Raw genomic sequence first — 144,179 nt, forward strand, 5'->3', positions numbered from 1 at the left:
TTGTTGCATAAAATATTAGACACTATTTCATGTATAAACAATAAATTGCCCCCAAATTGATTTCAAATGCGTTTTTAAACCAAAATATTTTTTTCGCAAATGAGTGAAATGATGCATTTCAGCATGAAAAATTCAAGCGTGATGCATTCTCTTAAAATCGCAGACGATTTCGTTCGCAAGGGAGCGCTCGTTGATTGAGATTTATGAGTGATTTTACCAACACTGGTCTTGAAATAAAGAATTTTCCCAATTTTGTACCGTTACATACGTCACGAGACGGCACAGTAGAATTTGTTTGATAATAGTTTATTGCTGTTGGCTGCTTCAATGTGTGCATTCTAGAGTGAACGTTAGTCCGGTCGGATCCAAACAAAATCCAGTTCTCGATCGAATTGGTGCGTCCTAAAGTGAACGTTGATCCGGTCTGATCCAAACAAAATCCAATTCTCGATCGAATTGGTGCGTCCTAAAGTGGACGTTGATCCGGTCGGATCCAAACAAAATCCAATTCTCGATCGAATTGGTGTGTTCTAAAGTGAACGTTGATCCGCTCGGATCCAAACAAAATCCATGACGGATTTAGGGTTGAGGATGAAAAACTTAAGTCCATTCGTCAGTTCCGCAAACCAGAAACTCAACAGGAAGTGAAGAGCTTCCTAGGGTTAATCAACTTCACGGAACGTTTTATTCCGAACAGAGCGGACAAAACTTCAAAGTTGAGAGAACTTGCGAAATCGGATTATTTAAATTGTTTACTTTATTGTTTACTTTGAATATGTTGGGCTATAATGTGCTATAATGAAGAAGGCTGACTGTATTACATTTCCTATCCTCATTTTTTATATGTATTCAGGCATTAGTATATGATTATACCTGAGCAATTTACACTAATTGATTGAACTAAACGATTTAAATATGTAACGCAGTGTTGTAATATAAAATTTATTCATATCTAATTACAGGATTGAAGTAAACCAGATGGGAAAATCTGGTGGATCTCCTTCGACATGGTATTATTTCAACATTCTTCATGTATTTTTATCAAGCTATAAACAAGCTGTTGTCGAACTAATGGAAGAGTGTTGTGATTGTAAGTATTTATTAGAAACGAAAATATGACAAATATTTCAAATTTTCTATCATTTCACTCTGAAAACGAACTTTTTACAGGAACATCTGATAGTAAAGTTTCTTATACCATTCGACTCAGTTTGATGAATCGAGATGATATCTGTGTGTGTATGTATGTGGGTATGTTTGTGTGTCTGTATGGTCACTTTTTCATCAGCAAAAACTCACACGATTTTCATGTACTTAGACTTAACTGATTTTATCGCAACAAGTTGCATTCCGCAGAGCCACTCTTCTAATTACATGCTATTTAATTTCATCAAGATTGATAAATGCGTTCGCGGCTGACAACCCGGATAAAAATTTACAGTACCTTGTATGGTTTAATCCATTGGAATATTATAGATTGTAGGGTAAACAATACAATCGACTGTTCATTTAATGTAGATAACTTACAGTTGAAAAACATCTATATTGTATTTACATCAAAAGAACAATAAACCCAAATGTCACCAATCATTCCATAATATTGTTATGGTTCGCTTATGTTAATTAAACTTTTGACCAAATTTTTAAATAAGTCCATTTCGTTGATCAAAAATCCATTTTTAAAGACGAAAATCTGAAAAAATAAGTGAATGTTTGAAGTATTTGTAATAATGATGCAACAACGAAAACTATAAAATAACAATAGTTTCCACTGTTGAGAAACAAATTTTTTTTGATTTTTTATATATAAATTATATTTCAGATATTAAAAAAATCGCATCTCTGCAACAATTAAAATAATTAAAAAAAAGTTTTATATTTATTTTTTTTTACTCCGTGGAAAACTAATTCCATTTAAGCGTGAAATGTTTTGTTTGTGATTGGGGAAAATTAAAAAAAATCGAACGGTCAAAGTGCAAGACGCTTCGTTGCTTTCTGCTTTTTTTGATTCTGCTAGTGGTTGAATAGTGAATCATTGGCTACTGTGCCTTGTCATGATGGTAAGTGCCTAAGTGCTTGTAAGTGTTGTGAAGATTTTGATTAACTGACCATGCGGAAACATCTGTAAAGGATTTCCCAGGGAGTTCTTGATTTTTATCACCAAAGTAGTTCTGATGTTTTAGTTAACATGTTGACTTGTTTCTTTCAGTACTATATGAAGCTCACTGGAAACCGTTGTTTGCCATCAATCGTCAACGTTTTCCATACAGAACAGCAGCTACTATTCGTGTGTCATATCCACCGAATGATACAGGTAACTTTTCATCATATTTTCTATGTCCGCTTGAAGACCATTGACATTTTTTATAATGTTCATCATCCACAGGATCAGTCCCAAAGAGGATGCCGGAAGATAGCGGCCGCATCAAGCACTGCAATTATTACAATTAGACTACGAACACCAGTACTCTTTACCAGCAGCAACACTTACGGCATGCTCAGCGAGTAGCTTTGAAGAGCGCTCAGTAACAGGATAAAATAAACTCTAAAATTTAGTTAAAACTAAATTTCAAAGCAAAGAAATAAAATGAATTGTAAGACCTTTAATTGTATTGTATTTCTATTGTAGTATTGGTGTGAGATGTATTCCAAATGGTATTGTATTTCTACTGTAAAACAATAAAAAAAGTGAGAGAAAACATTTGAAACACATTGTTTTCTATGGTTTTGTCCTTCGAAATCATCCCATTGAAGAACCGTAAAATTAATTGTTTTGCTCTGAATTTTGTATGAAAAATTTTCGATTTTTTTATTGTAAAGATACATAACAACCCCCATTTTTTAATGTAAAAGTCCCATTTACCATTCATTTAATCGTGGAAAACCATTATTTCTTATGTGATTTAATTGTTTGAATACCATTATATTCAATTGTAGTTACTATGTTTTAAATGGTGATGTAACAGTAAAATGTATGATATTTTAATGATATTTTTTATCCGGGAAGGAAAATGGTTTGGGCAGTTTTCCATTTTTTCCCATATAATCGGAACTACGAGCATTGAGCAGCTACCAAGCTATAATATAAATTACGTTCGCTCGATGGGTTAGAAACCTCGCTACGGCAATATCGATAACGCTAATGCAACGAGCAAAGCTTTTTTAAGCTTGCAAATGTGGAACGTGTTGAACACGAAAACTAATCGATGAACAACGTACGCGCTTTTAAGTTTAGAGCCGATTCGATGATGCTTATTGCCATTATACTTTATCGGAGCATTCGCACCAACACAGTTGTAAGTTTCATCGTTGGCAACAGAAATTGCACTCGATAGCGACACGATTAACCGCTGGTTCGTTACGAACCGTTCGTACGCTCGTGGCCATGGTGGTGTTTGCGTTTGTTTTGTGTCATACATTGGAAGGGGAAAAAGAGGGGTTTCATTGATGCTTCAACATGCTGTTTGGTTTGGGTGGCGTGGAGTTATGGGGAGGTTTGGGTGATTTCAAGGGCAAATTTGAATATAGTTTTCGTTTTATACATCTCCTTATTTCCATATTATATTATGTATGCGGTTTTGTTAGTCTTCTATTTATATTTAGGAATCGTTCAAAAATGGCATCGAGGCCTTGGCGAAGGGGGGTGGGGGTGTCGTTGGTCGAATAATCTTAAATGTATTTAACGTCAAATTCAAGTCGGCCTTGAGAATTATTGGCTTAATTTTCAAAATGTTCGTGTACATTTCATTTTTAATCCTAGAAGTCTTAGAGACCCATGATGTTATAAACCAACCCGTCCAGTTAGTCATAACAATTATATCAATATGTGTTACAAATAACAATACTTGAAATAATTTCTCTCTCAAAAATGGATGAAAGAAAATTTCACGATCGTCATAACTTGATTATAACATAATGTATTATGCTTATTTTACAGAAAACAAAATTGCCAACATTTTTGGAATTAGGAATTGGAAAAATACGAAGTTACCACCTTCAGTATATCTTGATTTAATCGAGAAAGGCATCGTCACCGCTAGGTGGATTAATTTGGGTTTTTTGTAATATTGTAGCATCAATCGAAATTGGGTTTCTGGAAGAGGACATGGACCTCGTTCAGGCATCACAATCGTCATCGTCGTCATATTCAACAGATCCAGCAACGGAGCAATCTATGTACTTCTAAGCGTCCACGATTCGCTGGTTCTGGTGCAGTGGCTGCTAAAAGAAACGTACAACAAAAAATGTTTGAGCTAGCAGAAAAAGATTCGGACCGATTTGCTCAATTCATGAAGGAATCGAGGGAAGTTGACAAAGAGGTGGTAGAACTGCTGCGAGAAAACAACCGATTGATGGAGAAGTTGATTGATAAAATATAATATTGGAGACAGTAAGCTAAAGAAGAATCTTGTTGCTGTTTTCATTAGCAAAACCATTTTTATATACTAGTTTCTGAGAGGTAAGTGTTTCATAAATTCATAAATTTTTAAGTGCATTCAACATACTCTCAAAAGTACCCACAGCATCAATATTCTTCTATAGTCGAGCATTTCTACTCACAGTTCATATATGTCAATGAAAAACTTATATTGAAAATGATTTACCGAAATGTTTCATTATTGCCAAACGAACTCCGGTTCCAGAAGGATTCACTTGTTTAGAGTATGTGCTTCTATGTGGTTGAGGCTTTTCAGCTGATAGATGCATTTCGAGAATCCATGCTTTACTAATCCGATCGTTTCGCTCATTGCAAATGTTATGCAATATGCAGCATGCTTTTATTATTTGATTTACATGGTCAATATGCACTTCCAAGCCTTCACCAATCCTGCGAAAACGAGCTTTGAGATGCCCAAATGCGTTTTCAACAACTCTTCGACACTTTGACAGGTGATAATTGTATGCTTTTTCAAGCGGTGATTGATTACTGCTGAAGGGGAATGGCTTCATTAGTGTTGGCGCCAGCTTGAAAGTAGAATAACCTATTAATAGCATTAGCATTAGCATTAGCATTGTTACGGTGTAATTCGTAGATTGGACACTAGTGATACTCATGTTTTACTTTTGAGATCCTTATCTAGAATGCTATCAGAAATCAAGAAGGGGAGTGCTCCTTGATTCCAGTCTTAAACAAAAATAACAAAAGCATGAGGATTACTACTCCTGGCCACGCCCATCTTCACCGTAACTAGGGAGAGGAAGGAAGTGTTGATGTAGTATTTACTTAACGAGAGGCCACCGACTTAGCGACACCCTCATAAGTACCACGTAGTTGGATAATGAGGAAGGTATTCGTTGGATCAGGATTTGCCTGTAGTTGGCAATGTAACCGTGGTAGATCTTACCCCGTAACACACTATGTAAAGGTGTCTACCCAGCATTACGGGTAAAAAGTAGAATAACCTATTAATAATACAGGAACTTCAACGCCCTCGATTATTTTAGAGAATTTTCGAAAGAGCGGATCAGAGTCATGTACTTTCTTCAACGAAGAGTTTTCATAAATTGTGGAGTCGTTACTTCGACCTGGCACGCCGACATTAATATATGTAAATCAATACTTGTAATCCACAGCGAAAAAGAGAATAACTGAATGCCATCCTTTAAAATTGTAGTAGTCAGTTGCTTCGGATTTGGGAACTTTTACCTCTATGTGAGAACCATCTACTGCACCGTAGCATTGAGGGAAACCCATTTGCTCGAATCCGGACACAATTTCTTCGATTTTTTTATGTGACGGAGGAAAGGCATTCAAGAAGCACGAGCCCAATTTCACAACAATCTCCTGGGAAACCACAAGAACCAACTCGCATACAGTCGTTCTACCAGGTTCTACCCACACCAAATAAACTACCTATGGTTCTGTATTCCGCAGAAGAACCTAGAGCATACAGAGCAATAGCTATTCTTTTAGCTAAAAGAACGGCTGGTCTCAAAAGCGTATCCATTTTCGCAATATTTTGCGGCTTATCCACAAGAAAATCGAACGTCGACCTGCTCACTCGAAAGGTATTTTTGAATTTATTTTCCGCAGAAATTGGGCACATCATTTTCCCAATACGATGAATTTTCAACCTAAAATAAAGTATAATATAAATAATGAATGATTATTTTCAACAATACAAAGACTCACGGAAGTCCAAACCCTTCGTTCAACTGTTTTTTTTTTGTAATAAACATAAATTCCTTTGTTTACGGATAAATTTGTCATTAATGCTTTCAACAGATGCTTTTTACGTTGCAATAATTGTATACTTTGATTATTTTTATTGATTACACTAGCCACTCTCAGAATTTGTGAAGAAATTTTGTGTAGTTTATTTTGATTTTTGACACATACCCGTATATGAACTGTGAAGTACCAAGTTGGTACAAGTGTGTCACCCGAAGCTGGTACAACAAACCGTATGTACTACATCGTATTTGTACCATGGTACTTGTACCACCAGTGTGTCTTTAGTATTATTTACAGGGTTGAGCAAAATTTAATAAACCGGTTCGCTTCAGGTACGTTTACACTTGAACCATTGTCTTCCAATTGGATTTATGTTTTCCTTCAGGACGATTCGAGAGAGTTCTCGTTCAGCGCAAATGTTTTCAAACAGTCAAAAATAGTGCATAGTAACTTCTACACACGAGGTGAGGAGCTTTGAATAATTACTGATTTTTGTGGAAACTAGAACGCGTGCCTATTGCCCAAATAAGGAATAAACTTGGGGAAACCTTACTACAACTAATAGACAATGGCCAGCGGAGGAGACCATCCAGATCAACCAAGGCAACCCCGTAATTTACAGGTATTTAATAATAGAATAATAGTGTCAAGTTCTTTCTACTTCAAGTTATAATGTTATCAGGGTTTGCTAAAATTCGCCATGGAAGCAACTCAGGCGGAGGATGCTCCTCACGACTCACATTTCGAGCCGATGGACGAGGAGAGGCGTCGTTTTCTGGAGGAAGCCCTAAAATCGCTCACCATGGACGTAGTCAAAGAAATCGAAAAAGCCATGAAAACGTTGATGGATCCGGATAGGGTCGAAAAAGATAAAGCGGATGCCATTGAGATAATCATCGATTTCGTACAGGATATTAATGCTGCTAATGGTAAATATTTTTTCTCTGTTTATATACAATAACCTAGGTATGGGGTGTGTTTTAAAATATTGTTATATGTTTAAAGATTTCTACAAAGTGGGCGGATTCGTCATCATTCAGCCAGGTCTCAAGTCCACCAATTCCGACGTCCGCTGCGGAACGCTTCGGTTGATTGCAGAGCTGGCTCAAAATAACCCCTTCTGCCAGGAACATCTACTGCAAGCTAACATTCTTCCACAAGTGGTTGAACTGCTGTCTGATGAACCTCCGGTGGCCACTCAAGCCATGCATGCCATTTCCTGTATGGTGCGGCATCATGAGTCGTCACTGGCAGCTTTCATCGACATGGGAGGTTTAGAGTGCATTCTCGGGTGCATCCAAACCGACAACGAGAAGCTGCGCATCAAGTCGTCGTTTCTTATGTCTAACCTTTGCACGGAACATACGGCCGTGCGGGACGAGTTTATCAAACTGAATGCTGTGGAGCGAGTGATAGCGGCGGTCAGACCTTCCAAAGAATTTGAGCCGAAGCTTGAAACTGCGCTGTCAACTTTGAATGTACTGACGGAGTGCGATGAAGGCGTTCAGAGGTGCCAGGATTCAAGTTTAAAGTTGAAAGAAAAGTTAGAGCTGGTGCTCAAGTTGAACAACGGAAAAGATGAGTGCTTGGTATGTTTACTTAATGTTCACAGCTCGAATCCATTTTAATTTTCTTAATATTTTTTCTAGGAACAGATCGAATATGCCAAAACGTTGTTAAACCGATGTTTTACTGATGATAGCACTGGAACTGATCGATAATCCAATAAAACAGACTAAGGCATATTGTTCAGCAGTTTATTATGTCGAGTCCATGACAGCCTAAGGGGAGGTGGGGGTAAACTAGACAGGGGTCCTGTTTGAGCTAAATCGTTACAAATTTGGCACTCTATCGAGTGAATCTTATTGATTGTTTCAAATTATAAGTACGACGTGTTTACATAATGAAAACTATTCTATTTATCAATGATTTAATCAATCCAATCAAAGTTATTTGCCTATATTCCGGGGACAATAATTTACAATGTTCTGAAAACTCATATGTAAATATGTACATTATGTGGAAGATGTTTATTTGAAAAATGTATTGGAGGTCACCACTTTCCCTTCGATTGGACTCAAACTGAGGATCGTGGGTTTGAGTCCCATCGAAGGGAAAGTGGTTACCTCCATATAGGACATTTTTTTAAAATCAATATCTTTCACATAATGTACATATTTACAAATGAGTTTTCAGAACATTGTAAATTAATGATTTAATGTAAACTTAAGACTTAACAATATCTCAGGCATTTTTCAGCCGAATTCACATGTTTTTATACCCAAAATAATTGTCAGCTCATAGTTTTCTGGAACTGAAAGTTTATCTAAAAGGAAATTTAAAAAAGTGTATAATTTTTTTATTCACTTACTAGGGGAAAGTGGGGCAAGATGGCCATCCTAAGCGGTAACCCTTATAGAATAGTCATATTCCTTCAAATTCTGCTGATTCGTACATAAAACACCTCTATGGTGCCCCGTCTTTGACATAAGTATCAATAAACACTGATTAATGACGTTTCAGTATCTGATAAACTGGTTTTAAAAAAGATGTTTTTATGATGCCTATATTTACCATATGGGGCGATATGACCACCCCTTCGGGGCAAGACGAGTAAGGACCAAAAATTAAATAAAAGTGTGCTAAATTTGTTTAGAACAGGGGACACATTTCTTGCACTGCTATGGATTATGTTTAAATGATGTTTCGCTTGAAAATGTCGTATTGCATGTTGATTTGTTGACCACTGGCACTACGACAATATCAGAATTTGCCTAAAACTTAGTTTTACCATTAAAACCATATCCGTTGTTCTAAATCATCTCTGATTCAGGCAGAAACTATTTTGATCATTTTTGAAATGCATTTAAGGGTTAGGCGACTCTTAATCCTGGAGATGACTTTGTTCTTAATACTGTTGGCAATACCAAGTCGACTTATATTCGACATAAGATTTATATCGTATCGATCATAATTACTGCTTAATCTCCTCAAATCCTTAAATTATGTAATCACAAAATTATAAGAAAATTCGAATTTGAACTACACCATCTTCAAATCAATATTACAAGAACAAGTTAGCATGAGCATGATTGACCGCCCACGGTTGCTACTCCGTTATTGCCAGGTCAGCTGTAATTACACAGAGAACCAACAGATGATGTTTGGGACTAACATCATCCTCAATGTGTAAGAACTGGTGAACCAAATATTAAGCAATACCAGCGCCGGCCGTGTCCGAATGCAGGTCAATTAAGGAATGGGTAGGAGAATGTTGACGTGATACTCGCTTTGATGGAAGCCGACGAGTCATCTGCACTTCCAAGAGAAATCACTGGGATGTTGGATACATGGGGTAGGTATTGTAGCAGGGTTCGTTTTGGTAAACGGTTTGCCGTGTTAATCGATTAATCAACCGCACAGAGCAGAACAAAATATTTCGATGATCGCTTTGCATACTAATACAAACACGATAGAACACGCATTAAATTTTTATTTGGTGATTAATTTAATTACCCGCACAACGCAGAGCCAGTTCTGCCTATAAGAGGAAACACGATCGGACGCGCACTAATATTTCATTTGCTGATTAATCCATTCACCCACACAAAGCAGAACATATATCTCGAAGATCGCGTGATCGTTCTGTATTTGTTAATTAATTTACTCATTCGCACAATGCAGAACAAAACATTTTGGTGATTGTTCTGAGCGCTATGTGCACATAAGCCATTTAACGAAAAACTTTAATGCAAACCAAGTGAAAAAAATGTGTATATAATGGTTAATATTTTCGTGTGGATTCATCAATTGGATTATAGAGAAGGAAATGAAATAAGATAGCAAATCAGATACCAATGATGTTTGAGAACATTGCTTTGAATAGCATTATTAATTGTTTAATGTATGTTTGTATTTATACCGAATATTGAACATTACCACTTGGATTCTCAGTTTTTTCCCCACAAATACAGCTTTTGTGTAAATAGATGAACATATACTCATAGCATGATAAAGTGGACTAGAGCATGAGTAGGAGTTTGGAATTGGGACAGGTTTGTAGTTTGTAGTTATGGTTATGGTTATGCCAAACTTCATATGTGTGAGTAAAACTTTATATGACTCCTTACTGGTTCATCCATCACGAGGATAAACAATCAATCGCTCTAAGTGAGCGATTGTTCATTTGAATTTAACCTTCTTCGGATATTAGAAAAAACTTACGAATAAGATGTTGGGGTCATATTGACCCAGAAATGTAAATGCTTATAAAACAGTCAAATTATAACCGAATTGCAAAGTTTATATACCGTTCGAAAGATAAACTCATCAGTTTTGTGGCTATGTGGTGATATGCTGGTTCTGGAGACAATGGCCACCGGGAAACGACTTCCACGGGGACCTTGTCGGTCATATAAGGGGAACATAAAAATCACTCCATATATGCCATTCGATCGCTAATTCTTCATAGATTCTCTTAAAACGGTAATGTATGGTCCATGAGAGGGCTTCCGATGAAAGTGGCCACTCCTGGTACATCCAAGGTGCCCCCGGGGAACCCGCAGGAGGGGACATTTCCGTTTTAGCACCAAAATATACCGTGCGGCGGCTCTGTCGTCATGATTTTCCACAAAATATATGATAATGCGCTTGAAATCGCTAAGTGACCACATTGGCCATTCTTGGAGCCTATGAGGTACCCCCGTGGAACCCGTAAAAGGGGACATTTCCGTTTTAACACCAAAATATGTCGTGCGATAGCTCTTTCGTCATGATTTCCCACAAAATAGATGATTATGTGCTCGAAATCGATAAAAGACCACATTGGCCACTCTTGGAACCTATGAGGTGCCCTTGGGGTACACGTAGAAAGGAATATTTCCGTTTTAACTCCAAAATATGCCATGCGGTGGCTCATTCGTCATGATTTTCCGCAAAATAGATGATTATGCGCTCGAAATCGATAATTGGCCACATTGGCCACTCTTGGAGCCTATGAAGTGCCCTCGGGAAACCCGTAAAAGGGGACATTTCCGTTTTAACACCAAAATATGTCGTGTGGCGCCTCTTTTATCATGATTTTCCACCAAACAGATGGTCATGAGCTTGAAATCGATAAATGACCACATTGGCCACTCCTTGTATATGCAAGGTGCCCCCGGGGAACCCGTAGGAGAGGACATTTCCGTTCTGGCACCAAAATGTGCAGTGCTGCGGCTTTTTCATCATGATTTTCCACAAAATAGATGATTATGCGCTCGAAATCGATAAGTGACCACATTGGCCACTCTTGGAGCCTATGAGGTGCTCTCGGGGAACCCGTAAAAGAGGACATTTCCGTTTTAGCACCAAAATATGCCGTGCGGCAGCTCCTTCGTCATGATTTTCCACAAAATAGATGATTATGCGCTTGAAATCGATAATTGACCACATTGGTAGCTCTTGGAGTCTACCAGGGGCCCCCAGGGAACCCGTAGAATGGGATATTTCCGTTTTAACACCGAAATATTCCGAGCGGCGACTCTTTCGGTGTGTTTTCCCACCAAAGAAATGGTTATTCGCTCGAAATCAATAAGTGATCACAATGGCCACTCTTGAACCACATTGGCTACATTTGAAACCTATGAGGCTCCCTCGGAGAACACGTAGAAGATGACATTTCCGTTTAACACCGAAATATGTCGTGCGGCGGCTCTTTCGTCATAATTTTCCACAAAATAGATGATTATGCGCTTGAAATCGATAAGTGACCACATTGGCCACTCTTGGAACCAATGAGATGCCCACGGGGAACCCGTAGATGGTGACATTTCCGTTTTTATACCGAAATGAATAAGTGACCACATTTTACATTTTGGAACCTATGAAGTACCGCCGTGGAGCTCATTTCTCTGAGGAACTTTTCCTCAACCGAATTGCTCGCAGTAAATAACATTCGACGAAAATCCTGCCCTATTGTTTCCTATTGAAAATTGGCCAGATCGGACTATGGGCTCCGAAGTTATGGTTAAAATATTAATTTCAGCAGCTACATGGGAAAGAATGTTTTAGAATGCAAATAAATAAATATGAAAAATAAGAGCTATCTACCTATTAGTGTTATATTAGACTTTTTTTTATATATTTCTCAACCCTTTTGAACGAACGATAAAGGCACCATCACCACTAGGTAGATAAATCTTGTTTTTTTTTTTCTATCAAATAGGTCATTTATTCTGAACTTATTATCTACAACCTACAAGGTACCCGCAATAGTCTCACAGAAAGAGAGATTTTTTTTATATCAAAATGTTGCGTTTTCATATCATTGTCCACGGCGGTCGGTGAAAACCTCAAACTTCTATGAGTCGATATTGAAGGGACCATCGACTAATGGTAATATCGAGATGCGGAATAGAAAATCCTTGGAGAGTTGTTCGAAGGAATCATCACAGTAGCCCAGAAACTATTTTTTAATTTGACTCAGTAGTCAGTATACTCAATTTCAAATGAAGAACAATTTCAACCGCATAACCAACTTTTTGAAGACTTGTGGCCAGGGTAGACAATGATAGACGAATATGGAGCTGCCGCAAGCGGCACAGTACATTTCTAGACCAACATTTGAAAAGGGCGTAACAGCCAAAATTTAATCCTTCTGATTCTTCGTCGTCATATATAGCTATATATGTGGACAAGGAATCAGGAGGAATAAGTTTTGGCTGTTACGCCCTTTTCAAATGTTGGTCTAGATTTGATATAACCTGAAAATGTCCTCTCCTACGGGTTCGCAGGGCATCTCAAAGGTTCCGAGAGTAGTCTAATATCACTAATCAACTCCAAGCACATGACCATCTGTTTGGTAGAAAATAACAAAGAAAGAGCCACCGCACGGCATATTTTGATGTTAAAATGGAAATGTACTCTTCTACGGGCTCCCGGGGGCACCTCATAGGTTCTAAGGGTGGACAGTATGTCAATAATCGATTTCGAGGGCACCTATTTGGAGGAAAATCACGACGAAAGAGCCGCCGCATGACATATGTTGGTGCAAAAATGGAAATGCCATCTTCTATGTGTTCTCCGAGGGAGCCTCATAGGTTTCAAATGTAGCCAATGTGTTCACTTATCGATTTCAAGCGCACGTCCATCTGTTCGATGGGAAAACACCAAAAGAGCCGCCGCACGGCTTATATTGGTGTAAAAATGGAAATGTCCCCTTCTACGGGTTCCCTGGGGCCCCCTCATAGGTTCCAGGCGTTGCCAATGTGGTCACTTATCGATTTCAAGCGCATAATCATCTATTTTGTGGAAAATCATGACAAAAGAGACGCCGCACGGCATATTTTGGTGTTAAAACGGAAATGTCCCCTCCTGCGGGTTCCCCGGGGGCACCTTGCATGTACCAGGAGTGGCCAATGTGGTCATTTATCGATTTCAAGCGCATAACCATCTGTTTGGTGGAAACTCATGACAAAAGAGCCGCCGCACGGCATATTTTGGTGCTAAAACGGAAATGTCCCCTCCTGCGGGTTCCCCGGGGCGCCTTGCATGCACCAGGAGTGGCCAATGTGGTCATTTATCGATTTCAAGCGCATAACCATCTGTTTGGTGGAGAATCATGACAATAGAGCCGCCTCACGGCTTATTATGGTGTTAAAACGGAAATGTCCCCTCCTGCGGGTTCCCCGGGGCGCCTTGCAGGTACCAGGAGTGGCCAATGTGGTCATTTATCGATTTCAAGCGCATAACCATCTGTATGGTGGAAAATCATGACAAAAGAGCCGCCGCACGGCATATTTTGGTGCTAAAACGGAAATGTCCCCTCCTGCGGGTTCCCCGAGGGCGCCTTGCATGTACCAGGAGTGGCCAATGTGGTCATTTATTGATTTCAAGCGCATAACCATCTGTTTGGTGGAGAATCATGACAATAGAGCCGCCGCACGGCATATTATGGTGCTAAAACGGAAATGTCCCCTCCTGCGGGTTCCCCGGGGCGCCTTGCATGTACCAGGAGTGGCCAATGTGGTCATTTATCGATTTCAAGCGCATAACCATCTGTATGGTGGAAAATCATGACAAAAGAGCCGCCGCACGGCATATTTTGGTGCTAAAACGGAAATGTCCCCTCCTGCGGGTTCCCCGGGGGCACCTTGCATGTATCAGGAGTGGCCAATGTGGTCATTTATTGATTTCAAGCGCATAACCATCTGTTTGGTGGAAACTCATGACAAAAGAGCCGCCGCACGGCATATTTTGGTGCTAAAACGGAAATGTCCCCTCATACGGAATACCCGGAGGCACCTTGCTTGTACCAGGAGTGGCCAATGTGGTCATTTATTGATTTCAAGCGCATAACCATCTGTTTGGTGGAGAATCATGACAATAGAGCCGCCGCACGGCATATTATGGTGCTAAAACGGAAATGTCCCCTCCTGCGGGTTCCCCGGGGCGCCTTGCATGTACCAGGAGTGGCCAATGTGGTCATTTATCGATTTCAAGCGCATAACCATCTCACTGTATGGTGGAAAATCATGACAAAAGAGCCGCCGCACGGCATATTTTGGTGCTAAAACGGAAATGTCCCCTCCTGCGGGTTCCCCGGGGGCACCTTGCATGTACTAGGAATGGCCACTTTCGTCGGAAGCCATCTCATGGACCATACATTACCGTTTTAAGAGAATATAAGAAGAATTAGCGATCGAATGGCATATATGGAGCGATTTTTATGCTCCCCTTATATGACCGACAAGGTCCCCGTGGAAGTCGTTTCCCGGCGGCCATTGTCTCCAGAACCAGCATATCACCACATAGCCACAAAATTGATGAGTTTATCTTTAGAACGGTATATAAACTTTGTAATTCGGTTAAAATTTGACTGTTTTATAAGCATTTACATTTCTGGGTCAATATGACCCTAACATCTTATTCGTAACTTTTTTTGTGGGGTCGTTCCTGTTGCACCTTAAAATACTTTTTTCATGTCAGATGCTTCATTTTCACAAAATATTAAAAGTCAAGAAATTTCAGAACGATCGGATTATCAGGTAAAAAGTTATTCTACTTTGAAGTTTCGTTTTGGGTCATATTGACCCCAACATCTTACTAAGGTTAATAAAGAAGTATTAACTATTTACTTTTGACTAAAAATAACTCTATAGATGTTTAACTAACAGGTAAACTAATAAGTTAAATGAATTTCTTTTTCAGTTGGATTGCATGTTACACTGACCCCACATATATGGGTCACTTTGTAACAATTAATAGTCACTCCATTTTGCATGTTGATCAAATGGAAACGACCCATATTAGTGTGTGACCCATGATTGTGGGGTCAGTGTATTATATGACAATATTCGCAAAATGGATGATCTCAATATGTGTCGTTTTTTTTATTGCAATCATACGTGCCCACTACTGAAAACCATCACAAACATGGAAATCAAAACATTTTGCGCTCCAATTCTTTGTTCTCGATTGTTATTGATATAGATCAGAGCTTCCCAAACTTTTGAGTATGCGACCCACCTAACAAAATTCTATATGTCTCGCGACCCACCTATGAAAAAATGCATTTTACCAAGTAGTAGCATTAATTGAATCAGAAACAGACGACCTTCGGCAAGTTTTACAAAAATATTCACGTTACCTTGATGTACAAATGCAAAAAATGACAAACATGATATTGTATGTCAAAATGTTTTTATTTTACTTCATTAAGGGGCGATTTCTTCACTTCCGCTTAGTGCTTAAACCGGGTTTAAGCGTATGGGTAAGCACCGCTTAAGAGTTAAGCGGAGGTGAAGAAACTGGCCCTAAGGGGCAGCTTTAGACATAAAAGTTTTCTAAAATAGCGTGGTGATGAATATTTAAAATGAAATGCGGTTTGAACTTGGAATTATGTTCCTGAAAAAAATGATCAAAAGGTTCGGCATTCGAGCTGCAATTAATATTTATTCTACGCGACCCACCAACAATCCGCTTGCGACCCCCCTGGGGGTCGGGACCCACAGTTTGGGAAACCATGATATAGATAGATAGATATTATGAACCCGAGGAGCAGTAACCCTATTAAGTTTTAATTAAATTCAGCATTTTGTGCAGATATTCAGTTTAGTAAATATTTAACGGCGAGCTCTTTCCAAATGAACGACTTGTTTTCAATGGATATGTAAACAACATGTTATAATGAAAGCACCAAACTTATAACGCTCTTCAATAAAACTTCTTAGTTTTGACCAGTACTAGTTAGTTTTATTCAAGACAAACTAAGCTTCGTCAAGATTGCGATAAATCTAGTTCAATTTATCATGCTCCTGCATAAACCTAACAGGTTTTGTATGAGATAAAGTGGTTTTAATCCAACCTTATGATAAAACTATTGAAATCATGGCGGATTATCGTCTGCGTCAAATTTCTTGATGGAAGCCATTTCTATATGAACGCTGAAAACTATTTGTTTTCATTTTACATGTATGAGTCATTTAGTAGATTGGGGCATAAAACAAATATTGTTCCATCTGCGAAATAAAAATTAGAGCAAAATTTATGTTTTTGGGTATGTACAATTTTTTAAATAAAAATAGTTTTTCAAAATAATACTTTATCTGGCAATATAAATAAGGCGCATTCAATAGTTGTTACATTTATTCGGAAAACCATCGACAAAGTGGTTGTGGCATGTGGAATTACACGATCACAATGCAATTAAGTTTAAATTTTTCAACGTATCCATAATAATGTTCATCATTATAGGATACTGTTCGATTTGGTTCAGACAAAATTCAATATAAACAAGTATAAACATCAGCGCAACTAGATAACGAAAACACATGCTGTCAAATTCCTTAGTAATCCTAACAGGGTTTTATGCTGATCTTTCAAGCCATAATAAGCTCACTTTGATAAAACTAACAAGTTTTAAGCGAAGCTTGAAAAATGGTCTTGAACACCATCTCAAGAGTGGGCCTCTTTCATCTTATAGTGGTTTTATGGCTGTCTTGGAGCAAGCTTGTAGGACAATTGGCTTTAAATGTGGTTTTAAGGCACAAGTCTAGAAGTGTGCTTCAAGTGCATCATAAAATTAATTTTGCTACTTGGGCGCGGCCTTCCACGAAGCCTGCGGCCTCTTCCGGGTTCTCTACTAAATATTATCTTCGCTTGACGTTCTTCCGGCATACGAACAACGTGACCAGCCCACCGTAGTCTGCCGTGTTGAATAAGCTTAATAATATCCAGCCCTTTATACACCTGGTACAATTCATGATTCATGCGGCGCCGCCAGATACCGTTCTCCTGTTTACCGCCGAGTATTGTCCGCAGCACCTTATGCTCAAACACTCCGAAAGCTCTCCGATCAGCCTCCTTTAACGTCCATGTTTCATGGCTGTATAAAGCCACCGGAAAAATCAGAGTAGTATACAGCGCGAGTTTTGTTTTCGTTTGCAGACTACGAGACTTAAGCTGGTTACGAAGTCCGCAATAAGCCCGATTTGCAGCTGAAATACGCCTTTTCACCTCGCGGGTAACATCATTATCACACGTCACTAATGTTCCAAGATACACAAATTCTTCTACCACTTCAAATTTTTCACCATCCAGCACCATTTCACTACCACCACCACTAATGAACCCACGTTGATTGCCAGCGACCATGTACTTCGTTTTGCTGGTATTGATCGTGAGCCTAATCCTCGCTGCCTCCCTCTTAAAAGTTAAAAAGCCTTTTCCACGGTACGGCGATCAATCCCGATAATATCGATATCATCCGCAAATCCCAGGAGCATATGCGATTTTGTGATAATGGTACCGCTTATTTGCACACCAGCTCTCCTGATCGCTCCTTCGAGCGCTACATTGAACAGTATATTCGAGAGTGCATCGCCCTGCTTTAATGCATCTAAGGTAACAAATGACGTCGATATCTCATCCACAATCCTTACACTTGATTTCGATCCGTTCAACGTTATATGAATCAGCCGTATCAGTTTTGTCGGAAAATCATGTTCAAGCATTATTTGCCATAATTCATTCCGTTTCACTGAATTGTACGCCGCCGCCTTGAAATCAATAAACAGATGATGTGTCTGCAAGTTGTACTCCCGGAATTTATCAAGGATTCGTCTCAGGGTAAACATGTGATCCATCGTTGATCGGCCCTCACGAAAACCTGCTTGGTATTCGCCGACGAAGAACTCTTCAAGCGGTCTCAATCTGTTGAACAGAATACGGGACATAATTTTGTACGCCGAATTAAGGAGGGTTATTCCTCGGTAATTGGCGCACTCCAGTCTGTGCCCTTTTTTTTAAAGAGAGGGCAAATGAGGTCGTTCAACCAGTTAGCAGGCATTGCTTCGTCTTCCCATATTTTCGACAGAACTACATAAAGCTGCTCACTGCCATGTTTGAGAAGTTCAGCCGGGAGCTGGCCCTTCCACGCAGCCTTATTGTTTTTCAGCTCTTTAACAGTTTTTTCAGATTCAATTGCATTAGACACGTGAAAAATCCATGAAAATAGAGGGATTTTACTCATTTTTTTGTTGCAGGTCGATAATGAATAACTAATATTAATTAGTAATGGTAATATTCGTTCATAAATGTGATATAAACGATTTTACGAGTGATTTTGTGTGTTGGCCCATTATTCCCCATGGATGCATTTTGCACAATTCTCCCCTATAATGAAAAATATCATCTGGCAGCTGTTGAACAATGTTATTCCCAAATAAGACACTCAGATCTGTTAGCCACCATTCTTTGACTGCTAGAACGGCCTTGAACCTTCTTATGCTTTATAGAAAGCGAATCGATTCCACAAAGAATCGCGAAATCTCATGATGTTCGTATATAGGTATATAAGGACATTGGCAGCGGAACAACAAAGCGGAAGCAATATTTTGTTCCGACTAGATCATTGCACCGTTGTAACGCTCGCCATCAGCTGTTGCGCTTTGCTCACTGATGTCGATAATAATCTTTATAGATGGATACGGGGATCATAGAGGACGTATCAAGCTATATAGAAATTCAAACGATGCAGTGAGGCTGTGTTCAAGGTGTGGAAAATTTGCTACAGTTTCAGAAAATCTGGGTAAACAAGAGCAGAATGGGGTCGAAGTCTGATCAGTGGGTAGCCGCATTGATCGCGCGGCGTAACAAACCGTTGTGAAAGTCATCAGGATGAAAACACAGATCTCGAACACCTTCCGACGCAAAAGCCTAGATAGAGGTAGAAAAATTGCGATCACACGACGGGGATTGCTGTATGGAAATGTTGAGGATGAGCGGTTCCGCATTTTTCCGGCTTGCGAAAAAAATGAATTTTGGGCACGCTTATGGGACGATGCATCTGAATTAGCATTGTACCACATTGTACGTTGAGCTTGAGCTTCGGTCGGACTCGGTGCCTAAATTCAAACAAACTTGATCTGAACGGATTTTATATTTTCTCCGTACTGTTTTGGCCAACTTTGATGCTACACGTGACTTTTAATAGAAATGCGTCAAATAGGGTAAATCGAGGTATTCTCGGCAGGAGTTCTATCCCTGGCACAGGTTCGAACATTTTTTTTCCCAAATTTAACCGTTAGCCTGTGCGAAATGAAATGATGCAGTCGGCTGAAACTAAAACACACCTAGTCTAATGCCAGTGGGTTTACATTTTGTGACGCTTTTCGTTTATTATATTCTTCTGCGTGTTTTCATCAGGTGATATCTGTGATGTTTTCTGGGAAGCACCATCCATTTCGAAGGGACATATGACGACATATAATTTTTTGGCACATTTCATACATGGTGAATTGACGAATATAGAAAGGTAATCATCCCAAATTTTCCTTTCGTTGTACCCAACCAGGGAATATAAACAACCAACGACCTAAGACGTGTTGGTACAGGTGAATTTCGGACAGATCTTCATCAATATTCTCACATTTGAACCTGTGCTGAAAGTAGCCAGTCGCAGTTCCGCGAAAATTTACGACGCTACGCAAACTACTAAGCTTAGTGCGACGACAGACTACGCCGCGAGACAAGAAAGAAAAAGCGCCAATACTATCGAGCGCAGTGAGGGAAAACGCGGAAAATAGCGTCCCATGGCTGTCTGCTCGTGCGAATGTTTTTTGTTTTTATTTACTTTGGCAACGCCGAACTGGGGCTTATTAATTTACGTATTTTCCTTTCTACTCTTTATGGGACTGCTCGATATACTGTACTGATGCTTATGGTGTTGGGGTAGGGATTTTCCGTCTTTTCTTTGCGAATGAGTCCAAACCGGAGATGGGATGGCACAAGGATCCAACCCAAACGCAGTCAACATCGATCCTCCGAAGAGGAAAGCAGTTGAAGTAGCAACTACCTTAAATTGAAACTATTCATTTGTCCATTACGAGTGATACAGAGAAAGACATTTACGGGTGGATAGATTTCCACAGCGGAAACAGTGCGGAGCAAGAAGTGGAAGCAAGATAATTGCACTGCGGAATAGCATTTTCTGAAAGTGTGGGACTCTTTGTTCTAAACTATCAAGCGTGCATTTAGAAAAGTGATTTTTGTGTGATTATATTGTCCAATAAGTCGTAAATTAGCTGTGCTATTGTGACTCGAAATCTGTGGAAACAAACTGTGATACAAACGGAGTTGGGCTGTTTGCAACTTTCCGCTGGAGAAAAAGTTTCAGTAAGTGAATTTATTTTCAATAATCATTGTCAAATAACTGCCGTGACGTATGTATTAAAACTTGTAAATCAAAATAAATATCGACTAGTTCTTTGGTTGACTAACGCTACATAAAAAGACAAAACCAATCGTCTTGTTACGATGGAAATTATGAAATATAAAACCTGTCTAGCTAATTTGTCGTTGAAAAGTCAATACAAACAATTGCGTTTTGGAAATACGACTTTTCCAAATTTCAAAAGAAAAGAAACCCCACCCAAAATAGATTGATATGAACCTATCTATTGAAAATGTTTCTTAAATATATGTTTATTATTCCTGTTCGGGTGTGCATGTGTTACTTATAGGCATGGCAATTTTATCTATACTTTCGCAAACATATTTTTATCAGATAGTGCCTTTAAACCCGTTTCTCGTGCGTTACAAAATATGAAACCCATATTAATCCACCTAGTGGCGATGGTGCGTTTCTCGTGAAGATGTAGAGAGTCGACTGTAGTTTGTAAGATCCTGTAAGATCTATAGTGAACCATAAATCCATCTAGAGTGCGGCGTCTTAAAAACAATGACAGATAGGATAAAATTAAGCTCGGGACTATTGTTTGCTATTTTGGAGGAATGGTACAATCTCAAAGAACCTCACAAGAATGGAGACTTTAAATTATGCCCAAGCCCAACGTACATTATGCCTAACAAAACAGTCTTAACATACTTAACATACTATGCTATATGAGATTGTACAAATCGTGGGTGGTTATACAATGCTCAGTTGAGCAATCTATTGTATATTGTGGCAAATTATTACTCGGGATTAGTACCTTTTCATATACAGTAGCAGCTGTATACCTGACCTCGTCCTTACAAACACGGAATGAAGGGAAGGAATGTTAGTTCAACATCTACTAGTGAAGATGCAGGGAACCCATATAGATAGACTAATAAATGTATCGGGCAAATTTGTGTTAGTGTCAATAATTTAGAACGTTTGCCAATAATTATGCTATGTATGCTGAAAAAATATTAAAATATATTCATTAAATTACTTACGAACCGTCCAAAGCAGAACAAAGAAACCTCAGATCTAACAAATGTTCCGCATCAGTTATACTAACGCGAACGGTGCGCTTTTCTTGCGCATGCTGTTGATCGTTTTGTAGAATTTCCATGCGTCGTTGCTGGCAAAGCTTTCCTCTGCCTACGCGAGTATACTTTTTTGACATCCCACTCAACACAAGATCGTATATAATGCAGCATAAGATGCTAATATGAAGGTGATTTACTTACATATTGTATAAGTAGAAAAGCACCATTCACTTTAGTATTATGATTCCAGTTGAAAATCGAATTTCGAAGTCACGAAAACCGATTTTATTCGCGTTTAACTTATAGCGCATCATTGCGCAACTGGTGCACATTGTTCGCAACCAGATGCGCTATACAGCGCACCAGATGCGCAGTAATGAACTTGCGACTAATAGGAGAAAAATTGATTGTCGTGAGTTCAAAAATTCGGTTTTGAGCTGCACATATAATATCTTATGTGATATCATATACGAATCTTGTGTTGGTCGGGATGTCGAAAAAGTACTCTCGGAGACAGAGACAGCAGTGGAGCCACCAACGCTATACGAAGTGAGAAAGGCTGTTCGAGGGCTATAGAACGATGAGGCCACGGGAAAGGACGGAATCCTCGACGAGCTTCTAAAAGTTGGGAGTGACCGGCTGAATGAAAAAAAAATCCGCAAAGTGATTGAAATGATTTGGAAGGGAGAAGGAATGCCTTCGAGCAACAACAATACAACTTGCGGACTCATCATCTGTTTGTAGATTTCAAGGCGGCGTACGACTCAGTGAAACGGAACGAACTGTGGCATATAATGCTAGAACGTAGCTTTCCGGCAAAGCTTATTAGGCTGATTTGGGCGACGCTGGATGGATCCAAATCGAGCGTCAGAATATCTGATACGACATCCGATTCGTTCGAAACGATAGATGGATTGGAGCGTCCTCTCTGATCTCCTATTCAACATAGCTCTGGAAGGTGCAATTCGATTATCTGGTGTGAAAATAAACAGAATTATCATCAACAAGTCTTACATAATCCTTGGTTTTGTGAATGACATCGACATCAGATCGCAGAGCATCGGAAGAGGCTTTCAAGTCTTTTAGACGGGCGACTGGAAAATAGGACTGATCATAAACCCTGTGGATACTATAAGTACCTGGTGGCTGACAGAGAACCAGGCAGTCCAAACGGTGTTGGTCTCAAGGTGGAAATGGTTACATGTGATAATGACGTTAACCGCAAGGCGCAAGGTGGAAAGACGTGTTGCGGCTGTAAGTAGGACTTTCTACCGTTTGCGTAGCCAGCTAAAGCTCACAGCTTATAGACACGGACAAAACCAGCTCTGTACACATCGTCGATTCGTTCAGTCGGCCTGTGCGGCCATGAAGTATGAACGTTAATAGATGCAGACTATCGAGTTTTCGGAGTGCTTAAGCGGAAAATACTTTAAAAAAATGAAAAATTGTGGAAAATTGCATGAATAACGAGTTGTACAAAGTGTACAAAAATGCAGACATAGGCAGGTTGATAAAATACGGCAGATTACAGTTTAATGTATCCCAAATAACAATCAAGGTTATAACTATTAGAGTTTTATGGCGTACTTCAGAGCCTAATCTCAAAACCTCCCATGCAGACTTCCCATAGTTCTTACATGTTCTTGTAGACCGCTATACAACCATGTCACGGCCAGTTGGCCCAGTTTTATGCAATCAAAAAAATCTTATGTGCGTTCCAGTTCCGGACCAACGATGTTATAATACACTTCAAGTCTCACATAAAACATGCTGCATAAAACCTCCTCCAGACTTGGTGGTTTTGAGCTATCAACGCTCATATTGATTATTTTTTATTTTTTTTATACTGGTAAACAATGTTTTTCTTCATGCAATTGCATGGATTTTTTTTTGTAAAATATCGTTTATTTGTCAATACACACTTAACTCATTTCACCGTATTCGGTAAATTTTACCGAAATCTCAACAGCAGAACTGTTCGGTAATTTATTTTACAGATTTTTTGTAATTTTTTCCATTGCTCAACTGTCAAAATCACCGAAAATCAGTTAAATTATTTACCGAACAGTTCTGTTGTTGAGATTTCGGTAAAATTTTACCGAATTCGGCGATTTATTTTAAGTGTGTAGTATAATTATATTAATAATTTTACATTTATATTTACAAATTTTCTAAATAAAGTTTTACAGCATTTGGATCGATAGTATTATTAACAGAATTAATATACTTGATGTAGTTTATAAACAATTTCATTGTTTTCATCTTCTTCTCTCTTGTGGTACCGTCAACTGGGGGGAAGATGATCATTTTTAAAACAAAACATGCAATAACAATGTGTGTTTACATTTTAAATCGAGACAAATATTTTCAAAACATGTACTGCTATACGTTGCAATAATCAACAACTTTAGTTTTCTGAAATGCATTCGCATTTATTAAAATAAATTAAATTATCACACATTTTTTGAGTAATCTGGTTTGGGGTGAAGTTGATCAAGACAGCTCTACTAAAATCATTATGACCTAGTGGTCAAAATACACTAGCTTATTTGTATGAATGTTGAATATACTACGTAAAGAAGTCTACGAAGTCAATATTTGAAACGAAAATAGCGTCATTTATGACTATCTCTCTCTTTCTTCCACAAAATACATTTTCATGATTATAATCGAAAAACTCGGATTTCTACCTAGCGGTGACATTACTTGAACGGAGAATATTTTTGACTACCGTTTCATAAAAAAATTTGGCACTTTTGACTGACACATCAAATGATCATCTTCACCTCAATGATCATCTTCCCCCCAGTTGACGGTATTTACTTTTGTGAATAACAAATCAGAGAAACTAACATTTCGACCAGTCAAAGTTTTGATTATACTAACTAGCACTCTCCAAGCCCCTGATACTCGTATACATTTAGAGAAGCGATGCTCTAAGTCTTCATCGACAGAACCACAGTTGAGACATATTGCTGCATCTGCTAACTGCATGGAGTACATCAATGCACGGTGCACTACTTTTTGATTAATTAGCATGTAATAAAGATGTCTCTCTCTCTTTATAATTGATTTTTGGCGATCTATGTGTGCTCAAAGGTATGCCATGATGTTTTTCTCTGATGAAACCATGAAAAATAATAGTTTGAATCAATGCGCTTAGTTTATTAACATTATTTAGTATTTTAACATGTTTAACGACAAATAACGTGTTGAACTACTTCTGAAGCAATTTTAGCTTTGATTACTTTGGTATATTATTTAGACACTTTCAGGGTGATAGACTTCACCCACTGAATAGTAAAAAAAATATATGTAAAATATTTCAATTAGGAAAATCATTATTTTTTGTATTCAGCGTCATTTTTTTCGAATAAAACATATAATATAGATAATGAAATGCATAAAATATGTCTCTATAAAACCGTTACTCGTGAGCTGGCCCAATCATAGCATTTTAAACAGCTATAGAAGTTTTATCTTGGCTTTTTTCAAATCCATTTTATGACCAGCAAATTTTATGTTGGTCTAAGCTAAAAGCTTTGTGGTCTTCATTGCAAAAAATAACAAACATTTTTCTCCCCTTGGAATCGGATGCGAGTACTTCCAGAACTGCCGTAATCTGACAAAGTGACGTATGCGCCAAATAACAACATGCATGTTTTCTATTTTTTTTGTTAAAGAGCTCGATGAGTACTACTCGTTAACACATTTTTTGTAAAATGGCGTATACGTCACTTTTTAAGAAGTAAGTAAGGTATTTTAATGAAATATTATATATAAAGTGACAACTGTTAACCGTTGTGTGGCCGGCAAAAAAAACACCCTTAACAGGCCGGCAGGGTACCCGGGTACCCACGAAACTAAAATGCTTATATCTCTGGAAATTTACAACCGATTTCAACAATTTTGGGCTTATTCGATTCCGAATTTTCTCTTCTATAAAGATGTTATCAGGATGAACCGATCCGGTCAATTCGATTCCTGGAAAATCCGGATTTCCAGGAACATGTCCTGCATAAATGATACTGATCGTGGATTTCAGTAGCTTATCAGCTATATGGCTATCAAACTTCTTGAAATTCCATCATTAGATTGATTTTTATCGATTTGGGTCCATCAGAAGTGCAGACTTTCGATTGGCCATTCCATAACAGGTTCCTCGAGGGGTCATAGGTAGTCATGAACATTGTTCAATGGAACATCAACAATATGGGTATCAAACTTCATGAAATTAACTGTTGCGTATATCCTTCATGATCTTAGGCTCACCAGACAAGTTTACTTCGGAGTGGCCGTTTTGGAACAGGTTCCCCGGGAGCCAGGGTTGGCTAAAACATTTCTAACAATATGGGTGTCAAACTTCTTGAAATTGTCTCAAGCGTTTATTTCTGATCTATTTGGGTTCATCAAACAAGTTCACCCCTGGATTGCCAATTCTGGAATAGGTTGTCAAGAGGAGTCAAGAGTGTTCATAAACATTTTCAGAGCCGCATTTTGTTTTATATCAATTTATCTAGCAATGTGAGTGCAAAATCAATGCAAGGACCACTCATTTGCGCTGGGTGACCAGCAGGAGACCCACCATAAGATTCCGGACACTCGGAGATATGATCGATTCCAGAAATTCTTCTAAATAGATGTGACTTTTCATAAACCGTTTGTTTTAACATTGTCACATCAAAACCAATGCATGCACTACTCTTCGATCCTAGGTGGCCTCTATCTGATACTACGGAAGTTTGTTCTACAAATTTGCGGCTTTTTTATAAACAATCCGTTGTAAAGTAATGTCCAGGACCATCAATTGATTCCAAGTAGACACTAAGTTATCCTTGGGAAGCTCCGAATCATCCGGAGCAGTGATTGATTTTTGAAATTCGTCATTTGTTGTGAGAGCAAAACTAATGCAAGGGCTACCTGGTGGTCCCCAAATGGTGCTCCAGAAGTGCAGGGACATCCAGAGCAGTAGTCAATTATTGCAGTTCGTTCTAGAAACTTTCGAAAATCGTTTGTAATAGCAGTATATAAGCAGAGTCTTTGCTCGCGCCTATAATCATAGAGGCGTAACTGTATTGATCGATTTCTCTTATTCGATTTTATATTTACTTCAGGTAGAAGATGCAATCTTCCTTCATTACAACCATGAACTCGTCGAAGATAAATTAATCAAAACAGTTACGCCCTTCTAAGCGCGAGATTGCGAATATCATTCATTGATCCCGAGTGGTCACCAAGAAGTCCTCCTGAAATACCGGAATTCCGAAAGCAATCGTCATTTCTTACTTTTTGTTTTCAACAGTTGCGTAATCGTGAGCAATTTTTTGTAACAAAGTAAAAAGAGAAGGAGAAGAGAGCGGGCTTGGTAGTCATATGGCTACTGCTGGTTCAATTCAAGGTCCGTTTCATTCTCCTACTTTGTATCTTTCTTTATATTTATCTCTAGCAATCGCTAGAACTGGAAATGGACTTCCATATCATTTCCATTTCTATTCCTATACCTTCAACTTGACTATTGTAGCAGTATCTGCTAGAATTGGAAATGAACTAAAGAGCTCGTTTCCCTACATCCAATTAGAAATTCCATCAGTTGCCTTCTATCTAATAACATTGGCAGTTCGTTTACCAAGACGGACCTGTGCTTCTTGAACCTTAACCCAAAAATTCCAACAAATTCCGTACGAACTCGTGGCAAGTGCAGAGGTATATTCGGCTTGCAGTGGGCGAGTGATTGCATTGATTTCATGCCCTTTCCATACATTGACTTGCATTCTGAATCCACTGATAACCTGTGTGAAAAAAAATCTGTAACTAGATGAGCTCCCTCAGTAGATGAAGAAACTGGCAAGTCCTATCAGTTTCGTCGTTCCAGTTTCAAAATCTACCTGTCTGGCCGTGAAGGCCGATCGACGACGGATGAGAGAGATGTTTAGCCTGAAGATGATCCTTTATGAATTTCGGGAGTACAACTTGCAGACTCACCATCTGTCACCATCTGTCTACCCAAGCAGCACGCGCAACATCTTTGAAATAGCTGTTTGTTGCTAATAAATTGCATTGAAGATATTGGCAATACATCGAGTCACATTAAAGCCACTTTCCAGTTTCAGAAACATATAATGTTTCATTTCCGTTTAAGTGGCGTTGCAATATGCCACGCATCTGACTTCTTGGGTGATTTGGAATTCAATGTGTTTCATATCAGGAACAAAACAGATAAGTTTCAGAATTAATAACACTTCGGTTCATTTTTGTCACAGCAATGTTCCTGATATGTTGCAATACACTTTGAGCTCAGCTGGACAGTATTTTATTTTTGACAGTCCTTTGCATGTTTCCTATAAGGTACAATGAAGTTACAAATGACTTTGTGATTTATATAGTGCACTTGTAGCAGAGCTTTCAAATAGAATTGATGGTGTGATGGTTATAGTAAAAGGTAACAAATCTTAAGGTCCATGGTTCGATTCCCGGTTGGTTTTTGTGTTTTTATTTTCGCTGTAGCCGCAAGATGTTGCAAATAGGCTCCATCTCTTGCGCTTTTTGTGTCACACAGGAGTTCCGAATACGATGCGTTGTACATAATTCAGATCTTTAGTAAGTCACACAACAGTTATTGGTACTCACTGAGAAACAAGTGGTGTTGCTTGGGTATTGATTTCAAAGCAGCGTACGATTCAGTGAAAAGAAATAAGCTGTGGCAGATAATGTCTAAACATGGTTCTCCGGTTCTCTCCGGAAGTTGATTACGATGATACGTGCAACGCTAGATGACTCGAAATAAAGTATTCGGGTTGCAGACGACGTATCAACCGTGGAGAGATTGAAGCAGAGTGATGTGCTTTCAAATTTATTGTAAATATTGCACTCGAGAGGGTGATTAGGAGATCTGGTGTGCAGAAAATGACACTACCATCACATGGTCGCATAGGCTCCTGATCTTTGCGGACGACATTGACTACCCTCGATCACAGGGCAGTAGTGGAGGCTATTGCCCTAATGAAGAGGGAGCCGGCAAAGATAGGTTAAATCATCGACTCTACCAAGACGGAGTCCAAGGTTGCGGGTAAAGATAAAAGTAGACCTATTGGTGTTAGTGCTTAGGTAGTGCTTGATGGGAAAGTTGTTGTAGAATTTGTTTATCTTTGAACACATGACATGTGACAATGACGTTTCCTGTGAAGTGAAAAGACGTATTGCTGCTGCGAACAGGGGCTTCCTCGAATATTGGAAACGAAATTTGCTCTGATTCGTAAGAATGTAAAAAGAGGCGGACAGGAAAGCTTTTGACGTTTTCGAGCGAAAAGTGCTACGTACAATTCTCGATGGGAAACTAGAAAAAGATGTGTGGCACAGACGCATGGATCACGAGCTGTATCAAGTGTATAAAGAAGAAAATATTGTGAATCGTATAAAATACGGCAAACTCCAGTGGGCCGGTCACTTAGTGCGAATGTCGGAAGAAAGAATAGCAAAAACAATATTCACCACAGATCCGGATAGAGGCCAGTGACTTCGCGGAAGGCCACGAACATGCTAGCTGCTGCACGCGGTGGAATCGGACCTGGGAACCCTAAACGTTTATGAAAACTGGAGGAACATCACTCAAAATTGACAATTGTGAAGCTCTACAATACGTCAGTCAAAGGTTGTTTAGAACTTCTAGTGGAGCGTCTTCACTTGTCATAAGACCATTTCTAACAATCCCATTTTATTCCATCATTTGAAGTGAACGAACGATTTATTGAAAGTCGCAGCATTATTGGATGTATTGTGGCTATCCGTTTAGATTGCATCAATTATGCTCTCACATTTCTCAACAAGCGATTTCTAAAACCTCACAACTTTCTAGGACGACTTAAAAATTGGCACATCTTCGAAAGTTTCGAAGCTTCCAGATGCTCACCTAACGGCCACACGGTGTCAATGAATGATTCTCGAATTGATTTTGATCGCACACAGCTACAAAAAAAGTCGCAGCTAACTAGAGCGAGTTTCTAGAATTGATTACCTTTTCGGCTATTCCGGAGCTTCTGGAGCACCACTTAATGGCCTCCCGGGGTCAACGTTCGGTTCTTGAAATGATATTGGTCTCATTTTGATGCATAAATCGTTTTGTGAAACAGTACGGTTTACGAGGATGAATTTAAAAATTGGCCCTTTTCTCAGAATGTTCCGGAGTTCCCTGGAGGACCATTTAGCGGAGTTTTGCTCTCACATTCATAACAAACCACTGTATTCTAGGACGATTTTCAAGAATTTGTCTTTACTATGGGTGTTCCAGACCTTCAGTGCCAGATGACCAATGGTGGTCAATGCGTTGTTCATGCAATGATTTTACTCTCACAATGCTACAACAAGTAATAGTTTCCAGGACGGATTTCCAGAATTTTCATTACGCCAACAATAGACTTATAAAAAAAAAATAGACTTATAAATCAAAATATAATCTTCTACATATGGTTATTTCTCCTGATGTTCCAGCAAAAGATATTTTAGTTATCAGATAAAGATTGTCGCTTCGGTTCCCTTTGTTCTGCTGTTCGAAATATGTGTGGTACCTAACTGTCAAATCGTATGTATTTTTCCTTCATTGACATTTAAATCCCCTATCCTCGCCAGCAAAAGATGATCCGGACAGCGACGACAGCTAAAATATCTTTTGTTCCAGCACTTTCTAAAAACCACTTAGTAGCCATCCGGGATGAATGAGTAGTCCTTGTATTGATTTTGCTTCCTCATTGCTACAACACTAAAATTCTAAAAAGTCTCAGTTTTCTAGGATAAACTTTCAGAATCGGCAACTTCTCCGGATGTTTTGGAGCTTTCGGTGGTCCACTTAGTTGCCTTCTGGTGTAAAAGGGTGGTCCTTGCAATGATTTTGCTCTCAACACACGGATTGCAAAAAACTGCAGCTTTTTTTTTTTTTAATTTATTTATATTGACAAGTATTCATGGCCACTTAAGACCCTACGGGGAACCTGTCCTGGAATAGAAACTATAAAATCAGCACGTCTGGTGGCTCTAAAACAAACAGAAACAATCTGCTGAGGCAATTTCATGAAGTTTGATGCCCATTTTGTTGAGGTTCATTTGAAAATTGTTTATGACCATTCTTGGCCCCACTGGGAACCTGTTCCGAAATGGTCACTCAAATTTTCACACATCTGTTGGTACCAAGATAATATACAACAGTCTGCTGTGGAAATTTCAAGAATTTTGACATCCATATTGTTGGGGATCCAATGAGAAATGTTTTTGGCCTACCTTGACCAAACACCCCCCCCTTTCCCCACCAGGAAAACTTGTTACAAAATGGCTACTCCGGAGTTAACTTGTCAAGAACACACGCTGGAAATAATTTCAAGAAGTTTGATACCCATATTGTTGATGTTCCCTTGAAAATTGTTCATGGCCATATATGACCCCTCGAGGAACCTGTTCTGGAATTGAAGATGGCCAATTGAAGATCTGCACGTCTGATGTACCCAAATCAATAAAAATCAACCTGCTGATAAAATATCAAGAAGTTTGATACTCATATTGCTGATTACCTATCGAAATCCACGGTCAGTATCATCTATGCAGGACATGTCCCTAGAAACTGGATTTCCGGTGATCCAAGGGACCCGACCAATTCAATCCTAAAACAGCATGATAAAGGACAAAATTCTGAATCGAATGAGCCCAAAACGGTTGAAAACGGTTGAAAATTGCCTAAGATGTAAGCATTTTCGTTTCGTGGGTACCCGGGTACCCTGCCGGCCATTTAAAGGGTAAAAAAATGTCGGAACCCCTCCCTCCACCCCTCCTTAATCAAAATTTCAGTTAACCCGTACAATCGATTTTGGCCGTCATTATTGTGGATATGACAGAGTTTCAACATCCTACTATGAAAATTTATTTAGATATCGCGAATTGAATTCCAAAAAGGTACCCGGGTACCCAGCCGGCCACACAAGGGTTAATCAATATTTCATGTAGCACAAAAGTGTCAAAAATGATGTTTGTTAGCTGGTTTTCGGCAAACTATTTGCTGATTTTCAGCAACTTTAACAGATATCTCAGCGAAAAACATGCTTGCTGGGGCTCGGCTGTGCGAATCTCGGTAGTTGAACAAATTGTTGAGATACCGGTAAACAAATTAAGTTTGTATGCAGATCTTTTTCAGAAGTAAAGGTTATATGTGGGTTTTTTTACAATACTCTATAAAGCTTGACAGCTTATGGAAGTCTTGTCTAAAACCAACATTCGCTGGTTTTATGTTAGTTCCATTTAATGGTTCTACAGAGGAATATTAGAGCATTACCCAAGTGACAATTTCCATGCTTCTTTGATTTAGGCCGTTACAAATATTTTATTAACATTTTGTCCTACTGGTCTCCGAAAGGTCAAAGGGGGGAGGGGGGGGGGGTTGTTTTATAATAAAAAATAAATATTAAAATAAAAAAAATAAAAAAACTCCACGGATTTGTTAAAGAATGTTTTGAAAATGCTCAAAATTATCCGAATTTAATTTTGCTGCCCCCTCAAAATATTATTTTTTGTCAAAAAAATCCGAGGGGGGGTGGGGGTTAGACAAAATAGGTTTTAAATATTTGTATCGGCCTTATTTAATTCTTATAGCGGATTTATACTAGCAATTACCATAGCTAGTTGCTCAATTTTATTGTCGATCTTATTGCTATCAATAAACCTCTCATAAACATGCTGAAAAAGCTTCAAACGTCAACCGCCTATTGACCTTAAGAGCGGCTCAACAGCAGTGGTGGAAATACTCGCTTCACGAGTAAGAAAAGAGTGTAATTGGGCCTTCGAAAAATGCCACACTCGCGCGAACCTACTGCCTGCATTTTTCTGGCGCTTGCTTTGTTCGCGAGTACAGGCAGACCAAAAACAAAAAGCAGGGCAGTATTTTGTTCGGGAGTAAAAATCACGGTCGCGAGTATTTGTGATTACTTCGAATACAATGGAATTTAACTTGACATAAAAGTCTACCTGGAGAACCCATATTGATTGTTTGTTAGAGAAATGCCGAAAAAGGATCCATTTTCTCCGTTCTATCTCCGGAACTTGGTGGGGCGCTCACCCGGAAGACCTCATCAAACTATATAAAACTACTATTCTCTCTGTTTTTTTTTTTGTCTTTCTGCTTCCTCTCAGCAGCTGAGTGCCACCTAATCAAATTGGAACGAATTCAATATCGTTGTTTGTGTATTGCTCTTGGCTGTATGCATTCAACGCATAACATGCTTGCTGGAGTCACTCCTTTAAAGCACCGTGACTGGGAGCTCTCACTAAGAATACTGATCAAATGTGGAACAAGTAACACACTTGTATTAGAAAACTTCGATAATATGCTTGAACTGGTTTATCGTTCAAGATACCTGCGAGTCTATCTCAACTACATATCGTCAGATTTCTGTCTTCCATGTTATAATCCACCTCGAGTTCACTTCGTCAACGACAGTTCCTCAATTGAATACGATCTGTCCATGAAACACGCTATTCAAGGAATACCAGATCATCTTCGACAAATATCTATCCCTTCCATTTTTTCTGAAAAATATGAACATGTCAATTGCAACAACAGATATTTCACTGATGGTTCTCGCATCAACGGATCCACTGGCTTCTGTGTTTTCAATGTAACTTCAACCACCTTCCAAAAACTTCAGGAACCGTGTTCGGTTTATGTTGCTGAGCTGGCAGCAATTAACTTCGCTTTGGGGATAATTTCCAATCAGCCCGTAGACCATTATTTCATCTTCTCGGATAGTCTTAGTTCTATCGAGGCACTCCGGTCGATGAAACCTGTTAAGCACGCATCTTACTTTCTTACAAACATAAGAGAGCAGATGCGTGTTTTATTCGAAAGATCATTCAAGATAACCTTTGCTTGGGTCCCTTCTCACTGCTCAATCTACGGCAATGAGAAGGCAGACTCGCTGGCAAAGGTGGGCGCACAGGAAGCTGAGGTTTATGATAGACAATTCTCGAGCAACGAGTTTTTTTTTCCATTAGTCCGTCAGAGTACTCTTCAAAGTTGGCAAAGAAATTGGACACACAACGAACTTGGACGGTGGCTATTTTCTATAGTTCCAAAAGTTTCTGGGCGAGCGTGGTTCAGAGGTGAGGACTTAAGTCGAGGCTTCATTCGCGTGATGTCGAGACTTATGTCTAATCACTATTCATTAAACGCACATCTGTACAGAATAAACCTTGTCGATAGCAACTTATGTATGATGACATCGATCACGTAGTTTGGTCCTGCTCGGAAAATGACGCCTCCAGAGAGCAATTATTGGATACCCTAGCGGCCCGAGGTAAACAACCCTTCAGGGAAGTTCGAGGTGCTTTGGGAGATCGTGATGTGGTCTATATGCAGGCCATTTATAGTTTTCTTTGTGCTTCTGATATCAAAATCTGATCGTATTTTTTTTTCTTTCTTCAAAGTTTTTTTTTGTGTTTAGTCTCTGCTTTCTGTTCCATAGAGCACCATAGCTCTTGCCATCCGGAAGATGCTCCCAGTCGAACCATTCCTCGAGCACGACGACACGCCACATCGTCCCTGACGCCAAATACCCGGATGAGGAGCTGAAATTCCCTGATCCAAAATCCTTAGCCCCGTCCATCCTTAAACATTGTAAACTAACCTCGAGTCACCACGAGTACGCTGGCTTCTACCCCTCTCCTACTAACTGAAAAAATAAATGATATTGATTGTATATATCGCAAAGAACAATGGCTCCGTAAAGTGTTATACACGCCTGAGCCTACCAAATAAACGAACTTGGAAAAAGAAATTAACAGTACAGTAGTTCCATACATTTGCTATGGACAGGGAAACAGGAATTTAGTTATATTAACTAATTTGTAAATGTTAATATGCTAGAGGGTCCATTACTAGCACAAAAGGGGGGGTCCATTATAGGCAAAAGGAACATGTGGGAATGGAACATGTAAATCAAATGGGGGGACCATAATACGTATATAAACAAACTCGACGTTGCGTATTATGGACCCGGGGGTGGCCATAATAGGCATGCTAGCTACATAATTTAAAAATGCTTTTTATTAGTAAAAATGAATGTTATGGCTAGTTTTATGTACGAAACTCGATGCTGGTACCTGTTGCTTGTCATCTGGTGCAGCAGAACTACAATTTGTCAAGAGGCTCGCTCTTGTGAAGCGACTGAAGTAAATTTTAGTCGTTAAGGGGTCCATTACTAGCACTCACTCCCCATATTAAATCTAATTTTTGTCATTGCAAAAAATAGTGCGTGCAACTCGTTGCAAAATTCAAGGTTTTCAGCATTTGTAGCATATTTTCGTACATCTCGTGCTGAAAAAATAATCTTTTTGCAACTAGTTGCACAAAATAGTATTGCAATATTGTCTTACATTATGTTCACTGAAATCCAGGAAATATCTACCGAATATTATTTTTCTAATATTTCTAACACCTCGAAATAAAAATTGAATCCTATGAAATGCATAATATGAGAAAATTCGAAACGACCGTTTCTAAGCGAGCGCTCGGAATAGGAAGTCTAACTGTACACACTTCCTTTTCCTCCAATGATATTGTTTACCACATTTAAATATAATATCAAGTAATACGTAGTTGAAGCCAGATAGTTGAAAGCCGCTTTATTCATAAAAGATCAAAAAGCGTGATATCATTTCTTTGTGTAGGTCATAATATTATTGGTAAACAAATATTGGTGTATTAGAGTTGATCTTCCGTGCCATTTATCACGAGTCTTTCGTCTAATAAATAGATAGTAATAGATGAAGGAATTTTCTCGTGGCATTCTTTCTCAAATTATGAAAACGTATTTAAAAGGATGGATTTATTTTCTCTCAAAATCTAAATGGTTCAGTATCAAAGGGTTGCTTCTTTCCGATATTGCAACATCGATCATAGAGTCTCTAAAGCTTTCTTGTTTTTAATATTTATTTTTGAGACATTCTTGTTCATACAGGGAAGAATTTTCCCAGGAAATTCGTTAGCCGAACCACGTGGTTTCCATTTGAACAAAAAGCTAATGTTAATGAAAAATACAAAGTATGTATTGCTTAAATACTTATTTTTACATTTTTACACGTATTTTTACATTAACATTAGCTTTTTGATCGAATGGAAACCACGTGGTTCAGCTGCAATGCATATATTGTAACAACTACACACTCCCACAAGCATAGCACAGAATGGAAGCGGATGGTATCTTATCTCATACCAACTTAGCTGCCAAGGCAGCTGTCAATAAATCAACTGCAACAAGTAAAATTTCACGAAAATGATCAGAGCAGGTAATACTTTCCACCATATTGTCTAACACCGTCTCAGTTTGGTGTCTAATTTTAGCTGTAGTCCATTCACTTATTGACCTTAATTGTGGGACTTGCATACGCTTCCTTCATCCAGTGCTAAAACAGTTTTTGGAAACACAAATAAAGGAAATAAATAACAAAAACAATGACCGTGTTTCTTGAAGTGCGATGTCCTGCACGAACATAATTTCGGCGAACTAATTGGGAATATTGCGTTTCGGGTATGTGTAATTAGTATCACCGTATCGTCATGTGTGCGCTTGCTTGCCATCATCATCATGTGACCCCGATTTATAAAGCAAAAATGTTTACCAACTTTGTCGGCTTTATTACGCCCAATTGTCACAACTAATACGTTGTATTGCACTCATGAACTGTACATTCGAAAACATTTTTGATTTTTCACAATCGTAATTCCGTCGTTCGATTCGCTGTTTGGATAAAAATATTGCGAAGTAGATTGCGAACTGCGCACCGGCATTCTCGGAATACCTCTTTACGCAATTGGGGAACTTTGGAAAAATTGGAAGCAGATTTTTCTAGGAAATGGGAAAGTTGTTACATACTTGCTGACGACAAGCTGTCTGTCTTAGTCGTTGATTGTGCAGTGCTTAAAATTTGCTTTGATGTTTTTTTCGTTTACTAGTATTACGCTCTGCAACTGGGTAATGGCCGACACACATCTCCGTGTGCATTAAGTATTTACTCATCAGTATCGACTCTCGAAGAAATACTCATGTTTTGAAGTGTTTCAACAACCCCAGATGAAAGTTTTGAATGATTTTAAATATGGAAGATTAGTTTGAGATCCTGTGGAATGAAGTTTAAATTTCTTTTTATAGTGAGTCTTTGGAATGTGGGTAATGTTAAAAATATGAATAAAAAATTTGAGCATTTATTCAACACAAAAATCCTATCCTAGATCGGACAAAGAATTGATCGCATTGTTCTACGCCTTTGCTTTCTAGGCTTTCTGGTCGTACTGTCGGATGTGTTTTTTAATAAAACTATGTTTTATGCATGACTAGCAGACCCAACGAACTTCGTTTCGCCGAAAATTGATTTATTCTATGATTAGCTCTCGAGTTATGAAGAAATTTGTGTTTCATTTGTATGGGAGCCCCCTTTTTCAAAGGTGGGAGGGGTCTCGAACCATCCTAAGAACCTTCCCGGGCCCCAAAAACCCCTGCATACAAATTTTCACGCCAATCGGTTCAGTAGTTTCCGAGTCCATAAGGGTCAGACAGACAGAAATTCATTTTTATGTATATAGAAGAAGAAGAAGAAGAAGAAGAAGAAGAAGAAGATTATAGTCATTGATATTTGTATCATGGCACAATAATATTTTAGGTATGTATACGTTGCAACAAGTTCTGTACTAAAACGTGGTTGTACAAACATAAATCGCTGTATGAGAAACGAATTTGTTTGCCAACAAAGGAATTATCGCTTGTAGAGAAAATGACGCGTTCGCAGTTGTAGGTAAATGACTTTTGCCGGCCGATTAAATTTAGAACCGCTACATATGTAACGTAACACGATGGCGAACAGTAAGCGATGAGGAAACCCAGTTCTATCGTTTGCGCGAAATTAAACACAAACATACAAAACGGTCAGATGTTTGCAATCCGCAGGGGAAAAGACTCCATAACGCTCCTCGGAAGTGAAACGCGTTTTTATGTAACAAAACTAGCCCCGGAATAATGCAGGATGATTAGAAAACGAATAATTAACAAACACGGCGGAACCCTTGTAAAATTAAAATTCAATTCCTTCATTTCAATGAAACATTTCAAGACAAGTTTATTACGCGATGTCAATCCATAATGTACCACGCGCCTCCGCGTACTGCCAATATCATACCAAATAGAGAAAAACGAATAAGTACGTCACGTTGGTTCCAAATAAATTACTTTTTTACAATATCAAAATTGACATTCAAATGTTATAAATATTATTGGGATTTCTTTTAAATTTGAAATTGTATTTGCTAGTTCTTTTCGTAAAGTGCCGCAAGAGGAAAGAATATTCATGATTGAAAGATGATAGATGCACTTGACTAGCAGCGCATTATTGTTATAGTTTGTTGGACTATTAGAACAGGCTTTGCTAGAAAATGATTTATATTCAAATTATTGTTTTTTCTAACATATCGAAACAAAAATCAGCTAAACATCAAGGATTTTTTTTAGAAAAATTAAATAGAGTGGAAGTAGAATAATCATGAAACCAGAGTACACTTATGTCAATATCATACGGTTAAGGGTTTCCTACAAGTCAAACAATGTTTAGCCAGTTTTATGTGAAACAAGCTGAAGAATAAATACGTATTTATCCGAATATCAACTTGTGACAAAAAAACCTAAATAATAACTCACAACGTCCCTATGGGTTTTGTAAGACCTGACATAGAGGAGTTCGTTGCCCAAGAAAGATGTATAGAATTATACAACCTTTTATGGGTGCAACGGTTGTTTTTGGATTGGTTATTACTATTTGAATGTAAAGACAGATAGACCGTCAATTGAGATACATCTTGTAGGAAAACGACGAGATTGAAATTAAACCCAAGACCTTCTAAGTCCCGAGGCCAAAAGCAATTAAAAAGTCACCCTGAAAAACTAAAAAGCAAATGAATACAAAAAATGCAAAGGTGTAACCTTATCCGTCAGAAGATTCAGTGAAAATAATAAAATGTGTCTTTCGGCATTTTATTTTAACAATAGAAATCCTTATCAAATCCATAAGCCGTGAGATCAATCCTTCACTACTAATTAAAGAATTTTGAGTGAAATACACGAGATCGCGTCCCATTCGGATATCGCATCTCTCGTTGACGACCAAAGCAAAGCCGATTATCTCTTTATTTTTCGTACTCCCACCCAACAGTTGTTGGTGTATGCTCCTTCTGGGAGGGTGCATGCTGATTTTCTCACTTCTTTAACCTAACAATAGTGGATACCATATATCGCCTACGTCCAGTTACAAAGTTCAGTGAATTTCATTAGAACGCAATACGCCAAAAGGAAAATCCTTTGTTTAATCACAAAAAAGCGGTGCACGTGTTTCATTGCCGCGTCGCGGGACGATCGCTGGCACGATCTTCATCTGTTTTCCATCTGCCAGCAGCAGTGCCAGCGCCCGATTAAGTGTGTTTTCCCGTACAAGTTTGTGGAACCAGCCAGCAGCAGTAGCAGCGGTAGTTCATGATGGATGAAAGAGGTCAGTTGAGGAGCGATCATTTGCTTCGCAAATAGACTAATCGATCTTCAAAGGAAAACTTCTTACTTCGCCGCACGAGCTACGTAACAAAGGGGAAAAAGGGTATTAGATAATGTTCTGCGAAATTTTGCCACGTTCGACCGACGTCATGTTGTGCAATTTCGTCGTGAATCGTTGTCTCCGACGGGGACTTTCATTTTCAATCTAAATGAGCGATACAAGAGACGGTATAAAAATATATCCGCCTGTGTTAATGTATTCGAATTTTCACGCAACGCAGGCCCAATGACAGAACACGGGTTGGGAAAACTCATGATGAAACTGTTTAGAATTGTAAGGGTTTGTGTGATCATGAATTAAGTTTGGTTTGCATTTAGGAAGCAAAGCGTGATTGATGTTTATTGTACGGAAATATTGTCTCATATTTGACTTACAATACTTATTGTTTGTTGTCTAGACAGCTCGGAACACTTCCGATGCATGATGCTATAATATATCTAATAGCATTCTCCCGGGTTTTTCATCACTTAAAAAATCCTTATTACTAGCATAATGTGCTACGGCAATGAACTTGAGAGCTGAAGTTGCGTAGGATATCAGATTTCTGCTCAGACGTCCAGGAACCAGAACACGAAATGGACTCTCCCTTGAAATAGGATCGGGCAGTTATTAGTTTGTTTGTTTGTGTATTTACGACACGTTACACCGGAAGGGTGCATTCGTGTCGGAAGCAGTTGCATTTTTTAAATCTTTTTTTGCGTAAAATTTGAAATAGTTTTAGTTTTGCACTTGTCGTAAATTTCTCTAAAGGAGCACCTCGGGAGGGAAGGAGGCTGGAACAGCGATCCTAGCGTCCATCCTGGAGACCCTCCTCAAGCAAAATTGAAAATCAATACAGAATAAGTTAACAATCAATATTTAGAGCTAACCACTTTAAAAGCATTGAGATTAAGATTAATTTGTTTATTTATAATTCATCTGACATTCAAAAGTCTTAATGAATATTATGAATATTGTTTCAAATGAGGTTTTTTTTCAAACGATTCACAAACTGGGATGTGGAAACTGCAAAGCAAAAGCAGCTTCAACCGATGAAAGCAAACGAATCTTTGTGCAATTGGGCAGGTTATAACTAAATGCAGTACGATGCAGGACATTAATCGTAGTAGGAGTAATCATCTTCCACGATGGGGAATCCCAATTGGTAGGATTGTAAAACCAGGAGTCGTATAGGATTATCCGGAAATCTGCTTTTCTCCGGAGGTTAGTTGTAGTAGCAAGAAAAGGGATCCAAGGTAGGTATGATTGATAACAGATGGCTCTCTACAAAATACTGTCTCAGAACGTGTACTACGTTCTGAAAACGACTATTTAAAGGAAAACTGCTCGCTAGAAAGAAGACGGAATGATGTATGTGAAGCGTACTGAAGCGATAGCATCCCGAATGCTGGTTGGTATCACGTTAGCTTCACTGGAGGTCTGGTACTTATTGGGACGGCATAGGACATGTTTAGCGGTGTTGAGGATCCCACAGATATCGCAAATTGTGAAGATGGGACTTTCTCCAAAATTATGAGAGAGCCGAGTATGCCAAGTCCGCAATCTGGAGGTAACCTGTTAGTTTCTAAGGTTAGGTAAATCAATCCAAGCCTCGGTGGAACCTTTCATTTTGCGTGGCTTCGGAGTAGTGGAGACCCCACAGCTGCAAACCCAATCTTCCAAGACAACCTTCTTAATCCATGTATTTGGGTTCGCCAGGAGGCAATCCTCACGAAGCGTCGGCCTTGGTATCTGGCACCAGTAAGGAGATCGAGGATTGGTTTTGCCTGGAACTCCGCAGTGCCTTGCGATCCATGCAAATGTTGTGTACTGGCGCTGGTTAGTGAAAAGGCTACAGATCCAGGAGTGCCTAGGCTGCTCACTCTGTAATGCACAAATGACAATGGCTTAGTAGACCATGATCAAAAGCAATATCCTTGATCAGTAAGTGTCTGCGCGGTAGCTTTGGTTGAGAATATATTGCCAATGCAGAGAAAGCTGTCCGGATGATGATGTTGGGACAGGTGACCCCGATTTCAACTTCACGGCTGAAAACCGACCCAATCATAAACCTGTATCCACAGTGTCTGTATTCGCAATACAAGAGTTCAGAGAACCAAAAACGTTGTGCCATAGGGCTTATTGTGGATGAACAGGAGTTTATACTGGATGAAGAGGATTACCAGCTCCTCAATCCATGCCCGTGGGTCGGAGTCACTTAGAGAAGAACAGCTCTGGCCATTGTTCGCAGGATCCGATCCACTTTAACGTAATGTGACCAGACGTCCCGCATTTCGCGGGACGCTGCATTTTTCAGCTTCGTACAAATATTTTTCTAATTTTTTTGGGCCAGAATCTATGCGAAATGCACTTTTGGAGGAACCACTTTCAAGCCAATAACCCAATCCAGACAGGCTTCCCGCGTTTCGCAGGACGCTTGCTGGTCACATTACTTTAACGAGGAAAGTGATACTATGATCTCCGGATGTGGCAGACGAGAATGCAGCCGCTTTGTGGCAGATAATCGCCAGCATACGATGGCGGAGTGGCAGGATGCTTACCTCGGCACAGGCGGCATCGGCGAGTGTGGACGGGAGCAGTCCAGCAGCAGCTCTTACGTACTGGTTGAATGTCAGCGACAGAGTAATGATGAGATTATGGTGGGCAAGGCAAGTTAGTTACATGCACCAGGGCAGAACGCCCTGTTGTTGATCTTCTGGGGTTACGGACAGAGTTCGAGCCAAAATAATCTTGATTTCACAAATGACGTTAACTTCACGTAAACGGGGAAGAAAGGTTAGACTCCAGTCGATAAATGCACCAAACATTTTAACGACATTATGATTAGGAATAGGGAGTTCCCCCAACTTGACAGGCGGGCCTGGTGGCAGTAATAGAGAACACTTTCAAAGTGGCTCAACGAGAGACCATATGACAATGTGATTATGACAATTATGACATAGAGCAATATGTAGTTTGGGCTTTGAATTAAGTACCATAACTAAAAAGCAAATTGATAAATGTTATTATATGAACAGAATTTCTATTAAGTGTTTTGACACGAGGCGAGCCAACCTGGGAATAAATGACCCACTAAATTTTTTTTTATGGGATCTGCTTTGATATGTTTTGTAAATATCAGTAAGGCCGTCACAAACATTTAAAAAAATGAGCCTCTTTCCCCTCGAATTTTTTGACCAAAAATAATAGTTTGACAAATAGTTCGAAAACTATGAAACCCGGGTCTACTAAATACATTTTTACTTGTTAGAAAACACGTTAGGCGATGATGTGTAGAGCCCGCAAAGACTGCTCAAAGACTGTGGCAGACAACTGAGGATGGCTTAGGTATCTGGCGAAGACCAGAAAGCGATTCATTCTGTTCAAACGCTGGCTGAATTTTTCGATCTGCGATACAGCAAAGCAGGCTGATGTTTCTTTTTTATTTGTTTAAACAAATTTGAAACGTACCGAGTGACGTGACTTCGCGCCTACTGATCCTCTTTTATTTTCATAGCCGGGAGATGCTATTTTAACAGGGTTTAAGAATCTTGCCACTACGCTCGCGCGTTCCGTGTTAGACTGGTTCAGAGACTACTATGTTGTTGTTGTTTCAAGGAAAGTGAACATTTAGTCTTTCGGGACACTTAGTTCATGAGAAAAACTACGATCCTGAACCAACATTTGAAAAGGGTGCAACAGCCAAAATTTATTCATTCCGGCTCCTCGCCTACATACATACCGTTTTTGCATACAAAATGGTCAGCAAAGTTGGATCACACGGAACCGAGATCTAGATCTGTAAAGTTGATCATTTTGTATGAAAAAGTGGGCTATTTATTATGCCGGTCACTGTATATAAACAAAGCTATATATACGCAAATAACTGGATGCATACATTCGGACTGTAACGCCCTATAAAAAGTAGTTTTAAAACCCATCGAATTCGTAAAATATTTGCCTGATTGCGAAGTTTCTGACCATCGTGATCTTTGAAATACACTTAAAAGAATGAACTTATTTCCTAAAAATATATTCTTAGGACAACATAGCAAAGGTGATTCTACACGTGGGTGGCTATATATTTAATGCTCAACTATGCAAATTTCAAATAAACAGTGCTATTCCATTAATTTATCTATTAATTTTCTATCTTATCTACCCAACTTACGATTTCCAGGACGCGTCATCCCCATGCCGGCCGAGTGCGCGGCCAACCCTCTGCAGAGGGCTCTCGCCGATGCCATCATCCGGATGGTACCGATGGATGAACTCCGCATCCTACTGGCCTGCGGGGCCAAAGTTAACGAGCAGGTTACACAAGGCTTGCGCCCCCTGCACTATGCCGTCTGGCAGAACAATGAAGCGGCGGTCAACCTATTGATGGTGAGGAGTGCCGATATCAATGCCATCGACGAAGTTGGTTACAGTGCTTTGCATCTTGCTGCGGAACATGGGTAACATGGTTAAAAATGGATCAATCATTTAAAAAGGTTAACTTACATCATTTCAATCTTCTCTCACAGTTATTACGATTTGGCCAAGATACTCTTGAATGGCGGATGCAAAGTGGACTACCGTGATCCTTCGGACGATCCTTATCCAAGGACCACACTTTGCGATGAACCGCTTCGGTTGGCCTTACGAAACCGTCACTACGATGTGGCAAAACTTCTGCTCGAAAGAGGTGCAGATCCGAACAAACGTTACTTCTTTGGTTCGGAAATTAACTTGGCCACCGATATCGAAAGCTTGGATCTGTTGCTTCGTTTCGGAGCGAATACTGAGGCACGAGATCGATCTGGAATCACGCCACTAATGAGAGCCGTTCGAACTAATGGGAATATCGATGCTGTTCTTTTGTTGCTTCAGTATGGTGCAAATGTGAACGCAATGACCGATGCCAGAAACGATTATCGTACCGTCCTGCATTATGCTGTTCTTTCAGGTAGATACTCTAAGATATTGACAGCTTTCAATAATCTAATAAAGATCTGCTCTTCTGCTAACATGTGTGTGTGTTATTAGGTTTAAATCTTTTCGGCGGTATGTTTTACTTTATTTTAACGACTTTTCTTGACCTTCACTTACTTATTACAAGATCTTTCTGAAGCTTTGTATTTTTGGCACCCGACCCCAGACTGCCGACGACCAAACACTTTTAACGAAAGGAAATTTCTTCTACTCTCTAGGAAATGCTTCTTTGGTCACATTGCTTATCAAACAGGGGGCTCGTGTGGATATTCCTGCTCCACTTCCGGAACCGGATAGTCCTAGCCCTTTGGATCTAGCGGTGCTACGTGGCGATCCCACACTGGTGCGTATTTTGTTGGAAAATGGTGCCAACGTGAACCGTTGCAGCCCCATTATCGGATCACCTCTACACGTGGCCTGCGCTGACAATATTCCGCATAGAGTAGAAATAATGAAAGTAAATATTAAAGCTCAGGTAACATAAGCATTTCAAAAGTATTATATACAAACATTTTTCCCACAGATGCTCTTATCATACGGTGCCGATCCAAATGTTCGCGTAGTTGGAGATATTGCTACCAATGCCATTCTAAGACCGCCACTTGCCGAACTGATAGCTAGTAATGATGATGTGAAACCTGAAGAACTTAGGTTACTAATGAAATTCGGCGCTAGAGTAAGTTTTGTTTGCGAAATCCATCAATCCAAACCATCAATCTCTCTTGACTTCCCTTTCCACCAGGTCATCCTGAAAACCCAATTCCGAGACCCCGATGGATTGCTGAACTGCCTGACCAACATGAACCACAAGTCGGACTCCTTCCGGATAATACTGGAAGCAGCGGAAGAGTTCGATCCCTGCATGATTCGCCGGAACCAGCAGCTGAACGACGATCAGCGAATGCTTCTGCTGGAGCGAGCCACTATCCCGATTCCGCTCAAGTCCCGCCTGCGAGCTCATTTCCGAAGGTTATTTGGCCGCAACTTGCCTGAATTTGTACCATCCCTGTTCATCCCGAGAGAGCTGCAGAGTTATCTGCTGTACGAGCATAGCTATTGAAGTGGCTCGATCTGCGTACGTCCGGTGACAGTGTAGAATGTGGTACAAATTATTTGATAAATCGTAAGCTAATATTTGTAGAAAATGAATCCCGATGAGACTTGCCCTACGAGAACGAATATATTCCTAAAACTTTGAACTTTGAAAACATGTGACATAATAGACATTTTGTAGGTTAAGTTATGATGCAGAAAATTATTGACGATACTGCCACTTTCGATGTGGATCGTGGTCTTTTTCCTGGTAAAAAGGTTCCACGCATGTCACTCGTGAAAGAATTCTGGTAGTGAAGCAACCCTAGGGTTATTTGTAATGTGTAATACACAGGAAAACTTATGCAGTAAACTTTAGACTTTGTAATCGATTGGTGATCAATTTATTTTGTAGTTTATAACGCTATATGGAGATTCCCTAATTTTATTATTTGGTACAATAAAAACACATATTTTGGAAAAAAAGTGCTAGTTTTTTTTATCTAATGTACTTACTCATTTCAAACTTGATGGGCTACAGATCCTCCTCAATGAGCCTATGCCGAATGGAATATTCTTCTCTTCTCTTTTTAGCCAATCGCTTCCATTCGCCCTAAACGTTCAACGCCCTCAGGTCCTCTTCAGCTGCAAAAATACATCATGCTCACGGCCTTCCACGAAGCCTACGGCCTTTTTCGGGTTCTATAGCATAATATCTTTGCTTGACGCACTTCCGGCATACAAACAACGTGCCTAGACTATCGTAGTCTTACCAATATCCATCCCTTTGTACACTTCCCTCAACTCGTTATTCATGTGAGGCCGTCAAATGCCGTTCTCCTGTTTATCGCTAAGTATTGTCTAGAGCACCTTACGCTGAAATACTCCGAAAACTCTCTGATCAGCCTCCGTAATAAGTCCTATAAGCTCTATTAGCTGCTGCTATACACCTTTTCGCGGGGCTCTCCTTAGGCGGGCGGTAAGATGTGCGGCTACATAGCAAGACCATGCTGATTGCTGAGGGTGGCTGGGTTCGATTCGCGGTGTCAGTCTAGGCAATTTTCAGATTGGAATCATCGTGGTAGCCTCATGATATACGAATGCCGAAATGGTAGCTTGGCTTAGAAAACTCGCAGTTAATAACTGTGAAAGTGCTGAATGAACACTAAGCTGCGAGGCGGCAATGTCCCATCCACCGTCGATCTGCCTTTCCGGAATCCAAACTGCTTCTCCGACAAGTCGATCTCGCCCTTCGCGAACTGCGACAGCCTATTAGGGATAATCCTTTCCAGAAACTTCCCCAGTGTATTCAGTAGGCATATGGGCTTATACGATGCTGCACTCCCCAACGGTTTTCCTGGTTTCGACAGCAACATCAGTTTCTGAATCTTCCACTTATTCGGAAAGTAGCCATCTGTAGGCATTTCTGCAGCAGCATTCTGAACAAATCTGGAAACGCCAGTATAGCAGTTTTTAGAGCCACGTTTGAAATTCCATCCGGACCTGGAGCTTTCTTCATCTTCAGACCTTTCGCCACTGATGACAGCTCGTCGTTGGAGACTTGCATACCTGCAATGGTGACTCGGTCTTCATCTTCGTACGGTGTAGGCGGCCACATCGTAGAATCATGCTGCGGGAAGACACCGTCCACGATCATCTTCAACTTGTCCGGACACATCTCCGCTGGCGTCGTTATTGCCACACGATAAGCATTGCCCCAAGGATCATCGTCAGCTTCTTGGCACAACTGCTTGAAGCAATTGGACTTGCTGACTTTAATCTCCCATTTGAAAGCCGCTCTAGCTTCCCGGAAAACTATCTTACGCTCTTCTCTTGCCGTTTCAGACCTTGCCCTCTGAAAACGTCTCCTGGCCTTGAGACAGTCCCACCAGGCCCACCAGTAATTTGGGCGTCGGCTGTCCAATGGTTCCAGTTTCATTGGCATCGACGCATCGCAAGCCCTCGCTAACGTTTCCGTCAGTTCATCTGCTTCCAGATTTGTTGCGCCCCTGACAACTCGAAGTGCTTCGATAAAAAGCTCCTTGTCAAAGTCCTTCGTCTTCCATTCTCACCCGGTAGTTCTTATCCCCCTCCGAGTCGTCGGTAGCCGTGTTCCAAAACTATACCGGATCGCTTGGTGATTGCTATGAGTGTAGTTCTCACAAACTCTCCAGCTCATGTTTCTCACCAGCGACGGACTGCAAAACGTCACGTCAATGATGGACTCCCTGCTGTCTCTGCGAAATGTACTAACGGTACCTTCGTTGCCCAGTCTGACTTCCAGCTTTGCAAGCGCCTCCAGCAAACTGTTACCTCTGGGGTTGGTCAGCCTGCTAACCCATTCCACTGCCCAAGCATTGAAGTCGCCTCCGATGGTTACGGGTTTAAGGTTGATCAGCTTCTCCGTGAGTGCATCCAGCATCCGGTTATACTGCTCTAAAGTCCACCTTGGGGGTGCGTAGCAGCTACACACGAAGATCCCGTTGATTTTGGCGACAACAAAACCTTCGCTAGAGCTGTCTACTACTTCTTGAATAGGGAATTTGCCCATCACTTGGATAGCCGCAATCCCCAATGCAATGAATCCGCCACCCAGTTCAAATAACGGCGAAGGGTTTCGATAAGGTTTCGATGGGGCCCTCCTTAGCCTTGCGGTAAGACGCGCGGCTACAAAGCAAGACCATGCTGAGGGTGGCTGGGTTCGATTCCCGATGCCGGTCTAGGCAATTTCTGGATTGGAAATTGTCTCGACTTCCCTGGGCATAAAAGTATCATCGTGCTAGCCTCATGATATACGAATGCAAAAATGGTAACCTGGCTTAGAAACCTCGCAGTTAATAACTGTGGAAGTGCTTAATGAACACTAAGCTGCGAGGCGGCTCTGTCCCAGTGTGGGGATGTAATGCCAATGAGAAGAAGAAGAAGAAGATAAGGCTCAGCAATAAGTGCCACGTCGCACATTGCTTCTGTTGTCGACTGCCACAACAGTTGCTGTGCGGTATCGCAATGATTGAGATTCAACTGGATGATCTCCATTAAACCTGGCCCGCCATCGCCTTCTTGTATGCAGGGCATTGGAAGCCACCCGTCATATGGTCGTTTCCATCCTCCGGTTTGCAGAGCAGGCATAGACCAGATCTGTCCGGACCTTTGTAGTTTCGCACCTGGTGTCCAAACGCCATGCGTTTGAAGCATCACTCCATCTCTTTGGTGACTCGCGGAGTAAGTCTCAACGGGCACAGCGACCATCCGACTTTCACCTTGCCCACCTCCACCATTTTGTTGGCAGCAACTGCTGGTAATCGTATCGCTGCTACTTGTGTACCACCGTGCGCTTTCCTCAGTCATCTGCACCTCACTCAGCATACATTGCGAGACTAGAGCCTCCCTCAGTTCGTCTTCCGACGTAATCTCGTCCAGGTCTCTGCACTCGACTACTGCCTTCTGTGTTAGAGTGCTTACGTTTGCTCCACTGCCCGTGGATTTGGCAACGAGCTCCTAGAAGGCCGAGCTTTTGATTGTAGGATCTTTCTTCAGCTCGAACAGCAACTCCCCCTTCTGGTACGCCTAGTCTTCACTACTTTCTCTCCCAAGTCCTTGAGCTCCGGGTTTTCGTTCACTTTCCTCAGGATTGCTGCATACGTCGTCCTCTCGCTCGCTTCGCCCTTGACCCTCTCCTGAGGAGATCTGTTCCTTCTTCTTTTCCACAGTCACCTTCTGCTTCTTCCTCTTCTCTCACTGGCTTTCCACGGTTTGCCAATCACCGTTCTTGACGCCATCCTTTAGTATGCTAGCACAATCGTGCACGTTCCGCTGCTTCTTCGGGACTTCCTGCTCTCCTGGCGAATCCCTGCTTCGCTTCTGCGAGTATTTTGGATGCTCATTCATTGGTATCTGCTGTGTGTCTGCTGTATGCTCCGCTCCCTCTCTCAGCGTTTTTTCAGCTGCTTCAGCTCTTCTTTTGAGCGCGTTAGGTTCGTGCTCGGCAGCTTTAACGGCGCATTTGATGCTCGTCACTAGAACCTTTATCTTAGTGTGGACATTGTGTTTGTCCTTCACGAAGTCATAAAGCTCGTTGATTCGATTCCGCACCTCCTTCAGGTTGGACCTCCCAAGTTGTAGTTCCTCCTGATTAACACTACTTGCCAATTTTGGTGTGGATACCATATTCTCGGATCCTAGCTTCTGTTGGCCTGTCTTGTTCCCAGAAGTCTTGGCCAAACAGCTGGTACTCGCTACTGCTGCCTGTGCCATCACTGGAGATCGCCACAGCTTCCCACTTTTTGCGAAAACATTCGCTCCGGCTGCTCCTTCGTTGTTTTTTTTTGTATACGTTTCCCTCCGGGTCGTTATCTCTACCTGTTGTGTGATAGTTGCCATTTGTGATCCCATGGGTGCCTTTGTAAACAGTGTGGTTGATGCAAGGGTTAACCAGGGTTGACGCCCTTGGACAAAGTCCCTGCTACCGATTTACTTGCAACAAGTTCCATTCTACACAGAATCCTGTCCTATTGATTCCTATTGAAAATTTGCTTATCCTCAACCGATTTACTTGCAACAAGTTCCATTCAACGCAGGATCCTGTCCTTTTAATCTCTTTTGAAAATTTGGCAGATCGGACTATGGGCTCAGAAAATATAGCCAAAATACTTTTTGTTATTTTGTTAAGTATAAAAGTCTAGCTCACTTTTTTGGTACTAATCCTCAACCGATTTATTTGCAACAAATTGCATTCGACACAGAATCCTGTCCTTTTGTTCCTTATTGAAAATTTGGCATATCATATGGGCTTGGAAGTTATGGCCAAAATACTTTATTTTATAAAAAAGCGCGTAAAAAAGTCTAGCTCACTTTGAATGCATTTATCTTCAACCGATTTACTTGCAACAAGTTCCATTCGATACAGAATCCTATTGCTTCCCTATTGGATCGGACTGTGGGCTCAGATTTTATGGCCAAATACGTTTTGTTATGAAAGCGTAAAAAAAGTCTAGCTCACTTTTAATGCACTTAACCTCAGTAAATGAAACTTGTTGCATTCGACGCGGAATCCCATTGCAATGCATTGCTGTCCCATTGCAATGCATTGCTTCCTATTAAAATTTTGTCAGATCGGACTATGGGCTTAAAAACTAAGGCCTAAATACTTTGTGTTATAAAAAAACGCGTAAGAAGTCTAGCTCACTTTTAGTGCACTTACCCTAAATCGATTTACTCGCAACAAATTGCATTGGACTTGGAATCATGTTCCATTTTTTGCCTTTCTCGTAAACAAAGTATACGTAAACCAACATTTAGAGGGGGGTGTGTTGACGCCCCCTGCCTCACTCTGGCTACGCTCTTGGGCAGAAAAAAAATATTTTCGGCTGCAACGCAACAAATCACCGGAGCTCGCGATTGAACGTGTTTCGTTTTCTCCAATTAGGCTGACCAGATTCTTTCGGTGGAAAAACGGGACAAACGCACTTGCAAAACGGGACATGTCAAAAACCTTGTGATAAAATTCAAGAGCTGCGGAGATTTCAATATTTATGGGCTTAGTTTTAATTTTTCGTGTTAGAATTTTTAAGAAAAGTTTTAGAGTGATTTTTTTCACCATCATAACCTTCTATTGAGTACCATAACTAATCTTCTAAGTATTAAATCAGTTGTGGAAAAATACTGAACAACAAATATTTTACTCTTCAAAGGGGCGCGGACAAAAACACGATGGAACAAAAAATTACTTGTTTTTCAATATTAAAAAATGTGGAGCTTTGAAAACATTTTTTTAATCCACTTTTAAATATGCATTAGGGTCTAAGGATTTTATTACTGATCAATATCAAAAACTTTTCCAATTTTGAACAATAGAAAATAACAAAAAATAGTCAAAGTATCCTTTCTGAAGGCTAGCCCCTTTACAAATTCATGGGAAACCAAATTCCGTGACATGTTCTCCGAATTGTAAACCAGCCTTTAAAGCCGGTGTGGGCATTAGAAGGTTGAAAAAATAATTTTAAGAAAAAAATGTCGAAAATGGGGTAACAAATGGGGTAATAGTAATAGGGTGGGATTATTGATTTCCCGTGCCAAAACCCTTTTCAATGAATATAAGTGAGGAAAAATCTGCGGAACAAGAATCTCCACAAGGAAAGAACATTATTAAGAAGTAATCTTTTTTATCGAAATAGATTTAAATGATGCTAAAAGAAGCATCACATCTCGGAAATCTTGTCCATTTGTTTTGATCGCATGTGCTTCCAAAAAGTCCCACACATATGGAAGCTCCTGATCTGTAAACTAGTGTTAAAGTACGTGAGGACCGAAATCCGACCACATTTTCACTTGGTTTGGAACCGCCTTAAACTCGATTTGATTTTGTTCAGCATTATTCTTTTTCGTCGTTTTTTTACAGTGGATGAATTCGAAATACTTTGAATTTTTCAGACTTTGAATGATTCTTATTGTTTTGAAAAGAACCGAACGATTGAAAAATATGTGGAAAGACAAAAAATGAAAAAAAATATAGAATCAACCTACTTCGCAAGATGTAAAAAAATCGAAAATGAACTTAATCTGGAAATCTGTCTTCCTCTGCGCTTCATTTTATTGAAGTTGTGAAGTTGAAGCGTGACCTGATTTTCAGGATATACGTGTCTACCAAGTTACCGGTTCCGTTCAATCCACTAATGAAATTGGTAAAATTTTAATGCCATTTTGGAGCTCTTTGGGAGAATCAATGAAAAAACCTGTCAAATTTAGGGTTTTTCAGATTACGACGGGACAGCACAATAAGGTCTAAAAAACGGAACTGTCCCGTTAAATACGGTACGTATGGTCAGCCTATCTCCTATTCATCTTCAATAGCTCTACATTCAAACTGGAAAATGGCCTGCTTTTCAACTTAGTATTCTATGAGTATTTTTTTAGTTACTAATTGAAAGATTTTCAATACCCGCCATTGTATGAGTATGTGTTTCGTATCGGACACGGAGCCGGGTATTAGTTTTGTTGTGTGAAGTCGAATAGAAAATCAATTAGTGAGTGATTGAACGTGTTTTGCATCGGACGCGGAACCTTCACGAGATCCAGGTGTTTAATTCTGTTTGTGCGGTTGGAAAGAAAATCAATTACCTAGTTCACGATGAACGTGTTTCGAGTGCTTCTTTTTGCTAGTGCGTAAATTGATTAGAATGTAATACCTTCAGTGCGCGTTTGCCCGTGTTTTCTTTCCGACGCAGAACGATCACGCAGAACGAGACGCAGAGGAGTCATCGGTCTCTTGTAGCAATGAGTGTTGAACATTTTTTTTCCTATCCTAAATTGACTGTGAGGACGTAGCCGGAATCGTTATTGGTCTTGAATTAATGAAACTTCAAAGCATGTACGTACAATGACAATAGTTTTCTATTCTCAATTATTTCCCAATAGTTTTCGAAATGTTTCTGACAAGCATTGAATAATCCTGATTCCATTATCATCAACCAGGGCTGATAATAGTCATCGTCGCAACAAGAAAAGCCACAGTAGCGACGAGTTGTCTTCAGTGCTGCTCGACGCATCGCCAATGACGCGCACGACGTCCGCTTTCGTCGTGCAATCAAATCGTCAACCACGACATTGAAGAACGAAGACTTCATCCAGTGTTTCAAGAGCATCCTTTTACTCTCAGATTGAAACAAGCATGCTTTGAAATAATCTTTATTTTCAAGATTGTTTCCAATCCTTATTTTTTCTAATCTCAGCATGCATGATTGATGCTCGGATTCAATCCTAAATTTAAATCTTTGGAAAACTGTCTTGTTAAATTAAGAGTACAAATAAACTGAAATTGCACATAATTGGTTAATATAAGTAGTGAAGTCGGAATTTGAAAGATATTTTTGATGCTTTTATTGAAATACTGTAGAAGACGAGAAATCTGTATCTATATTCCATGGTGGAATTCGAAGGATTATTTATTATTTATTTATTCAGGAATTCGAAGGATACAGAGCTCTATCTATAGAGATGAGGAACCTGATAATACTTGTTAAACCTAACAATGATATAAAATACTGTTCAAAAAGGATTAGTAGGACTATCAACATTATGGTACCGTCAACTGGGGGGAAGATGATCATTGAGGTGAAGGTGATCATTTGATGTGTCAGTCAAAAGTGCCAAATTTTTTTATGAAACGGTAGTCAACAATATTCTCCGTTCAAGTAATGTTACCGCTAGGTAGAAATCCGAGTTTTTCGATTATAAACATGAAAATGTATTTTGTGGGAGAAAGAGAGAGATAGTCGTAAATGACGCTATTTTCGTTTCAAATATTGACTTTGTTGACTTCTTTACGTAGTAAATTCAACATTCATACAAATAACCTAGAGTATTTTTTACTACTAGGTCATAATGATTTTGGTAGAGCTGTCTTGATCAACTTCACCCCAAACCAGATTACTTAAAAAATGTGGGATAATTTAATTTTTTTTTAATAAATGCGAACACATTTCAGAAAACTAAAGTTGATGATTATTGCAACGTATAGCAGTACATGTTTTGAAAATATTTGTTTCGATTTAAAATGTAAACACATGTTGTTATTGCATGTTTTGTCTTAAATATGATCATCTTCCCCCCAGTTGACGGTATTTCCGGGAAAGAACGTATTAAATGTTGGTTGGGCGTGACTGAACTGAACCATCCTTTTGCCCGAAGTAATGTTTGTTCATCCATCCTTTTACGTTCGGCTGAGACCGATAGGGTGTGTTAAAACCAATCGTCCACTATACTGGCACTAACTGGAGCTCAGCTCCCCGTGGAAGGGCCTCTGTTTTTCTTCTCTTTAGCCAGAAACGAAATGTTGACAATCGCCAGGATTCTCAAAAAATACCGAAGAATTTTTTGTTCAATGGTTTTAAATATTTTGAAATTAAGCTCTGTGTGGAAGAAACTGCTATGCAAATGGCTACTTTTAAAGAAGTCGAAAAATCAAAGATCCTGCCACCATCCACATGAACTGATTTAGGGGCCGTTCGAAAATAATATCCTTAGATTGAAGGAGGAAGGGGTCCAGGATATAGTGACAGTACATACGGGGAAAGGAGGTTGAAACATCTCAAAAAGTAGTGAACGTCATATTATCACCCTTATAGCAGTTAAGCTATAGAAAGCCCATTGCAAACGGCTGGCGTTGGTTGAAAAAAAAGGTCAATCACTGTACTGAAATCAAATAAGAACAATGCATTTTTTGGTTCTTCAACTATGTTTTTCGATACATGGCATTGTGGTAAATGAAACTAAAGGTTTATGCACCCAAATGCACCCAAATGAGTGCTATAATGAATATTATGCAACCCAGCACCCATTTTGTTGGTATGGAAAATTAGGCCGTTTTATCACTCAAAGACGAACTGTAAACCAGGTATTATGATCAGGAATTGCAAAAAAATATTTATCATATTTATTCTATATTTTTATTCTATAGTTTGGTATTATTCATTTTTTGGATTATCACCACAAGACCGCCAATTGAGGAGTAATTTTTTGGATATTATTATCGTCGATTGGGTTGTGGATTATCGATCGTTTCAGCTCCTCAAAATGCCCATGATAAGAAGGACATTCAACAATACAGCATTGTGCAGGATTGCTGGTAAACTATCTTATATGTCTTGCGGCCTTATCTGCAATGAATAATGACTGTGAAATGCAATAATACATTTTGCACATAAAAAATTGACCTGGGTAAAAAAAACCTTGACTGACAGTCTGACACTTGTGAAATTGAATTACTGAATAATGTCAAATAGATTACTAGATTGGGATTATACAAAAAGCATCAAATGTTTTGGGATTAAATCCCAGGATTCAATCCTCCCATACAAAGTGAAAAAAGACAATGCATGCCTGGATTGGGACCGTTTGCGTGATTGGGATTGATCTCTCTACCATTTTTGGAATCTCAGCAGCTCCCAGAGAGGGATTTTTGAAGACTGCTTCATACCATTATTCTTCAAGCGGCAGCTGCCATGCGAAGATTTTTATCAATTCTATGAAATAATGAATTTGAAGTAACGTATGAAGACGTAATAAATGTTACCGAAACATTTGTGTTACCAAAGCTCCTACTATTTGTTTATTTGAGACGCCATTATGTTTTAAACCACTCCGTCTATGATGACGTGCAGTAAATTATGTGAAGAAGTGACGACGGAAATCGTCATAACTTTTGGCTGCGCGACTATCTCCGGGGTAGGCATGCGGCGCGAGAAAACTGAATAGGAATGTTAGAGTAAAATCAGCAGTGATTCAAATCCTTCGGGGCTGCAGTTTGAATATGAATCTGAATCATGCACTTTCCCAGCAGTGGCTCAAGATTCATTTTTATAACAGTCGAGATTCAAAAGCTTAAAACTGTTATACCGCTCAGTTCTATTTTCTGCAGATTTGAATCACGAATGAATCACGAGAGTCAAATATTTTTCAATTGTTTTGGTGCATGAATGCGTCATTTTATGTACGGATCAATCCACTTTGCATTTACCGCGCCTTCCTCAGCAGCAACATGATCATTTCATTTAATGGAAAACAATCAAATATGAATAGAACACTGCTGGGGAAGCTTGTGAGTTTGATCTATTTTGGCTCATATTCAAACTAGAATAGTATTCGAAAATTTGCAACCAAACTGATTTCACTCTTATGACGAAGACTATATTGTTTTCGCTTTCTTCTTACGACGAGAACGACTATTGTCAGCCCTGTCATCAATCAAGCCATATGTCATACTCGAGCAAAGTCTGAAAACATAATGAGAGCACATAGAAAACATATTTTGATTTTGACATCAAATTGAATTCATAATTTGTTTTCAAATATGAATTATCATGATTGTTTATATATATTAATCTCATTTTGCTGTAGATTTCTAATTTGTATGATCCCACATCAAACTGTGTCCTCTTTTTGTTATCGGAACCAATTTAAAAATTAGGCTTCGATTTGCTCTCATCGATATCAGGAATATTTTTCGGTTTGATGCCACAGTAAGATTTTTCTGCTATACGCTTTGTTATTTTAACCGTTAAAACGATCAAAAAGATATCAAAGTCCCGTTACGCTGGGATATGGATACTCTGAAGTAGTGCGTAACGGTGTAAATCCGGTCATATCGCTCGGTACAACATTGAAGCTGACAATATGACCTCCCTAAACCCGAATCCCAAGGTGTCAGGCGATCCGTGCCGATGGGATCCATGGCTTGGGGGTGAAACAATTAGCCAGGCAGTTAACGGAGCCTGTAATGCTGGGTAGACACTCTTGCATTGGGTAGATGTTGCATTACGGAGTAAGATCTACCACACTGTGCTCTAGTTCTTACTATTCTTGTTAATACTTATGAGTGATGGTAGGAAGAGTATGGAACGACTATAATTTGCTTTTAGATGACCAATTTTTTGCTCCTTTTTTATGGAGTCAATGGAGTAAATTGTAAAAACGTAACTCAATCTTAGGCTGGTTTCGAAGCCGACGACATGAATCTCCAAGCTCCAGAGCGCTGATTAATTAGGAAAGAAGCGGATACGAATTTGGTGGATCTGCTGAACCCTCTGACTGATTAGAGCTCTGTGTAAAGGTGAGATTCGGAAATGCCAAACGCAATGAAATCAGATCTCTATACAAAAACGAATTCGGAACTCATAAGAAGAAGCAAAAATATGTTTGAACTTCAGTACCGATGCATGGTCAAAATCAGTATTATCCCACTTATTGTTGAGCTGAAACTGATTGAGGGGCGCGCCTTTGAGAGTTGGTATAAGCCATTTTTCGAAGGGTATAAATAGCGGTACCTTAGTCTAAAGAGGCCTTACATTAAGCTTGAGAAATATATGAATAAAAAATGACTACTTCATTTCTTCTCAATAGAAATGGAGCAGAAAGACATGCACTAAACAAATGACACGGGTATACTACAAAAGTTCAATGAAATGGACGCAGTGGTTCATCCCGAACAAAAAAAAAAGTAGTCATAATCGGCGATTTCACAACATCAAAAAAAGTTATCGATTTGCTCTCAAGCTTTGCTCGGGTATTCTAACATATGTAAAAATTCCATTGAATATAGAAATAATTCAAATAATTCAATTACTAATGTTACTCGAATTATCGATGGTAATTTCACGGTAACTCAATCACGTCCAGACTCTCCATTAACTATATCGTAAATAATAGCTGCTTCTTCTTCTTATTGGCATTACATCCCCACACTGGGACAGAGCCGTCTCGCCTCGTAATAGTTGCATTAGATACTAAAAGCAGCATAATATATGTCTCCCCGTTTTCTGAGCTTATCCATTTTTCCATGCACAAGAAAAAATAGTAATGAATATAAGTGCTAAATACATCACTATAAAAGGATTCGAGCTTAAATGATTAAACCAGCAACAGCCTTGTGTGACTAATTTAGGAGCGTGCTGTCATAATTGCTTAAAACTAGCTACGCTTCTGCACATTATTCTTTTATCCTATTTTATCGGAATAGATTATTACTATAGATAACAGGATGTGCAACACGCGACCATACCAAACTAGGATACTCCGATTGTAGAATACTTGGTATAGGTATGTAACGCCAAATAAATGTTTGTCCTAACAGTGACACCTCATAAGCGGAAAATGAATGACGCGACCTTCACGTGTACACACCGATGAATTGACTGAGTAAACATAAAGCGCGAGTTCACGGTGCCTCACAAGGCTCTTTGTGCCGTAACAATCGATACTGTGATTCACAAGAGAGCTGTCCAGTAAGTAGGTACCGGGGAAAAAGCGCTAGCGAGATGTATCATGGGATGCACCTCGTCAAGTACGGCGGTCGACGAAGAATATACCGAACGGAACACCCCGGAGCGAAGGATTGCTAAAACTTTTATCGGATCACCGGATGAATCGTTCCAGGTGGAGAGTGTTGTACCGAAGGTGAACGACCATTAGTGAATTATAATTTGATTGGAATTTAATCGTTTTTTCACGCTGTTAGTCAACGGAGACAGTGTCTCAAGCATATCAACGACTGGACGAGGAGATATGTGCACTCGAGAGTACTTGTCCTGGGCCACGCATGTTGACTGCAGAAGCGTGGATTGAACACCTAGAAACCGTGTTTGCAAAAGCGAGTGCTACCAATGAATTGTATGAACCGGACAACAAATTGATTATGGATGTCCGTTTGAATGAGGTACCGAACGGTTCCTCTAGGACGGAAACTGCTGAAGCAAATTTGAATCGTAGTAGAGATGATACGGCTAAGGTTCGTCGTGTATGTATTTTTGCCTATTAGAGGTTTACAATTCTTACGAACAATGATCGAGCATAATTATAAAATAATTCATTCTTATTCTCTACACCCAGTTGGCGCTTAAATTGGAAATAGCATTGGATCCCGTAAAAGCAGCTCGCCAAGAGGAGTTCATCGCTCGAATATCTCGCTCGGCTATGGCAGTAGAAGCTGAAAATTTCCACATCGATACAGTTGAGCACTCGCGAACCCGCATTACAAAACTTCGCCAAAGTTTCACCCGTCTCCAGGCGCTTTACTTGGAATTGGACCGTCTGATAGCAATGACAAATAATGGAACCTATATTTCATCTCAAGAGCAGAATCTCGATGAGGAGCTTGAGTCTGCCCGTGAAATTCGGGATCGTTTGGCGGCGTTTCCGAACAATGGCGAACAGCTGGCTTGTTGATGAGAGCTGCTCTGAAAGGACTTCTGCAAGCAGTTGAGTACTGGAATTTAGTTGGTCCATCGACTATTGCCCAGGAAAAAATATCTCTAGCACTGGATTGTCGAACAGTGTGTCATGGTGCTTTGATTGCTTTGGAAGTTGCCCAGGCAGCACTGCCTCAAGTGGAGCTTCCCTTTGTAACTCTTCGACAGCAGTCAGCTGTTAAACATGGTTTGATCTACATGTTGACCGACATGGTGAATCCAGCACGGTATCAACATACAAAGAACGTTCTAGAAGGATTTCAAGCCAATGTGGATAAATCAGTTAAATGGCTTCATGATACGTTTGCTAATACTTTAGGCAAAGACTACGATGAAGCAGATCAAGAAGTGATATCTTTAGCAAAGAAGTTGAGAGAAATAAGAAAGCAGTACATTAATCAGCGGATAGGATACAAGCCATATGTCAGACCCGCGATGGGGAAAGCAGACAAGCGGTAGCATTACTTGCATGAAATATAAACTAATCTATTTCTAAAATAACAAACAATTTCAATAAAAAGGAACGTTTATTTACACATTTTTTGCACCTCCTTGATGGCGTATATTTGGTTTTTAGTAATCCTACATTCGTACTCTTCGGTGCATTGAATTTTCCGATAAAGTGGACGGACCCAAGGTGTTAGTAGCTGTTCCGAAACTGGTTGTTTCTGTCCTCCAGTGAAGTAACTTATTGCTGCTCCGGCAACAATGGCTATTATTGTACCCAACAGCGAATAGTACATGAAGCCCAATCGGAACACCCAAGGTACTTCGGAATTATCATGTCCATCGGCATCGATGTAGAAGGTAGATGTTGCGGATCTGAAAATAACGCATACAATTTTGGAACGATTAGTTTTGAATTGAAAAGATATTTTCTAACGAATCTGAATGCCAAGGCTGGATGAATATTTTTGTTTGGCTCCACAGTAAGTTTGTGTTTCAATGGAATTGAGTTACCAAATAATTATCAACATAACTGATTGCACGGGCACAGGGAAACAAATCCGTTCCCATAATTATGAACATAAAATCAAGAAAACATAAAAATTGTCAATTCATGGAATCATGATCATAATTCATGTTTCCAGGAACTTTTCTCACCGCATTGTACAATAGGTACTGTCAGTCGGTAGAATGCATAACCAGTTACACTTCGATTGTTCTGTTTCTAAGCACGGACGATCGAGAAGCAGCGCATTGGACTTTAATTCAGTGGACTCGAGTTCGATCCTCATGTTTTATTTTTCAATCAAATCATTTTTCAATTAATATTACTTGATAAATACTATAAGAATACAACGAGTTTGCAAAGATTGGAAAATTTGAACTAATCCTAATTCCTGAAAGTGAAGTCATTGTTGCGATTTTATTTGTGTCGTGGATTTTCTGTCCATTTCCTTGGTATCACGTATTTTAATGGTTGAAACGAGAAAATAATTTCGGATGAAAAAGTGTTGATTATGTCTTGGATAATCTGCAGTGTTTCCTAAAATGTGACCATGATTCAATAGGTTAAATCCGCGATATGGAATTAAATCCGAAATTAATTAAAACATGTGACATGTGTGAGCAAATCTTCTCAGAAAAAAAAAACCTATTCAAGAGTCAGTTTGATTGACTTAAGTTGAGTATAAGTGCTAAATACGGGTCAAACGGCTCATGAAAACATAGAGGATTAATTACTAACACAATTTGCACAAACAATTTGAAGAGAAACTTTCTTGAAGAATACATCAAGACAGCTTCGTGAAATACACATGTTGATCTAATTGTTCCGTGGGTCTTTACTACTAAAGTATAGAGAAAGATCTCTACGAGTACTGAAGACGACCACACAGCGGTCGAAATACGTATCTGCAAAGATAACGAAACGTAGTGGAATTAAATGGAGAATACTAAACTCGTCTTAGACTGTTGAATACATTCCACTAAAAAGAGCTTAAAATATTTTTTTCTGGGACGAAATAATTTATCCGCAAGGAAAAGTGACAGGTCCATCAAATTTACACGTCATGCGATATAGGTGTTGATATAGGCGTTTCGAAATTTGTTTAACTTGCCTGCTCCATGCTGCTCAAGGAATTTCACCTTGTCCCATCTATTTGCACAGTACTACCCATTATGCTGGTGGTTCTGTAGCATAAATTCTATTTCATAAATGGTTCTTACGTTGTACAACCTCGGATCCATCAACATCGGAATAATCACGAGCTCCACGTGCTCCAAACCTTTATAAACAGTCAAAGATTTGATATCGTGTTGCTTTGTTGTAGTATTTTGACCATAACTTTAATAGGTAACAATGGGACATTTTGTTGCGAGCAAATCGGTAAAGGGTAAGTGCCTGAAAATTGGGCTAGACTTTTTCACTCGTTGTTGTCTAAAAAAAAGTATTTTGACCATAACTTCTGAGTCCATAGTCTGATCCGGCCAATTTTCAATAGGAAACAATGGGACAGGATTCTGCGTCGAATGCAATCGGTTAAGGGTAAGTGCCTGAAAAGTGGGCTAGACCTACACACACATACACACACATACACACACATACACACACACAGACATCACCTCGATTCGTCGAGCTGAGTCGATCGGTATATAACACTATGGGTCTCCGAGCCTCCTATAAAAAGTTTGTTTTTGTAGCGAACACATAACCTTTACGTATACTTTGTATACGAGATAGGCAAAAATGCATCAAATATTTCAGAACACATGGACACAAACTGTTATCATTTACACACTTAAAAATTTAACGCAGTGGCAGCATATCAAATAGACTGGAGATGTGAATCTTTAAATGAGTGGTGGATGATTTACGTTAAAAATTAAAGAAGTTCTGTTGCAAAATATAAGAAATCGGCATCGTGTGTGCCGATTGGGACGATTAATCAACATGCGGTTTTCGTTGGGTGAAAGCTGTTGAGTATCCCTTTTAGCTATGTAGGTTTTCTTTTAACCTGCGCTTAATGGGGAAGCGTCATTAACAGTATAATGAAAAAATAAATTCCCCCATACTAATTTGCATGCAAACTTGAAACGGCTTGTGCTAAATCAGTTTTAATCCAAATGAGCTCAAATTTTCAGAGGACACTCAGAACATGGTAAAGAATCAGATGAGCACTGTGGAGCAAAATCGATTTTTTAACCACCCGCTATGCTATCTACTTGACAACCACCCCTACTCAAACTGTAAACGACACTACAATGTACCTATACGCTCCCACCGGCAATGCACAGCGAGCTGTTAGAGAGATTTCTAGATTAACATCTGAAAAGGGCTTAACAGCACAGATAAAAATATGTTGTGATTTTAAATGTATTTTCATGCACATATTTGGAGCATGCAAATAAACGTAACATTCAATCGATCTCACTGTTATTTTAAATTGAAATAAATTTAAACTGTGCTTGCTTGTAAAAGTCAATCAAATTAAATTGAATATCGAATGTATATTCGTTTGATAGAGCTAGCTGCAATTTTACACGTCGTTGAATTTTCAAAATTATTTGCTGTGAGCTAAAATTTAATCTTTCTGATTCTTTATCTACAGAAATAGCTATATAAGTATGTGGACAAATAATCAAAAGGAATACATTTTGACTGTTACGTCTATTTCAAATGTTGGTCTAGATTTCTTCAATGGCACGCTGGCCTACTATTTTCGCCATCACACCAAAAAAGTCATCCTGGCTAATGATCTTGCTGACGGTTAAGATTGCGTGCGTACGATTATTCAAGCACGAATGCAAGCCCTTCCCTCAAAATCGCTGTTCAGCAACAGCTACACGATGTGTGGAAGAAGCTTTGCTCACGTAATGCAGGCTTTACACACACCAATCGAAAGGTGCCGGGGACTACGTGACAAAATTCAGTCTGCCTTCACCCACGTCTGTTGCTTATCAGACCATAAAGGCGCTAACGGTCAGAATCTGCTTCCCCGCAATAGGTCACGAGCCTGGGCGTGATTTCTGGTTCCTTCAACCGCATCTCCTTACTGAAAAGCCGAGTTCTAAATCTTCTTCTTCTTATTGGCATTACATCCCCACACTGGGACAGAGCCGCCGCGCAGCTTAGTGTTCATTAAGCATTTCCACAGTTATTAACTGCGAGGTTTCTAAGCCAGGTTACCATTTTTGCATTCGTATATCATGAGGCTAACACGATGATACTTTTATGCCCAGGGAAGTCGAGACAATTTCCAATCCGAAAGTTATCTAGACCGGCACCGGGAATCGAACCCAGCCACCCTCATCATGGTCTTGCTTTGTAGCCGCGCATCTTACCGCACGGCTAAGGAGGACCCCAAGAAATCTTATTATTATTATTATTATTATTGTCTTTATTTTAGAGGCTTTCAGCCCTAGGCTGGCTCACCTCTTAGTTCTAAATCTAATATAACTGGCAATACTGGACTAGACAACGTAGAAACTACGGAACGTGGATGGATTGGGATGGTGGGTTCTTCTTCTTCTTCGTAGTGGCATTTCATCCCTCACTGGGACTTTGCAAAATCGCAGATTAGTGTTCATTAAGCACTTCCACAGTTATTAACTGTAAGGTTCTAAGCCATGTTATCATTTTTGTATTTCGTATATCATGAGACTAACACGATGATACTTTTATGCCCAGGGAAGTCAAGAAAATTTCCAACCCAAAAAATTCCTAGAACGAATCGGGAATCGAGCCCAGCCACCTTCAGCATGGTCTTGCTTTGTAGCCGCGCATCTTACCGCATCTTACCGCAAGGAAGGCGGATTGGTGGCTGTCATATGCTGAAACCAATAACAAATCTTTCTCTAAGATTTTTCGTTTTCAAAGAATTCCATGATGCGCACCAGCACGTCTATGTGCAGTTGCGTCAAGTGTACGACGCACTGGGGAGTATTTCAGCTCAAACCCCTCTCCAAAAAGGCAAACAGACATTTTTCTTCAATCTCCGTTTCTCTTATTCCTAGTTTTTGCATTCTTAAATAATAATACTTATTTGCCTTGGGATTTTCTAACAATATTGTTTACTTGTAGGCAATGCAGGCTGTCAACACTTCACCACCATATTTTCAATGCTAACCAATTTTATCGCAATTGTGTTGCTATTGAAAAAATGTTCACGTTTTATCGTGTTTTTCTTGGGTTTTAATGATTATCAAGATAAAAATCAATATGTTATCAATAGGCGTTATACAGTCACTCTCAAAATTGAGCGTACAGCATAAATTACATGAATATATTCGAAAATTCCAAAGGAAATTTAATTGTTGGCTCGGTTGTTTTTAATGCATTTCATTATTAATCCCTATCTTCAATGTATGCGTACATAAAATGGTTGAAATTTTTACTCTAAAGTTCATTTATTTGAAAATAATCTCAAAATACGCCTATTAGATGTGACAAAATTGAGCGTACAGCGAATTTTTTTTCTATAAAATTTCTTATTATAAACACGATTAATGTATTTTAATATTGTTTTTTCGTGATTATATTTATAATAATAAACATCCGCTACTTAAACATTCAATGTTTTGAAATTAAACCATGTTTTGGCCAAAATGGCGAACAAGTGAGTGGTAAGAACATTGCTATTTAACAATTCAATGCTGCTGGTCAAAACAGATGCTTTAATTTATATGTTTCACCGGCATCGTATCTTATATATGATAGATAATCGAAATCGAGCGAGACATACGATTAATTTGGGAAAATTCAGTCGGTAAATGATGAAAACAGATGTAAACATACAGAGAAAACGACAAATGTTAGGAATGACATAATTTAAATTTAGTATGTCTTCAACTTAAATTAGTTTTAAAGCTCGATTATTGTCTCAGGTCTATCATTAAGAGTAATATTATTGAATCCAATCATTCACAGCCAAATTCTAAAAGTACAAGGTGCATGTTAAGGTACCGAACATAAAAAACAGCTTTTGAACCCCGTAGAGCACTTCTGATTGAATATTGAAAAGATAGCTTAAAATCGTAATTTCATAATTAAATTTGGAATAAACTCCACGATCTGTTACCATAAGGGATACAATTGGATGATTTCCATTTGGCGAGTAAAAATAAACTTTTTTAAGAGTTCGGCAGCTTATTTAATGATATCTTGGTGAATTTAAATGATTCAACCAAATTTGTTCCTACGGTGACTGAGTCTTCAAATATAAAATGACATCTTATAATGTATCCGTGTGCTGCTCTTTTATCAATATTATTATTAATGAGTACCCTGAGCTTATTAGCTACCTTTACATCGACTTTTAAATAAAGTTATACTTAATTTGAAATATGCCACCCCAACATTTGTCGTTTTCTCTGTATGTTTACATCTGTTTTCATCATTTACCGACTGAATTTTCCCAAATTTATCGTATGCCTCGCTCAATTTCGATTATCTATCATATATAAGACACGATGCCGGTGAAATCCATATCTTAAAGCATCTATTTTGCCCAGCAGCATTGAATTGTTAAATAGCATTGCTTATACATCTTATTTGGTCGCCATTTCGATTAAAATATGGTTTAATTTCAAAACACAGGAACACAGGAAATTGATTTGGGTACATGGTATGAATTCAAGGAGCAGTTCCTCTATTTCGTTTTGGCTGTAGCGAAAAATTGGTTGAAATGTTAATCGTGGAGCAATATATTTAACAATAATTCTTTTATCATTGGTTGCAATGAGTTGGATAAATGCTATATGTGCTCATTCAACATTACGTATATGATGAAGAAACGTTGAACACTTACCCAGTAGAGTTGAATCCAGGGCAGCCATCATAATGCAGCGGTAAACTCTGATACTTAAGATTCCCTTTGAAGATTTCTAATTGCGCCCCAGCAGCGATCACACACATTGTGATTAGGGAAATTATTGCGCCCCAAAAAGCACCCTATCAATAAATTCACAAAATTAAACTATCTAAATTCCTGTTTGTTGGCATTTTCTACCTTTGCATTAATTTTAGGTGAAAACATCCCTAGGAAGAAGATCCCTAGAAGTGTACCAGATGTTACTCCGGATACTGAAATCGCTAAACTAAACACGCTGCCCAATTTCTCAACAACGAATACCAGCAGTAGGCAAATTACTCCTATGAAAACGACCATACCCTTGATTACGTTACTGGCGGTGGATTCCTTGAATTTGAAATGTGGCTTGACAAAATCATCGTAGATCGTTCCGGAAAGTGTGTTTATGCTGGTGGACATTGTAGATAGTGCTGCGGAGAAAATTCCCACCACAAACAACCCTGGTAGCCCGGGGATTTTCTGGGCCACATCCAGCACATAATAGGCGAATATTTGATCGTTTTTCTTTACCAATCCGGAGCTAACAGGATCACAGTCGTGGTATTTGCTAAATATCAATAGACCATTGTAGACGGAGCATAGCTTTACGATAATGTGTCCGATACCGAATATCCACACAGCTCTGAAATAAAGAGATGTTAAGTTCGTTGGTTTAACATGTTTATATTCAATAAATAACATTGTACTTCTTGGCACTTTGTATATCTGGTACGGTTAGGAACCGTTGAACGCACTCTGGAGTGGCCCCAATATTGGAGATCCACATTGATGTAAGTCCTACTGACACCAGCCAAAACGATGATCTTAAAGTTGGATCTGGGTCCATACTAAAATATAAAACTGTTAATCAATTTGGTTTAGAATGCAGACTCGTTTGTACCTACTTGAACCAAATCAACCGACCACCTGCATCGGCAAGTTTAAAAATGTTAATAAATCCACCTAGCTGCAGCGTTCCGAGTATCACCACAACGAAAAGTGCTAAAAGCATAGCTCCAAACTGCAGTGTGTCTGTCCATATCACAGCGCTAAAAGTAGAAAATGAACATCGCTTAATTAAACTGACACCGTTTTCAAAAGTCGAATCCGCCCAAACCGTATTCCGCCGAAAGTGGTGTAGAAAATGCAAATACAGCATATGACTGGCGTGATAACGTGCAAATTGATTCCAGTAACTGCAAAAGAAAGGCTACATTAATATCTGCACAATGGATTACATTGGATAGTATTTTATTCGCAGCTAACCGGTGCCGCTTACCTTGACTAAATGCTATCGCTGGAGTGTATATAATCACCGGAGTGTTGAGCAGGCAGTACAGCACGAACAAAAAGCTAGCCAACGACCGGACCCGTTTGCTGAATCGATGCTCCAGGTAAGCGTAGCAAGACGATTCCTGCAGTTCATAGAACACCGGCAGAATAACGTATACCATAAAGATGGTAACGATGAGGCCAGAAATGGAGCAGGCCCAGTACTGGATGCCGTATCGGTACATCTCGGCTGGGACGCCCAGCATCGTAACAGCGGATACATGACTGGAATTAGTAAAAAAAAGTGTTATTATTCAAGTGAGAAATGGTTTATTGAACAACGTCAATCGAAAGACATTTTAGATCCTTAAAAATTTTAAGAAGCATTCGAAAGAATATCGTAATTATTGTGGGTGGTTTTTATATGCTAGTACAATGGATACACTATGCCTTGGGAGTTGAGAAAGTTTCCAAACCGGAAATATCCTAGACCGGAACGAGAATTGAACTCGCCATCTCCGGATTGACAATCCTACGGGCGACGAAATTACTGATGAAGCTTATGAAGTTCATAATTTATAAAGGAGCTTTTGGATGAATTGTGTTGTGTGTTTAAATGTGTTGTGTCCCGTCAAAAAATTTTATTCGCTCAACCGGGTCTTTTTTTAAGGTCAACTTTCCCATAAAACCCATATTTTTTGAAGCCCCTATTTTTTTTAAATTTCAAACAAAAAATCGAAAAAGGTCCGGTTTTCAAGATCCAACTAACAAAGCAACGGAAGTAAGCTTCTTCGGAAGGAAAGATTTGGAAAGGTCTCCACCCAACGCATCGGGTGCTAGAGAGATGGAGCTGAAGGACATTAGTGACAAAGCAATCGTCGAGGAGAGCGCTAACAGTGCACCAATTGTTGGCATACAGCAGCACAATACGGTGGAGATAGGGTCAATAAGCGACGTCCTGCTGAGCTTGATCGTCGTCATGGTGCAACTCGGTGACAATATTGACTTCACCAATGGAAACCGCTGGATGAGGTCACGACAGCGGAATAGATCACATCGGCCATCAAAGACCAATGTGGGGTGGAGCTGTGGTCGCACAAGCGCACTATGGGGAAAGGGGTGGCCATTAATCGAAAAATTTACTATCTCCAATTTGTCTAACTTATATATCATATGAAAGTATATACCCTAGATAAGAGAATCGGGAAATATTGAAGCGCTGTGTTTATTCAGTCAAAAGATATGGGCTGGCGAAGTAAAAAAAGCTGATGAAACTAAAAAATTATTCCTTACTTTGATTTGTATGTTATGAAGTCAATTTTTATCCAAATATAATGTTTTATATACCATTAGTTTTATATACCATACCTTAAAACCTCAGCTTTTCGATAGTTTGGTTTGTTTTGCACGCAAATATTAACATCAAATAGTTGTAGAAGAAAACTTTGATTGTCATAATTTTTCGCTATAAAATGGTCCCGCAAACCTAATGTCCCCAAATGTCCACTCATCTGTAAATGGGGGATTGAAATATAACCCTAGTACCACCTTTTAGTGAGTGATTTGCTTGCGCATATTTGCGCTTTTACGAGAACGCTGCAATCAGAGTTTACTTGAAAATTGTGGTATTTATTCTCTATACCTCGTAATGATTAAAAAATGAACAACATTATCACTAGAAATATGATTGTTTGCTATTTTATGCATGCTGTATTGGAAACAAACAAAAAAAATTGCCAAAAAAAAAATTAAAAAAAAAATTTCTCATGGGTGTCATTTTTTGAAGGGTTAACGATGGCCCTTAAAGGGTTGAAAAAGGTTCATAAATATTCCTTCACATAATATATGTTGCATAGTATCAATTTTCATTGAAAAAATATTTTTGGCCGCCCACTTGTATGAGAATTCCTCATAGTGAAGCGTCCACCCACCTGCGAAGAGGACCGCAGAGTACGCAGATTACATCGATGAAGCTACCGGCCACCGACGACAACAAGGTGATCAAACGATCGGATAGAAGTAACCTAGGAGGTTCGGCATAGATGGATAGGTATAAAGCGTATGAGACAACCTTTTTGATTCCGGACCGTAACTACCATACTCGATTCAAACGGAACCCGGCCTCAAACCCCAGGCCGCTGGTCATGAGGCAACGGCAGCCTCCGGGGTGGGTGCGGAAGACATTTTTTGGTTCCGGGTCTCAGGCGTGGGACGAGGAAGAGTTTTCGGATTCCGGGATCCTAACACAAAAGCGCTACTCAGGTTTAAACGATTTATTTCCTTATAGGTGATGGTGACAGAGAAAACGGATGGTACACCGGTTGTCAGATTTTCTAACAATTATGTTTAAGAATCTACCTACACCTGTATAAGAACTGGGCATATACGAAATTGCTAGATTCTTATACAAGTATTGTATAAGAATCTAACAATTTTGTAAGCTTTTCTTACAATATTTGTTTGATAGCTTACATTTTTTGTATAAGAATCTAACAATTTCGCATATGAATAGTTCTTATACAGGTTTTGGTAGATCCTTGTACAGGATTGTTAGTGTGATGCAAGGATAGGATGTGACAATTGAATTACTGCCTTGTTGTTTCCTAAGTCGATTGCTTCGACGAGGTGGCGTCCAGTGCTTCCGATTATTTTTTATGCAAAATCAGCCGAATAATATATGTATAAAATTTATGTTTTCTCGTTCATTTCTTCCATAATTCGTAATGAAAGATGTTACGTACTATCAGCAAAAAGATTTTACATGGAATTAGATGAGTTTTTCAGTGAAATGGGTAAAAAGTTGGTTAATAATGCTTCAAATCGAGTGTTTCAAATTAGCATAACCCTTGAGAATCATGCATACATAATTTAAGTCTAGCATGAATTCATTTTGCCCAAAAAATCGAAAAAACAAACTTTTGAATTTTGTAATAAATTTCAATTCAATTACTCAGCAAAACGGCCAAGGTAACAACAAGCTGCCCTTTTGAAAATGTGATACCGCCGATCGAAGTAATCGATTGTCATTTTCACCCAATCAGCAACCGGTACGATTTTGACAGAAAATCGATACGATTTTTAATGACTGATGGCACATCCTATCCTAGGTGTGATGTCGCGTGTTCCACAACCGTGGTTACCGTAGTAGGTCAAGAACTACTGTTGTATAGCAACTTCATAGTTACATTAATTCAAGCATAATTTTTCATAACGACGTATGTAACAAATATGAGGATTCGAGAAATCCTCTGCAGAAAGTTGGCAAAACTTTTTCTAAAACTGTTTTAAAACTAAATCTTTTTTCAATACTTTTTTACGCTGGCATGCATAATTACAAGACACGTAATAAGTGTGGTTCGCAGTAAAGCTCAGTTCATTCAAATTCATTGTGAAAAACGATAAAATTATACATACACCGGTATGCTACACGTACGTCGGTGTACATTGGTCGGTTTTCCATAGTGCACGATTGACGCAACTGCAGTTTTGTTTTGTTTTGATTTTTTTGTTACATAGGTCGCTCTTAGTTCCCATGTAGCGAAAGTGGAAATGTCCCGAGCGGAATATTACGACGCTTCTACCACGATATATGAAGCGTTCTAATCCGACGGCGCGGCACTGGTTTTTCGGGGTTTTAGTTCAAACACTCAATTACGATTGGAATAGGACCTTTTTATTTATGTAACACAATTTAGTTCTTACAATTATACTTTTCTTCTACTTTGTAACACTGTTTCTTATAATTACACTTTTTCCCTAGAAATTAAACTCAAATATTATCCATTTCAACGGATTTCGCACTATTTTCCGTATGAAGTTTTTCACAAGTTTCTAACACTTTTTTTTTTCGATACTTATCAAGAGACTCTAACACCGATTCTCGATTTTACCGCGACGGACATTTAACTGTTCACTTATGTTTTTTCAAAATGTTAATTAATTTAAACTTAGATCTCGATTCGTGCACTAGTCACGAGTGTCGAGGTGTCTAAGGGACAACCCTGATTCAATTGGAGTGTTCGGTAGGCCGGCTAGGGAAACCTAGAAAGCGCCGAATTCCAATAAAGGTGCTGCTGAATATTTGGGACTGACCCCGACTCAATTGGAGTATTCGGTAGGCCGGCTAGGGAAACCTAGAAAGCGCCGAATTCCAATAAAGGTGCTGCTGAATATTTGGGACTGACCAATTCACTTACATTTCAGGACTGACCCCGAGCTTGGAAAAGCGCACGGTATTTATAGTCAATCCGAGTTCTGAATTTCATAATGATTTCATGAATTGCATCAGACTGGACTTTGGACCCCACGAAAGGTCCAAGAGTCCTTAAATAACGTAACCATTTTCCTCATCCCACATTTATCTGTTCAGACTATGTGGTTTTAATTTCAACTTCGTAAATATCCTCAATTTTGAGGTTCCATTCATTACTCAACTTTGCATTCTTCATGGATGCTCCCTAAAGTTCTTTTGCCCGAAATGCTTCATCAGCTTATTTGAAAAATCCATAAATTCCGAAACAACTTCCCTTTTATTCCAAATTTTTACAATAGTTATTTAATTTCTTGTCATAGATTAGCTAATTCAGCCTTAATATTGGACTTCCATACTTTACGAAACTTTGCCCCCTTTTTTGGATGTTCCCTTTGCAATTCTCTTGGAAAAATTCTGTTCTCTTTCCACTCTCTAAAACTCTCTTATTTCGAGCACACATTCAAGTGGCTACTTCAATTTACTAATGTATTAATTCATATAATTTTTTGTATAAAATGAGTATCTCTAAGTCCTACCCCTTTCTTTACACCTAAACTTGAACATTGCTGTCTCACAGAGTAATGTTCAACAAGTCCCAAATGTTTCATAATGCATGATACTACTAAACCAACGGAGTTGTGAAAATCTTCACTTAAAAATCAGTATTCGAACCCAGCATGGGTTCTTTGTAAAACAGCGCACCATACCGCTGAGCTATTAACAGTTACTGCTTGTATTACTCTTTGATTTTAAGTATACTCTTAAAATCAATCAATCAATATTTTTCTCTTTCTTTCAACTGGGCTTTGAATTAAATTTCTTTCCCAAAAGAATCATTACCCCTTCTGGTCGGCTCTTCCTTTTCCGAACCACTCAGACCCCAATATCAATATTTTCTTTCAAGTTTATATTGGTAAGAACAAAATCATGTTCTCTCTGTTTTTCATACTGGGCAACAAACCCCTTTATATCAATACACCTGTATACGTGTATGTAGATTCAATGAAGACTCTTATTGTCTCTATCATTTTGGCTAAGTTATTATTCAGCGCTCCTCACCCAAACAAATTCTTTCCTTAGTGTCCTATACATATGCGCCAATGCATCATCATCAATGACGATCGCGTCTATGTACCGCTATATCGTACACTGTCCAATATGTGAGCACGTTTGAACATGTCAATCCACTGCGCTCCAGTTAAGTAAATCTGACTGTTGTTTTCGACGGTTTCGCCAAACCGTGATAAGGGTATGCGATATTTCACATAACTTTTAAATTGAGGAAAAGTAAATTAACCCAACAATTCCTACATACAACATTTTTAATTTATGTTGATTGCTTAAATTACTTTGCGTTGAGTAATTGAATATATTCGGCCTTGTTTTTACAATATCTCACTGCCATCAGTATTTAAAATTGTTTTAGGAAGGTGTCGGCACATAAGGCTGTGCATATCCTTCCATCCCATCGAGTTGAGCATATATAGTAAACTATGCTCAATTGTTTGCGCCGGAAAATCCGAGTAAATATATCGGTCAAACGGTCAAAAGTAACATGAATTATACTGTCAATAGTGAATTTATGCCACATTGACCCTTAATAACGTACTTGTCGTTCCATTACGTTGGGAAAGGTAATGAACGTTTTCCCTGCGTACAATAATTGCCACTAATAAAATTGAAATATGATGCTCCGTATGTGAATCGCCGGGCGTTGGTCCCTCACCAGTGGCAATGTTTTTGCCCTCTTGTATGTTATATTATTTCGTATGCACGATCGTTTATTTTAATTTGTTTTGGATCAGCTGATCGCAAGTAAATGGGTCAGCTGAGTCTGTCTCAAAGTTTTACGCTTTCTTCTATGTTTGGTTTAAAGATTCCTACGATATATCCCGTGATCTGATATGAGGAGTGATGAAGGATCTCAAGGCCGTTCATCTCCTCCCACATTAAACGAGGTGAAGGTTCATTAAGAAAATGATCCTTCGCTTGTTAGGGTAGGCCAAAATATATATATTTTTCTATTATATAATCATTCAATGGTCCGTTGTTTATCAATCATTAACTATTATCTGTCATATCTGAATTTTACTTTCGGTGGAGTTTAGTGTTAGAATCTCTTGATGTTATTCGTTCTGTATATGTTTTTATAAATTCTTTTAATAATAATTTCTTACAAAGTTTACTTTTGGATCTGTGATATGGTTCAGCTAACATTTTTTTGTTATTCTTCAACGCTTCTCTTGACCAAGATTTAAATACATTGATACGTTTCTGAGTTAATATATATAAATATGCCACAGTAATTTTCATGTTCCCTATTATTCTTCTAATTTATCCCTTCTATTATATCCCTATAATTCTTCTAATTTAATTCGTACTCTTTGTGTTATTTCAAAATTATTTTTCACCCGTATCTTAGTGTTATATCAACTTATTTTATTATTAAAAAAAAACTTTTTTTTTTGTTTGTTTGTTTTCTGACCATACTGCATCTATTACGTGTTCTTCTAATCTATCAAATCACCCTGTTATATCTTTTTTTTTCTTTCGTCGTGTGACCATTTTATTTCCTCTAATCTTTTAAGTATCCTCATATCTGCACATAAACTTTCTCGAGAGTTTCTTACCTGATGATGCCTTCTCGAATCGCCTCGCCTTTACTTGGTGTTGCTCTTGCGTCCTCGTAATCATTAGTGTTGTTGATCACTTGGTTGGTTGTAAATCTCGAGTGCAGGGTGTGTTCCTAGTCTGCTGTTTGATTCTTCCGTATCGTCTTGTGCTTTCTGATGCCTTACTTGTTTCGCCTCTTAAGCTGCTCCTCTCGTGTGGGTTCCTTTGTACTGCCGTCTAAATTTGTAATCTTTGATGAAATTGTTTTGGCCAAGCCATGATGATGTTTTGGTAAATGATGTCTATTGTTTGTTGTGTGCAAAAATTGCTGTTGTACCGGCCACTTGTATAAATCTGACGTGATATCTCCAGCGGAGTAGAAGTAGCTCTGCTCTAGTTGTATTCCAATGATTTTCTGCATGTAACATTGTAATAGTTTGACGTTATTACAGTGCCTTTTTCAATAGTTTCAAGCTGCTTCCGTTCAGATAAGTTGCTAGTTAGCAAGTCGTGATGAATTGACGTGTGTCACACTGCTTAAATGTATGGATTCTTAAATGTTGTACCGTTATCATGATGTTCGCATTGTTTGTGTTTGATTCGAAGTCTTTGTTGTTGCTTTTTGAATTTCGCTGTGTATTGGCTTCAGCTTGTGGAAATTTTGATTACTTGATAAGTTGCATTTGTGTTAGACCCGCCTCCGCTGTAGTTTTAGGACCTCTGCTTTGAATTGACTTTTTGGGGCCGTCTGGTTAAATTGATGAACACTGTTGAATTGTTGATTGTTCTAAAATTTCGTCTTAACGTTGTTTTTATCTTTGTGAGGCGACTTGTATCCGCTCGTTCCGTCATTATTGTGTTACTTTAACTCTTCCAAAATCATCTCCAGGGTTGAATTAAAATCTCTTCTTGCACTTTCGGTTGTGTATGATGATGCTCCTGAATATGTCCTTGCTTTCAGCTTTGTATAATGTCTTGTCATTCACTTATCTCCAATCGCCTTGTTGAATCCGCCTTTTTGTTTTCGTATGATGTACATCCGTCTTCGCCTGTTATTTGTCACTTTAATTCGTATTGTTGATTTCGTATGATGTATTTAACACTTTCACTTCCTGGTTGAGTTCGCCTTCATTGTTAACCTCCGAATATTTCGTCTTCCGTCTTCTGATCCCCCACACTCTCGATCTTCAACCCACCGTATGACCCGTCGTTCCGGTGATACCAATTAACTATGGTATGTATATCGTGAGCCGTTGATGTCTTCCTTCTCTGCCGATGACGTCTGTTCGTCTTCAATAGATGCTATCTCGACCGTCTCTCGAGTAAGTTGTGCATATTTAAATTTTCTCAAATTATTGTGAATAGTTCACTATCCTATAATTTTTATTAGACTTTGCAAATATAAGGACCTGCTCCTACAGTCTTTGTTACTTTTCACTTACTTTAGTTATTCGATTTGGTATTAATTCCTTGCTACCTTTTTACATGCTTAAGTTATTATATTTATCACATTTTATTATGAACCTTGTTTACTATTATTATTATTTTTTTTCGATTATTTTGTTTTCCCAGTATTATTCCCATTAAATTTATCTTTGTGTTGTAGCAATGAATGTCTTCTGCAGGTTTTTGGGGACGTATAAATTCAATAAAAATTTCTTCCTGCAAAATACTTGTTGCTACGTCTATCGTGTTATACTTACTTCTTTAGTATTTAGGCGGTTTTGGTTGAGAAATTGCTACAACCTCTCCCCCTCATCGATCATGGTTTTCGGCGTGCTTCTGAAATGAAACTTAGATCTCGGGTTTAATTAACTTCTTATATTGTTCAATAGATAATGTGTTAAAAGAATTATTTATATCAGGCTGTCTAGCTTAAAGCTTTATATAAACTATTTTTTGTTAGTTTATGCATTGAATTTCCTTTGTTTTATTTTTTTCATCGTCCCATATTCCGACCCTAGCTTAATTCTCTTCATATTTTAATTCGTTGCCGGTTTCCCATTCTCTTTACCGGTCTTACTATCGTAAAAAATCATTACCTTCCCATTTATTTGTTTTTATTTCGTCAACTTTAAACTCCTCTTTTCAATTCAATTTGATATTGATTTCCTGAGTTTTACTTCACTTCTTCTTATTTCCATTTCACACCCAGTCCCCTTCTAGCAATTTCCATGATTCCAGTTTTCTTTTAATTGGTTTCAATTATTTTGAAAGTTTTATTTATTTATTTATTTATTATAGTTTTTTTTTTAATGTAGTTCATTCACACAATGAGTACTATATCCATACATTCTGAGGACGTCTCCTCTTGTCCAATCACACATCTATCCACATTCATAGTATCATTAAATTTAAATATCATATTCGTATGTCTACAGTTTGTCCATTTTTATGTTCAGTTGTGGGGCCCCTTTGTTTAGTGTATTATTGTGTAATTGTTCACAGTATACTGTTTTCTTACTCATTAGTTTTTTTTTTCTGTTGATCACTTCTTGATAATTGTTCATTTCCCCCCATGATACTTTATTTCCGTTCATTATTCTTGGTATATTTTAATTCTTTTTCTCAGCAGTCAATGTTTATTGGTAAATTCCCAACTCTGATGATACCTATCGTCCTCGAATAAGAAATAGTTAAAATATTCAAGGTTCTGTTTCTCGACTCTTTTTGTTCAGCTTTCTTGATTTTCGCTGATCTTATATTACATTGGCATTCCTGTTTCGTTTATTTGTGCTTGATTTTTCTAGCCCATTTCCCAGTTTCAACTACGCGCTTTCAATTTCCGGTTTTATATTATTTGTTTTAATTCTTATATTTGGATACATTTTCAATTTTGCTGTACCTTTTTGTCTATATTTTATGTATATCATTCCACCATCGTTATATTATTATTTGAATATTTTCTCCATAAATATCTCTATATGATATTATTCTATATAAGTGGGTATTTGTAACTATATAAATTCAATACAAAATTTAATTCAAATGGAAACTCTCATTAAATCTAAGTCATAATAAAATTATGTACATATTTATCTACAATATATTTATAAAATTGCTAATCATTATACCTTCGTAGTCTATTATTATGAACCTTTCCAATTTCTTCCCGTTTTTGATAATGGTTGTTTGTTCGCTAGGTAGACTAACTACTTCGTATGGACCTCTCCATAAGGCTTGCAATTTTTCGACCTGTGCCTGTTGGGTTTGCTTTAACTAAAACCATGTCCGCCCACATTGGTTGCCACTCATTAGCTGTTTTGTCATAAATTTCTTTTCGTTTTTGTTTAGATAGGATTAAATTTTCTCTTGCTTTGTCATGTAGATATTTCAAAGTAGCTTTTAATTGGTTTGTGTATTCTCCATAGTTTAATTCCATATCCCTCATACGGTAAATTGAATTTGGAATTCTCGCAGCCCTGCCATAGAGTAATTCAAACGGCGTGAACCCTGTAGATGAATTAGTTGTGGTGTTATATTGGAATGTAAAATGTGGGAGAAGTTGATCCCATGTTTGTGGGTCACCTCCAATGAATTGTCGTAAATGAATTTTAAGCTCTCTGTTGGATCGCTCCACAAGGTTTGCTTGGGGATGATATGCTGTTGTTGTGATCTTTTTAATTTTCAAAATTATGCAAGTGTTTTTCATTAGATTACTTACGAAATTGGCTCCTTGATCGGTTACTAATTCTTTTGGCGTTCCAAATTTGCAAATGAAATTGTTTACAAATATATTGGCTACTGTTTCACTTTCTTGGTTTTTCCATTGCCGCGACTGTTAGATATCTAGTCAAATCATCTTGTATGACTAGGCCATATTAATTGCCGTTCCTTGATTCTGGTAATACAACTATATCCATAAATATTTTGTCAAAGGGCTCGGAGGAAGTGGTAGTAATCTTCATTGGAATTTTGTTTGGTGAACTTATTTTATTCTTTTATATGAGTCACATTGATTCACGTAGTTCTCAATGTCTTTTCGCATATTTTCCCACATGAACATAGGTCTAATACGTAGTAGCATTCGCTTACTTCCTACATGTCCGCCTAGTGGGCAGTCATGGAATTCCTTGAGTACTGCCTCTCTTTCTTCTGGTTTCACCCACATTCGGTCCTTATCTGGGGCATATAGTATGAATTGTTTGTTGAACTTTTCCGCTAAAAATCTGAACATGTTTTGGTAAGGTGGTGTTTGAAGATTTCTGAATGAAATTATTTGAATGTTTCTTGCTGTGTTTGCGAATTTCGGGCAGTTTACAAAGGCATCTTCTAAATCTTCTAATAGATCTTTTAAGTTACAACTTGATCGCTTGGATCCATTTAGGATTATTCCCCATAGCTTTCGGTTTGGAATTGTGAATACTTTGCCATTTAAAAAATCTTTAATTCCATGTGGTAATTCTACAAATTCACTCAGCTCATTATATGCTGATCTGCTGTTTAAGATCAAAAGTTCGCGTCTACGTCGTTCTCTGGTATTATTTGCGTGGTGAATTTTAAACGATTCATGTTGATCTGATTCTCCTTTAAAGCATTAGTGTATGATATGTTTGTTTGTGTTAGAATATTTATCGTAGGCAACCTCTATATTTTCAAGTCCGTCCATATTCCATGAATCACTCGTATCTGGTAATGTCTCATTAGCTCTGTTCTCCGCGGTTGATTGATTTGTTTTTTCTTTCACCCTTTGTTGTTGTCTGGTGACAACAGTTATTATATTTGGACTTTCTTTTGATTCATCATCATGATTAAGTCTCGACAGGAAATCAGCTATAATGTTTTCTTTACCTTGTTTGTATCGAACCTCGCATTCCAATCCTTGCAATTTTAATCTCAATCTTGTTAAAGTTGGTGAAGTTTCTTTTAAATGCCATAAAGAAATCAGTGGCCTATGATCTGTGTATACAATGAATCTTTGATTATAAATATAATGTCTGAAATGATGTACTGCCCAAACGATTGCCAATAACTCTTTTTCAATCGTGTGATACTTTCTTTCTGCTCCAATAAGATTTCTGCTAGCGTATGCAATGGGTCTGTCTATTGATTTTCATTCGAAAGGACTGCTCTGATAGCATATTCACTCGCGTCGGTTGTGAGTACGAATGTATCTTTGTAGTTTGGTCTCGCTAACAGTGAATCCGATGTTAGGAAATTCTTGAGTTCTTCGAATGCTTTTGACAATCATCAGTCCAATTGAATTTTACATTTTCCTTAATAATTCATTCAATGGTTTTCGTTTATCGGCTATTCCTGGGATAAACTTGCCATAGAAATTTACTGTTCCTAAAAATGATCGTACTCCTTCAACTGTTTTTGGTACTGGCATCTCTTTTATAGTTTTAATATTATCTTCCAATGGCCGTATACCATTTTTGTCTACAGTGTGTCCTAGAAATTTAAGTTCTCTTTTCAAAATTTGGCATTTTGTTGGTTCTATTTTCAAATTATGTTTTCTGATAGTATTTAAAACCTTGATTAGATTTTCATTATGCTCTTGAACTGTTGCACCAAAAACTATTATGTCATCTAGATAAACAATAGCTTTGACATCCCTAATTTCATATAATACAGTATTCATTAGCCTTTGAAAAGTCGATGGGCTATTTCTTAGTCCCATAGGCATTCTTGTAAATTCAAAATGACCTCTTGGAGTTGAAAATGCGGTTTTGGCGGCATCTTTTGGGTTAATTGGAACCTGATAAAATCCCGATTTCAAATCAATAGTTGAAAAATATTTACTGTCTCCAAAATTATCTAAAATTTCGTTTATTAAAGGAATCGGGTATACGAATGGCTTTGTTATTAAATTCAAAGCTCGAAAATCAACTACAATTCGATATTTCTTATTACCGTCCTCATCTAAATCTTTCTTTGGTATGCACAAGACGGGTGCATTCCACGGACTTTTGCTTGGTACAATGATTCCTTGTTTATACATCTCGTCAATTTCTTCATTTATATGTTTCTTTGTGGATTCGGGGAACCTATATTGCCGTTTATTGATTGGTACATTGGTTGTGGTTTCTATCTCGTGTACTGCCGCATTTGTAGTTGTAAGATGATCTCCTTTCAGATAAAATACATCACAGTAATTTGCCATAATTCTTTCCATTTCATCAAAGTTCGCACGATTCAAGTGCTGTAAAGGAACTGTATCGAGTAATTTTTCTAAACGTTCCTTATCTTGTATTTCGTTTTGATTTCGATTTTCAACTAGACTGTAGTCTTGATTCGAGTCCAAATCTTCTGCTTTCCATTGTTCACTCTGTATATATTCATCTTCAAAATTTTCTTCCCAATATTCATTATCCACATAATAATTGCTATTATCGTTCAGAGCAGCTATTGTAAATACTTCTCCCATTTCTTCATTTAGTTTGGCCAGATCATCGTTTACAAAAGTATTTTGAAAATATTCTTCTTCATCCGTGTACAGGTCGTCTTCCTCTGGTACCCATGGTTCTTGTTCATTCTCGTCTATGTGTTTCTTTAAACTTTCTTGGTCTTCAATATTTCTTGTTACATAGTCCACGATGTTCCATCGTACGCGATTTTTTTCCATGTATGGTTTTCCAGCTTCAGCATTCGTTTTAAGGATAATAGTTGCAAAGTTGTCTTCAATGGTGTGTACATGTTTTTTAATGAAGTTAGCGCCTAGTATTGCTGGTACGCTTAGATTGTTTGCTACATAGAATTTGACTGGAATTATTGTTTTCCCGATAATAAAATGTATCCACGTTGTTCCTATAGTTTGAATTATGTTTTTTGTCATTCCAGTAACTGCCATATGACTTTTCGTGTTTATGGATGAAGCTCCAATTTGTATTGCCCTTTTGGCAGTGATTAAACTCGTTTCAGCTCCGGTATCTAAGAGAAATTTTGTAGCTTTATTTAGATTTTCTTGTGTTTTGAGCTCTAAGTAGAATCGCTTGTCAAATGTATATTCTATAGGATGTCTGATGCTTTCATCTACCTCAGTGTCACGATTCTTTACAGCGCTATACTTTGGGCCGGAGTTTAAATCTTCCTAATAACAGAACCATATTCGGAATCATACTACTAATACAGTCGTTTCCATTACCCTCTGAAACCCTACTATTTCCTCTATGTTGATCTCCTGAAATGTTATCATTATACATTGATTTATTTAATCCATTTTGGCCGTTACTTTCAATTGATGCATCCAAGTATTCATTGTTTTCCTTTGTAAATTCATTTATTTCCGTTTGACAACCCTTTTCAACAAGTATGCTTGTGCCTATTTTATTTATTTTGCTTGGAAAAATATTCGGACTCTTTTGTTTGAGTATCCATTCAAATGTACTATACCTATATCCTTTTTCCTATTTTTGTCATTTCCTAGAGAATTCATGTTATAACTTGGTTTTTCAGTACTATATATTTGAAATTCTTGTTAATATACAACGTATATTGCTGAATAAATTCTGCTGATAATTCCTGGAACACTTAAATGCTTGACTATAAAAAACTTAATTCTATAATGAGAGTTTCCAATTCTAAATGTAATTTCTGTGGATCCAATAGCTTTTGACTGAGTATTATCAAATCCTGTTATCAAAAGGTTCTCTGAATAATCTATATCTTCTGTGCCGACCTTGGCCACTATGTCCCACCTTATTATATTACAGAAAGATCCTGTGTCTAATAAATATTTGAAAGCTATATTAGGTTTTGAAACTGCTTCCAGTCTCACTATGAATTGATTGCTTTTCGTATAATGAATATATAATTTCTCATGCGGTGTTGTTCTCATGTTGCTAAATTGATCATCCCCACGATCCCATGATTTGTTGAATTTATTATAAGCATTGCTTGATTGATAGCATCTTCCGTGGTAAATGTTTGGATAAAAGGAATTCTCAGCTCTTGTATTATTTATCTGTTTCTTTGAATTACAATAAATGTAATGCCGAAAATTATTATTGAAATTGTTATTTATGTATCTTTCATATTTGCAACTATTACTGCTATCATAGAGATGTGTATTACTTTGCCTTCGTTCCTTCTGTATAAATCTCCCTTTATAAGCTATTAGTCGTTGTTCAATTTGTCGTATTAGTTCATCGTTAACACATTCGTCTTCAACATATTGTACAAGGTTTCTGAAATTGATAACTTTCTGCTTTCTCGCTGATTCTTTTAAGGTTGTGTTCCTTAAACCTGCTAAAAGTGTATTCTAAGACTTTTTTCTGCAAATATAGCTTCTATATCATCTTGCTTTAAATCATTTATGCATTCATGAATTTCTAGTGCTCTGTCAATATACGTTTGAAGTGGTTCTTTTTCATTTTGTTCTAGGTTTTCAATCTGCAACATTACACTTTCCTTACTCATCTTTTCTTGAACTGCCTCTTAAGATTTGTTTGCATCTCTGCCCATGTATCTGCCTTTTACTCTATTAATATATTTTCCAGCTTTTCCTTTAAGTTTCATGAGAACCACATTCAGCAGTGTTTTCTCATAAGTGTTATCTGGCATAAGATCAAAAAAGTATTGGATTTGTCCCAAAAATGGTTCTAGCTCTTCGGATATGCCATGATATTCTGGGATGCATTTTACTATAGTTTTCATTGGGAACTGGTATTGGGTACCAGCTCCGTTTCCGTTTTGGCTGCCAGTCGACATAGACCAAAAATCATGTACATCATTTAGTGCCATTTTAGATAATGATTTCATACAATGTTTAAAAAATTAGCCCTATGGAGTGTTATGCAATATTATTTTTCAAACATTTTTCTATTATCGTCCGTATTTCAATTAGGGTAATTCGCCAAATGCTTCGTAATCCATTCCCATTTTTTGTTCGTCTGTTCGTACTGAATGTTTTAAATATTATTTTTCTTCTTTATTGTAGTGAATGATCAACTAAAATATTTAATTTCACTCTTGTTTTGTGATAACGTTTTACAATTATAAATGCTCATATTTTTAGTTGGAATTTCCTGCAACATTATTAACATTACTCTTTTGTACATGCATATGGAAACTATCAAACTTTCACTCACCCAGACCTGTTATACATACTCACTGCTTCTTGTTCCTGTGGTACACTCGGCCTTCTGTACTTGCCATAATGATGTGCAATCCTTAGCTTCATCTCTGTCAATCGATCTTCTGATGTCTTTTGCAATTCTTCGTTAGCAACCAAATTCCGCTGTTTTGCCTTTCTCGTACAACAAATTTTATTTATTTTTCATTACAACCTGGTTTTCTGTCTGTTTGATCATCATTTTTGCGGCTTTTCTGAACACTAGAACCCACAAGCGCAGTGCATTGGTACTGGTCCGTGTCCTTGATCACAGTATTAAAATTGTCACTTTTTCCGTTTCTTCATTTTACAGTACACTTTTATTACCCTTAATTTCACACTTTAATTTCTAGCCTCTATACATTTTCCATTGTACTGGGTTTCTCTTGTCTTTTTCACTTCTTCCATTTTATAATACTGTTTTGATTCCCTTGAATGCCATGCTCTTATCATTTTTCTTCCGTTCATCAATGATCTAGCCGGCACTGGTTCTCACTGAATCAGAAATAGCGTTCCTCTGTTGCGAAAACAGTCTTTTTCCGCTGTCACCATATGTAGCGAAAGTGGAAATGCCCCGAGCGGAATATTAAGACGCTTCTACCACGATATATGAAGCGTTCTAGGCCGACGGCGCGGCACTGGTTTTTCGGGGTTTTAGTTCAAACACTCAATTACGATTGGAATAAGACCTTTTTATTTATGTAACACAATTTAGTTCTTACAATTATACTTTTCTTCTACTTTGTAACACTGTTTCTTATAATTACACTTTTTCCCTAGAAATTAAACTCAAATATTATCCATTTCAACGGATTTCGCACTATTTTCCGTATGAAGTTTTCACAAGTTTCTAACACTTTTTTTCGATACTTATCAAGAGACTCTAACACCGATTTTCAATTTTACCGCGACGGACTTTTAACTGTTCACTTATGTTTTTTCACAAAGTTAATTAATTTAAACTTAGATCTCGATTCGTGCACTAGTCACGAGTGTCGAGGTGTCTAAGGGACAACCCTGATTCAATTGGAGTGTTCGGTAGGCCGGCTAGGGAAACCTAGAAAGCGCCGAATTCCAATAAAGGTGCTGCTGAATATTTGGGACTGACCAATTCACTTACATTTCAGGACTGACCCCGGGCTTGGAAAAGCGCACGGTATTTATAGTCAATCCGAGTTCTGAATTTCATAATGATTTCATGAATTGCATCAGACTGGACTTTGGACCCCACGAAAGGTCCAAGAGTCCTTAAATAACGTAACCATTTTCCTCATCCCACATTTATCTGTTCAGACTATGTGGTTTTAATTTCAACTTCGTAAATATCCTCAATTTTGAGGTTCCATTCATTACTCAACTTTGCATTCTTCATGGATGCTCCCTAAAGTTCTTGTGCCTGAAATGCTTCATCAGCTTATTTGAAAAATCCATGAATGCCGAAACTACTTCCTTTTTATTCCAATTTTTACAATAGTTATTTAATTTCTTGTCATAGATTAGCTAATTCAGTCTTAATATTGGGCTTCCATGCTTTACGAAACTTTGCCTCTTTTTGGATGTTCTCTTTGCAATTCTCTTGGAAAAATTCTGTTCTCTTTCCACTCTCTAAAACTCTCTTATTTCGAGCACACATTCAAGTGGCTACTTCAATTTACTAATGTATTAATTCATATAATTTTTTGTATAAAATGAGTATCTCTAAGTCCTACCCCTTTCTTTACACCTAAACTTGAACATTGCTGTCTCATAGAGTAATGTTCAACAAGTCCCAAATGTTTCATAATGCATGATACTACTAAACCAACGGAGTTGTGAAAATCTTCACTTAAAAATCAGTATTCGAACCCAGCATGGGTTCTTTGTAAAACAGCGCACCATACCGCCGAGCTATTAACAGTTACCGCTTGTATTACTCTTTGATTTTAAGTATACTCTTAAAAATCAATCAATCAATATTTTTCTCTTTCTTTCAACTGGGCTTTGAATTAAATTCCCCTTTCCCAAAAGAATCATTACCCCTTCTGGTCGGCTTTTCCTTTTCCGAACCACTCAGACCCCAATATCAATATTTTCTTTCAAGTTTATATTGGTAAGAACAAAATCATGTTCTCTCTGTTTTTCATACTGGGCAACAAACCCCTTTATATCAATACACCTGTATACGTGTATGTAGATTCAATGAAGACTCTTATTGTCTCTATCATTTTGGCTAAGTTATTATTCAGCGCTCCTCACCCAAACAAATTCTTTCCTTAGTGTCCTATACATATGCGCCAATGCATCATCATCAATGACGATCGCGGCTATGTACCGCTATATCGTACACTGTCCAATATGTGAGCACGTTTGAACATGTCAATCCACTGCGCTCCAGTTAAGTAAATCTGACTAAGCTGTTTTCGACGGTTTCGCCAAACCGTGATAAGGGTATGCGATATTTCACATAACTTTTAAATTGAGGAAAAGTAAATTAACCCAACAATTCCTACATACAACATTTTTAATTTATGTTGATTGCTTAAATTACTTTGCGTTGAGTAATTGAATATATTCGGCCTTGTTTTTACAATATCTCACTGCCATCAGTATTTAAAATTGTTTTAGGAAGGTGTCGGCACATAAGGCTGTGCACCCATATGTTAAAGCGACGTATGTAACAGTGAGACTTCAAAAATAGAAATTTTTACATACGACGATTCGCAAAAAGATTGAATTAAAGTATTTTAAGATCTGAAATCAGTAAAATCGATGCGTATTATATAAAGCCGCGTGTGATTGTCACGTTGTATTAAAAACCCCGTTTTGTTTACTTTTGTTACATACGTCGTTATGAAAAATTATGCTTGAATTGTTGATTAGAAATAAAGAACCATTCTGTATTTTCCGTCAGTCAAGTGGGATGTACTTTTATTTAGTCCGATACAGAATAATTGGCGACGATTGAAGTTCAAACCTACGTTTTTGAAAATGGAAGGTTATAGTCCACCACGATTTACCCTGGGAGATCAATGGGAGATGTGCCAGGAACGTTTGGAACAATACTTCGTACCTGTTGGTATAGAAGAGGAGCGTAAATCCGCTATACTTTTAACATCAATTTCGCTGGAAGTTTACCAAACTGTGAATAATATTTGCCATCCGGCGAAGCCTAACACCAAGTCATATGACGAGTTATGTGCTTTGCTGAAATCAATTGGCGATTAAAGGTTGCATGAAGAAGAAGAAGTCGAAGGATGATATTTGAAAAAAATTGCACGGGTAAGCATACGGGAAATTTTTTAAAACTCTTCTCAAAAATTCTAGAAGCAATTTAATTAAAAACGGAAAGCAGTACGGGGTTGGACTTTGCTTGTACTGTGTATCAAGGGTGATATCACGAAATAAAATTTGAAATCGAAAAATTGCGTTTCTTATATAGTAGAAGGAAAGTCCAACCCCGTACTGCTAACCGTTTTTAATTAAATTACTCCAAGAATTTTTGAGAAGAGTTTTAAAAATCTTCCCGTATGCTTCCCCGTGCAATTTTTTTCAAATATCATCCTTCGACTTCTTCTTCTTCTTCGTGCAACCTTTATTTGCCAATATTTTGTCCATCGTTTGTCACTTTTCGAGAAAGAACGAATTTCTACAGGGCTCGTCAAGATGCGCACGAAATCGTTCAGGAATGGCATGTTCGATTGAAGAAATTATCTTTGAACTGCGAATTTGGTAACCATTTGGAACATGTACTTAGGGACATTTTTGTCACAGGACTTCGACCAAAACCAATTTTCGAGCGTTTATGCGAAGAAGATGATGCGATTCTACTGGAAAGTCTGTTGAAAATAGCGTCTAAACGCGAAGCTACGCTGAAAAATCGAGGTATTTTAGAGGTGAACAAGATTGTTGAGAAGAAAAATAATTACATCCTGAAGTCCACGAAGAAATCAGGATCTGCAACCTGTTTTGCTTGTGGGAAGCCCAATCACGATTTTAAGAACTGCCAGTATAGGAGTTACGTATGCAAGCTGTGTAAGGAGAAGGGCCACATCGCCGTGGTCTGCCCGAAAAAGTTTAAAGAAGGTTGCGGAAAGAAGGAGACAAACGTGAACCATTTGGAAGTCAACAATGTAGCCTACAGCGATCCTTATTTTGTGTGTGTTTCCGTTAATGGACGGAATACGAAGTTTGATGTGGATACTGGATCACCTATCACAGTTATCTCGCATGAGTTTTACAAGAACCAGTTTGAAGAATTTACATTACAACCATTTCGGGGAAAGCTGGTGTTCTACACTGGTGGAGAAGCCACACCGAAATGAGCATTTGATGCTCTGTTGGAATATCAAGGTCGACAGGCTATTGGACGAATAGTTGTGATTCAAGGTGGAAGAAATCCATTGATAGGACGAGATTTCATCAGTGAGTTGCTGGATCTCAAGTTCAACAAGATCGATGCTGAGCAAGTAAAGAAATACGACCAACAACTGAAGACAGTGTTAGACTGCTATGAGGAATTATTTGATGACTCTTTGGGTTGCTATAAGTATGCGAAAGTCAATCTGCAACTGAAGCCAAATTCCGTTCCAAAATTCGTGAAACCGAGGAAAATACCTATTTCGTTCCAGCCGAAAGTAGAAGAAGAGTTAGAGAAGCTAGAGAAAACCGGAATAATTTCAAAAGCCGAATTTGCTGATTGGGGAACGCCTCTAGTTCCTGTTTTGAAAAAGGATAATTCTATTCGACTGTGTGCTGATTACCGAGTGACTGTGAATCCTTTCTTGGAAGACAAACATTATCCAATGCCAGTGGAAGACAAACATTATCTCAACGGCGGCAAATTATTTTCAAAGCTAGACTTGAAATCAGCCTACAACCAGCTTGTGCTTGACGACGAATCGAAGAAAATGCTTGCATGGAGTACGCATAAGGGAATCTACTATGTGAACAGATTACCCTTTGGAACGAAACCGGCTTGTGCAATTTTTCAAGAAATATATATATATATAAGTTATTGCAAGATTGCCCTGGTTGTGTCAATTTTCTTGATGATGTGCTGGTAACTGGTGCAACTGTTGATGAACACTTAAACAATTTGTCAAGGGTTTTAGAAAAGTTATTGGAAGCTGGTTTCCGGCTCAATCGAGAGAAGTGTGATTTTTTCAAGCTGCGACTTCAATTTTTAGGACACATCGTTGATGGCGATGGATAACACAAAGACCCTGAAAAGGTGCGAGCAATTATGGATGTTCCACGACCATCAAATGTGAAAACGCTTCGAGAATTTCTTGGCATGGTCACATATTAAGGCAAGTACATTCCAAATGTATTTGTTATACTGGCTCCACTATACCGATTGCTGAAGAAGGATAAAAGATATGATTGGACACAAGAATGCGAGGATGCGTTTGAGAATACTAAGGTCATGCTCTGTTCTGAAAATGTACTAGTTCCATATAATCTTAATTTACCGGTGGTGCTTGTGACGGATGCTTCGGGCAAAGATGTTGGCGCTGTGCTGCTGCAAGTTTATCCAGATGGAAATCAAAAACCAATTACCTTTATTTCAAGAGTGCTCAAAAGTCATGAACAAGAGTACGCTCCACTGGATATTGAAGCATTGGCCGTTTACTATGTCGTCCGTAGATTGAGTGGTTACTTGTTGGGACGATCTTTCACTATCCTAACTGATCATCAACCGTTGGTATCGCTATTTGGAAGAAAGGGCATTCCGGATATGGTGTTTGGCAAGCTACAGCGTTGGGCCGTCTTTTTGGCCAATTACAACTATGAAATCAAGTACATCAAGGGCGCCAACAACAAGGTAGCTGATTTCCTGTCGCGGTCACCAGTTAAATGCTGTGCGAATGACGATGTTAATGATGAAGACGTTTTGTTCCTACAGTTCATAGAATCGGAGACAAGGTCATTGGTAGAACGGAAACAGCTGATAATTGAAAGTCGACGGGATGCTGTATTAAGTCGAGTGGTTAGATATGTAAAGTCAGACTGGCCAACCAATGTGCAAGATCCTGAACTGAAAAAGTTTTACGTGCGAAAAACGGAACTTATTGTTGAAGAAGGTGTGCTGATGTGGGGCTATCGAATTGTAGTGCCTATTAAACTCCGTTAAACAGTTTTTGCTGCAAGAATTGCATTCAACGCATCTGGGTATAGTTAAGATGAAATCATTAGCAAGAAGTTATTTTTGGTGGCCAAACATCGATAAGGATATAGAAGACATGGGTAAGCGATGTGAATTATGTATCCAGTGCAGACCGGACACAGCAAAAGTCCCTATTTCACCATGGAAATTGTGTTCGCGTCCATTTGAGCGAGTGCACATCGATCATTTATTAAAAAAAAGAATTCTTGATTGTAACGGACAGTTTTTCAAAATGGGTAGAAATCTACATGGTCAGCTCATTGTCAACGAGAGAATCAATAGAGAAACTTGAAGATTGTTTTGGTCGATTCGGAAATTGTGATGTTTTGGTGTCCGATAACGGTAGATCTTTCACGTCAGCGGAATTCGATGGATTTTGTAAGGAGAGAGGAATACGGCACTTGACTTCTGCGCCATACAGCCCATGTTCAAATGGTGCAGCAGAAAACGCAGTCAAGACATTCAAGAACTCTTTCAAGAAGATGCTTGTGGATAGCTCCTCCCGTGGTAAGTCGCTTACTACACTGATGAATAATTATCTTCAAATGTATCGAGCTACGCCGCATTGTACTACCAACGAAACTCCATTCAAATTAATGTTCGGGCGTGAGATGAGAACAAGATTTGATTCCTTTGTGGAATGATAGTGTTGTAAGGCATACTGTTAAGACTTGGAAGCTAAACGATGATAAGAAGAACATTGTTTTCTCTGTGGACGATATAGTATATGCGAGAGACTATCGAAATCCTGACATACAACGTTGGATTAAAGCGAAGATTGTTCGAAGAAAAGGTGTGAATATCTATGAATGCTATGCAATAGAACTGGGTACGTTCATACGTTCCATGCTGAGGGTGGCTGGGTTCGATTCCCGGTGCCGGTCTAGGCAATTTTCGGATTGGAAATTGTCTCGACTTCCCTAGGCATAAAAGTATCATCGTATTAGCCTCATGATATACGAATGCAAAATGATAACTTGGCTTAGAAACCTCGCAGTTAATAACTGTGGAAGTGCTTAATGAACACTAAGCTGCGAGGCGGCTCTGTCCCAGTGAGGGGATGTAATGCCAATAAGAAGAAGAAGAAGAAGATGTTCATACGGAGGACTCATCAGCTGCTGCAAAATAGCTATGACGAATATGAAGTCGATGATTTTGATAGACGCGAAATTGTCGATAGAGATCAAGATCAAGTAGTTGTTCCTGATGATGAATATGTGTCGGCAGAGGATGATAATTTCGAAGATTCAATTCCAGCTCTACCACAACGAGGCCATTATCGTGAGGATGGAACATATGTCACTAGAAGCAATAGAATGGTGCGCATTCCAAACCGGCAATAGCTTACAGGGAAGATGTGATGTCGCGTGTTCCACAACCGTGGTTACCCTAGTAGGTCAAGAACTACTGTTGTATAGCAACTTCATAGTTACATTAATTGTTGATTAGAAATAAAGAATCATTCTGTATTTTCCGTCAGTCAAGTTGGGTGTACTTTTATTTAGTCCGATACAGAATAGTTAGAAAATCTAACAACCACCGGTTGGGTGTAAAGCTTGATCCACTGAATTTGGCCGCACGAAATTAGACATTTCTTTGCCGAAAAAGTTCATAAAAAGGTGGGTCAGGTTTTATTATACAGGGAATTTAATAAACTTTGAAGGAAAATGCATTTCGGATGAATTCTCGGCCTTTTCTCTCAATACCACTCGTTATTTTTTGCACAGTAGAACGGTCAACTTAATCTGTCATTTTTTCACACCACTTCTCCATACAAGATGGTTTTCTGATTGTTTTGCACCATTTCATTCATTATCATTCGGTTCATACCATTCCATTACATCCTGTCTGTAATGGCAGCTTGTTAAGTCAGGCCAAAGCAACACCGGACAGTCGTGTGATTGAATGGATGGCAAAAATCGCTTCTGAAGGCACTCCTCTTTGTATATTTGCCCATTTATGGTCGCTCCAGTGATGAAAACTTTAGTTATCTTTCCACAACTGCAGAAGCTTTGACATACCATCAATTTGTGGCAAATCTTGCCTGCATATACATATTTGAATTTTCCTGGGGCATTTCCCTTCCGTTTGGCAAGGTAAAACTTGTGTCCGGGGAATGAAAGTCAGATTTAATATTAATTTCATTGCTCATCAAAATACATCAATTGTATTTCGTCAGAACTTGCTCGCCCAGAATTCTTGCGCGGTATTTTTCAACCAGGTTCTATTTCAGGGACGCTTACTGACATCATACGACTTGAAACCTTCACGCCGACAGATTATTTGAGCTGTGCTGTACGGCGCAGTGATCCTTTTCGCTAAATCACGCAAGGAAATCCCAAAATGGTTCCGAACTGCTTTGCAGACTTTCACTTGTTATTTCTGGTCGTATGTTCCACTTCTACGATTGTTTTGTTCCACGCGATCCAACAATAGTGTTTCCCGATAACGTTTGACAGTTTTTACAGTCAATTTCGCTAATTTTAGATACTTTGAAATTATACCTCCTGACCATGTTGGATTTCCAACATGAGTGTGCAAAATTTGTTCCCATCTCTCGCGTTCCTTTTTCGATAACTTTTGAACGTAAGCATCAATACTGATGAAACTTTCACCATAAATTAAACAAACTTTCCGCAACGATGTGATGTATTTTACTTCTCGGTACGGCTACCAGTAATTGGAAAGAAACGGCCAAATACTAAGTGGATCGAACTTTATGCACATCGTTGGTTAAGTCGTGTACCTTCATCAGCGGGCTGGCTTGCCCAGGTTTCGGTTGCAGCTTCGATGAAAGATTGGCGGGTATTGGAAAAGGGGCCAACCAGCCAACGATGGCCGAGAAATAGGCTTCGAAGATGGCGAGTATTTGGCTTCGAAGATGGCGGCGAGTCGGCTCTGCGACTGCTGCGTAGAACAACCACACTCATCAAATGCTTTAGCCAAGCAAGTCTTTGGCACAGCAGAGTGTGATTGATTCACCGTGCTGGGGTCATAGAGTGTGATGTTCTCGATAATAAACAATGTGGGCTCACTTCACTGTGGATATACAACAGTAAAGCACATGTGGGTGATTGGGCAAATCAAGCATACGAAACAGTGGCGTAGCCAGAAAATTGGTGAAAGATATTCAATTTGCAAAAAAGAGCTAACCGCGGTGGAAGTTGGTACTCGGATTCTGATGACTTTTCCGCAAACATGACCAATCCTCACGGAATCCAAAACTAAATGTACTCGCGTTTTAAAGGGCACGACACTCAATACGGAAGCAACGTACAACTGTCATTTTTATTATTTAAGCTTTGCTGCGTAGCAGCATGCATGGAATAATAAAAATGACAGTTGTGCGTAGTTTTCGTTTTGAATGGGGTGCCCTTGAAAACTCGAGTGCTTTTAGTTTTGGATTCCGTGAGGATTGTCCTTAAGTGGCCTTGTTGTGTAGGGGTTATCACGTCTATCTAGAGAGCAGGAGGTTGAGGGTTCAAGGTTCGAGTTCCTTCAAGACACGTGGATTCTTTTTCGCAAATTTCATGACAATTTGACCATTTCGAAACATGTGCTGTGCATCTCGTATGCACAGCCAAGATATTTAATAAACAAATGATTTTCGTACGGCCGAGTTGCCGAATAATGTTCAATTAGTGAACAAAAAATCTTATGAGAAAAATGGCACCGAATGCTTCGAATTCTTCGATACAGATCAATATTTTTTGGCAAAACTCAATACCCTGGTGCACTCCCTGTTCAAAAACTTCCAACAATACTCCATAAATGAACCGTTTGTTTGAGAAACTGCATATGTAACATTTTTGGCCAAAATGAAATTTTTATATATTCTGAATCCTCGTCCAAAAATACGTATTCTGGCAAAAAACACGAAAAAAAATTTTTTGTTCAGGAATGTATGAAATTTTTTTCGTTTGTTTGAGAAACTACATATGTCCACGTACTTTGAAGAGCAATTATGGAGTACTGGTTAAATTTTTCGCACTGAAAGTGCCCCAGGGTGTTGAGTTTTGCCAAAAACTATTGATCTGTATCGAAGAAATCGAAAGATTCGGTGCGAGTTTGTTCAAAAACAGTTTTTTGTTGTTTTCTCGAAATAGTGTAAAATGGACTTATGCAGTTTCTCAAACAAATGATTCAAATGCTTCTCAAAGTGCGTGCACAGCACATACAGTGAGTCCAAAAAGTATTCGTCTAGCTGTATGTTTTCTAGAAAATGTCAAATATAGAATCTAGTAAGCTCAAAAAAATAAAACTATCGATTACATTGTGTAGTAAATGAATCAATTCATCTTTATTGTTAAAAATCAAACAGAAAAATAAAACAATAACAATAACAAAGGTAACAAAACATAGCAATTCATTAAAAACGGGCTCAAAAAGTATTTGTCTTCTCAGGTTTAGCGCGCTTTTGAAACGAAAACAGGAGTTGTAGAATGGAATTCAATATTTCGTTGGATTCCCCTGTGTATGGGCTATGACGGGCTGTAGTTCTTGTGGCATGGAACTGACCAAATTAGCCGTCATGGGGGACGGAATATTCTTCCATTTTTCTTTCAACACTAATTTCAATTCATTGTTGTTCGATATATGACTTTCACGAATTTCACGAAAAGTTTGTCGTCCAGAACCTTCCAATGGAGTTAAATTGGATTTATATCTGGGATCTGAGGAGGCGTTTTGAGTTGATTGGGGTATTATAGAGTAGCTACAGCTTAGTACTTCGGGCTGTGTGCTTGAGGTAATTATCACCCCGTAAGATGTATGTTCCCTGTAAGCCCAATTTCTCAGCACTGGCGTTCAAATATTCTTTCAAAATGCGGATGAACATTTTGTGATACATAATTCCTTCAATAATGTGAAATTTTCCCACACCGGTTGCGCTCAAGCACCTCAGAGATCATGACGGAGCCCCCACCATGCTTTACTGCTCAAAAGAGATTCTGCGGCTGTATCTCAATATTCCTTTTCCGCCATACCATACATCGGCCATTTGATCTAAATATGCTGTATTTGCTTTCGTCAGTTAACATGACTTGATTCCGAAAGTCATCCTTCTTCCAGCGATATTTTTAGCGGAAATCGAGCTGTTTTTGATAATTTGATGGCTCACTTGAATTTTCTTCCGTGATACTCGCCCATTATACCCATACTTTTCACAGGTATTTCTGTTCGTATTGGTTCATATCTGAGCACTTCTTCTCTCCAACTCGCTTGCCTATATGGGAGAACTCGTTTTTAAGGATTTTTTTTGTATTTTCCGCGCAATAAATCGTTCATCGTTATCAGTTTACCATCGCTGACGACCACTCTGTTAATTGTTTTGATAGATTTTTGAGGCGCTGATGCGATCAATCACCAATTATATGGTTTAATTCTTGCTACCCTTGGTCTTCCCACATTTCTTGCAAAGTCATAAGTCAACTTGCACTAATTATGCAGGCGTAGAATTTTTTTTTCAATTGGGCTCATCTTTTTACTTTTCCCACACATGGTGCTTCTATTTCCCGCGCCAAGTTCAAACAAAACAAAAACATTATTTGATCTGTCATTGAATATTGACAAAAATGTTGCTAGACATCACTACATGCGAATAAAACTATTATATTCGTGTTTCACACGATTATTTTCTGAATAGACCAATACTTTTCGAGCGAGCGAAATTGACGAAATTTAGAAATTCTCTACATACCAGAAAAAGTAATTGAAATTTCTATTTGTTTTTTAATAATAATCATGTGTTGATAAGTTTTCTACCAAATTTAGAAGAAAGTTTTCAGATTTCACTTCTATCACGCCTAAGTTTTACATTTTACTAAAAAATATGCAGCTAGACGAATACTTTTTGGACAAAAGATATTTTAGTTACTAGATAAAGATTGTCGCTTCGGTTCCCTTTGTTTTGCTGTCCGGAATATGTTGGGTACCAAGCTGTCAAATCGCTTCCCTATCCTAGCCAGCAAAAGATGTTACGGACAGCGACGACAGCGACAATCTTTATCTGGTAACTAAAATATCTTTTTTTTGACCCACTGTACATATGTAGTTTCTCGAACAACCGAAAAAAAATTCACACATTCCTGAACAAACATTTTTTTTATTATAAGGTTAATCCTTTCATATGCAAGATAACTTATCAACAATTTTATGAAATGACGTGTGATCTAGACAAAATTTATCTTTTGGTGTATGATAATAGTTTTAAAACTATTAGATAAAACTTTTAATCTTTAAACTCTGAATATAAAATATTTCCATGTAATCATTCGACCATAAACATTGATGAATACCTTAATGAATTAAAAATTGGACAAGTTTGTATTTGTATATCTTGAAATATTGTTTGATTAAAAGTTACAATGAAAAAAAAATGGAAAAGCATGTTCTTAGCGTATTCATGTTATCAAATCTGTATCAGGTATCTCTCTGTTCTAGAATATGAATGTTTAACTCAAGTTAAGCCTGGCAAATCCAATTTCTTCTATCACTTATTTGTTTGTCACTAATCACGTTTGAGATGAAGTTTTGGGAGTGTGCAGAGCAATCGAGCGATCACCGAAGTGTTTGGATCTGCTTCGTGCGGGTGAGAATAAGCTTAGGCTTCTCCCATATCACAGTAAACTTACGTTGCTGTCAACGACATCGCCACCGGGAACACTTTCATCTGCTTACTCCCAAGCAAATATTCGGCAGTGTTGTTCTGCTTCTGCTTGGCAAAAAATCCGTAGTATATTCCGATCAACGCCGACATTCCCATCATCGCAAAAAATATCACATAATCGATTGTATTGAACCACAGTCTGGTTTGCACGATTTCCTCCGGTGGGCTTTCCATGGTTATTAAGTGCACTTTTGAAAAAATACTACGAAAATACCTATTCTGAAATGCACCACAACCGAAAACTATCACCGACTGCACGCTGCACACACGTTGCGTTCCGCTTAGAACATCTTGTCAACTAGCAGAACTACGCACGAGACTAACCACGATAGCCTAAATGATTTGATTATGCGGGGATTATTTTTAGACTGGACAAATCTCATCTATCCGCGGACGGAAGGCGTAGGAATTTCGCTCTTTAGTTTGATAGAATGCGTTCTGAATTATCTGCGAAATTGGCCACCGCCACCACGGCTTCAGGAGAAGTTCCTTCACTCGACTGACACAGAAGCTGCAGATGAGCGTCCACTTTAACGAGATATCATTTATAACAGGGGATACAAAAGACGCGAGATTAGGTACTTCAACGGTCGGTAAACGACGGCGGTATCTTTTGGGACTATCCTTAGCTTAGTTTGTGGGTGTATTCGGGTCAACAACGCGGGGAAATGTATTTGAGCTTGAAATCCTATTCAATGTACATGATTGTGAGAAATTTAAATACCAATTACTATTTATGAAATTGGAAATCATGATAGGTTATCCTGGGGCTGGTTTTGCCCTAAATGGGAAGTAATGCTATTGTAAAAGCTATAAGGAATCGAGAGTCCGAAAAAAGAAGAAGAATACAGAGTGACATTCATTGGATAGGTATAAACATTAGCTTTCCGGGACAAGGTGGCGTATTTTGTAGATTTGTTCATATTCCATTCCATTGATAAGATCATTGCTCTTTTAGGTTATTTCGGTTGCTAGCAGGATCGTGGAGAAATTTAGGCAGCGCTAAAGCAGAACAAACTATGTTACAATTAAATCTTTTGCGATGAGATCTACTTTTTGTTTGTAATAAGCATGTATCATTAGCTACTTTTTCAAACGATGTGATGATAGCATTTTGTACTTATTTTCCATTTTACGCATAACGGCTTTCGTATACTAGAGATCAATTAAAATTTGCAAACTATTCTAAGAATCGCAATATGTAGTATGTACGTTGATCGTGCCATTGTAAAACTGGAAAATGTGACAAAAGACGACCTGATTTAGCACTGTTCGGGTAGGGGATTGTAATAATCGTGTTTTTATAATGGAGGTGTGCTGATCCCATGTCACGTAGTGTGTCATGCACATTACAGACGTTGTTTACCTTCGTAAAAGCAATATTTACCATGAATGCAGACGGTAGCGTGTAGTGATAATGGTACGAATGATAAAAGATACGAAAGTACAGTAGCGGACATTACTTTCTCATCCTATTATTTTTTTTATTCATATTTAATAACCAAAGAAGATACATCTGTATTTTCGATCTCTTAATTTTTGCCTGCAGATGGCGAGTGCGAGCTTCTTGGTTCGATCTAGGATCAGGAACTCTAGGATTAGCATCTCTACTGGGCATATTGTGTCATTGTAATTATCACACAAGATTTAAATCCATGCAAAGGGGAGTGGCAAGCATAGCAATCATACAAACAATTGTGATAATGAGAAGCCTGAATAGAATACAGGGATTGAATCATAAAGAGAATGAGCAAGTCTCAAACTTATCATCTATGTATACATATACGATATGTAGCATCCCGCGAGAGGCTTTTTTCGCAAGTTTTCATCATAGAGAAGTGATTCGGGAGGCTATACCCCATGGTAAATTTCTTTTAGAAAGTTCCAAATGCGGGAGCACTGGATTTGAAGCTGCATTTCAACTTGTTCTACACAGCTGTGCAGTAATCAACACGAAATGAGCGAAAACAAAGCGAGAATCACCATTTTTCTGTGGGGGCTGCCTATCCGATTCTGTTTTTTCGCACTTGTCTACTAGTTTGATAAATTTGTTATCATGGCTTGTTATGATTCGGAACAGTTTTTGCCTCTCTTTTATCGTTGTTCGTTGTCTATTGAGAGCGATTTTTGAAAACCCTGATAGAATAGCACTTCATTGTTTCTCAACATGCTTGTTTTCTTCGATTCACGATGAAAATGTATCGAATTAAAGGGCGTATAGTTCTTTAACGAAATTCTCCAAAATTAAAATAAAACATGCATAATAGAAGTGTTAAGTTAAACCATAGGTGAACTTGAACTAACCATGTTGAATGGCGAACGAATTTTATAATTTTTTCACTTATGAGGACGGATTTCAAGCATTTTTGATGTCCGCTACTGTATCTGAAATATTTCGAACTTGTAGTTGGTGAGTAAACGTGGATGTTTATACGTGGAAATGTTGGATGTGGAATAGGATGACGACGATGACGTTCATAGTGAGATGAATGTTGGAAATTGTCATACGCTAAATAGGCTACTGTACCAGTACAGATAGCTCAGGAGAATGAGCTTAATGTTTTTGGAATATTTATTGAATGGTGATACCAATTTCGAATGGAGTAAGTTAATTGATCAATTTTCCGACTATGAAGTATAAATAAAGATATATTTAAAAGAAATATAAATCTATACTTTAAATATAGAATAAAGTTTTGTCCATACAAAATCACGTGTGCTAATTTATTCTTAGTTTTGTTTTTGTTGGTTTATCCATCATATATTTTATTTTCTCAGACTAAGCCTTGAGTGAGCTGTTCAGTGAATGAAAGTCTTCTCCATTCAGTTCGGTCCATGGCTGCACGTCGCATTCACGCAGTCTGCTTTCAACTGATTGATCGCTGTTCCCGTCGGATCGCTGTTGAGAACATTTTTACCGGATTACTATCCGACATTGTGGCTACGTACGCGGTCCACCACAGTCGCCCGATTTTCGTGGTATGAACGATGGATGGTTCTCCAAACAGCCGATTCAACTCGTGGTTCATTCGCCTCCTCCACGTACCGTCTGCTATCTGCACCCCACCATAGATGGTACGCAGCATTTTCCTTTCGAAAATATCAAGTGCGCGTTGGTCCTTCACGAGCATCGTCCAGGTCTCGTGTCCGTCTAACCATCGGTCTAACCTACCAGAGTTCCAAATATCATGTATTCGTAGGCACTAGCGAAGCTGCGTACTCTTGTGCGACAAACCTACGCACGGTGGACAAATACGGAGAATCAAACTGCTGTCCGATTGCCGCTGAAAGCATGGTCGATTCGCGTGCGTATTAGACACACGGTAGTTGAAGTTCGTAAAAAATATGAGATCTTGGTTTCTAGAGTAGTTTCCTGGACAGACTCCAGTAGAGGTGTGCGACTGTCCGAAAACCGATGGCGGCGGCGGCGTTTGTCAGAATTTTAGTCGGCGGCGGCGGGGTTTTCGGCGTCTCGCCTAAAGCCATTTTAAAAGCCATTTTATAACGTTCTCGAAGATTTTTTTTTCATTTTTTCGGGATATTTTCAAGACGTCAACGGGAGCATCTTTTCCAGATTTTTTTTCCAAAATAGGGGGATGACGGGTTCGGCAGGTTTTGTTTTATTATTGTCAGGGGTTTTCTTTATTACTGATTATGCTCAAATTTGACATAAACTTTCTTTGCATACCGTCGTCGGGGGTGACAATGGGTCAAATGGGGGTGAGAATGGGTCACTGTTTCAAGTACTTAGAATGCTTGGAGAAAAGATTGAATGTATCTGTAAGCAAGAAGACTAAAATATAAGAGACCTTTTGAACGATTTTGCTATCCGACCTCCACGCTGCCGGTGAGAGCGATGACCCATTCTCACCCCCAGACCCATTGTCACCCCCGATGGCGGTATCAAAGAATATTGTGGCCAAATTTCATAAAATTTGGTAGACAAAAACCCCCTTGACAATAATAGAACAAAACCTGCCAAAGCCGTCTTTTCCCCTATTTATTATTGGAAATTATTTTCGAATTTTCCACAGGGACTACTTTGCAGCTCTTTGTAATTCGCAAGGAAAATTGCTTGGAATTTCAGGGGAAAATAATTCAAAATTTGCATGCGAAACTTTTCAGAATTTTCATGAGAAATTGTTCTAAATTTTGTACTCCAGAATACTCAACAAAATATTTTGGCAAATTTACACTGACCATTTTTCGGAACATCCACGGGAGACTCTAAGGAGTTTTTACGGGAAACTCGCTGAAGTTTGCACCAGAAATTTTCAGCGGGAATTTTAATTTTTTTAAATTGCCATGGAAAGTTCTTCGGAATTTTCCAGAATTTCTACAGGGTGACTACTACCTGGAAGAATTATCACGCTATGTTTAAAGGCAACTATTATGCAAAGTGAATGCACCTCGGATGTGAAGCCGTTAGATCATAGTTTTTGACCTCTAGTTTAAGGATCTGTGTCGATTAAAATATTTCATCGGTGAAATTTTAACTTTTTTACTATTTAAGGTAATATTTTTAACCTAAAAACCTTTTCTGATTTTTTTAAATTTTTTGAAACAATTTATATAAAATCCAGGTAATACATTTTTTTCCTGGTGCTTTAAGAAACATTTTCATATAAAAACATTTTTCATATGATGAAAATAGTAGAAGTTATATTAAAATTACTGCCAGTCTTAAATGTTATTACGGTTTATTATGAATAGATCTGGAGCCTTCCTTAGCCGTGTGGTAAGTTACACTGCTACACTGCAAGACCATGCAAAAAGTGGGTGAGTTCGATTCCCGGTCTTGTCTAGGAAATATTCTCGCCTTCCCTGGGCATAAAGTATCATCGTAGCCTCATGATATACGAATGCAAAAATGGTAACTTGGACTAGAAACCTTGTAGTTAATAACTATGGAAGTACTAAATAAACACTAAGCTCAGAGGCATATGTCAGAGTGGTTGATGTAATGCCAACAAGAAGAAGTATTATCAATTTTAAGAACATAATATCACTCTATAGCATTTCAAAACAAAAAAAGTTAAAACTACGCACTAGTTCAAAGTAGTATTTATGTTCTGTATTTCAAACTTGATTGAACCTCAATGGATGTCTGCATTATGTGACCACTGTTATATGCTACCACCGTGAATAACAGTTTACTTGCATACTGTTCATGGTTATCTGGCACTTTGTAGTTTTGCTAGATAGTATAGAAATTTTTGTGGATGGCTTCCGTTGTTTGCTCCGTATACTTTGTAAGGCCTCCCTGTGATGCGCTCACAAAATTCAAGAACATGGAATTTCAAAATAAGAAATTTTTCGGTGATTGGTAGCCCGGCTGCTATCCAACTGTCACAAAAAGCTCGTATGGCATCTGAATAGAAGTCCAACAAACTAAAACAGCAATCAACTACCTGTGGTAGACTGTCCAATACCTTGTAATAATTTCCTTTCAAAACACCCCGTTTTACTGAAAGACTTCGGCAGTAACACCCAGTGGAACCAAGTTGAGCGTGATGAGTTGCGTTGACCTCTGTTATCCAGACTTCAGATTTGTCTGGATGGTTTTTGTGCTACAGGGCCGAAAATTTGGTAGACCAATCCCACCAGCTAATGTAACGCTGCAGGGGGGGTTTTGTCTAAAATTGTGTCATACTCTTCTCCTTCCAGAAGATGATTATGAACACAATTGAAATATAATCGAGCATCTTCCTTGACCTGTCCAGCGTTAAATTCTATTTCTATGGTAACAAGTGGTACAGGGTTGCTGGTGTTTTAATAGACACGTATGAGATAGCAGTTACACAAGAATTCGCTATCGAAAAATGAAATATATGTTCGGTATCAACAATATTTCTAGTATAACTTCTGCTACTTTCATCATATGAAAAATGTTTTTATATGAAAATTTTCCTTGAAGCGTCAGGAAAAAAAATGTAGTATACCTGGATTTTATATAACTTGCTTCAAAAAAAAAAAAAAAAAAAAATTAGGATAGATTTTCAGGTCTAAACTATCTCCTTAAATGGTAAAAAAGTCTAATTTTCACCGATGAAATATTTCAATCGACACAGATCCTTAAACTAGAGGTCAAAAACTATGACCTAACGGCTTAACATCCGAGGTGCATTCACTTTGCACCGTGATATCAGAGAATTTCTGTCACAATCAGGGAACTTTTAAACATCTAAAAAAATTAACAAATTTAAGTATTGAACACGTATTGACAACAATTATCAGAGAATATCTATCACAATCAGGGAACTTTCAAACATTTAAATCAATTAACAAATTTAAGTATTGAACACGTATTGACAACGGACCAGATCTTTACTGTACGGCAAATCCTTCCTACTACTCGCAGAGAAAACAAAAAGACGAACCCCTGAAAATGTTCGTGAAGCTTCGCGAGTCATTCGGGTTAATTTGCAAAAAGTCATAAAACAACCTTGGAACATGTTTCTCACTAATGTTCGAGCAAGAACACAATTGTTTATTGCTATTGTGTTTATGTCAAGTCAAATTTATCTATTTTATCTATCTATTGCAGGAGCACAGGGTGCTCCCTCATGAAAATGTTCGGGGAGAAATCGCTTTTCGGGAAAGAAAAACAGCCTGGAGAATGATAACCATTTTTCGCTCACTTCGATTGCCGCCCTTTTTTTTCGTATTCGAGTCTTTTCGTGGCACCATGAATGCGAATGGTAGTAGCTTATGTGGACTAAATAACTTGACGCTTTCATACAGATAGCGTGGTGGTGTGGCTAGAGTAAGCGCATCGCTACAGCTATTATTGTTACTATTCTGGGTTCGAATCCCGGCGCGGCCATACAATTTTGTAATTGTTCTGCGATAATTCTCGCGAAAAGTGAGTGACAGGTAAAAGAGATAAAACGAGAAAGGATTTGCATCTAATAGGCAAGATTTTCGTTTATCTTCCCAGGCTAAATCTGGAGAAAGATTGATGGGTGAAAGATGATCCTCAATATAAACAACGAAAAAAGGTTCTCCCTTGGCCCGAAAAACGCTTGTTTTGGTCTCATTGAAACGAAAAGTCGAAACCCTGTGTATGAGTAGACAATAGCGAAACTGCGTACTCTTATGCGACAAACCTACGAACGGTGGACAAATACGGAGAACCAAACTGCTGTCTAATTGCCGCTGAAAGCATGGTCGATTCGCAGACTGGAACTGCAAGCGTGCGTATTAGACACACGGTAGTTGAAGTTCGTAAAAATATAAGATCTTGGTTTCCAGAGTAGTTTCCTGGACATACTCCAGAACAGCATTGTCGAGAATTAAGGCCGATCTTCGGAGTTATCGACAGTTCGTGTCGTTTAGAGTCACCGACTGACGGTGGGTAACGACAAGAAGCAATCCAGTGCATGAGGCAACAAAATAGGACAGCGGTCCATATTTATACCATGACAGTAAGTGGTTTCAAAGACCAAGACTCCCATGGGTACTGGACAGCGAATGACCACGTTCAAGAGATTGGCCAACTTCCACTTCTGGAGAGATTTGTACATCCGTCTTGCAACACAGTCCGTATACCCTGCTTGGAATCTACTGCAAAATGCCACGGCGTGCGCTTTGCGGTTCATACATAATACAGACGAGATACGCCGGATAGTTCCAACAACCCGAACTTCACGCAACGGAAATTGCTATATTTAAACAATGTTCCATTGTGAGTCGTATTCGGACGAGATTGTCGCATTATCCACCAAAGGCACCCTCCACTATCATCAACGCTACAATCACGGAAATGCAGAACAGTAGCCAACGAGATCCGTCAGTTGTTCAGTTATCCGAGACTTCGTATGGTAGTCAAGAGAATCAACCGCGACTTCGTATACTGCAATATTCGGCGAGTGAGACCAGCGATTCCATTGATGGCACCCCTTCAACAAGCGCGTCTAGCTCACTGGTATACAAAAACAAGGTAGGTTCGTAAAGAAAATGGCAGTTCAAAAGTGACGAGATTGCTATCGCAGTATGAACGAATGCAAAAGTAGGCCAAATTGAATCGTAGAGCGTTGGCTTGCTTCGTCTTGAGCAGCGATAGCAGTGACGTCAATGGTTTACAACGAAAATTGATGTTTACATACCTGTCGATAGTGCCTTGATTTTGTATGCCGTGATCCTGCTCAAGATGAATACAAACAGGTGTTGTAGTATGCCAATTTCATGATTCAGCCATCTTGGATTTTTATATGGAATAGCCACCGAGTGTGTTTATGTTTTGCGCTTCAAATTCGCGGTGTAAACGATGGATGATTCTCCCAACAGTTGATGGAATTCGTGGTTCATTCGCCTCCTCCACGTACCGATAGCCATCTGCACCCCACCCAAGATGAATACACAGCTAGGTGTTGCAGCCTGCCCAATTTATGGACGAGAAGAAGGCGGGGGTGAAAAATTCATTTTCGGTGCAAAACATAAACAAACCGGCTGGCTCTCCCATACTAAAATCCAAGATGGCTGAATCGTGAATTTGGCAGATTGGAACACCTAGTGGTGTATTCATCTTGACCCCACCATAGATGGTACGCAGCACTTTCTTTTCGAAAACTCCCAGTGCGCGATGGTCCCCCACGAGCATCGTCCATGTCTCGTGTCCGCTTAAAGAACTACCGGTCTAATAAGCGTTTTGTAGATAGTCAGGTTGGTACGGCGGCAAACTCTTTTCGATCGGAGCGTTTTGCGGAATCCAAAGTACGTCATGGAGGCTGAGAGGTTGGTGAACTCAAGGCCTGTGAAGTATTTGCCACTCATTTCGAAAGAGACAAAGCACTCACGCTAAACCACTTCTTGGTGCTGAGTTCTAAATCGAAACTGTGTGAAGCAGACCGATATAACTTAGAATCAACCAATCGATCCGATACGTAAGGAAATCCTAGGGAGATCTTGAGTGATGATCAACTTCCAACTGGAAGTATTCTGGATGCGGTGATTAGTAGAATACTTGGAATCCAGAAATTTAGCAACGGGTGACTTAGTGCTTGTCGCTGACCTAACAAAGCGCAACGGATGGGGACGAGAATTGTCCTCCTGATTTCACATCCTATTGTACAGATCAGATTAGGGGCGATGATATGACCGATGACACGCCTGGCACCACATGACAAGGACTGTGGAATTCCGGAAGGTTACCGACGTTAGCACACTTCTCCCGGGGGAGACTGTTAGCACCTTAAGATAGATAGTGGAGGGCACAGTGAGTATAATACAGTCGAGATTCGCTGATTGAGATTTTAATACTTGGGTCACTTTTTAGTTGGGCCTCCGCTGGTTAGGTTATGGCCTAACTAAAAAGAACCTTACGTCGAAATTGAATGTAAACACAGAAGACGGGAATGGGCATCACTGGAAATCATTTGTGATGTTCAAAATACACGTGTTCAAATGGCTGTCAGTTGACCCAACTAAAAAACGAATTCGTTAGTTGGGTCAAGGTTGTGGCTCAGCCAGCGAATCCAGACTGTAGCAGTGTCACCAAGTGACAAAATTGGAACCGAATCATCTGTCAGTTCCATACAAATGCGCGTGTCAAACGAGCATGAGCCTATCAAGCGTGACACATGGCGTTACTCTTCTTCTAGAACTGTAGTGGAGGGCAAGAATTGGTGAATGAATAAAAGCAAGCCACGATAGTAAAGAAAGAAAGGTTGATTGACTTTGAAAACTCTACTTGGCATCGGAATCGATGGTAAGTGCTAGGTGTTAGTATAACGTTGATTCACACAGATCTGCACAATAGAAAGGTATAATTGAATAAATATTTATATATATTTATTATACAAGCTACAATCTCGAATTTATTTTCGACCTGATGTTTACTCTGCGACAAATCTTTGATAAATTCCGTGACTCTTTGTCCGGCAAAGCTCATTAGGCTAATTCATGAGACGCTGGAATGGCCCAAAACGAGCGTCAGGATATCTGGGGAAACATCCGATTCGTTAGATGGATTGAAACAGAGAGAGAGAGGGAGAAATGGGTCGTTTTGACAGAAACGAAATTGGTGCGTTTTGACAGTTTTCCCATGGGACGGCACGCAAACGTATCCATTGTGTTTGACCCTAAAGAGAGAAGTGAGAAGATGAAGTGAAAAGCAAGAAGTGAGAAGTGAAAAGTGAGAAGAAAGAAGAAGAGAGAAGGGAGAAGGGATAAACAAAAAAAGAAAGAAGTAGAAAGTAGAACAGACTTTTCACTGTTTACTTCTACTTAATTCGGCCTAATGACCATTCGGCCTAATAGCCGATACAACAGGATTAGAACATGATTAGATACCTTCCCTCTAGATACGCCTGGTTTTTGTAATTAAACGATTAACGAGTTATCGATTTGTTTTTCTCTTGACTGTTGATTGCTTCCATTATTTCATTTATTTAGTCTACATCTAATTTATTTATTTATCATCAGACTAAGGCCGGAGTGGCCTGTGCTGCACATAAAAGACTTCTCCATTCAGCTCGGTTCATGGCTGCACTTCGCCAACCACGCAGTCTGCGGAGGGTCCGCAAGTCGTCCTCCACCTGATCGATCCACCTTGCCCGCTGTGCACCTCGCCTTCTTGTTCCCGTCGGATCGTTGTCGAGAACCATTTTCACCGGATTACTGTCCGACATTCTGGCTACATGCCCGGCCCACCGCAGTCTTCCGATTTTCGCGGTGTGAACGATGGATGGTTCTCCCAACAGCTGATGCAACTCGTGGTTCATTCGCCTCCTCCACGTACCGTCCGCCATCTGCAACCCACCATAGATGGTACGCAACACTTTCCTTTCGAAAACTCCCAGTGCGCGTTGGTCCTCCACGAGCATCGTCCAGGTCTCGTGTCCGTAGAGAACTACCGGTCTTATAAGCGTTTTGTAGATAGTCAGTTTGGTACGGCGGCGAACTCTATTCGATCGGAGCGTCTTGCGGAGTCCAAAGTACGTACGATTTCCTTCCATGATGCGTCTCCGAATTTCTCTGTTGGTATCGTTATCGGCGGTCACCAGTGAGCCCAAGTACACGAATTCTTCAACCACCTCGATTTCGTCACCACCGATACAAACTCGTGGTGGGTGGCTCACATTGACCTCTCTTGAGCCTCTTCCTATCATGTACTTCGTCTTCGACGTGTTGATGACTAGTCCAATCCGTTTAGCTTCGCTTTTCAGTCTGATGTAGGCTTCCTCCATCCTCTCAAAGTTACGTGCCATGATATCAATGTCGTCGGCGAAACCAAATAACTGGACGGACTTCGTGAAAATCGTACCACTCGTGTCAATCCTCGCCCTTCGTATTATTCGCTCCCAAGCGATGTTGAATAGCAGACACGAAAGACCATCACCTTGCCGTAACCCTCTACGGGTTTCGAAGGGACTCGAGAATGCCCCTGAAACTCGAACTACGCACATCACCCGATCCATCGTCGCCTTGATCAACCGTATCAGTTTATCCGGAAATCCGTTTTCGTGCATTAGCTGCCATAGCTGGTCCTGATCGATTGTATCATATGCGGCTTTGAAGTCGATAAATAGATGATGTGTGGGCACGTTGTATTCGCGGCATTTCTGCAATACCTGACGTATGGCGAACACCTGGTCTGTGGTAGAGCGTTCACCCATAAATCCCGCCTGGTACTGCCTCACGAACTCTCTTGCAATTGGTGTTAGTCGACGGCATAAAATTTGGGAGAGTACCTTGTAGGCGGCGTTCAGCAATGTGATTGCGCGGTAGTTGCTACAATCCAGCTTATCGCCCTTTTTGTAGATGGGACACACGACACCTTCCATCCACTCCTGCGGCAGAACCTCATCCTCCCAAACCTCTGTAATCACCCAGTGCAGCACTCTAGCCAGTGCTTCACCACCGTGTTTAAACAGCTCTCCTGGTAGTTGGTCAACCCAGGGGCTTTGTTGTTTTTCAGCCGACCGATCTCCTCCTGGATTTCCTGGAGATTCGGAGCCGGAAGTCGTGGCGTCCTGAGCGCGTGCTCCTAGGTTCATTACCATACCGCCACCGTTGTCTGCCATATCGCCATTCAGGTGCTCTTCGTAGTGCTGCCGCCACCTTTGGATCACCTCACGCTCGTTCGTAAGAAGGTTTCCGTTTATGTCCTTACACATATCAGGCTGTGGCACGTAGCCCTTACGTGAACGGTTCAACTTCTCATAGAACTTTCGTGCGTTGATAGCGCGGTACAGTTCCTCCGTCTCTTCACGGTCTCGATCTTCCTGCTTCTTCCGGAAAATCGAGTTTTGTCTGTTCCGCGCCCGTTTGTATCGTGCCTCGTTCGCCCTCGTGCGGTGTTGCAGCAATCTCGCCCATGCTGCATTCTTCTCTTCCACTAACTGCTCACATTCGCCGTCATACCAGTCGTTTCTCTGATCCGGAGCCACCGTGCCTAGTGCAGCGGTTGCGGTGCTTCCAATGGCGGATCGAATATCTCTCCAGCCATCTTCAAGAGATGCTGCGCCTAGCTGCTCTTCCGTTGGAAGTGCCACTTCCAGCTGCTGCGCGTAGTCTTGGGCTAGTCTACCGTCTTGTAGCCGCCCAATGTTAAGCCGCGGCGGACGACTCCGACGCGTGTTGATCACCGTCGAGAGTTTTGAGCGCAGACATACTGCGACGAGGTAGTGGTCGGATTCAATATTCGCACTGCGGTAAGTGCGTACGTTCGTGATGTCGGAGAAGAATTTACCGTCGATTAGAACGTGGTCGATTTGGTTTTCCGTTACTTGGTTAGGTGATTTCCATGTGGCCTTGTGGATATTCTTACGGGGGAAGAAAGTGCTTCGGACTACCATTCCGCGGGAGGCTGCAAAGTTTATGCATCGTTGGCCGTTGTCGTTCGATACGGTATGTAGACTATCCGGTCCGATGACCGGTCTATACATTTCCTCCCTTCCTACCTGAGCGTTCATGTCACCGATGACGATTTTGACGTCCCGCAGTGGGCATCCATCGTATGTCTGCTCCAGCTGAGCATAGAACGCTTCTTTCTCGTCGTCGGATCTCCCTTCGTGTGGGCAGTGCACGTTGATGATGCTATAGTTGAAGAAACGGCCTTTTATCCTCAGCTTGCACATCCTTGCGTTGATTGGCTGCCACCCAATCACGCGTTGGCGCATCTTTCCCAGCACTATGAAGCCGGTTCCCAGCTCGTTGGTGGTGCCACAGCTTTGGTAGAAGGTAGCCGCTCGATGCCCGCTTTTCCACACTTTCTGTCCTGTCCAGCAGATTTCCTGCAGCGCTACGACATCGAAGTTGCGGGGATGTAATTCATCGTAGATTATCCTATCGCAACCTGCAAAGCCTAGCGACTTGCAGTTTCATGTTCCAAGCTTCCAATCGTGATCCTTTATTCGTCGCCTAAGTCGTTGCCGATTGTATCGAGTCGTATTATCTTCTATGTCGTTCGTAATAGTTGTTTTTAAGGGCGGCTTATTGGGCCTGCGCAAACCTCCTGTCTCGTCGGAGGGCCGTCGTGTCAGGGCTGTTTAGCGTCCCACCTAACACCAGGACTTGGGCTTGTGCGCTTTGAGCGGCACACTGTCGCTTTGGCGGAGCCTACTTGCGGATACATGCAGCTTTTTATAGAGGTTTAACAGGGCCCACTGTCAAACCCCACCACATCCTAGGTAGGCGCCACAACTCGCAGATGGCCTGGGGAGGGATCGTCAAGCCCTTGGACATAGTCCCTGCTGCCCCTAAACTGCTACATCTAAACAGATAACATTGAATCAACAATTTGACGCCACAATACACGGTTCGGAGCCGCATCTCTCCATCCTCGAATACGCCCCACGCTCGCCAAGTCGTTTTGCATCTGGTCTGCCCATCTCGCTTGCTGCGCTCCACGCCCGTGCGAACACCATCTTTGCAGGGTTGCTGTCCGGCATTCTTACAACATGTCCTGCCCATCGTACCCTTCCGGCTTTAGCTACCTTCTACACATGACACATTTGGTGCGGTGGCGAATCTTTTTTAACCGCAGTTTCTTCTAGAGCCTGTAAAAGGCCCGACTTCCACAGATGATGCGCCTTCGTATTTCACGACTAACATTGTTATCAGCCGTTAGCAAGGATCCGAGGTAGACGAATTCCTCGACCATCTCGAAGGTATCCCCGTCTATCGTAACACTGCTTCCCAGGCGGGCCCTGTCGCGCTCGGTTCCGCCCACAAGCATGTACTTTGTCTTTGACGCATTCACCACCAGTCCAGCTTTTGTTGCTTCACGTTTCAGGCGGGTGTACCGTTCTGCCACCTTTGCAAATGTTCGGCCGACAATGTCCATGTCATCAGCGAAACAAATAAATTGACTGGATCTGTTGAAAATCGTACCCCAGCTGTTACACCCGGCTCTCCGCATGACACCTTCTAGCGCAATGTTGAACAACAGGCACGAAAGTCCATCACCTTGTCTTAGTCCCCGGCGCGATTCGAACGAACTGGAGTGTTCGCCCGAAATCTTCACACAGTTTTGCACACCATCCACCGTTGCTTTGATCAGTCTGGTAAGCTTCCCAGGGAAGCTGTTCTCGTCCATAATTTTCCATAGCTCTACGCAGTCTATGCTGTCGTATGCCGCCTTGAAATCAACGAACAGATGGTGCGTTGGGACCTGGTATTCACGGCATTTTTGAAGGATTTGCCGTACAGTAAAGATCTGGTCCGTTGTCGAGCGGCCGTCAACGAAGCCGGCTTGATAACTTCCCACGAACTCATTCACTAATGGTGACAGACGACGGAAGATGATCTGGGATATCACTTTGTAGGCGGCATGAAGGATGGTGGTCGCTCGAAAGTTCTCACTCTCCAGCTTGTCGCCTTTCTTACAGATGGGGCATATAACCCCTTCCTTCCACTCCTCCGGTAGCTGTTCAGTTTCCCAGATTCTGACAATCAATTTGTGCAGGAAAGTGGCTAGCTTTTCCGGGCCCATCTTGATGAGCTCAGCTCGGATACCATCCTTATCAGCTGCCTTATTGGTCTTTAGCTGTTGGATGGCATCCTTAACTTCCCTCATCTTCCATCTTCCACTGAACTGACGTAGTCATCTCTTCCGCTGCCTTGACTTTCACTGCCTGTACTCTCAGCGCCATTTAAATGTTCCTCGTTGTGCTGCTTCGTTGTGCTGCTTCCACCTTTCGATCACCACACGTTTGTACGTCAAGATGCTCCCATCCTTATCCCGGCACATTTCGGCTCGCGGCACGAAGCCTTTGCGGTATGCGTTGAGCTTCTGATAGAACTTGCGTGTTTCTTGAGAATAGCACAGCTGTTCCATCTCCTCGCACTCCGCTTCTTCCAGGTGGCGTTTCATCTCCTGAAAAAGGCGGGTCTGCTGTCTACGCTTCCGTCTATAACGTTCCACGTTCTGCTGGGTACCTTGCTGCAGCGCGACCGCCCGCGCTGCGTCCTTCTCCTCCAAAATCTGTCTGCACTTTTCGTCGAACCAATCGTTCCGTCGACTTCTTCCCATATACCCGACGTTGTTCTCCGCTGCTTCGTTAATAGCTGCTTTGACTGTATTCCAACAGTCCTCAAGAGGGGCCCCATCGAGCTCACCCTCTTCCGGCAACGCTGCCTCGAGATACTGCGTGTATGCAGTGGCGACATCAGGTATCTCTAGTCGCTCTAGGTCGTACCGCGGCGGTCGTCGGTACCGGACATTGTTGATGACGGATTGTTTTGGGCGCAGTTTCATCATCACCAGATAGTGGTCAGAGTCGATGTTAGCGCCACGATGTTAGCGTCGATAATGTCCGAGAAGAGCCGTTCATCAATCAGAACGTGGTCGATTTGTGTTCCCAGCGGGGTTGGTTTCCCGATCTTCCCTAAGGTTGCTCGTATCCCGGCCAGCACAACGGGGAGGTAGGGATGGGAGTTGCTGGGTAATAGACTAAGGACCGCGAGATGGGGTCTATTTTATTCCTTCAGTTACGCGAAGTACCAATGGTACGCTTTACCCAGCATTTGCCGTGGGTATTAAACTCTATTTCCAAAAAAAAAAGGGTACTTTCGGATTTTTTTCTTTTCCAACTGGCACCTCAGGGGTAAGCCAGAGTAAACGCGACGTGCGATGTGACGCAACGCGACAGCGCAATTTGCCAGTCTGTTGATAATGATTGTTATTCTTTTACGTGAGTTGCGTCGCGTCGCATCGCTCGTTGCGTTTACTCTGGCTTGCCCCTTAAAATGGCTCCGAAAAGACCTGAGCGACTCGATTAAATGTCAAAACTAAAACAAAACCATATGACATGCCTATGTAAAAAATGTAATATTTTTTGTTTGCTCTAGATCAGAGGTTCCCAAACTTCTGAATATGCGACCCACCCAGCAGAATCCCATATTGCTTGCGACCCACCAGTTACTAAATGCATTGATTTTGTGAAATTAGATAAAAATGAGTTCGCGTTAGATTGGACAAATCATAATAAATTGCTATTTATCCCATCATTGTATTTGCCAAAATTTCGTCAATTTTTTTTAATTGGATGTGAATTGGATTTGGATGGGATTTGAATTGAATTTGGGTTGGATTTGAATTGGATTTGAAATTTATTCAGATTGGATTTGAATTGGATTTCGATTTGATGAGAATTAGATTTGAATTAGATTTGGATTGGAGTTGAATTAGATTTGGATTTTAAATAGATTCGGATTTGATTTAGATTGGATTAGAATTGGATTAGGATTGGTTTTGGATTGGGTTCGGGGCTTAGATTTGGGTTGTATAGAACTTCTTTCTACTTGCCCAAATATCGTATAACAAAAGAACGGCCGTTGACCTCGTCAGGTTTGTTGTTCTTTAATCATTCAATCATTACTTAGATCCTAATTCAAAATATGGAATAGATTTGTGGGACAAAATAGTAACAAAATTATGAATGAAGATTTGTCTTTCGCGACCCACCACTGAACATCCCACGACCCCCCTGGGGGTCGCGACCCACAGTTTGAGAACCTCTGCTCTAGATTCCTTAAAATATTTCTACCATAGCCCTTTGGACTATGAAGTCCATTTGATATTTATTGACCTTCCAAAAAAATGTTATACTTCTCATATCGATTTTGGCGCCCCTGAAGGCTGGCGCCTTTGGCGGGGGCCAACTTGGCCAACCGCACGTTACGGCGCTGTGGGGATGTAATGCCAATAGGAAGAAGAATGCGAATCATACAGCCACATTATATTTTTCGAAATCAGATGCGAAATTTTCAGTCTTGTTACGTTTATGAAGTACTGATATTTTATATTCAACAAATAGTTACTAGTTGAAGTTCCGTTGATATTATCAAACCGAATAAAAGCAGAAACAATTCTTCCGCATTGGGCGATCCTGCAGAGAAATTTCTATTGTTTTATTACTTTGGATAGGCAAAAAGAAAAATAAAACACCCAGAGCATGCATTGTTTCCGATTAAACTGATGAATCATAAGTGATATTTTAATAGAAATCATGTGTTTAAATGTCACTCATCGTTCTTTATTGTATCGATTTTTGTTTTGTATCAAGATGCAAATCAGTGGTCAATGATTTCATATTATATCTCAATGCTAAATTGCTACAACACGCGTATTCTTATAGGATTCAAGTTTATCTATTGATGTAATGTCCATGGTTTTATTTTTTTGTTTTATTGCACAATTCGGTATATTGTATGTTTTTTTGCTGTCAGTGAACTATTTCAGTTTGAAATCAAGCTTCAATGTTGGTAAGGGACGATTTAGTAATTCTTAGTTGTGTAGACATTTAATGTGTAGCTATATAATAGAATATTACAACGGCATTCCTACGTTTAAATACGTTTTTCTGTAAGCTTTATATGATTTATGGCTGGGCTTTTTTCTATTAGTGTAGTTAATTCCATCTTTCTATCGTACTTGTTCTGAAAGTTGATCAAAATAAAAGTACTATTTTGATTGCGAGATTTAATACTTATTGATTATACGGTTCGAAAAGTGTTTTGTCTCCTATCGAACCTGCTGTCTTCTTCGAATGAAGGTACCTCCTTCGTAGGAATCTCCGTTTGTTATCACTTTGTATGAAAGGAAAAATATGAGTATTGCAATTCACTGTGCTTAGTTCTTGATATCACTGATGCGTCGGCTGAGCGTTGCATTCTTTTTATTGAGCGTTCCGTTGCTGCGGTGCGTCGGATACAGGTTCAACGGGGCCAAGTTAGGGTTTTCGATACGGGTTGGAGACGATACGATCGAGCGATTTCGGTTGAGTGAGCCAACTACTTCTTGCGGTTCTTGGTAGCCCGAGTCCATATCATCAAAGTTTTGGTAAGATTCCATCAAAGGCGTTGGGTCTTCGTAATCGTAATCAACAAAGCCGGAGTTTTCGAACGAATTCTTGTTCTTGACGATTGTGTTTTGGTTCGATGGGATATACTGTTCGTGCTTGTGGCCGTAGTCGATGACTTCGTAATGATCTTCCGGATTATAGTACGAGTCAGAGATAAAATGTTGCGTAGTGCCATGTGGGGTTAGTGTTGCCCAAAGGGTACGATTATCCTGGGGAAGCTGATGGTTAGTTGGATAGAGAATGGTTCCCGGCATAAATCCGGACTTGGTAGAGCCTAGTTGAGGCTCGTTCAGTGAAGACAAAGGTGGATGCTTCAAATTGCTATCATGATATGAATAGTTGTATGCACTGAAAATGTAAAAATAATTAGACAATCGGCTCTTTCAATAAAACATGTTTTCGTACTCTCTGCATTTGATCAAAACCATGGCCAACAAAGCTCCCAACAGTAGAACTCCAACGCATGATGAAACAAGCACGAAAACCCATGTATCATCCATTCCTACGGTTGTGGTTTTTCAAGCGTAGCAAGTCGAGAAAAAGTATGGTATGAGAGAAAATTGTACAATTAACACCGGACCCACTCGGATGCACAGAAATCGATATAAATTATTCACCATTTCCTGAAAGCTCGATAAACTCCATCCCAGACTCCATACCATTCGGTTTAAGAGTTGTTTCGCACATGAATGCCGCTATGCAGGACAACGAATTGTTGGGCGGTTGCGGTGCAATTGCATTCCGTGGCAACAGGAACGACGACAACGGTGGCGGAGGCATCGACAGTATCATATCGGGCGGTGGCCCCAATTCGGAGCAATCGCCCAGACAACTCATACCTTTGGCGAGAATCCTGTTGCAGCGATTAAGGGGGAAAATTTAAATGAAAGTTTGAGCGTTTATATAGATAATATTTATGCCGTCTGCTAAGTAATTATGAATAGCAATAGCAGTATGTCACTAATGTAACGATTTCTGTATGTTTACTGCCACAATGTACTCACACTTTGACGATTTTCTTTTGACAAAATATCGATACAGTCAAGGAATTTCCAGCAGCTTATTGAGAACTGGAAGTTTTCACCACCAAACATAAGGGGACGCATGCGCGGTTGTAAGCGCGCTTCGACCGTGTACTCGCCTCTCGTGTATTTTCTTTCGGTTTCTAACGTAATGCGTTTACTCTAATGCGAATTGTGCGAAAGAAAAAGGTGGAAAGCCTGAGGGACATTTACGTTGTTTGCTGTTATTGATTTCAGAATCACGCTTGCAGAAGGATACCCCCTTGTACCTCTGATGCGGCCTGATGCGTGGATTTGATATAAAAGATAAAGTTGTTTTTGAGGTGAACTAGCCTAGGGCTAAAAACCTCATTAATAAGGATAATAATAATAATAATAATAAAGTTGTTTTTTTTGTGTGACTTTCATATTAACTCCGAGATAATCGCAATTTACAAAATCCAGATGTGGTTTTTAGCTGATAATGTTTCTTAATTTATTACATATCATCTATGAAAATTCAGATATTCGACGGATGTCAAAGGGATTCGCTCGGCCGCGACAACTCATGACATAGTATGAGGTAATAAGGAAAGCATCTAAAAACGAGTGTTGATAAAATATCGTTTACCATGACTTTTCAAAATCCGTTCAACGTCAATGGCAATATCATCACGAAGTTGAAAGCAAACGATTCGCTATGCCTTTCCTATTTAATTCACCCTCCTGTTGATATTTTGTAAGGGCGAAATCCAATACGCACACGTGGCAAAAGAAAGGATTAGATATTGCCGGTGTTAAGCGAAAGGGGCTAGAGATTATATGTTGGTGCCTGTTTCGTCAATGAGAGAAGGCACGATGCCTGTTATAAAGGAAAACAATATCTCATTATTCGAATTATCACTTTTATTATGGTCAAAACCGCACTGAATCCTTGATGCGTAAGGTATCTCGATAACGATTTGAGCATGTATGCCGCTTATGTTCAATAGTAAAAACCTTGAAACCTCATTGCTACATTTTATTCGATCCCGTTTCCAGCTCATTCAGCATCAGGGTAGTCTCCGTAAAATGGATATTTTGTTTCCTCAGAGTTTCCGCTGTCTCGTATTGCTCCAGATCACGCATGAATGGTGCCAACAACCGCTGGTCCTTGATCTCTGTTCGCCCCGTCATGATGCTCACCGTGTATGCCACTAAAAAGTACACCACAACACCAAATAACGAATAGTACATAAAGCTGAGTTTAAATATGCGCGGGACATCATTCTGAACCGTTGCTAAAGGTGTGGAAACTAGCGTTGCATTATGAAGAAGATTAACATCACATCCATCGGTTCGGAACGGCATGAATGGATGTTGCGGGTACAATTGTGCACCGATGAGGATTGAACCGGTTGCAATCATTGACAGGACAGCTCCATATATGGCTCCTTTAGTGTTTATCGTAGAGGTAAGCATACCGGATGAGAACAATCCCAACAGAGTGCCTGACGTAACTCCTGATAGCGAAATGGCCATATGCATAACTTCACCCATTTTCTCTGCAACAAACACCAGAGCAATGACGATGATTCCGAGTATTACAACCAAAGCCTTCATCACCTTGCTTGCGGTTTTTTCACTTGAGCTTGGAAAATGGCGTCGAATGAAGTCTTCGTAGATCGTTCCTGCTAGAGTGTTAAGAACCGACGACAGAGTTGATAGTGCTGCAGAGAAAATTCCCGACACGAAAAATCCAGGAAGTCCTGGAATTTTTGCTCCAACATCCATCACATAGTATGGTAAGATTTGATCCAACTTGTTGATTTTTCCGATTGAGTATGGATCACACGCTTCGTACTTTGCATACATTAGTAATCCCATAAAGCAAGAACAGCTTTTGATAAAGATCATCCCACCAGTGAAGATGATCAGAGTCTTCTTGGCTATTTTCAAGTCAGGAACAGCGAGGAACCGTTGAACGCAGCCTTGGCTTACACCCAAAGTTCCGATCCATATGGTGGATAGCCCTAAAGTAACCGTCCAGAACGATGAACGTATAAAAGGATCGGGATTCATGCTGAAAAATAGCTATATCAAATGCTATGAATCTGTGTCTCAACAATGTGACTCACTTGAAAAACACCAAGCGTCCACCTTGTTCTGCTGCTTCCCAGACGTGGGTGAAACCTCCCACACTGACGAGCCCGAGGGATATGATAGCTAGCGTTGCTCCAATCATCATTATGAACTGCAGTGTGTCTGTCCAAACGACGGCTCGTAGTCCTCCTACTGTAGTATAGAAGGTGCAAACAATGCATATCAAAGGGGTGATCAGATGCAGGTTTATGCCAGTAACTTGACTGAAAGCTAAAGCTGGTACATACACCACAATTGGGATGTAAATTATGCAAGCGAATGCGTAGATAAAACTTGCCGCCGATCGTACCTTGTGATCGAATCGGTTTTCCAAATATGTGAATACTGACGTTACCTGCAGATCATAAAACACTGGCAAATAGATTTTCCTCATAAGAATGTAGACCTAGGAAAAAAAATCTTATGATAAACTGTACAAACTGACCAGTATAAGAGATTATTTACCGGAAATGCAGCGATAACACACAACCAGTATTGTGATCCATGGCCATACAGTTCTGTGGGCAGTCCAAGCAGGGTGATCCCAGAAACATGCCTAAAAGAAGTGAAACAGTAAACACAGTGGCCCTGCAACGTCGTCGAATTTCAATTACGTTGCAATCAGTGAAGCTGATATAGGAAACTTGCTCATTGCTTTCCCACCGAGCAAGTATTCTTTGGTATTATCTTGTTTGACCTTGGACAGAAAGCCAAAGTATACTCCTATGATTGTTGAAATCAAGAGCATCGAGAAGAATATCACATAATCAAACACGGAGAAATTCAAATCTCCACTGCTAACTTCTTTCTCGATTATTGCTGGGTAAGGAGTGGTTGTATCTGCAAAACTGAAGATCGCGAACACCGTGGAACTTTTGGTGGAAGTAGTATAGAGCGTACCCGTGGAAGATGGTGCAGAATTTGGAATCATCGAAGCTTCGCCTATTACACTAGTAATCATTGTGCTGATAACTGATAGATCAGTGGTACTAGGTATATGATTTGTGGAACTGGCTGGATGTAAAACTTTTTCGACCACCATTTGTCCATCCTTTTCCATCCTGATGTCTAGATCTAACTGAATGGTACCCGGCTGAGGAAAGCTATTAAAATGGATAGAGTCTATATTCTAAGCTGAGATGAGATGCGTCTATATAGATTGGACTCTATTGTAACTCTGTATTTATCGTCCTCGTTTGAATGTTTACTGTGCAGATATGTCTTACTGTCTGAAACTATTCTGAATTTGCAGCTAAAAAGAATAGACTGGCTAATAATATTATGAATTTATGGATTTTCAAAGTTTTTAACATTGAAATTTCATTTTGAAAATATTTACAGGATGTTTTTATGTTGAGCAGACGCGTTTTCAGATTTGGTAGTAATATTGTTTGAACAACAGTTCTATCAATGTGAATAAATATAAGATCAAAACTAAAAAAACTGCAAAAACCTCCTTTATCTATCTTCTTTATATCGTGGGACCAAACACCACCCTCCAATACATTTTTCGAACTAAATATTTTACATGTAGTGCAATTGTACAAATCGAGTTTCAGCCATAGTAAATCTTTATACAGTTTTTTGTTTTCTTTGAAGTTATATAACTCACAAAAGGATGGACTAATTTGCAAGATTTCTTCACTAATCGGTTTGTCGGAGCTTCTCTCGTAAATGAAGGCTAAATATTGAAACATTGGATAAAAAATGGGGAAGTAAAAACATTTGCTTCAAAAGACGAGGTTCGCAGTGAGCAAGGTAGATTAATCAGGTGGAAGAAGATTTGTGGACCGGCCTTAGTTTGAATACATGCGTGAATGAATGTTTATATGTCTAAAAAATTCGTCAACACAAAGAAAATAGCAGCTGATTTTTTTTTACATTCCAGTTGAATTTTCATACTCAACAAAACCTAAAAAATTGTTTTTATTCAACCAGTCTATAAAAGAGCACGTTAATATGCATAACTTATGATTCAAAATGCAATGAGGTTGGTTTATATCACAGAATACCGTCTATCTTCCTGATAATTCTCAACTCACATGTAGGGTGGAATGATATGAAGCGCTACTTTGAAGCAAAGTTAGCTTTATTTTTGCCAACTAAATAAAAACGAAATTATTTTAAAATGTTTGTAGTTCAACTTTGTATTTAGCTGTCAAATCCATAGTATATGTTTGATTACATGTAATATTTTATAGAATTATATAAAATATTGCTATCAGGATTTGAAATATCATCTGAGCACATGATATTTTCTTTGGTTGTCAAAAATTATTAATCCCTAATCAAAAAGCGCTCTGAAAAGATTTTATTATTTGAGCATTTGATGATTATGTTGGGAAGGTCTGCGTAGCCATACGAAATGGATATTATTTGCCATAATAATTTGTGTCTCTGAGCAAACTGCTCGGAGGTCAACTGAATCATGAAGGCGAATAGTTGCTCCCAGTTGGATGGACTTTGAGTCTCTAACCATGGAATTAACATGACTCATCGGCCGCATCTCCGCTGAAGCCACTCGACTGGCTTTCAGTGGAGGATATCATAATCCTAGAAGACACATCCTCAAAAATGACCGAAATAAAGGAGAAATAAGCAGAATCAGAAGTACACGGCACGAAACCAAACGCAAATATATTGATTTGCAACGTTTGGTTTTCGCCCGCGATAGGAACGCACGTGGCAAAGTGACGAGAACTTCAAGAATTAATTACACATAGATCTTTTCAGGAAAGTGAAATTTTCTGGTAAGATTATTTGGTTATGTTTCTGTTAGTCATTAGAAATGAAATCAGTTTTTTTCCGAGCCACTATTTTTCTTGTTTTAATAAATTAAGCCCGTTAGCCCACTCATAACGATTAATGAAGGGGTGGGGCTAATGGAATTATTTTCTGCGGCTTTCCGGCGCGTGCGAGCCATTTTGATCGGGATTCCGCAGACAACGGACCGTTCGGAGAATGTTAAATGCCACTGCCTTGCAAGCGCGAGAAAATGCAACAAAAATAAATAAAAGTGTTTAAAAAATTAGGCACGTTACATTTTTTAGCAAAGAGTCCTAGATGGAAAACGCATCATAAGTGAAAAAAAATATATTTTTGCACTTTTTTCCCAAGCAAGAAAGGCAAAGCAATTTTTACGCTAATCACGCCATAATCTAACACATGAGATTCAAGATAATTATTACCAATGGGAAAAAGTATATCTTTGTTCAACGAATTAAAACTGAAAATACATCTTCCACTTGAAACTTACGATCTGTTTGTAAAAACACCGTTCTCACCGTTCTTATATGGCTCAAATTCATCTGGGGGATTACTAGGTAGTAATGTAATAATAAATTAAGCCCGTAAATTTGAATGAATGGGATCACTAACGAAAACCAAGCTTCCACGTCAAACGCCGATGCCACTGAATCAGTCCCTTTTCGCAATTAAACCTTTCTGTTCAGAAAATGATAGTCCTGAGAAGAACCAATTTTCTTTTCCCAATGCGCCTTTCCAACAACCAACTGACACCACAATTTGTAATAAATGTAATGTAATAAATGTTATGTAATAAAAGTATCGCCACTGGCTGCACAGGATCGCCACAGTGTAGTCAACCCTTTCTTCATATAAAATGCTGGTTTACTGAGGTTGAATGATCTGCAGCAACACACCGAGGACCAGCACTCCACTGAGATCGCTTTGATGCGTCCGTTCTGCGTGAAATCTTGTTCAAACTGAGTATTAGATCCTAACCCGCAAGTAATTGATTTTTGATGTCTATGCTAGTGATACATGTGCATGATTGGTTGCTTTACCTACCTCTAAGCTTTTTATCAATTATCGATAATAAATAGTCTTTTTATATAAATACAAAGAAGTGTTGACTCATCCTTGATCGAATGGTCCAAAAAAAAATTGAAAATCCATCGAGAAACGGCTGAGATATTAAAGTTTAAAGTCTATCATATTTTCGTGACGGTCCCCGATTTTCGCAATCTTAAAGTGTACTCCAATATAGAAAACACAGACGTAGTCCTACGTCAAAATGATGCTTCATATAAATACTGTACTTGGTTTACTGAGAGGACAGATAACTGAGAATAAAATCCCATAATTTCATCAGTTATTTTGCTCAGAAGGTCAAATGATGGGATGGTTTGCAATGCTTTATAGGAATACCAATTGATGTCTATTGTCTACGTTGCATCAACATCCAAAATCCTTTGTACCTATATAAGTAGACTGTTAACAACAATTGGGTAACAGCACCTCAAGTTTGATCGGCGGGAGATGCTTAATATTTTATGGACCAAAGCTTCAATTTTGATGAGCTTGAAGGTGATGAGAGATGAAATGAAGTGGATACCAAATATATATAAATAGGGGAACTGTTCCGTTTTCCATATCACTGAACATATATTCATCTCATCGCAAAACAGAGAAATACAGCACCAATCTTGTGGCTTCTTTTTGCTAACATGCGCGCTCGTTCACTGCTGAAAAAAATCACAAAAATAAATAACAAATCAAATATCTTTTTATTGCTTTGTTTTTGATGGGATGAAAATGGGAGTTCCAGAGAATCCAGGTCAAATCTAAATACATTTCTTGTTAAATACATAACATATTGTAAAACTGAATACATCTTTAAATAAATTTACACATGACGAATTACACCAATATACAGAGAATAATCCACAGGCAAGCTGGTAGCCATTTAAGCTTGCGGAAAACTGGATACAGGTTACTGCGTTTAAGTCTTATACAATTCTTGTATATACCTCTTACACAACATTACCTGCATGTGAATAATGCAGATCTGTATTGGATGGTTGGGTGTATACACTATTTTGTCAAGTCAGTCTGAAATCCATATTGATTTCTAATCAGTCTCATAGATGTCCGGATAAATTTGACAAATATTTGTCAATATGTATGACAATAATGGACTACGGGCTACGGGATTATTTCTTCATTATGATTCAATTATTTGTTTGTGAAAAGTGTATCGTATTTTATTAATAACCGGAAAAATCAATTGTAGATATTATACTTACATACTGTTCCAAGGGCGTATAATACTATGTTCTTTTTCTATGCCTCTCCTAAAATATCAAAAAGGAGGGCTTGATCTTTCGTGATTCACACTCAGATATGATTGATAGCATAATTTAAATTGACTTGCGCTGGCGGCAAATACTCAATACCGTCGACTGGCGTGACCTCACATATAAATAAATTGAATAGATGCTATCTTTTAAAACCCTGATCAAGATCCAGAATCAGGAAAATGTTGGCATTGATTTTAAATAATAAATGATTCTTCTGTCTAGAACCGCAACTTAATATTAATTATAACTTTATGATATACTTATAATTATAAATTAGAATAGCTCTGATCACCGCGTGACTTTATCGAAATTAAATTATTGGCTTTTTTCGGTGATAATTATACTACTCAAAGCGAAAGGGAGTAGATAAAAGTAATGAAGATACAGATTCGATTGACACCGCAAGCGAGCGGCAAGTGTAATTATTATGGAACTTACAAAGCCCATAAACTATGCGATAAAGACCATAGTGTTATTTAACCCTTATGAGGCCGGCTGAATGATTTTCCATAGCAAGACGTTGAAACTCTGTCAGATCCACAATAATGACGATTAAAATTGATTGTAGGAATTAATGGGAGTTTTGATCAAGGAGAAGTGGAGGAAGGAATTAAATTTTTTTTTACCCTTAAAATAGCCAACAGGGTACCAGGGTACCCACGAAACTGAAATGCTTGTATTTCATGCAATTTTCAAGCGATTTCAACAGTTTTGGACTCTTTTGATTCGGAATTTTCTTCTTTATCATGCTATTGTTGGGTTGGATCGGTCCAGTCACGCTGATGTCCAGGAAATCCGGCTATCCAGGGACGTGTCCTGATTGTAGCATCCTCCCGGAGGAATTTCTGGAGGAACTTCCAGAGGAATTTCTGGAGGAACTTCCAGAGGAATTTCTGGAGGAACTTCCAGAGGAATTCCTGAAGAACTCCTGGAGGAATTTCTGGAGGAACTTCCAGAGGAATTTTTGGAAGAGCTTCCAAAGAAATTCTTAGAGGAACTGCCAGAGAAATTCCTGGAGGAACTTCCAGAGGAATTCCTGGAAGAACTTCCAGAGGAATTCCTGGAAGAACTTTCAGAAGAATTCCTGGAGGAGCACCAGATAAATTCAAGCCGCAGGTTCGCGCGTATGCAGCGTTTTTAGTAGGAGAAATTACACTCTTTTCTTACTCGTGAAGCGAGTATTTCCACCAGAGCATTAGTGATTAATCATAGATTTAATCATGATTAATGAATAATGGGTTATTTAGTCATTATTCATTAATCATAATCATACAAAAAATACGATGTAATCATTAATCACTAATCGTTAATCATAGAATTTTACATTTATTCATTAATCACTAATCATATTCATAATCAATTTTAATCATTGCATATATCGCTTTTATTCATTGATCTTTAATCATAGTCATATAATTTCTATACCTTTTAATAACCCAATTTGGAAGGAAGGTTACTTGCTTACTGATCACTATGCAAATCATACAATTTGATTATTCATAATGATTAATTATTAATTATATCGATCGCTAATCATTAATCATACACATATTTTGTCAACATTTAATCACGATCGGTAATCGTTAATCTTACTTCAAACGTTCTATTCATGAATCATAGTCGTTAATCTTTGCCAAAATTAATTTTAATCGTTAATCATAATCATTAATCGTTGTCAAAAACGAATTAATCATTATTCATAATCTTTTATCATAGAGTTGAATGATTTAATCATAACAAATTTAATCATTCATTGGAAGCTTTATTCATTAACGCTCTGATTTCCACTACTGGTATACAGTTCTATTCTGGAGCCCCACATAGTGGATATTTAAGGCCGAAGAGTAGTGCTCTCAGAATGCTGATACAAAGGATTCAAGAAAAGTCACAGCTATCTAGGACAACTTTCCTGGTTCGATTACTTCTCCGAATGTCCTGAATCTTTTGGTGGACAACTTGGTGGCCACCGGGGGGTCAATGAAAAATTTATTATGCACTTATCTAGCTAGAAAATCGATTTAAAAAAAGCTTTTACAGCTTTCTGAACCATTAAAATTTTTTTCAGACCACTCATGATCTATTATGGAACCTATTCCGGAATGGACACTACGGAGTCCACTTAACTGATGAACACAGGATCATCAAGAACATGTGCTTGAGATTATTTCAAGAAGTTTGATATCCACATTGATGATGTTTCATAGAAAAATGTTTTTGGCCACCTATGACCCCTCGAGGAATCTGATCAGAAATCGCCAATCGAAGGTTTGAGCTTCTGATGGACCCAAAACAATAAAGATCAATCTGCTGATGAAATTTCAAGAAGTTTGATACCCATATTGCGGAATACCTACCGAAATCAACAATCAATATCATCTAAGTAGGACATGTCCCTGGAAATCCGGATTTCCCGGAAATCAAAGTGACCAGATTCGTCCAGCAGTTTGATAGAAGAAGAAGTTTTAAATCGAACGAGCCCAAAATTATGTAGATCGGTTGAAAATTGCCTGAGATATAAGCATTTTAGTTTTGTGGGTACCCGGGTACCCTGCCGGCCTGTTAAGGGTGTTTTTTTGCCGGCCACACAACGGTTAATAAGTAGCATTCTACAGGAAACAAGACCTAGTCGATCACTATTGAAGTTTATTACGACTGGCATTCGTTTTTAGAAGTACGATGAAGTAGGTGAACAAATCTGCTTCCATATAAAAATCTTTATGCCTGCCGTATCCTAACGTAACTATCAAATCTGTACTTTCGTCTCTAATTGTATCATGAACATGTGCGCCTAAGTTTGCAAGATGATATTAGCATTTCCATATCAAGTTTGTCATTTAACTCATCTCATTAATTACATATAATTACTTTTGCTAGGTTTTTTAACCTTCCTGGACTCGTACCCTTGTAAAAAGCACAAACACATTCGAAAAAATCACACTTGTCGTTAACAAGAGCGGAGGCTAAGGCAGCCAATGTAAAAAGTGAACGCCTCTTCAATACTACTCAGGAAAGTATCAAACCAAATCTGCATGGCAAAATAGCTTGGCGTGCCATGATCGTTTTTAATTAAATTAATCCGATTTTTATACAGTCAGGAACGATTAGTTTTAATCTTGTTTTTAGTTTTGATTTTTTGTTTTTAATCCAGCTTTCCACGTTCGCCATAATGGCGGATGCTATAAAAAGTTTGACATTAACTGCTTCCCGACACTGAACTGGAATTTTGGTCTGAGCAAGCTTTGATTTTCTTCGTCACTATTGACATCCCATAGTTTGTTATTTTATATCAACAAGGACATCACTACAATTTAAACTTATTATGTTTACCTACCATTCAAATTAAGATACAAATCAATTTCAATTAATATGATATGTTATTTCAGATAACATGTTGCTTCGAAAGTCACAGCTTGGGGAAACCTGCATGATGGTCTTTGGAGTGAAGCATGCTTCCAGCAGCTTTCTGATGTTTCAAATTCTGTTGCTCGATACTCCAATATGACGCAAGAAGTATCACTTGTTACTAGCAGCTAATGTGGAGAACACGTCTGAAAAAAGGAAGTGGTTCTTCTTCTGGCAAAACTAATTTTATTAAAGAAAATTTTCTTTTCTTAATTGACAGAGAATTTAGTTGTTGATCGTTATCATGGCCGATTGTTTGATCTACGCGTCTTTATTCAACTACATTCAAATTAAACCAAAGGGGGGGAAATTCTTGTCTCTGTATGGCCTGTACTGTTAGCGAGTGTTCAGTAGATGGAATATTATTTCTCCATTTCTCATGACTGACTTATTTTATTATTATTTTTTAATTGTTACAATCTTAACTCGTTGTTTGAACCACAACCTTGTACAGCCTATCCCCCAAGTTTCCATTTTAAGTGTTCGCAATGAAATTTCTCATATGATTGCCTATCAATTGGACCATGGCCCAATCAACAGAAGCCTAACTAAAAAGTGGCATATGTATTGCAATCCGAACCAGCGAATCACGACCATATTTCCAACAAAGTACGAAAGGGTTAAACTAGTGTGATCAAAATTTCTAATTTTTATGAATTATCATTCAAATAATTTAACAATCAAATAATTTTCAATTCCATGATTATTTCCCAAATGTTTTGGCAGTTCTGAATAAGTATCAGAAGTGCTGAAGGCATAGAGCAAACTTTCTGCAAACGATTACAATTACAATTCTTCTGGTAGGTTTATGACGTTTCCTCTGGAGCGTCTAACCAGAGGAACCAGTAGCTTCAACCGGAAAACAAATCCATTTAAGAATCAAATAGCTTGATAAAGGTTGCTTTCACTATATTTATGCTAAATGGTCCAGAAGCAGTCGAATAGAACTATAGAGTATTGGTGAGCATGCGGAAGCTTCCGTTCCTAACAAACCGACGAGTGGAAGATCAGTAGTACATTTGTACTTAGAATTGGCTTCAATGTATCTGAAATAAAACATTAAATAATTATTCAAAAGGAACGGTGAAAATGATTAAACTCAATCCTTCAGTAAATTATGTTGTTGATAGAAAAATAACAAGTTTGAGTTGTCGTTAGCAACGAAACACAGCAATGCTTGCTAGACGAAAATTTCAGTTCAGTGTCGGGAAGCAGTTAATGTCAAACTTTTAATGGAATCCGCCATTATGGCGATCGTGGAAAGCTGGATATCCATGAAATTATTTCTCATGATTTAACTTTGTACATCCTATTATAGTTTCTCCTTTCCCATCATGAAACAGATTATAATCCAATCCATCAAAGCATGCTTTTCCCGCAAGCATTGAACGCAAAGTCAGTTCAGGTTTTTCCTTTGCCTTTGTATTTTATTGCTTTGTAGGTACGCGTTATCCTTCTCGTGGGGGACCGAAATACTTGAAAGTAAACTTTCCGACCATTGAAATTAAAAGTAGGCTTTGTGAATAAAACTACAAAAATTAAAAACAAATTGCTCCCCAGCGAACGCGGATTTTCAGGTGCCATTTATTCGTACCCAAAAATTACTATGTTTAAATGCAAATCGCTATGAAAACAGTTAGATTCGTGGAATATAAATCGAAGGGAACACTTATTCAGGTGTGTATTGAGCAATTTACGATGGTAGTTTACTCAATCGGTCTGCTTTTATTTGAATATTCAGTCAGAAAATAACTGTACGGATTTTGATGCTCTGATTCGAAATCCATCCGATGTGGACGGATTTTGATTCAGTTTTGTTCATTATTTTATCAAGTTTCTCGTAGTTTCTAATGCGTGAATGTGGAACATTTGAAAAATAGACGCCCTTGTGAAACAGTAACATCGACAAAAGTTTATTTGCATTCGATCCGTATTTACTACAGACATGACCAAATGCTGAATTGCTTAAGCGTGCGGATTTTGATGTCCCACTAATCGGAAAATTTCCAACACCTTGTGTATATACTGCGGGGGACCGAAATCCGTACACTCTGAGGTGAGCCAGCCTAGGGCTGAAAGCCTCTTTAATAAAGAAAAAAATCCGTACAGCACCGAAATCAGTAAGCTTTTAGGCTATTGGGATGGAAAGTAGGCTTTGAAATGAAAAGAACATAAATCAAAAACAAATCGCCACCTACCAAACGCATAGTTTCTGGCGCCATTTTTATGCGTGTAGAACATAATTGCATCAAGATGCAGTTTAATTGCAAATTGCGATTAATAAATTTAAGATAAGCGGAACACAAATCAAAGCCATCGCTTCTTAAGGTTCGTATTTAACTATTTGGGCCCTTCTTAGCCTTGCGGTAAGACGCACGGCTACAAAGCAAGACCATGCTGAGGGTGGCTGTCGATTCCGGTGCCGGTCTAGGCAATTTTCGGATAGGAAATTGTCTCGACTTCCCTGGGCATAAAAGTATCGTCGTGTTAGCCTCATGATACACGAATGCAAAAATGGTAAGTTGGCTTAGAAACTCCGCAGTTAATAACTGTGGAAGTGCTGAATGAACACTAAGCTGCGAGGCGGCTCTGCCCCAGTGTGGGGCTGTAATGCCAATAAGAAGAAGAAGAAGATTCAACTGTTTACAGTGGTCTTCTTCTTCTTCTTATTTGCATTACATCCCCACACTGGTACAGTGGTAGTTTAGTCAATTAGTTTGCTACAATTTATATATTTTGTTAGGATTATGATCCTTCACAGAAAAAAATATGTTGTGATTTTTAATGCATTTTTATGCACATATTTAGGGGAATGGAAATAAACGTAACATTCAATCGATCTCACTATTCTTTTAAATCGAAATAAATTTAAACGGTGCTTGCTTGTAAAATTCAATCAAAATTATTTGGATATCGAATGTTAATTGCATGCTGATCCGTTCTCTTATGTGGTGCTTCCTTCAAAGAGCGAAATGCTCACTGGAAGCATCGTCAATATCTCAGCCCTGTAATAATATTTTTCCGATCTTTCACAAGAAGATTATTTGTGGTAATGCATTAGGATAAAATAGTATACGAGCACGATGCGATTTTCTGCAAAAAGTAAAGGAAACGCATTTGTTTGATATTTAAATGGTATTGCAGGTCATACCATGTACCTAAATCAATACCATGCGAAAACAAAGAATCCCGTTTTTTAGACCGTAATCTGAAAAACTCTAAATTTGTCCCGTTTTTTCATTGATACTACATTGATCATACATAGAAAGTGTTTTTTGCGTCCTTATTAGAGAGATTTACACCCCTCGGCTGGATCATCTCTCAACTAAGTAAAAATAAAATCGAGTTTAAAACAGTTTCAAACCGAGGGAAAATCTGGTCGGATTAAAGGCTAGATTTAAGGTCCCCACGTTCTTGAACGCTAGTTCACACATCAGGAACTTGTCTGCAAACTACGCTCCCATGCGTGTGGTCGAGATTTAAGGCATTCCGTTATGATAAATTAGAAATTTCGCTCGATTTAAAATACAATCCGGCGGAAATCTCCTAATCCGGAGTCCGAGCTATAAACCAGGCTATAAATTAGCCAGGAATGTTTACCTTTCCGCGAAGAAATTGCATGAGTCCCGCTTTTTTGGGAGCACATGGAAACAAAACCAATTGACAAGATCCCCGAGATGGGAAGCTATTTTTAGCGTCATTTAAATCAATTTCGATCAAAAAGGACTGTGAACTGATTAGATTGGTACTTTGACTATTGTTTGTTATTTTCAAATGTTCAGAATTGGAAAAGTTTTTGATATTGGTCAATAAAAAAAAACCTTAATGCATGTCAAAGAGTAGATTGAATTAAAATTTTAAAATTTCCCATTTTTTAATATTCAGAGTAGCGTAATTTTCTTTTTCGGGTTTTTGTCCGCGTTCCTTTGAAGAGTGAAATATTTGTAGTTTATTTTTTTTTGCAGCTAACTTTATACAATAGAAGGTTATGGTGGTGAATCATTCACTCTATAAAACATTTCTAATTTCTTACACGGAAAATGAAAATTAAACCTATGAATTTGGAAAATTTTCACAGCTCTAGAATTTTATCACAAGGTTTTTTGACATGTCCCGTTTTGCAAGCGCGTTTGTCTCGTTTTTTCACCGAAATGATCTGGTCAGCCTATTGCTGGAATACTTTGGTATTCAAAATAATTCCAAACAATTTACAAAACCAATATTAGCATGGTGTTTAACTTGGAGCCCTCCTTAGCCGTGTGGTAAGACGCGCGGCTACAAAGCAAGACCATGCTGAGGGTGGCTGGGTTCAATTCCCGGTGCCGGTCTAGGCAATTTTCGGATTGGAAATTGTCTCGACTTCCCTGGGCATAAAAGTATCATCGTGTTAGCCTCATGATATACGAATGCATAAATGGTAAACTTGGCTTAGAAACCTCGCAGTTAATAACTGTGCTTAAAGTGCTTAATGAACACAAAGCTGCGAGGCGGCTTAACTTGATACGTATTTACCTCAACAGTAAACATTTCTTCAGTGTCTCGTACTTGACTCTACTAGATATGTGTTCACTGCGTTAGGTTTTCCTAAAAAAAGGTATAATTCATACCCATAAGAATTCAAGTTCAGAAAATACAGTGAAGAACTTAATATTAAATTAAAAAATCATTTAAGTGAAGCAATTAAAAAAATAAAGAAAGTAACTTAAGCATATGATTACAGTTTTCAGTTATTTCTTGTGCGACACATATGTTGTAAACATGTTTCTATTACTCATATACAACGAAATTTAGTCATATACGTTCCAGCCTCCAAATCAGCCTATTTTATGCTGCTGGAGTTGGTTAGTGAAACGGTTTGGTTGTGAGCTAGCATGTATTCATATAGGGACTTTCACTCATATGAAAAGGCTTTATACTGTGAACAAAAAGCATTTATATAATATAAATTTAATCACTGCTTAACTTCAGAGGTTTTTGTAGTTCCTTCAACGCCAGATTAATCTCCGTATATTGGATGTTGTGCTTCCTCAGAGTTTGTTCCTTTTCGTATTGCTTCTGATTCCGCATGAAAGGTGCCAGCAGCCGCTGATCATTAATCTCTACTCGTCCGGTCATAATACTTACTATGTAAGCCACAACGAAATAAACAATGACACCGAACAACGCATAGTACATAAAGCTTAGTTTAAATATTTGTGGAATATCATCCTGAATCGTGGGTGGGGGCGGTGTTACCAACGTAACATTCTGAAGAAGACTTGCATCACAACCATCGGTTCGGAACGGCATGAACGGGTGCTTGGGATTCAATTGTGCGCCGATCAAAATCGCGCCAGTTGCCAGCATTGAGACAACAGAACCAGCGATAACACCTTTGGTGTTGATTGTGGTTGAGAGCATCCCGGACGAAAACATTCCCAGTAGGGTGCCGGATGTAACACCCGAAAGTGAAATGGCCATATGCATGACTTGGCCCATTTTCTCAGCAACGAATACCAGAGCGATAATAATAACTCCGAGTATCACAACCAAAGCTTTCATCACGTTACTTGCGGTTTTCTCACTCGAGTTTGGATAACGGTGTCGAATGAAGTCTTCGTAGATAGTTCCCGCAAGAGTATTCAAAACAGATGACATTGTGGATAGAGCTGCTGAAAATATTCCTGATACGAAGAGTCCTGGAAGGCCGGGATTTTGCCTCCAACATCCATCACGTAGTAAGGTAAAATTTGATCCAATTTACTGATTTTTCTAATCGTATATGGATCACAGGATTCGTACTTAGCATACATTAGAACTCCAGTGAAGCATGAACAGCTTTTGATGAAAATCAATCCACAGGTGAAGATGATCAAAGATTTTTTGGCTACCTTTAAATCTGGAACAGCGAGAAATCGTTGAACGCATCCTTGACTTACTCCTAAGTTTGCGATCCACATAGTTGAAAGGCCAAATGTAACTGCCCAGAAGGAAGTTCGTATGAAAGGATCGGGGTCCATGCTGAAAAATAATGTGTCAATTATTGATTATTCAGATTGCATGAAATATGTCTTACTTAAAGAACACCAATCGACCACCTCGATCTGCTGCTTCCCACGCGTTGGAGAAGCCGCCAACACTGACGAGACCCAGGATAATAATCGAAAGAATTGCTAAAATCATCAAAATAAATTGCAGCGTATCGGTCCAAACGACGGCCTTCAATCCTCCGACAGTCGTGTAGAAGATACAAATGATGCATATTACAGGTGTGATCAGATGCAGGTTTATGCCAGTAACCTGGCTAAAAGCCAACGCTGGAACATACACCACAATCGGGATGTAAATCATGCACGCAAGAGCGTAGACGAAACTAGCCGCCGATCGTACCGTTCGATCAAATCGCTTTTCCAAATACGTGAATACTGACATCACCTGTAGATCGTAGAACACTGGCAAATAGATTTTCTCCATCAGAATATTAACCTGGAAATAAATCATCGAATGTCTTGAAATAACGCATGAACACATCATGAGTAGATTATGAGAAAAAGTGATGAATTAGCTGTAAGAATTTCATGAATGGAAAGTTACCGAGAACGCTGAAATAATGCACAGCCAATACTGCGATCCATAACCATAGAGTTCCGAGGGGACTCCAAGTAGAGTTATTCCGGAAACATGCCTGAAAAAATAGGCAAAAGTATTAATATCATGTTTTTTAGTTTTCGGTCGAATTCTCTTACGATGCGATCAATGAAGCTGACACGGGAAACTTGTTCATGGTCTTTCCACCAAGCAGGTATTCCTCGGTATTGTCTTGTTTAACCTTGGACAGAAATCCAAAGTATACTCCAATTAACGCTGATATCAGCAGCATTGATGCAAATATCACATAATCAATCATAGAAAAAAATAAATCACCACTGCCAGCTTCCCCCGAGTTCATCGTTGGAAGAGGTGATATTGTATCTGCTATATTGGAGAATGAGGACGTCGTCGAGCTTTCGGGAGAAGTCGGATATGATGTACTCGTAGAAGGGAGTGTAGAAGTAAGTACCTTCGCGACTTCCGTCAGGAGGCTAGAGATTATTGTGGCGGTAGGAGGCAGGTCAGTGGTACTTGATATCTGATCCGTAGTCAGATGAGTTGTTATGGTGGGCTGGAAAATATCGTCGAAATCTTCGACCATATGTGCGTCTTCTTCCATCGTGGCTATTCAATTTGATCTGGAAAACGTAACTAACTGAAGTTAACTTCAAAAATGACCGGAAAAGTTTCATCTACTCTAATCTCATGTGCGTCGTATTCATATAGATTAGATGGTTTGCCTTAATGGTATCATGCTAGTCATCTTTGTTTGAACATTTGCCGCGATGTTGTGCCTTAGTTTCTCATTTGTCAGCGATTGATCAGGGGCTGGCAAACATTATTATGAAGAAATTATGTTTTTTTTCAGGTGTATTTTCAATATAGAAAAACGCTAATTAATCCACCTAGAGGTGATGGTGCGTTTTCTCGTGCATATAAAGTAGCATTTTGGCCATAGCTTTTGAGCCTACAGTGCGTTCTGGGCCAACTTTTTAAATAGGAAACAATGGGACAAGATTCCTGTCGAATGCAATTTGCTGCGAGCAAATCTGTTAAGGGTAAGTGTTTAAAAAGTGAGTGAGTTCTTTTTCCTCCACATACACACATTCACACACAGCCAGGCATCATCTCAGTTCGTCGAGCTTAGTCGATTGGTATATAACACTCTGGGTCTCCGAGCCTCCAATAAAAAGTTAGCTTTTGTTGTTAACAATGAGCCTTTACGTATACTTCGTATACGATAAGGGCGAAACCACCATACTTGTTGCCGGTTTTTATTTGCTCGCATAGGAATTATTAACTACGCTTGAATGTAGAATTTAGAGAAATACAATAACCTCGACTAGTAAATATGAATTAACCTGTCCTGATATAAAGTGATGCACAACATGTTTCGCGTCCAATAAAATAAACAAAAAACAAATTAACAGATAAATCAAACGAATATAATTTAGTTTAAAGTGAATTGTTCAGAAGCCTATCTAGTAGTTTGGCCTTAAGGGAAGCTTCTACCTTGTAAGGTCAAAATCATGATTTTTTTTGAAGATTTTTTGTCGGTTGTACGAAAGAAACGCAATTAAAATGTTGCTGTTATTAGAAAAGGCTTATTGATGATGTACAATATTCGAAAATCGATTATTGAGTTCCATTACTCGCAACTTATTCATTTACATTATTTTTTCGCCGTTCTGGTCATAGCGATGCAGGGAATATATAGAAAAAGAAAGGATTGGAATTTATTTTTCATATCAATTGTATGGATACATACCAGCCAGCAGGACAAGTCGTCGCTATTGATGGATACTTTCGCTTTTCTTTTTTGTCCCCATACAATTTGTACATCATCAATAAAACTTTTGCTATTAACTGTGCAAAATTTGAAATGCGTACTTTGCAATCACACGACATAGCATAATTTTGAGCTCACAACGTAACATCCTAAACTGAAGGCCAATAATTGCAGTGTTTATCATTACCAGATCCGAAAGCATTGCATTGCAAAGCAGTACATATCTACTTCTTTATACGGTAGCACAAACGATGCATAATAATGTGTCGCAAGTATTATATCCCGGAACACAATTGAAGTTGTCTCTATGATAAGATATTTGGAATAAGTGGAAGAAACGTGATTCACAAAATAGTTAAAAATATCTTTAAAGTAAATAGTTTTTTTGAACAGCACAATACGTAAGATAGTTCAAACTTTTTTTGTTTATAATTATCTGTGTAGCTTTCTCCTAGTTATATTCTTTAAATAGGCTAAAATGATTTACAACCCAAGATTATTCCAGGTAAGATATAAGGCCCATTAAACAACGGTACAACGCGGATCCGTTTTGTTGGTAAGTAGTAATATTTCCAAGCTCATTAAGGAACGATATACGAACCTGCTATAAATCCTTCCGACAACACCCTCAAACAAACACGTTTCTTCCGGCTCAATCTGTTATCATCTAAGTGTAACAGGAACTCAACTGGATCCCACCGCACTTCTGCTGGAAAGAATCACGTCGATACGATCCGCAGTCTTCAGCCAGACTGATCTTCCGTGGCAAGTGAAGTAGGTAATAGTTGGTGCTCCAGCGGAGCGCGCCGTACTTGAACTGGCGCTATCGCGTTGTCGTCATTATCATGATCAGCATCTTCATCGTCCATAGGAAGCCTAAAATCTACCCAAGACGAAAGATTACGTCCAGACCGCATAGGGCGTCCATCGCACGATCTTGTTATCAAGCATCGCAAGCCGCCAGCTCCACCGAACCGACTAATACAAACAGATGACTAGGTAAAGGACATGGGATAGTAGCTGTCTGATGGATTACTGCGACAGATTTGTGTCCAGTGCGACATAGAGAAAATGTGCTTATTAATGCAGCACCTCGACGCGTCTTCGGCGAATAAGTTTATTGTGGATAGACATGGAAGACTTATATGTGATCGGATCGGGCGATGCCTTATGAGTATGTGTATGAACATTATATCCTTTCTTATGCTTCAATTGGCTTGGATTCAGCTGTCCATTTTAATTGTGCACGTTTTGAAAGCTCGTGAATAAATCACAATTACAGTCAACAATTATGGTATTCGTAGAATATAGAAAAAGAGAAATTTTTAGTTATACTCTTGCTAATATCAAAGACCGTGGTAACCTCAGCATACGATTGTCTTAAAATAAATTAAGTTTATTATTGGAACCACGTCAGTAAGTGCTAATAATATGCTTGGCGATAATTTGGCGATAGTTTGACGATAATATCCTCCAACAAGGGAGCCTACAGTTATCCTCGCGAGCAAAGGCGTTAGATTGCCAATTCGAAAATAACTAGTTTGATTCTCGGTCTGGTCTAGGATATTTTCGGCTAGGAAACATTCTCAACTCCCTGGACATAGTGTATCCAATGTACTTGCCATACAAGATACATACTCATGCAATGGTGAGCATAGAAAATAATAATAACCAAGGAAATGCTAACTGAATACTGACGTGACCAGGACTACTCCACAAATACTAAGTTGAAAAGCAGGCTAAGTTCCAAGTTGGAAGCACTAATTCATTCAAATTTATGATAACAATCCTGAACATTCTTAACCAGTGATCCCATCATTTTGGGTCAGTTTTTATCAAATGGCTTTTCACACAATAAAAATTAGGTTTTATATTACAAGCTAAAACTTAAAAGAGAGCTTGGAAATATACACGCTAACTTTCACTTACTCAGTGACTGAGTAAAATTGTATTGCTCTCTCTTTCTATCCCACGGAAATTTTACTCAATTTCCGTCAAAAGCAGGACAACTCAAAACTATGAGTAATCCTGCTTTTGACGGAAATTGAGTAAAATTTCCGTGGGAAGAAAAGAGATGGCAATACAATTTTACTCAGTCACTGAGTAGGTGAAAGTTAGAGTGTATCTACCAGCTCGGGGTATTCAGACTCACATTGATCTCCTTCTAACCACTTCACCAAAGAGCGTTTCAAATCAATATAGTTACAATATATTGCTGTTCAAATGCACAACAACAACTGTGAAATATTTAGTTCGAAAAATGTATTGGGGATAACCACTTTCTCCGGTGGGGTTCGAACCCACGACCCCAGTACGCTAAGCAGGTGCTTTCCATGCTAAGCTACGAAGTACCTCCGTCGTCCTTCGCAGCTTAGAGGATACTGTACTGATGAGCCGAAATTTACTTGAACTTCTATAAAAAGCTGCATGTATCCACAAGTAGGTCCCATCGAAGTGACCGTTTGCACGGACTGCTGTGTCTCTTTCTCGCTGCAAGGAAATTAGAAAACAACAAGGCCAGTAAACGTCAAAATTTATGAGGAACGAAAGAGAAAGAGATGTTTCCGTGCAGTGCCCTATAGTCCAAGTCCTGATCTTGGGTGGGACTCTATACAAACTTGACACAACAGTCATTCAATGAGGCAGGAGTTTTGTGCAGACTCAATAAGCCGCCTGTTAACCATTGATCAGGACTTTAAGGCTCAAATTACCGTCACCCAGTCATTGGCGAGAAAGACAGCCACGTGCTCGTGCCACTCCCCAGTAATAAAACCACCCTTCTTCTTCTCATTGGCATTACATCCCCACACTGGGACAGAGCCGCCTCGCAGCTTAGTGTTCATTAAGCACTTCCACAGTTATTAACTGCGAGGTTTCTAAGCCAGGTTACCATTTTTGCATTCGTATATCATGAGGCTGGCACGATGATACTTTTATGCCCAGGGAAGTCGAGACAATTTCCAATCCGAAAATTGCCTAGACCAGCATCGGGAATCGAACCCAGCCACCCTCAGCATGGTCTTGCTTTGTAGCCGCGCGTCTTACCGCACGGCTAAGGAGGGCCCTATTGGCTGATGTAGTTTTGAAACAGAAATACTTCTCCCATCCAGCTGGACACTGCTTTTTCTCCTCGGTGGGTAGTTTTATTACTGGGGGGTGGTACGAGCACGTGGTTGTCTTTCTCGTCAATGACTGGATGACGATAATTTGAGCCTTAATAAAACGTAATACGAGTCGATATATTGGCAATGACCTAACCCACGAATAGATCACGATTGGAAGCTTGGCACATGGAACTGCAAGTCACTGAGTGTAGCATTTTGCGATATGATAATCTACAAATAATTACATTTTCGCAGCTTCAACGTCGCCGTCGTAGCGCAGCCGAAAATTGGCTGTACATAAAGTTGGAACCATCTTCATATGGCTGGGCAAGATGCGCCAACGCGTTACAACGCGTGATTGGGTGACCAGTTATTAGAGCAAGGGTGCGCTAGCTGAGGGTAAATGGGAGTTTCTTCAACAACAGCATCATCAACATGCACTGCCCACACGAAGGGCAACCTGACGACAGGAAACAAGCGATACGTTTGCAGTTGGAGCAAACATACGATGAATGCTCACTGCGAGACGTCAAAATCGTCATGAACGTTCAGGTAGGAATAGAGGAAATGTACGGTCAGTGATTGGACCGTACAAATGGTAGCCCGAAGCCCCCGGGAGAATATACACAAGCCCTCATAGAAAAAACTTGACCAAAAACTCAAAGGTGCATTCCAATCGTATTGTACGCAAATGTGACGTATGACTACGTAGCTGTGTCTAATGGGCTGCAAAGACCACTGATTCTGCATAATTTTCATTAGTACATATACTAATTATAACCACACGATTGTGTTTCGTTATTTTGAGAAATTTCACATCGATTCATCAAAAATTATGGATCATGTGAATAAAATTATAGATCATTGATAATTGCGCAAATTTGATTTTTTATGAATCATTTTCCAAAAATTTATGGATCATTTGTCATGGGAAAGTAGCAGGAATGTTATTGCTTTTCTCGATGTCTAACGGAACATATTTTCCTATTAATTGCTAAATTTTAGCTTAGTTATGGATCTTAAAATTATTGACTAAACTATCTTATGGATTTATAGTAGCGTTTTATAGAACATTCAGATGTTATTTACGGATCATCTAAAAAAAATTATGGATCGTTTTTGCATCGGTACGGTTTGTTAATTTGAGAGTTTTTTTTGTGCGGCAGCTGTCGGCGACGGCCACTCAATGATTAACTTTTGCTGGAACCGTTGCTATCGGCGTCATCGTTACGACAGATGAGTACCACTGCTGCTGGTCGATCACGACGCTGCTGACCAGAGTGCTATAAAGCTATACAGCGATTCCACGGGAAAAGAATAGAGTTGAAAAAAAAAGTTGTCCAATTTTGCTCAAAATCGCTTGGTATGTTCTTCATCAAAAATAATTAGACCCGTATTTTTTTATTTTTTTATTAGGGTGACCATGTTCGATATAGGGTTACCAGAAAAATCGCTATTTTTCGAAATTTTTTATTTTAAAAAAATCATAACTTTTGAACCACTGGATCGATTTGCAATATTTTTTTATGGATAGAAAGCTTATTACTTCTAGTTCTTACTAAAATTTTTGGTTTGGTGTATTGGTGTACTCAAATTTGCTAAAATGGTCAAAATATTCGTTTTTTAAGATTTTTTAAATGTTGGACCACAACGACTATATATTTTTATATTTTTTTTATGAAAATTCAAATATTTTTACATAACATATCAAAAAATTAGAAATGTTCATCGAGCCGTTTTTAAGTTACATTTTTTTGAAAATTTCATGTTTTCTGCCCATACACACATGGAATGAACGTTATTCTCCACTATTTCAAATAGCTAAAATTAAATCAAAAGTATGAAAATGTTATTCAAGAGTGTTTGTTTGGTCTCGTTTATTAGAAGCATTTACGAATCGCAATAGTTGAAAATAATTCAATCGGAATAGTCTGGTGTTGTTATTGATGACTTCATTCTCCAAAATCGGCAAAGCAATATGTCGTTTTCAAAAGGTTGGTTTTCAGCGATCCATACAATAGGTTACTTGCTTTGTTTATATGTTTTCAATATTTTTGATGCAGGTAATTTATTGTATTTTCTTTTTGATTATGATTCATCTGTCTCCTTTTCCTTGTTCACTCTACCTAAATGATACCCAAACGGACTATTTAAAGTGGTCTATAAGATAAAGTATATATCAGTCAAGAAAATCAGTGAAATTGTCCAGTTGCCTTACTGAAGAAACGTTTAATACAATGAAGCTAATGAATGTTCAAATTGCCATGTTTGGAGTAATTGTTACAGGAAATTTACTCCTAAACTGTATGGATTATGCAGCGGAAAGGAGAATAAAATTGATAATAACAAATGTTCCTACATTTGTAATACCTGCTATTGCAGACTTTATCGCTTTATCAAGAAAGGAAACGAACCAGCAACTCCAAGTGCAGTTAATATAGAATGTGAAAATCAAGAACTAACCGTTTCTGAACCATCGAAACTTGATGATCTCGTCGTTGCCGGACCATCAGGCACCAATAATTTCGCCGTAGCGGGACCATCTAGAGTGAATAATTTCGCCGCACCAGCAAACATGAATAATGGTGGTTTCGAAATAATCGATTTTAATGCCGCTGGATCATCGGAAATTGACGCTGTTCCTAGTGTTGGTAAGTAGAATAATCTCTTCTTTTTGTTCATTCGGACATCATGATTTGCTACGTTATACTAGTTGTACTCGATTATTCAGAAAATTGAAAAACACCAGTTCTGTATAATCTTACCCAATCCGACCTAGTAGCTCAATTTGTAGAGCAGTTGCCTATCATGCAACAAAATAGAATAATCGAATACAATATGTATTACATTATATGAAGAAACATGCTCCTAATAGTTATTTTTCCATCTTGTTTTCAGAATCTTTGTTTTCTTTGGAATCAACGAGTGCTGAATCAATTGGTAGCGCTGGTGCCCAGAAACCCGGAGACGGTCAGGAAATTCTTCAACAAATGAAGGCAAAATTTGATGAAATATCTGACAGAAACGATCGATATAGGATTCTAACTTCCCTTCCCAAATCCTGGACTGCATACAAAATGATGCAAGAATTCGGTGTTTCGCAACGAACTGCTCAACGTGCAAAGAAACTACAGATTGAAAAAGATTTTATGAGCACACCGGAGACCAGAGTAAATATGTTGTCTTTGAGCGATGATACTCTAACTGTAGTTAGGGACTTTTATAATAGTGACAAGATAAGCAGAGCATGTCCTGGGAAAAGGGATTTCGTTATTGAAAATATGGCAGGAGAAAAAGTAAGTATTGTACAGCGCAGGTTACTTTTATGTAACCTTCGTAAAATTTATTCAATTTTCAAAGAGCAATATTTTACTTTTTAAAATTGGATTTTCAATGTTTTGCAGCAGCCGCCCGAAACATTGCATTCTGGATGGTTCAAGTGGAATGCGTACTATCTGCGTATGCATTTATCATCAGAATGTTAAATTAATGTTTAAAACCCTTAAGGACAAGAAACTTATTCATAACCATTTAAAAACGTATCATGACTTGTTTTTTAAAATACTTTGTGAAAATCCTACAGAGAAATGTTGGTTGAAAACCTGTGATCATTGCCCGGGTACGCAGACACTGGAGAATGACCTGATGAATTTTCTTGAAAATGTCGATTCCTTAGAATTTAAACAATGGAAGCAAACAGATCGTTGTCATTTAAATTCAATGCGAATGGATGCAGAAGAGTATGTGGAAACATTTTTAGAAAAATTAAGCGAATTATCTCCGCATAATTTTATTGCAGAGCAACAAGGAAACTACTTAAAACAACTTAAAATTAATTTGGAAGCAACTGATTGCATTATAATTGCTGACTTCTCTGAAAATTACTCTTTTGTTATTCAGGACGCTATACAAGGTTTTCATTGGGCAAACGCTCAATGCACAATCCATCCTTTTGCCATATATTATAAGGATGAAGCACCAAATTTAAATTTTACAAGCTTCATAGCAATCGCAGAATTTACTAAACATAACCATGTTGCCGTTCGGCTGTTCATAACAAATTGTGTGAATTTCATTAAAAAAGCTACCTTACCTGAAAAATATCCATTTTTTTTATGGATCAGGCAGTCAATACAAAGATGACTGCTTTCAGTTTGTGCCACAACACATGTATAAGGACTTCGGCCTTAATGCAGAGTGGAACTTTGTTGCCACTTGCCATGGAAAAAGGCCTTGTGACGCTTTAGGAGGTGTTCTAAAGCGAAACGCTTCAAAAGCAAGTTTACAAGGCCATCGTATTACAACTGCATACGAACTTTACTCGTGGGCTGTTTCTGAAGTAGATTCTAAAATATTTTACGAGTTTTTCTCGGAAAAAGATTACAATGCAATGGAAAAGAAAATAAAGAACCGTTATACTCGTGTAAAACAAATCTCTGGGACACAATCGTTTCATTACTTTAAGCCACAAAATGAAAATTACATTATCGTGAAACGGTTTTCGTTTTCAGATGAAGAAAAGTGTGTTAAATTGTAAGAATTTTGCTATGTAATATTTTTTTGATGAATTATGAAAAATAAAAATAATCAAATTAAATGCTGAGTTTTAATTGAAGGTAATCAGAGAAAACCATTGCTTGTAGTCTAAAGCTTTGAGATTTGAGCTACCATTCCTCTATATAGCAGAGGTAAGATTCTCTCAGACTCTCAGACTCAGTAAAAACTAGAAGTAATAAGCTTTCTATCCATAAAAAAACATTGCAAATCGATACAGAGGTTCAAAAGTTTTTAAAATAAAAAAATTCGAAAAATAGCGATTTTTCTGGTAACCCTATATCGAACATGGTAACCCTAATAAAAAAAAATAAAATAAACTTGAAATTTTCAAAAAAATGTAACTCAAAAACGGCTCGATGAACATTTCTAATTTTTCGATATGTTATGTAAAAATATTTGAATTTTCATAAAAAAATATAAAAATATATAGTCGTTGTGGTCCAACATTCAAAAAATCTTAAAAAACGAATATTTTGACCATTTTAGCAAATTTGAGTACACCAATACACCAAACCAAAAATTTTAGTAAGAACTAGAAGTAATAAGCTTTCTATCCATAAAAAAATATTGCAAATCGATCCAGTGGTTCAAAAGTTATGATTTTTTATAAATAAAAAATTTCCAAAAATAGCGATTTTTCTGGTAACCCTATATCGAACATGGTCACCCTAATAAAAATTAAAAAAATACGGGTCTAATTATTTTCGATGAAGAACATACCAAGCGATTTTGAGCAAAATTGGACAACTTTTTTTTTCAACTCTATTCTTTTCCCGTGGAATCGCTGTATATATAGCTGCTATCGTTGAGGTTGGATGATCTGCAGCAACCATCTCGACGACTACCATCGATGCGATAGTTTTCCGTTGAGACTGCTATCAGCGCCTTCGTGTTGCTGCTTTTGCCCGCTGCGTCTGCTCTGCGTGAAATCTTGTACGAAATAAGGATTACATCCAAACTTGCCACTACGTGCCTGATTTTGAAGTATTTGCTTGCTATTCATGTACGCACGGGATTGATTGTTTTACTATTTCTAAACTGTTTGTCAATTTTCAATAATAAATGGTTAAGAATTTGTATTTTTAAAACAATACAATAATGAAGCGTTCAATCTTCCTTGATCGAACGGTCTAAAAAAAATGAAAATCAATCGAGAGACGCCTGAGCTATTAACGTTACAAGTTTATCATATTTTCATGATTACCTCCGATTTTTGCAACCACAAAATGTTCCCCAATACAGTCAAATTGTAGGGCACTAAAAGGGCTTTATAGAAAAAAATTACACTTCAAAGAACACTTAAATGGCGCTGAACGTCAGGCAGCGGAGGGGATTGAGGGAAGTTAAGGATGACAAATAACAGCTAAAGACCAAAAAGTCTTTTTTTTTGCTAGTGGCAAAAATTTTTCGATCCTGAGCCGATTTATCCGAAGCGATCGGTGTCTACGAACTTGGTGCACTCTAACTGTCTTCGATCCATGGATTCTGGGTGGCAGGTTGACGCTGTATACATGGATCTCAAGGCCGCTTTCTACACTGTGGATCACGAAATATTACTTGCTAAACTGATGAAACTCGGAGTCTCTACAACTAGTGTTGTTTGGTTTAGATCGTATCTGACGAACCGTTCTGGTCTAGTTAAAATAGACACTACTGAATCAGATGTTTTGGCTTTCTCGTATACTAAGTATGCGTAATGGCCATATTTCGCTCCAAAAATGAACTTTTTATAGGAGGCCCAATATACCAATTGACTCAGTTTGACGAATTGATGTGATGTCTGTGTGTGTATGTATGTGTGTGTCTGTGCGCACCCACGTACCAAAATGTAGCAAAAGTGTCACTCATTTTTCGGGCACTTATCCTAGACCGTTTTGCTTGCAACAAGCTGACGATACGAAAATCTTCAAAATAGTGAAAACTTTGTCGGACTGTTGGGATTTGCAGCATTCACTAAACATTGCCAAAAGTTGACGTTCTTTTTTTCACTGCTGATTTTTTCCCAAAATTTTTCAATTCAATCAAACTAAAAGAATTGGGAATTATTTTGATTGTGAAGCAACTTGTACTATGGAGTGTTGAAAGGATGGAAGCAGTAGTGATTCGTTTGATATATTAAGCACGGTGCTGGAGCCGAAGCTATTTTGTGGATGAAGCTTTTGCGAGGA

General features: G+C 38.9%; 6 protein-coding genes and 1 pseudogene across 9 annotated transcripts; 3 read left to right on the forward strand and 4 right to left on the reverse strand.

The window, feature by feature from the left end:
* The first annotated feature begins 6,583 nt into the window (after nt 1–6,583).
* On the forward strand, nt 6,584–7,920 carry LOC134204273 (hsp70-binding protein 1-like). Its single transcript, XM_062679096.1, has 4 exons — nt 6,584–6,797; nt 6,858–7,104; nt 7,181–7,764; nt 7,825–7,920. The coding sequence occupies exons 1-4, from the start codon at nt 6,744–6,746 to the stop codon at nt 7,894–7,896; spliced, it is 957 nt and encodes a 318-aa protein (XP_062535080.1). The 5' UTR covers nt 6,584–6,743; the 3' UTR covers nt 7,897–7,920.
* Nucleotides 7,921–20,412: 12,492 nt separating this feature from the next.
* LOC134204260 (ankyrin repeat, PH and SEC7 domain containing protein secG-like) lies at nt 20,413–45,997 on the forward strand. 3 transcript variants are annotated; one of them, XM_062679083.1, is made up of 7 exons: nt 20,413–20,830; nt 43,692–43,968; nt 44,038–44,459; nt 44,540–44,557; nt 44,704–44,942; nt 45,009–45,161; nt 45,228–45,996. In XM_062679083.1, the coding sequence occupies exons 2-7, from the start codon at nt 43,706–43,708 to the stop codon at nt 45,543–45,545; spliced, it is 1,413 nt and encodes a 470-aa protein (XP_062535067.1). In that variant the 5' UTR covers nt 20,413–20,830; nt 43,692–43,705; the 3' UTR covers nt 45,546–45,996. The 3 variants fall into 3 exon arrangements, with proteins under 3 accessions (XP_062535067.1, XP_062535064.1, XP_062535065.1); XM_062679080.1 differs by lacking the exon at nt 20,413–20,830 and adding an exon at nt 39,143–39,472 and having other exon boundaries at nt 45,228–45,997; XM_062679081.1 differs by lacking the exons at nt 20,413–20,830; nt 44,540–44,557 and adding an exon at nt 39,145–39,472 and having other exon boundaries at nt 45,228–45,995.
* Nucleotides 45,998–58,214: 12,217 nt separating this feature from the next.
* LOC134204271 (uncharacterized) lies at nt 58,215–59,715 on the forward strand. Its single transcript, XM_062679095.1, is given in 4 exon segments — nt 58,215–58,465; nt 58,527–58,796; nt 58,898–59,189; nt 59,192–59,715. Coding segments are annotated over 4 exon segments (1,218 nt in total). The 5' UTR covers nt 58,215–58,333.
* Nucleotides 59,716–59,764: 49 nt separating this feature from the next.
* Nucleotides 59,765–96,552, reverse strand: LOC134204270 (sodium-coupled monocarboxylate transporter 1-like). The gene is made up of 8 exons (XM_062679094.1): nt 96,020–96,552; nt 67,330–67,607; nt 67,168–67,246; nt 66,956–67,099; nt 66,758–66,898; nt 66,210–66,693; nt 66,009–66,151; nt 59,765–60,078 (listed from the first exon to the last, which is right to left on the reverse strand). Exons 1-8 carry the CDS (start codon nt 96,226–96,228, stop codon nt 59,784–59,786), a joined length of 1,773 nt encoding a protein of 590 aa, XP_062535078.1. The 5' UTR covers nt 96,229–96,552; the 3' UTR covers nt 59,765–59,783.
* A 16,963-nt stretch (nt 96,553–113,515) lies between these two features.
* LOC134204257 (uncharacterized) lies at nt 113,516–115,259 on the reverse strand. Its single transcript, XM_062679078.1, has 3 exons — nt 114,983–115,259; nt 114,771–114,867; nt 113,516–114,713 (listed from the first exon to the last, which is right to left on the reverse strand). The coding sequence occupies exons 1-3, from the start codon at nt 115,200–115,202 to the stop codon at nt 114,134–114,136; spliced, it is 897 nt and encodes a 298-aa protein (XP_062535062.1). The 5' UTR covers nt 115,203–115,259; the 3' UTR covers nt 113,516–114,133.
* A 1,016-nt stretch (nt 115,260–116,275) lies between these two features.
* On the reverse strand, nt 116,276–118,562 carry LOC134204262 (sodium-coupled monocarboxylate transporter 1-like). 2 transcript variants are annotated; one of them, XM_062679086.1, is made up of 4 exons: nt 118,102–118,562; nt 117,953–118,043; nt 117,484–117,842; nt 116,276–117,428 (listed from the first exon to the last, which is right to left on the reverse strand). In XM_062679086.1, exons 1-4 carry the CDS (start codon nt 118,545–118,547, stop codon nt 116,381–116,383), a joined length of 1,944 nt encoding a protein of 647 aa, XP_062535070.1. In that variant the 5' UTR covers nt 118,548–118,562; the 3' UTR covers nt 116,276–116,380. The 2 variants fall into 2 exon arrangements, with proteins under 2 accessions (XP_062535070.1, XP_062535069.1); XM_062679085.1 differs by having other exon boundaries at nt 117,484–117,893.
* A 12,344-nt stretch (nt 118,563–130,906) lies between these two features.
* LOC134204267 (sodium-coupled monocarboxylate transporter 1-like) lies at nt 130,907–135,108 on the reverse strand (annotated as a pseudogene).
* Nucleotides 135,109–144,179: the final 9,071 nt, after the last annotated feature.

Source organism: Armigeres subalbatus, unplaced genomic scaffold (assembly GCF_024139115.2).
Source record: "Armigeres subalbatus isolate Guangzhou_Male unplaced genomic scaffold, GZ_Asu_2 Contig491, whole genome shotgun sequence".
Lineage (NCBI taxonomy): Eukaryota > Metazoa > Arthropoda > Insecta > Diptera > Culicidae > Armigeres > Armigeres subalbatus.

Excerpts from the sequence above, each read along its gene's own strand:
- LOC134204273 (XM_062679096.1), top strand. The coding sequence starts at position 6,744 with ATGGCCAGCGGAGGAGACCATCCAGATCAACCAAGGCAACCCCGTAAT. Across the intron at positions 6,798-6,857 it reads GGCAACCCCGTAATTTACAG|GGTTTGCTAAAATTCGCCAT; the intron begins GTATTTAATAAT and ends TAATGTTATCAG. Across the intron at positions 7,105-7,180 it reads GGATATTAATGCTGCTAATG|ATTTCTACAAAGTGGGCGGA; the intron begins GTAAATATTTTT and ends ATATGTTTAAAG.
- LOC134204260 (XM_062679080.1), top strand. Across the intron at positions 44,943-45,008 it reads ATAGAGTAGAAATAATGAAA|ATGCTCTTATCATACGGTGC; the intron begins GTAAATATTAAA and ends TTTTTCCCACAG. Across the intron at positions 45,162-45,227 it reads TAATGAAATTCGGCGCTAGA|GTCATCCTGAAAACCCAATT; the intron begins GTAAGTTTTGTT and ends CCTTTCCACCAG.
- LOC134204270 (XM_062679094.1), bottom strand. The coding sequence starts at position 96,228 with ATGGAAAGCCCACCGGAGGAAATCGTGCAAACCAGACTGTGGTTCAAT. Across the intron at positions 67,247-67,329 it reads AGCGATAGCATTTAGTCAAG|TTACTGGAATCAATTTGCAC; the intron begins GTAAGCGGCACC and ends TTTCTTTTGCAG. Across the intron at positions 66,152-66,209 it reads CACCTAAAATTAATGCAAAG|GGTGCTTTTTGGGGCGCAAT; the intron begins GTAGAAAATGCC and ends ATTTATTGATAG.
- LOC134204257 (XM_062679078.1), bottom strand. The coding sequence starts at position 115,202 with ATGAGTTGTCTGGGCGATTGCTCCGAATTGGGGCCACCGCCCGATATG. Across the intron at positions 114,868-114,982 it reads TATCGAGCTTTCAGGAAATG|GAATGGATGATACATGGGTT; the intron begins GTGAATAATTTA and ends CCACAACCGTAG. Across the intron at positions 114,714-114,770 it reads GTTTTGATCAAATGCAGAGA|TGCATACAACTATTCATATC; the intron begins GTACGAAAACAT and ends TTACATTTTCAG.
- LOC134204262 (XM_062679085.1), bottom strand. The coding sequence starts at position 118,547 with ATGGAAAAGGATGGACAAATGGTGGTCGAAAAAGTTTTACATCCAGCC. Across the intron at positions 118,044-118,101 it reads TCAGCTTCACTGATTGCAAC|GCATGTTTCTGGGATCACCC; the intron begins GTAATTGAAATT and ends CACTTCTTTTAG. Across the intron at positions 117,894-117,952 it reads GTGTTATCGCTGCATTTCCG|GTCTACATTCTTATGAGGAA; the intron begins GTAAATAATCTC and ends TTTTTTTCCTAG.